General features: G+C 42.9%; 1 long non-coding RNA gene across 1 annotated transcript; it reads left to right on the forward strand.

The window, feature by feature from the left end:
• Window positions 1-15,823: 15,823 nt before the first annotated feature.
• On the forward strand, window positions 15,824-119,845 carry LOC147578918 (uncharacterized). The gene is made up of 4 exons (XR_015253342.1): window positions 15,824-16,149; window positions 114,370-114,461; window positions 118,145-118,202; window positions 119,673-119,845. It is a non-coding gene; the product is annotated as an uncharacterized LOC147578918 (long non-coding RNA).
• The last annotated feature ends 6,583 nt before the right edge of the window (window positions 119,846-126,428 follow it).

Consider the following 126,428-nt stretch of genomic DNA (forward strand, 5'->3'; position numbering starts at 1 on the left):
TATTTATTTATTTATTTATTGTTGACACACAATGTTACATTAGTTTCAGGTGTACCACATAATGATTCAACAAGTTGATATATTAAGCTGTGTTCACCACAAATGTAGCTACTATCTGTCCCAATTACATCATTATTACAATATCATTGATTATATTCCTCATGCTGTGCCTTTTATTGTGACTTACTCATGGAAAACTGTATTGAGGATCCTCAAAAAGTTAAAAGTAGAAATACTATATGATCCAATGATTCCACTATTGGGTATTTACCCCAAGGGAAAATACCACTAATTGAAAAAGATACGTGCACCCTTACATTTACTGTAGCATTATTGATAATAGCTAAGATATGGAAGCAACCTAAGTGTCCACCAATGGACAAATGGATAAGGAAGATGTGGTATGTATATACAATGGAGTAATACACTGCCACAAAAAAGGATGAGATTGTGCCATTTGAGACAACACAGATGGGCATAATGCTAAGTGAAATACATCAGACTGAAAAGACAAATATCATATGATTTCACTCGTAAGTGGAATCTAAACAACAACAACAACAACAACAAATGAATAAACAGACGAAAAGCAGAATCAGGACCATACTGTCTTGATGGTTACAGCTTTGTAATATAGCTTAAAGTCTGGAATTGTGATGCCTCCCACTTTGCTTTTATTTTTTCAACATACTTTGGCTATTTGGGGTCTTTTCTGGTTACATACAAATTTTAGAATTGTTTGTTTTAGCTCTGTGAAGAATGCTGGTGTTACTTTGACAGGGATTGCATTAAATGTGTAGATTGCTTTGGGTAGTATTGACATTTTCATGATATTTGTTCTTCCAAGCTTGAGCATAAAATGTTTCTCCATTTCTTTGTGTCTTTGGTTTCTTTAATAGGTTTTTTAATAGTTGTTAGAGTACAGATATTTACCTCTTTGGTTAGGTTTATTCCTAAGTATCTTATGGTTTTTGGTGCAATTGTAAATGGGATTGATTCCTTGATTTCTCTTTCTGCTGCTTCATTATTGGTGTATAGAGATGCAACAAATTTATTTTTTTAAATGTTTATTTATTTCGAGGTGGGGGAAGGATAGAGAGAGAGGGAGAGAGAGAGAGAGTATCCCAAGCAGGCTCTGTACTGCCAGGACAGAGCCTGAAGGGGGACTCAAGCTCATGAACTGTGAGATCATGACCTGACCAGAAATCAAGAGTTGGACACTTAACTGACTGAGCCACCCAGGTGCCCAGAGAAATGCTACAGGTTTCTGAAATGCTACAGGTTTCTGTCCATTGATTTTATATCCTGTGACTTTGCTGAATTCATGTATCAGTTCTAGAAATTTTTTCAACGTTTTTTTATTTTTTTTTTATTTTTGGGACAGAGAGAGACAGAGCATGAACGGGGGAGGGGCAGAGAGAGAGGGAGACACAGAATCGGAAACAGGCTCCAGGCTCCGAGCCATCAGCCCAGAGCCTGACGCGGGGCTCGAACTCCCGGACTGCGAGATCGTGACCTGGCTGAAGTCGGACGCTTAACCAACTGCGCCACCCAGGCGCCCCTGTTCTAGAAATTTTTTAGTGGAGTCTTTCAGGCTTTCCACATAGAGTAGTCTGCAAAGAGTGAAAGTTTGACTTCCTCCTTGCTGATCTGGATGCCTTTTATTTCTTTTTCTTGTCTGGTTGCTGAGGCTAGGACTTCCAGTACTATTTTGAACAACTGGCACAAAAACAGACACATCAATCAATGGAACATAAGAGAGGACTCAGAAATGGACCCCACAACTATATGGCCAACTCATCTTTGACAAAGCAGGAAAAAATATTCAGTGGGGAAAAGACAGTTTCTTCAACAAATGGTGTTGGTAAAACTGGACAGCGACATGCAGAAGAATGAAACTGGACCACTTTCTCACACCATACACAAAAATCAATTCAAAATGGACAAAAGAATTAATTGTAAGACAGGAAACCATCAAAATCCTACAGGAGAAAGCAGGCAGCATCTTTTTGACCTCAGCCATAGCATCTTCTTACTAGACATGTCTCCAGAGGCAAGGGAAACAAAAGCAAAAATGAACTATTGGGACTTCATCAAGATAAAATACATCTGCACAGTGAAGGAAAACCACAATAAAACTAAAAAAGCAACCTACAGAATGGGAGAAGTTATTTGCAAATGACATATTGGATAAAGGGCTGCTGGTATCCCAAATCTATAAAGAACTTATCAAACTCAGCACCCAAAAAATAAATAATCCAGTTAAGAAATGGGCAGAAGATATGAACAGACATTTCTCCAAAGAAGACATACAAATGGCTAACAGACATGTGAAAAAATGTTCAACATGACTCATCATCAGGGAAATTCAAATCAAACCCACAATTAATATCACCTCACACCAGTCAGAATGGCTAAAATTAACAATTCAGGAAACAGATATTGGCAAGGATGTGGAGAAAGGGGAACCCTCTTACACTATTGGTGGGAATGCAATCTGGTGCAGGCATTCTGGACAACAGTGTGGAGATTCCTCAGAAAGTTAAAAATAGAACTACCCTATGACCCAGCAATTGCACTATTAGGAATTTATCAAAGGATACAAAAATACTGATTCAAAGAAGTACATGCAACCCAATGTTTATAGCAGCGTTATCAGCAATAGCCAAATTATGGAAAGAGCCCAAATGTCCATTGGCTGATGAATGGATAAAGAAGATGTGATTTATATATACAATAGAATTTTACTTGGTGATCAAAAAGAATGAAATCTTGTTATTTGCAACAACATGGGTGGAACTGGAGGGTATTATGCTAGGTGAGATAAGTCAGGGGAAGATAAATACCATATGATTTCACTCATATGTGGAATTTAAGAAATAAAATAGATGAGCATAGAGGAAGGGAAGGAAAAATAAAATAAGATAAAAACACAGAGGGAGGCAAACCATAAGAGACTTTTAAATCCAGAGAACAAACTGAGGATTTCTGGAGGGGAAGTGGGTGAGGGTATTGGCTGAATGACTGATGGGGATTAAGGAGGGCACTTGTTAGGATGAGCACTGGGTGTTATATGTAAGTGATGAATCACTAAATTCTACTCCTGAAACCAATACTACACTATATGTTAACTAATTTAAATTTAAATAAAATCTTAGAAAGAAAAAAGAAGAATAAAAAGCAGAATCAAACCTATAAATACAGTTAACAAAGTTATGATTGCCAGAGGGGAAGGGTGGAGGGATGGGGGAAAAAAGGTAAGTTTTAAAATTTAAATGATTTATTTTATTTTACAGTAGTTTTAAATTTTTTTTTTCAACGTTTATTTATTTTTGGGACAGAGAGAGACAGAGCATGAACGGGGGAGGGGCAGAGAGAGAGGGAGACACAGAATCGGAAACAGGCTCCAGGCTCTGAGCCATCAGCCCAGAGCCTGACGCGGGGCTCGAACTCCCGGACTGCGAGATCGTGACCTGGCTGAAGTCGGACGCTTAACCGACTGCGCCGCCCAGGCGCCCCTACAGTAGTTTTAGATGTACAAAAAAGTTGCAAAGATAGTAGCTCGTTCCCAAATAGCCCTCACCCAAATTCTCCCACTGTTCACATCCACATCACCACTGCACAATTGTCACGATGCAATGACCTTACTGGTGCATATCTATCATCTAAACTCCATATTTTATTTGGACTTGACTAGTTTTTACATAGTGCCTTTTTCTGTTCAGGATCAAATCTTGGATACCACATTACAGTTAATTGTCATATTTCCTTAGGCTTCTCTAGTCTGTGACAGTCTCTCAGATTTTCCTTGTTTTCAATGACCTTGATAATTTTGAGGAGTCCTGGTCAGGTGTTTTAGAATGTCCCTCAATGTGGGGTTGTCTGATGGTTTTCTCATGGTTGGAGTGGGTAGAGTTACATTTTAAGATCTGAAGGGGAGCTATCAGGATGGAATGTGTTGCTTACTTTTAGCTGAGGTAGGAAAGAAGGGAAAAGTTTGTTGAATTTCACCCCCAGTGGTTATCTTGCGCCTCTTCCAGTGACAAAAATGGCCACAGCTACCACACAAACACAGATTTTATATATGTGGTATACATCTGTATCTGTATTGGGTTTCTATCTATACCATTTCTGCCTCTTATCACTGTGTTCATACGCATGCACACATGTATGCATGTGTGTGTATATAATAGATTATAATCTTAAATTTCCACAACAACTCATCCTTGGTAGATTCTATGTTCTCTATTTTAAAGAGAGAAAACAGGGTTCAGAAGTCTAAAGTGACTTCTGGAAGCCACCCCACTAACAGGTGCCAGAGTTGGAATTTAAACCCCTGGCCAATTGGCCCCAGAGCTGAAATTCCTAGCACTGCACTGCCCCCTACTGGCATCATCCTCTGGTCACCTCTGACCAAGGACCATAGTGGTAAGAAGGCCCATACAATGGATTAAAACTTTGCACTTTCCCCACGTTTGTTATTTTTTTTCTTACTCCAATTTCCCCCTTTGGTTGTCAGTGGTAAAATTTCTAAAACAAAAAGGGTTGCTGTGATTTGTTTCAGAGACAGCCTGGAAGAAGAATGTGGGGAGCTTGAGTCCCACTCTGCAACCAGACCTTGGGAGAGCAGCTCCCTTGGGGAAAAGAGTGGGGACAACAGCGTTCAGACTAGAAGGAAAACTCTGGAACCCCCTCGAGACAGCAGGAACCAAGCCTGAGACTGAAAGAGGACCCTGGAGCCTCAGCACTTCTCAGCTGTTTACCAAGATGCCTTTTGGAATACATCTGCTCAGGAGTGTGGGACTGTAAAATAATAGCAATCCTACTAATAATAGCACAGAAAGTAATTTTCAGTGCATCCTTTCTTCTCACATTCCCCCTTCCATTGTTTATCTTCACTGGGCTTGTTCCTCATTCAGACACTTTCTTCACTAACAGTCCCTGCTCATCTCGGGGTGGATGGAGTGCTGTGCGTGACCGAAACATTCACGATTATCCCCTTATTGATTAGTTTCCATAAAATTCACTCCTAGTCTTCTAAAGTTTGCTGCAATCTGATGTCCTGATTATTCCCTTATTAGGTTCTGCTTTGGATGGAATTACTAAGCCAAATTGAAATTCATGGTTGTTATGAACCATTTCCAAAACATCACTCAAAAGCAAGTCAAGAGATGCTTCTTGCCTGCGTCTGCTCGCCAGATTTTGGATCAAGATTCACATCCCATGCCATGCCCATTAATGTGAGGTTGTTGCTTTATTTATGACCTTTATTCGGTATGCCGTAGTCTATTTCTGTTGTCACATTTTCCACCAACTTATATCAAATTCTGAATCTCACCTTGCATGGCTGTGGAGTCTGCATGTCTGTGTTACTTTATTTAGCAGATGCCTGGACCAATTACAATTCCTTTGCCTTTTCCTCCCCCTTGGACAAGGTGGAGGAGAGTGAGTAAAACCAGAACTTCCTCTATGTTTATTTTTAAACAAAGCATCCTTAACACTTGAAAGATATCGTCTCCTTCCTCAGGAAGCTGGCAGCTGTCTGGCCCAGGGACACAATTATAGCTTCATCCTTAAGACCAGAAGTCACAGGTCAGTACCTCCCTGTCCTCCATTCAGTGTATGCTGAGGGGAATTCATTTACTAAATTAGCACAGAGGACAGCATAGTCTCCTAGGAATTCTCAGAAGGGGAATTCGGAAGCGCATATGTATCAGTGGGGAACCACCCTGCATTGGTTTCCCCAGAAGTTCTTGGAGTTTTTTCTTGCTTGTTATCCACCCAGCACCCTGACCTCAAAAGATGCTTAATTGCGTGAGTGTCAGGTGCCCTGGCTCACTTCAGGGCGATGAGGAGGCAGTTTTCTGGAGCAGAACCAATGAAAGGGAGGGAGTCAGACTGTCTTGAGTTCTAGTCTCAGTACCATCACTTACTAGCTGTACCACCTTGGGCAAGTTACATCATGTCCTGAAAACTCCATTTTCTCACCCATAACTAGAAGTCCCAATACTTAATTCCTAGCATTTGGGAGAGGATCCAGGGTGTTACTAGATGAAATGTGCCAAGTATTAATGCTTACAGCATGCCCCATTACTAGTTTAAAATAATTTTCTAGAAAACTGTAAACCTTTGGGATATGCTGCAGCACAGACTCTTGGGAAAAGGGCTTGGGCTTGAGACAGACTTGTGTTCAAAATCTTGTTCTGCTACTTATCAGCTTTTTGACCTTGAATGAATTTCAAAGTTTTGGAGACTTGGAATCCTTACTTGTAAAACAAGAATAGTTATATGGAGTACCTAACAAAAGGCAAAACTGTTAGTGGTTTTTCCTCTTTCTTTGACCTTGGCCTTGATCATTTGTGCCAGTCATTTCAATTAACATGCTGATATTTGGTCATTTTTGAGAGTGGTCATGTGGCTTGGTAGTCTTAAGATGACCCAACACCTGAAGGTATTTTCCCTGATCTAATTTGCCTGTGTGTGTGTGTGTGTGTGTGTGTGTGTGTGTTTATATAGTTACATAATAAATTAATATATACGTATATGTAAATGTATGTGTTTTTCCTTTTTCTTCCCAATCCTATTTAATCCCTTTAATTCTCTCCACCTGTGATCCACCATTGGCTAAGTCACATGTCTTTTACTGACCTTCAGGTCAGCTGTACCATTGTACCTCTGATGCAGAGACAGGGTGGGCTGAGGTTGTGATGTCCTTCTGTCCATTGCCCCTCCAAAGACCCCCTAGCTCTGAGGATTTTGAAATCCCCGCTTCTTGCCTCCTTATAACCACAGGGATGGAAATTTAACCTTTACACCTTGGGTGCAAAGATTCAAGAGAAAAACTCAACTTCCTCTCCTTCCTTGTTCCTTCCACGAACTTATAGTGCTTCTGTCTCCCAGCAGTGATGAACCTGGCTCAGTCTTGTCACCACAATTGGCCTCAATGCCTACATTTGCAACACAGGAATAATATGGCCTCTTCCCCCATAGTTGGGATTGTCAGGGGGTGCTTAAAGAGGGTAAGCACCTCTTTAAGGGTAAGCACCTCTTTACCAAGGGTGCTTGGTAAATGGGGTAAACCCCATTTACCAAGGGTTTACCAAGGGGCTTGCAGAGTCTGTCCCATGTGACACATGGAGATAGTGGTGACTCTTTCCTTATCCTACAATTCCTCCTGGCTTTCCAAGGACCTTCAGAGTTATACCAAAGACAGTCTTCTTGTGTGGCAGCTCTGTATGAAGCACTTTGTCACTGTGGAGTCCTTCATAGCAGCAGTGGGGAGCAGGCATTACTCCCCCAGTGTTGTAGACAAGGAAGCTGAGGCTCAATTGTGCCACTTGCCTGAAATCACCTAGTTACTAAGTTGCAGAGCTAATCTGGGCCTTAGATATTCTGAGTGCAGGACTGGTGTGTACAAGCTTTTTAAGAGCCTCCAAAAATGTTTGAGACCTGGAAAATGATTAGTTCAAATATAGTACAAGAACACTGTACATTCAAAATGAATATGCATTTAGTTACCTTTGGACAGAACATTACAGTAGGTCAGCTTGTCCCTTGCAACTTTACCCTTACATAGTTATGTGTAAATTGCATTAATGTGGAATGTGGGTGCATTTGACTGGTTTGTAAGCTGTGAGATCTGTGAGTAGGGCCTTCAAAAGCAAAGGAGCTGAAATCCTGGGAAGAGATTGAAGCAGCTGGAAGTGGAACTCGTTCAGGGAGTCTGGTTCTTCCAAGTGGTTCCAGCCTCTTCTGGAATTGAGCTAAGTCACTACTCTGGACTTCCTGTGGTCTGTGGGTTGGGTACAGATACTCTAGGACTAATAGGTGAGCCCGCAAGTTTAAAGACTCTCATCCTTCCACAAAGCTGTCTGTGATCCTTTTTCTTCATTCATTTGTGTCACACGCTCAGTCATCAGGACATACGTGATCTTAATTAAATCTCCTCGATGTTTCTGCTGTGCAAGACTGATTGTTAGTGGGACTCGTTGGATATCTGCCTCATACTCACAAGAGGATGGGGTCCTCCCTCCCATTCCCACTCTGGAGAAACGAGGCTGTTGCCTTCATTCCACCTGCCTCTACACTCAAATCAAACCCAAGGACACCAGCCTCATTTGCCCACCACTGACGACCTCTCTGCTTTCCTGGCTAGTTTTAGTGGCAGAAATGTGCAACTTATTCCCAGCCTGGACATTGCCATCTGTCACAGTGTCTTGTACCCCAGCAGGGAGATGAATGACTTGCTGGATCACAACAAAAATTAGGTACATAGAGAGCCCTGAGTGGATGAGGTGGAACATTTCCACACACGCAGAGTGGCACTAGTCATGGGAGCTTTCAAAGCCCATGGATGTGCTGTGGCTACACTGCCTTCCTTTCCTCACTGAGCATGTTCTTCCTCTAGATTGTTCTGAGTCTAGATCCCTTTCCAGAACCTTCCATGACACTATGTTAAAAGGCATCACAGCCTTCCCCCAGCAGAACTTTTCGGATTCCTGGTGTGATATTCAGAGTCTGCCATTGTTTATGTCCAACTTTCTTGTGATGGTTAATTTTATGTCAACTTGACGTGGTCACAGGGTGCCTAGAAATGTGGCAAAACATCATTCTGGGTGTGTCTGTGAGGGTGTTTCTGGATGAGAGTAACTTCTAAATCGGTAGGCCAATTAAAGCAGATTGCTCTCCCTAATGTGTGTGGGCCTCATCTGATCAGTTGAAGGTCTGAATAGTGCAAAAAGGCTATAAGTAAGACATTGGTCTTTTCTGGCCTTTGGACTCAGACTGAAACATTGGCTTTTCCTGGATCTTGGGCCTGTTCATTTTCAGACTGGAGCCTGTACCGTCAACTCTTCTGGTTCTCAGGCCTTTAGACTCTGACTAGAACTACTCATTGGCTCTCCTGGGTCTCCAGCTTATTGACTGCAGGTCTTGAGACTTCTCACCATCCAAAATCATAAGAGCAAATTCCCTATAATAAATATTTCTACATAGAGATTTGTTACATGATATTATTTATTATATATACATGCATACATAAGGAAATTTATTTTATACACATACACACACACATCCTGTTGGCTCTGTTTCTCTGGAGAATTCTGACTAATATAGATTTAATATTATGGACATAATGGATGTGGCCAATATTATATGTTGAACTCTTACCCCCAAGGTGATGTTATTTGGAGTCAGGGCCTTTTGGAGGAATTAGAGGTAAATAAGTGATGAGGGCAGGCTCTGGTCTAATGATATTAGTGCCCTCATAAAAAAACACATGTGAATGGCCCCCCTCCTTTGACCATGTGTGAAGAAGAGGTCATGTAAGCACATGGCAAAATGGCAGCCACCTACAGCCAAGAGAAGAGTCCTCAGGATGAAACTTACCTTCCTGGCACTATTATCTTAGACCTCCAGAACTGTGAGAAATAAGTTTCTGCTGTTTATTTTACTTTATTTAAGTTTATTTAGTTATTTTGAGAGAGGGAGAGAGAGAGAGAGAGAGAGAGAGAGAACATGTGAACCAGTGGGGGAGGGGAGGAGAGAGGAGAGAAAAGGAATCCCAAGCCGGATCTTCACTGTCAGCGTGGAAGCCAACACGGGGCTCAAACTTACGAACCCCAAGATCATGACCTGAGCCAAAGTCAGATGCTTAACCAACTGAGCCACCCAGGTGCCCCTAGTTTCTGTTGTTTAAACCTCCCCAGCATGTGGTATTTTGTTACAGCAGCCCAAACAGACAAACTTTTAAGTTTTCCCAGGAAAAAAACCCCACCCAGAATCACATAGCAGCTATTCCTTGCATTTGTTACAGGAAGCACACACATCTGCATGTGGACTATAATGCATGCTGGGTGTGCTGCCCACATTCTTCCCTGAGACCCAGGCCTTCAATCTTCCAGCTGTTGGGAATGTGGAGAGCTCACAGCTGAATGTCTCTTCAAGCACTGACCTCAGCAGAAATTCACATCCTCACCTAAGCTTTTGTCCTATCTTCAGGGACAGACTACATTCAGTGACAGGTATATATAGAGTTGTAAAAGCCCAATCCCCTTGCCTGAAGGCGGGACAACTCTGAAGGGCCATCCCAGTGGGGTGTGCTGAGGTCTCTGTTGCAACTAGGTCCCAGCTCAGCATCACCCTCTGCCCTATCCTACCGGTTTGGTCTCCCACAGCTGATCCCAGAGGCTCCCTCCAATATGCTTCCCTCATGCAGGTTTCCGTCCCAGTGTCTGTTTCCTAGAAACCTGGCCAGAGACACTTTTATATTACAAATATTTTATTATGCCCTCTCTTTATGAAATTTACAGAAAATACACCTACCTCAGTATGAAATTTTTTTTAACTTATTTTATTTTTTATTTTTTTAAGTTTACATCCAAATTAGTTAGTATATAGTGCAACAATGATTTCAGGAGTAGATTCCTTATTGCCCCTTACCCATTTAGCGCATCCCCCCCTCCCACGACCCCTCCAGTAACCCTCTGTTTGTTCTCCATATTTATGAGTCTCTTCTGTTTTGTCCCGCTCCCTGTTTTTATATTATTTTTGTTTCCCTTCCGTTATGTTCATCTGTTTTGTCTCTTAAAGTCCTCATGAGTGAAGTCATATGATTTTTGTCTTTCTCTGACTAATTTCACTTAGCATAATACCCTCCAGTTCCATCCATGTAGTTGCAAATGGCAAGATTTCATTCTTTTTGATTGCCGGGTAATACTCCATTGTGTGTGTGTGTGTGTGTGTGTGTGTGTGTGTGTGTGTGTATGGTATATATATGTGGTATGTATATGTGAGATACACACACACACACACACACACACACACACACACACACCACATCTTCTTTATCCATTCATCCATCGATGGACATTTGGGCTGCTATAAACATGGGGGTGCATGTGTCCCTTCGAAACAGCATACCTGTATCCCATGGATAAATGCCTAGTAGTGCAATTGCTGGGTCATAGCATAGTTCTATTTTTAGTTTTTTGAGGAACGTCCATACTGTTTTCCAGAGTGGCTGCACCAGCTTGCATTCCCACAAACAGTGCAAAAGAGATCCTCTTTCTCCGCATCCTCGCCAACATCTGTTGTTGCCTGAGTTGCTCATTTTAGCCATTCTGACAGGTGTAATGTGGTATCTCAATGTGGTTTTGATTTGTATTTTCCTGATGATGAGTGATGTGGAGCATTTTTTCATGTGTTGGTTGGCCATCTGGAGGTCTTCTTTGGAGAAGTGTCTATTCACGTCTTTTCATGTCACTGGATTATTTGTTTTTTTGGGTGTTGAGTTTCATAAATTCTTTATAGATTTTGGATATTAACCCTTTATCTGACATGTTGTTTGCAAATATCTTCTCCCATTCTGTCAGTTGCCTTTTAGTTTTGCTGATTGTTTCCTTCGCTATGCAGAAACAAGGTTTTTATTTTGATGAGGTCCCAATAGTTCATTTTTGTTTTCGTTTCCCTTGCCTCTGGAGATGTGTTGAGTAAGAAGTTGCTGCAGGCAAGAACAAAGAGGTTTTTGCCTGCTTTCTCCTTGAGGATTTTGATGGCTTCCTGTCTTACATTGAGTTCTTTCATCCATTTTGAGTTTATTTTTGTGGATGGTGTAAGAAAGTGGTCCAGGTTTATTCTTTTGCATGTCGCTGTCCAGTTTTCCCAGCACCACTTGCTGAAGAGACTGTCTTTATTCCATTGAATATTCTTTCCTGCTTTGTCAAGGATTAGTTGGCCATACGTTTGTGGGTCCATTTCTGGGTTCTCTATTCTGTTCCATTGATCTGAGTGTCTGTTCTTGTGCCAGTACCATACTGTCTTGATGACAGCTTAAAGTCCAGGATTGTGACGCCTCCTGCTTTGGTTTTCTTTTTCAAGATTGCTTCAGCTATTCGGGATCTTTCTGGTTCCATACAAATTTTAAGATTGTTTGTTCTAGCTCTGTGAAGAATGCTGGTGTTATTTTAATAGGGATTGCATTGAATATGTAGATTGCTTTGGGTAGTATTGACATTTTAACAGTATTTGTTCTTCCTATCCAGGAGCATGGAATCTTTTTCCATTTTTTTGTGTCTTCTTCAATTTCTTTCATAAGCTTTCTATAGTTTTCAGTGTATAGATTTTTTACCTCTTTAGTTAGATTTATTCCTAAGTATTTTATGGTTTTTGGTACAATTGTAAATCGGATCAATTCCTTGATTTCTCTTTCTCTTGCTTCATTGTTGGTGTATAGGAATGCAACTGATTTCTGTACATTGATTTTATATCCTGTAACTTTGCCGAATTCATGAATCAGTTCTAGCAGTTTTTTGTTGGAATCTTTTGGGTTTTCCATACAGAGTATCATGTCACCTCTGAAGAGTGAAAGTAGACCTCCTCCTGGCCAATTTGGATGCATTTTATTTCTTTGTGTTGTCTGATTGCAGAGGCTAAGACTTCCAATACTATGTTGAATAACAGTGGTGAGAGTGGACATCCCTGTCTTGTTCCTGACTTTAGGGAGAAAGCTCTCAGTTTTTCCCCATTGAGGATGATATTAGCATTGGGTCGTTCATATATGGCTTTTATGATCTCGAGGTATGCTCCTTCTATCCCTACTTTCTTGAGGGTTTTTATCAAGAAACGATGCTGTATTTTGTCAAGTGCTTTCTCTGCATCTATTGAGAGGATCATATCGTTCTTGTCCTTCCTTTCATTGATGTGATGAATCACGTTACTTGTTTTGCGGATATTGAACCAGCCCTGCATCCCAGGTATAAATCCCACTTGGTCGTGGTGAACAATTTATTTAATGTATTATTGAAGCCGGTTGGCTAATATCTTGTTGAGGATTTTTGCATCCATGTTCATCAGGGAAATTGGTCTATAGTTCTCCTTTTTAGTGGGGTCTCTGTCTGGTTTTGGAATCAAGGTAATGCTGGCTTCATAGAAAGAGTTTGGAAGTTTTCCTTCCATTTTAATTTTTTGGAACACCTTCAAGAGAATAGGTGTTAACTCTTCCTTAAATGTTTGGTAGAATTCCCCTGGAAATCCATCTGGCCCTGGACTCTTGTTTTTCGGCAGGTTTTTGATTACTAATTCTATTTCCTTACTGGTTATGGGTCTATTGAAATTTTCTATTTCTTCTGTTTCAGTTTTGGTAGTGTATATGTTTCTAGGAATTTGTCCATTTCTTCCAGATTGCCCATTTTATTGGCATATAATTGTTCATAATATTCTCTCATTGTTTTTATTTCTGTTGTGTTGGTTGTGATCTCTCCTCTTTCATTCTTGATTTTATTTATTTGGGTCCTTTTCTTTTTCTTTTTGATCAAACTGGCTAGTGGTTTATCAATTTTGTTAATTCTTTCAAAGAACCAGCTTCTGGTTTCATTGATCTGTTCTACTGTTTTTTTTTGTTTGTTTGTTTTTTGTTTTTGTTTTTTTTTTTTTGGTTTCGATAGCATTAATTTCTGCTCTAATCTTTGTTATTTCCTGTCTTCTGTTTTGGGGCTGTATTTGCTGTTCTATTTCCAGCTCCTTAAGGCATAAGGTTAGGTTGTGTATCTGAGACCTTTCTTCCTTCTTTAGGAAGGCCTGGATTACTATATACTTTCCTCTTATGCCCTCCTTTGCTGCATCCCAGAGGTTTATATATAGTATATATATATATATATATACACACACACACACACACATATATATATAGTAGTGTGTGTATGTATGTGTGTGTATGTATATATATGTATATATACGTATATATATGTATATATATACATATATATATATGTATATGTGTGTGTGTGTATATATATATATATGCACATATATATATTAATCTTTTCTCCCCTCAGAGAGTCCCCCTTAAAATTTCTTGCATGGCTGGTTTAGTGGTCACAAACTCCTTTCATTTGTGTTTGTCTGGGAAACTTTTTATCTCTCCTTCTATTTTGAATGACAACATTGCTGGATAAAGAATTCTTGGCTGCATATTTTTCTGATTCAGCACCCTGAATATATCCTGCCACTCCTTTCTGGTCTGTCTTCCCTTGTAGGTTAGGGACTTTTTTTCCCCTTGCTGCTTTCATGATTCTCTCTTTGCCTGAGTATTTTTTGAACTTGACTATGATATGCCTTGTTGATGGTCCGTTTTTGTTGAATCTAATGGGGGTCCTCGGTGCTTCCCAGATTTTGATGTCTGTGTCTTTCCCCAGGTTAGGAAAGTTTTCCACTATGATTTGTTCACATAACCCTTCTACCCCTATTTCTGTCTCTTCCTCTTCTGGGACCCCTATGATTCTGATATTTTTCCTTTTTAATGAGTCACTGACTTCTCTAATTCTTAAGTTGTGCTCTTTTGCCTTAATCTCCCTCTTTTTTTTTCTGCTTCATTATTTTCCATAAGTTTGTCCTCTATATCACTGATTCTCTGTTCCGCCTCATCCATCATTGCCGCCGCCATATCCATCCGTGATTGCAGCTCAGTTATAGCATTTTTAATTTCATTCTTGCTATTTTTTACTTCTTTTATCTCTGCAGAAAGGGATTTTCATCTATTTTTGACTCCAGCTAGTGTTCTTATTATCGTGATTCTAAATTCTGGTTCAGACATCTTGCTTGTATCTGTGTTGTTTAAATCACTGGCTGTCGTTTCTTCATGCTCTTTCTTTTGGGGTGAATTCCTTCATTTTGTCATTTCGAAGGGGGAAAGGAATTAATGAGGTAGAAAAATTAAAATTAAAAAAAATTAAAATTAAAAAAATATTAAAATTAAAAAATTAAACACACACACACACACAAGATCGAATAAATGATGCTAGATTGTAGGTGTGTTTTGGTCTGGGTGTTAAAAGTGGTTTGACAGATGAGAGAAAAAAAGGGGGGGAGGAAATTGTTTGAGAATTTGAAAAAATGAATACACTGAAGTAGAGTAAAATGAGATGATGGGAATAAAATAGAACTTGAAATAATTTACACAAAAGTAAAGAATATAGTTGCAAAAAATTAAATAAAAATATTTTTAGTAAAATTTGAAAATAAAAATGAATTTTTTCTCTTTCTGTATTCAAGGAAAAGAAAAGAAATGAAAAAGAGAAAAAAAGAAAAGGAAAAAAAGAAATCATTTGAAAATTTGAAAAAGTGAATACACTCTAGTAGATTAAAATAAAATGATGGAAGTAAAATAGAATTTGAAAAATTTACATAAAAGCAAAAAATATAGTAAAAAGTTAAAGAGAATATTTTTAATAAAAATTTAAAATAAAAATGAATTTTTTGTCTTTCTGTATTCAGGAAAAAGAAAAGTAGTGCAAAAGAGAAAAAAAGAAAGAAAATTGGTAGATGGACCTGCTAAAAGATTGAAATAGGACTGAAATTACTTCGTTTTTCCCTAGAAGTCAGACAATGTAGTGCTCTATAGTCCATAAACTAAGTAGGCAGTGAGACTTGTGTTCTTGAAGAGCGAGGTTGGCCCAGTTGAGCGGAGCTCAGTGTAACAGCTCCACTCTCCACTAGATGGCGCTTCTAACCTACTGGGGTGGATTGTTGCTGCGCTCATAGGTGCGTATGCGCATGCGCGGGAGCGGTGAAAATGGCATCACCCAGCTACTCAGACTCTAGTATTGGCACTCTGTTCTCCCTGATCAGCAATCACGCACTCGTCCCCTGTCTTCAGCTTTCATCCACTCCCCGCATCTTCACTGTTGGCGACCAAGCCTCAGGAGGTATCTCTCTCCCAAGTTTTGTCTCAGATGCGGCTGTTTTCCCCAGCCCCTTACTTCTGAAGGACTGCGGCTTTGACCTGTTCCACCCCTCTGCAGGAGGGTCTCACCGATCGATGGCTGTACCCAGGAACGCCTACTGGACCGTGCTGCTTCCGGTGCCCTGAGACTACGGCCGGGTGTCAGCCCACCCCAGAAAAAGTTCACAAGATAGTGTAACAGCAGTGTTTCAGGGATTATGGAAAATCACAACACACATCTGGCACCAGGCTTCACCCTTAACGACCCTGTTCCAGCACCAGTGAATGTGGCCATTTTCTGGGGTCCGCTGGGACCAGGTGGCTTCAACAGTCTCTACCAAGTGTCCTTCCAGCAGTGGAACCGCTTTTCCCCCGTGTGGCCTGAGAACCTCCCGGACAAAGATTCGCCCTTCCCACCAGAGCACCGCCAGGTATCGAGCTGTGGAGTTGCAGCCCTTGCGCTCCCTTTGTTTACAGTCTTAATGGAATTTGAACCCTCTCCTTTCTCCTTTCTCCCTTCTCCCTTTTTTAATTTAGTCCCTGAGGCTGTTTCCAATTTTCCACTTTCTCTCCAGCTGCTTTTGGGGAGGGGTGCTTTGCTTTTCCCATATTCTCTCCGCACCCCCTGCCTGCCCCCAGTCTCTGTCCTCTCTCTGCCTGCAAAAGAGGCTCCCTGCCGGCCACCGGCTTCTCTCTCCCCAAGTTCACCTCTCCGTGCCGTGTACCTGCTGAATTCTGTGGTTCAGGTTGTGCAGATTGTTGTGTTAATCCTCCGATCAGTTTTCTAGGTGTGTAGGATGGTTTAGTGTTGGTCTGGCTGTATTTCATGGACGCGAGACACACAAAAAGCTTCCATGCTGTTCTGCCATCTTGGCTCCTCCTCCACCTACCATAATTTCAGTGTGAAATTAAAAAAATATATTTTCTAACCATGGAAAGCAAAGCCATGTTTAATAAATTAATAATGCATTTAATATTTAATAAAGTGGTAATGTATCAGGTGAGACTATATCAGAAGAGAAGTCAGGTGCTTGTGCTATAAAACCACATGAATGGGAAGGCCGCATGATCTGGGGTATTGTTTTGGAGCTTGAATTCTGTCAGACGCCCTGCGTTTGGGAATACTTTGTGAATTGGTCATCAACTCTTGGGAAAATTCCAAACAAAATGAATACAATATTCTCTTGATTTACATGGTAGTCATACTCCTAGATAATTCAGGGTAAAAATAATATAAAATTAGGGAAAGAATTACTTTCCGTTTTTATGTAAAGCAGAGAAAGGTTCTCAGCTCAGATAATTATAAAGTTGTGGGGTTTTTGTTTGTTTGTTTGTTTGTTTCTGTTCTGGGAGGTTGCGAAGGTCGTGGGACAACTGTGGTTATGCGACACTAACGTGACCACTGCTGGATGTGAGCACAGTGGGCCCCCACCTACCAATGCCCCCCATCATTGAGACAACCAGAATTCATTCCCTTATGCCTCCCAGGGAAAACACTGGCTCTGGTGAAAAAGAGGCCAGCAGGGGGGAGGAAAGGAAGTGAATTTCAAGTAGTAGCCCCGGACAGCAGACGTGTGCTGCGGCTTCACACTGGTCTGCTGCAGGCCCCCGGTTTGGACCCAGGCTTGTGTGATCTGTACCAGTCCCTCCCCTCCCAGTCCACTCTCCTGTTCCAGCTTTACTAGGGGACATTAGGGTCGAGGAATGACTTCTGGGGCTCCCACTACCATCCTCTCTTCTCACCCTCACTGATTTGCGGAGTGCAGAAGTGCAGAACCTTTGTAAGCAGCCCCCCACCCCACCTCCCATTAGCCTCAGGGGTCATACCTGTGCCCTTTGAGACGCTGCCATGTGGTCTCCACTAAATTAATAGCTTCTATTTTGAGCACCGTAATTGAGGGGCTGTGGCACTAGCCTTTTATAACTTTTGATTTTTTATGATAGACAGTGGGAAAGTTTAGCTTTTATGGTTTGACAGCCTGATAATTGGTAATTAGTTGGTGAAGGTGCATTTTAACAGTTGCAGAGACCGTTGTGGGGGTGGTGACTCAGCAAGGCACACATGTCCAGTCCCTCTGTTTCCTTTCTTCTTTCCCGTGTCTCTGAGCCTTCTCCCTTCCTCCTGCACCTTTCTTAATTAGACTGCTCTGCTTCTCATCTGAAGATGTAGATCAAAAGGAAAGAGAGAGAGAGGAAGAGAGAGAGAGACTAAGAGACAATATGCTTACTCACAAAAGATGTAATTTCAGTCTGCGCCTCCTTTCCCAGTCCCTACTCCTGGCCACATTGTCTTAGGCTGTTCAGGCTGCTCTAACAAAATGTCATAGACTTACAAACAACAGACATTTATTGCTCATAGTTGTGGAGGCTGGAAGTCCAAGATCATGGTGCCAACAGATTTGGAGTCTGGTGAGAAGGGCCTGCTTCCTGGTTCATAGACAGCTCTCTTTTCACTGAGTCCTCACATGGTGGAAGGGGCTAGGGAGCTCTCTGGGGTCCCTCTTATAAAGGCACTAATCCCATTCATGAAGATTCTGCCCTCACGAACTAGTCGCCTCCCAAAGGCCACACCTCCTAGCACCATCACAAAGAAGATTAGGTTTCGACACACTTTTTTCAAAAAAAATATTTATTTATTTTTGGGAGAGCACAAGCTGGGGAGGGGTAGAGAGAGGGGGACAGAAGATCTGAAGCAGCCCCTGTGCTGACAGGCTGACAACAGTGAGCCCAATGTGGGGCTCGAACTCATGAACCGTGAGACCATGACTCCAGCCAGAGTCGGACGCTCAAGTGACTGAGCCACCCAGGTGCCCGTCAACACATGATTTCTATATAGCATTCAGCCTAGAGCACACATTGACATTATAGTACATGGCTGGGGGATACTGAGGACCCCTTTTTCCTGTGGTATCTCTTTGGTAGAGCATCAAGGAGGCATTATTAAGCTATGGGTTGCATAATTAGTCATAGAACTAATGAACTAATCCTTTCTGCAGGGGTTCTATCTTTGCAAGCAATTAGGGACTGACCCATTAGCTGGCATAGTGAAGGGCACTTACTTGAAGGCTATTGGAACTCCCAGAATGAAGGGGCTTGCTGAACATCCAGCTGGCAGAAAAGCCAGGAACCAGGGCACTCCAGGATGGCTTAGCACTCAAAACAGGGGAACTGGTTTCATGAGTCGCTGCCTTCCAGTGACCAATGGCAAGCACCGTCTGGCTTTCCAAACCTTTTTTGAGATTCAAAGTCTTCCTCAGAAAGAGATGCCAGTTATCTTAGTTAGGTCAAGCCCAGCCCTCCAGTGGTGGGCATAGGGGAGTGGGGTGTGTGACACAGAACAGAGCCCTGAGATTTGCAACCTCACCCATGCCACCAGGAGGGAGGAAGGGAAGTTCCCCTAATGGAGAAATTCTGCCTGAATAAACCCAAAAATACCCACCAGAGAAACATAGAACTGAAGGTTATCTTGTCTACATGTCCTTTTGATACTTGGGAGCCCACCACAAGTGACAGACAGCTCAACAATATTGAGGCCACCCTCAGATGGAGATTTGGGCAACTCTGCCCTAAAACAGACTGAAATCTACCTCCATGTAACCACTCCTGTAGCCCTTAGTGCATTCTCTGGGAGCCCCACAGATCAAGTCAATTATGTCATTCAAGAGATGATCAGTTAATATTTGATGATGAAAATATCATGTTTGTGGGGGCATTTCTTACACAGACTTAAACATTCTTGGTTCCTTTAACCATTCCTCAATCTCTTGGTGGTTTATGACCATTGGATAACTGCATTCATTTCCAGAGTTGCACATCTCTGTATAGTTGCTTAAGGCAGATTCCAAGTTACAGATCATACGTTCATTCAAGAAATACTTATGGAGCTTAGGACCAGGCACAGTCCTGGATTCTGGGGATATCCAGCAAGCAAACAAAGACCTCCCTGCTACCCTATTGTCTGAATATTGGTCCAGGATTGACAACCTTCCTCACATGCCTCTTCCCTTCTGTTGGACAGACTGCGTGGGGAAAAATGAAAGAGGTAACATAATTGTTAATTATATCTACTTCCTCTTCTCTTCAACCCTAGAACACACCTAGGGAAGTTTCCTGACTTTCCAAAAAAATTGAATTCTTTCTTTTCCAAATAAATATGTAATTCACATATGTTGAGTTCTTCTGCCATGTGTCAGATGTTAGAGAATTTCTTGTATTTTATCATTTATCAGAAAACTTTTGGGAGTAAGTATACTGGCCTGCTTTTTTTTTTTTTTGAGAGAGAGAGAGAGAGAGAGAGAGCAAGCAGAGGATGGTCAGAGAGAGAGGGAAAGAGAGAAAAATCCCAGGCAGGCTCCACACTGCTTGAACCCACGAACTGTGAGATCATGATCTGAGCTGAAGTCAGGATTCATACACTTAACTGACTGAGCCACCCAGGTGCCCCTGTACTGGCCCACTTTTTACAGATGAGGTGACTGGGACCCTCCAAGGCTAAGTCAATTGCCCAATGACCAGCTGGTACAGGAGCAAAACGATGTCTCTATAATTTAGCAAAAGAGAAAAAAGTCCCTTGATTTATGCTGCTAGAATACCATCATAGATGACAAGCCCAGGAGTCTCTGCAAGGAAGACACTGAGGTTTGTTCAGCTCTGAACTCCTGGCACCTGGCATATACTAAGGGCTACACACATGCTGGATAATTGGACAGTTGCCAGATTCTCAGGGTGGGAAAAGACATTTGAGGACATGGAGTCTATCCCTTACCGTATATGAATTTCAAAGGGATGACCTCACTACACCCATTCAGAAATATTTGTAGCTCCCTCCATGAGTGAGATTCTGAGTGAGATTCACTCATGCCTTTGTTGTTCCTTCTTGCATAAGCTGTCCCTTCTCCTGGAGGGCCAGTTCCCTGTCCCTATCTCCTTTTTTTCCCATTTATCTCTCAAGCATCACATCTGAAGGTTTCCCTGATTCTCTCATTTGGAGTTCCTCCACTCTTGTTTCCATAGGCTTAGCACAGACCACCAAAGTTCCAGTCACCTTGCTGTGTTAAATAGTCAGTTAGCTTGACTCTCTAGGAGTGTTTTGAGGGCAGAAGCTGTGTTTCTTCTACCTTGAATATTCCACATCCAACATAATGTGTGTCACACAGCAGATGGTCAGTGAATACTTGTGGAATGAATGAATGAGTAAATAAAGGATATATCTTGGAATTAATGCAATATCCAAGAGCAATAATGTCATGACCATAAATGTTATTGAAATCTCCGGTGTCAAAAATAATAATCAATAAAGTGAGAAGTATAGCATTTTATTTAGATTTCAGGAAAACCATCAGAAATCACTTTATTAAATGATTCTGTGCAGCAAGAGTAGGAACCAGGAAAAGCATCACTCTCCACCAGATGAGTGAGCTTTTTATAGCTCCTAAGACAATGTTCCTATAGAAAGAAGCATAGTCAGTACTGCTGATAAGATTTATGAATATGCACACATTTTCACACTGTCATTGTTTTATGACTTAAGTAGCTACCTAAAAATGTTTCAGAAACTTGAAGCTAACTAAGCAAAGTGGTCCTAGTGTGCATTCTTTCTTGGAGAAAAACAAGGTCAAAGCCAAAAAGAACTTTTGTTTGTGTGGTTGTTATTGCTTTCCTCCTTGGGTGTCAAAAAGTTTAGGGAGTTAGAAAGAATCACATGAAGTAGAAATTCAATCTGATTTGGGACTTGTTATTCTTAGCAAAACAATTCCAGATAGCAAAGTATTTTACTGCCTTAAAGCAGACACATTTCTTAAAGGAGAAGCTCACAATATTTTATTTTCCTCAGAAAGATGATCTTGTATGTTTTGTTTTTCTTAATAATATGTGGAGCTATGCAAACAAAACCCCAAATACATATACCCAATTTTCTTTTTAAAAAGTTTTTTTTAAACTTTATTCATTTTTGAGTGACAGAGCGTGGGTGGAGAGGGGCAGAGAGAAAGGGAGACACAGACTCTGAACCAGATTCCAGGCTCTGAGCTGTCAGCACAGAGCCTGACGTGGGGCTTGAACTCATGAACCACGAGATCATGTCCTGAGCCAAAGTCAGACACTTAACTGACTGAGCCACCAAGGTGCCCTGATATACCCAATTTTCTAGAATTTTCAGCCCTTGACATAATAAAGACTACCCACAAAACATCAGAACTGGAATGAGGTACAAATGATCTTCACTTAGAAAGGGATCTGTTTAATAAACTATCATTTATTGGGGCCTACTGCATTCTGGGTGTTTTTCAGACATCACTTGACTTAATTCTCATAGGTCAACCCCTGGGATATTGTCATTTTCCAGCATTGTGTCCTGCCTGGTGGAAGGCAAACCCTGGTCCCTAAAACCATTCACCTCATGACAGTCAAGAAGGGAGTTTTAAAATGGAAGCTTGAAATACAGAGAATGAACTGATGGTTCCCACACAGAAGTGGGTAGTGGGTGAGGGAAATAAATAAAGGATATCAAGAGCACACTTATCGTGATGAGCACTTGTCGCAGATTTTGAGTCTGGAGTTCTTTCTTGTCCAGCAAGAGAGCAGATGCAGGATTGAATATGAGAGAGGCTAATGTCTGGGCAGAGACAAGAGCCCCGAGTAAGGCTCCTTTCTTCATATTTGTTAGGATCAGAAGGCTTACATACATGATGGGTGTGCAGAAAGAGACAATAAAACAGTGTTCATTAAATAATGGGTGTGAGAGAAAGGGTTTCAAAGGTATGTGGTGTCAGGGTTTAGGGTCAAGACAAATCAAAGTCCTAGTGCTGAGCAGATGGCCTATTACTGCAGGGCCCAGGCACCGTGTCTGTTTATCTTAACTTTTCTATGGGCTAAGACAGAGCATGCTACCTCAGGGTTAACAAGGCATTTTTCTTGCTAATTAGCTCTGAGCACTTTAGCCCTGTAGCTGTTTTTCGCTCTATGCTTTGTTTTACTTGATAGATTCTGGGTGCTTTCACCCTGCTGCGGTGCCTTTCCACCTCTACCTGTTCTCAGATGCTTTAGTCCTGTGGAAGCGGCTTTCCGCTCTATGTTTTGTTCTATGCTGGGTGCTTTTACTTTGTGGTGGCTTTCCACCCTAAGCCTTGCTAACCCATTGGTGCTAGCTCAGGGAATTTTTAAACTAACTCCCCACAAGCACTGAGTAATGTATAGAATTGTTGAATTATTATGTTGTACACCTAAAACTAATATAACACCATATGGTGGTTATACTTTAATAAATAATAAATAAGTAAAATGGAAGTCTGGTCACGTGGCTCTTCTACTCAAAACCACCTGTGTGCCAAAGCAATCTTAAAAAATAAAGACAAAAGTGGAGACATCACAATTCCAGACTTCAAGTTATATTACAAAGTGGTAGTAATTAAAACAATATGGCATTGGCATAGACCAATGGAATAGATTAGAAAACCCAGAAATAAACCTGCAATTATATGGTCAATTAATCCCTGACAAAGGAGGAATGAATATACAATGGGAAAAACACAGTTTCTTCAATAAATGGTGTTGGGAAAACTAGACAGCAATATGCAAAAAAATGAAACTGGACCACTTTCTCACACCATACAGAAAAATAATCTCAAAATAGATTAAAGACCTAAATTTAAAATCTTAAAAATCCTTGAATAGATCACATGCAGTAATTTATCTTGACATTGGCCATAGCAACATTTTTTTAAAATATGTCTCTTGAGGCAAGGTAAGCAAAAGCAAAAATAAACTATTGGGACTACATCAAAATAAGAGAGTTCTGCACAGCAAAGGAATCAATCAATAAAGCTAAAAGATAACTTACTGAATGGGAGAAGATATTTGCAAATGATACATCTGGTAAAGGGTTAGTATCCAAAATATATAAAGAACTGATACAATCCAACACCCAAAAAACAAGTAATCCAATTTAAAAATGGGCAGAAGACACGAACAGACATTTCTCCAAAGAAGAAATCCAGATGGCCAATAGATACATGAAAAGATGCTCAACATCATTCATCCTCAGGGAAATCAAATAAAACTACAATGAGATATCACCTCACACCTGTCATAATGGCTAAAATAAAAAACATAAGCAACAACAAGTGTTGTTGGGAATGTGGAGAAAGGGGAACCCTCTTGCCCTGTTGGTGGGAATGTAAACTGGTGCAGCCACTGTGGAAAACAGTATGGAGGTTCCTCAAAAAATTGAAAATAGAACTACCCTATGATCCATCAATTGCACTACTGGGTATTTACCCAAAGAATAAAAAAATACTAATTCAAAGGGATACATTCACCCCAATGTTTATAACAGCATTATTTACAATAACCAAACTATGGAAACAGCCCAAGTGTCCATTGATAGATGAGTGAATAAGGAAGATGTGATATGTATATACAAGGAAGTATTAGCCATAAAAAATGAAATCTTGCCATTTGAAACAACATGGATGGAGCTAGAGAGTATCATGCTAAGTGAAATAAGTCAGTCAGTGGAAGACAAATACCATTTGATCTCACTCATGTAGAATTTAAGAAACAAATGAACAAAGGAAAAAAGAGAAAGACCCCAAGAAAAAGACTCTTAACTATAGAGAACAAACTGATGGTTACTTGAAGGGAAGTGAGTGGGGGAAAAGAGGAAATAGGTGATGGACATTAAAAAGTAATACTTATCATGATGAAAAAAAAAATGAACACTTAAAATAAATGACATGTTTTAAAAAAAGTTTTAAAGGAAAGATACTAGATATGACCAAGAAAAAAATACCACCTGTGGCACCTCATCACAGTGGGATGAGAGACTGAGAATGGCTGGTTTAAGACCCATCCTCTGGACCTTGTCACCTTTCTGGCCTCATTCTCTCCTCCTTCACTCCTTTGCTCCAGTGTTTCTGGCCTCCTTGCTGCTCCTCCAACTTACTAGGTAAATGCTCTTCTCTCTGCCTGTTACCCTCTCAGGGTCTTTGCCCTTAGTCTTCCCTCTGCCTGGAATTTCCCCCCCACCCCCAGATATCTACATGGTTTTCACTCACTTGTCAAGTCTGTATCAAATGTCTCCATCTTAATGAGATCTTCTTTGACTGCCATATTGAAAACTGGATCCCTCCAGTGCATAGCCTCTTTTTTTTCCCCTTACTTTATATCCTCAGCTTTCAATGCCTTCAAATATACTAATATACTGTACAGATTACTTATTTATGTTGTTTATGGCCATCTCACCCCCCACACCTCCACTAGCTCCTCAATAGACCACTAGAATGTAAGCTCCACGAGCACACGCTTGTTTATACCTGATGTCTTAATTTGACAGTTGTTGGGTGCTAAATAAATATTTGTGGAATGATTCTCAGAAATCAGCTTAGAGTGGTTGAATAACTTGGCTGGAGTCACACTGATATTATACAGAGGTGCAAGTATTCTCACCCAGGGTTGTTTCAACTGGAGCCAGTGCTATCCCCATTCTGTGACACTGGGTCTGCATCTTAATGGGTGAAAGGAAAGAATGATTAAAGCATTGTACCTATTTGAACTGCAGGAAAATCTTGTGGGGGTGGTGGTGTCTTTTCATCAGACTGGGTGAGAAAACACATTGGTGATGCCAGACCTGAGTCTGGGTCCCAGTTCTCAATTTTCTAGCTGTGTGACCACAGCTAAGTCACCTAACTTCTCTGAAACTCAGTTGTATTTCTACAAAGTGAGGATGAGGACAGTCATCAGAAGGTTGTCATGAGAATGAAGTTAGGCAGTGCTGGTAAAAGTCAAGGTAAGAGTTCCATAGATACAGGTCATTACTTTGTGAAATGATAAGTTATTAGGGCTTGCATGCTCTCAGGTTTTCTACACCTTTCTTATTGCTTAAATGAATCCTGACTTAGCCCCATTCAGTCTCCCCTGCTCCCCATCCCGCACAGTGGAAGAAACATCCAATGTATGTATTTGCTATATGTACCCTGCACAGGGTTCAAGACACCCAAGCAAGTGCTACTTGGAATTGTTTGTAACCATTTGAATTCTGCTCTTTGGCTGCTACTCTGCTCCAAGGGCTAAGTGTTGCAGGTCTTAGCTCTCTGAAAAGTGTGCTAATATTATTGAATTTGTTTGTGACACCTTCTTCTACAACGGAGCCTGCTCTCATTTATCCCTAACACGTCCCTAATTCTCCATCCAGATTGTGTTAGGTTTCACATTCCACCACTACTCTAAATAATTTACCACTTCCTCTCACAGCTAGCTCACCATCTATCACTGTGAATTATTTACAGAAGAAATTCTGACTTGAGAAACTAAGATAATGGCACAAGTTATTTATGCAAAAGGAATGTGAGCGTTCTCCGGCTTCATTCCTGCCTTCTGACTTCCTTTATTGCAATTCTTAGTACTTGCCTGGCACTTTAGAAGCATTAACCAAGTTGATATTTACAGCCAATCTCCCATAAAAATGGGAGAAGTTACTGTTCCTATTGAACCAATGGATAAAGGCACTAGTTCAGAGACAGAGTCTTGGGAGCATGTCCTTTCAAGATCTGTGGGTAAAGAAAGCCCTGGAGAGTGAGACCCATTTCCCCTATAGCCTATTTAGGGTATAATGTAATTGTGTCTTCTATTTCAACTTAGTTGTCATTCAGGGCAGCAGAAAAGGTATCAGAAATTTTCTGCCAGTCTTCTATGTGTACTTGGGTTGCTGCTCACAATAACAAGAGGAATTTATTCTTCCAGTAACTAGTTCTTGACCCCTTTTACAGTATTAAGAAGACGTGCTGTCCTGAAAATTTCTCTTTGCACAAACACAGGTGAGGAGTTATATAAGGAGCATAAAATGACTTTTGTCATGGCATGTCCATAAGCATTATTGTCTACACTCCATCATGAAAGCCATTCTGTTGCCTCAATTTGAGAAGTGGGAATTAATCACACCATTTCTCTTAACTTTGACTCCAAAACAAATGAGAAATAGATGTCACATAATTGAAAGGCAAAATATCACTTTTATTATGGGTTATAGTAAATTGGGGAGTGTGTCTTAGATCTGCAGTGACAATCAGGCATCCTAGTTTTTACTCCTGAATTGAGACCTCAGGATGATGCATCCAGGGGAAAGCTGGGATCTTTGAAGCTGTCACCCTTACCCAGAATAGATGCATTAATCCTATTGAGGTTGAACAGTGAAGCCAGAGAAGGATAGGCCTCGAGACCTCCATTAGAATGCAAGCATAAGCCCTGACACTGATGAGTGTGCCCCATGGTGGCAGCAGTAGACTATGAAGTATCCAGTTTGCAAGCAGGTTGGTCAGAAAGGGAGGGTCAGATGGGACAGACCTACACATACTTATTTCCATTTCCTGATATCACCTGTCAGATAAGTCATCACTACATCCAGAAAGGAGGTGGAAGAGTTACATACTTATTTCATCAGGGAAGCAGAAGTTTCCTTATGAGAACACAAGGGCTGAGGATAAGGGTGGCCCCCAATGTCTCTCTTGTAGATTTTGGCCCTAGACTGTTATCCTCAGACCCAGTGTGTTGGTCAAGACTCTTGTGGTGGCAATTGATTGAAACCCCAACTCACGCTTGCTTAAGCAAAGGGACTCAAGTAGTCATCAAACTGCAAAATTTGGAGGCTAGCACTCATTTTGCACATGACATGTTGGGAGCTGAAAGGACAATATCAGTACTCTTCTGTCTTTATTCCTGTCTCAACTTTGTTTTAGCCTCTGTCTTGACACTATTTTCAGGCAAGATGTTGCCTTGTGGTAATGGGAGGGCTGCCAGTTTCCTCTCAGTGATCCTGGTAGGGTGGGGGAGAGTATCTCTTCCCTAGTAGTCCAACAAACACTGGAAAGGAGTCTCATGGGCCTGGCTGGGTCACATGCCCATACCTGAACCAGTCACAGTAGCCCTGGTGATGGGAAACTTTGGTTGGCTACACTGGGATCATACTTTTCCCTCCACTGGAATAAGGATGTAGGGAGGTTTTATCCAAACTGTGTGGACTAAGGTTGGGTGGAGAAAGGATTCCCCAAGAAGGTTAAGACGCAAACACACACACACACACACACACACACACACACACACACACACACACACACCACATAACCAATCACAATCTTTTATCTTTTTACTGATCCCTTTGGACTTTTATTTTATTTTTTAAAAATATTTTTTATTGATTTATTTACTTAGAGAAAGAGAGAGAGAGAGAGAGAGAGAATCCCAAATATGCCATACACTGTTATCACAGAGCCTGACATGGGGCTCAAACTCACGAACCATGAGATCATGACCTGAGCTGAAATCAAGAGTAGGATGCTCAACTGACTGAGCCACCCAGGTACCCCAGTCCCTTTGGATTTTTAAAATATAAACTTTAAATTTTAGTAGTTTTAAATTTAAAGAAAAATTGTGAAGATAGTACAGAGAATTCCCATATACCCCACACTCAGTTTGCTCTATTATTATACATTACTGTGATGCATTTTTCACAATAAATAAACCAATATTGATACATTATTGTTTACTGAAGTCTATATTTTATTCATATTTCCTTAATGTCTAGCTAATGGCCCTTTTCTGTTCCAGGATCCAATCCAGGATACCATATAACATTGAGGCATCATGACTCCTTGATTCTTCTTGGCTGTTACAGTTTATCAAAATTTTCCTTGTTTTTGATGAACTTGACAGTTTTGAGGAGTACTGGTCAGGTATTTTATAGAATCTCCCTCAGTTGGGGTTTGTTTGATATTTTTCTCATAATTAGACTGGGGTTATGGGGTTTTTGAAGGAAGACCATACAGGTAAAGAGTATCATTTTTATCTCTTTCCCATCTTATTAGGAGTATGTGCAATCAACACAACTTGTGACTATTGATGTTTATCTTAATCACCTAGCAGGGGCCATTTTTGTCAGGTTTTCCAGCTGTAAAGAATTTATTTTCCTATTTCATCCACACAGTTTTCTTTGGCAAAAAGACACTAGACACCATCTACACAGAAGTAATGAGAATTATTCTCCATCACCTCAAGGGTACAATGCTCACATTCATTATTTGAAATGTTTCTGTACAGAAGATTTGTCTATTCTCATTTATATTTATTCAATCATTTATGTCAGTATGGGCTCCTAGATACTTGTTTAATAATTTGGATTATAATCCAATTCTTATTTATTTATTATTTTTAATGTTTATTTATTTTTGAGAGAAAGAAAGAGAGAGTGTGGGAGGGGCGGGGGGAAGGGCAGAAATAGACAGAGACACAGAATCTGAAGCAGGCTCCAGGCTCTGAGCTATCAGCACAGAGCCCAATGCGATGTGGGGCTCGAACCCACAAGGGGTGTGATCTTGACCTGAGCTGAAGTTGGACGCTTAACCAACTGAGCCACCCAGGTGCCACCCAGTTCTTACTTATTTGGCTCAAATTGTTCTAGCTCTGGCCTGGTGGTGGGGGCATCTTCTTGCAGTTGACTCACATGGCCCTTTGTCTTACTCCGTCATTGTGCGTCTCCCCCCTTCCTCCCACACACTTTCTTGCTTCAGATCACTAGAAGCTGCTCCAGGATCATGTGTGTATGCTTGTATATCACTGCCCCAATGTTAGAATCAGTCATTTCTCCAAGAATCCCTGGTCCATTTTATTGTAGAATATTAGGGACCAAGATCTGGGTGTTAGATGTGCTTGCTGCTTCTGAGGTGTCCATGCTTCCAGGCTTTTTCAGAGACAGAGCAAGGAAATTCATGTGTGAATACTAACAGGTGCATATACACATATCTATAATATTTCTATAAATAAACATCTGAATCTATATTGAGCTAAACATGAGTTCATACTTATGTGTTGAACACTGATCCTTTCTCAATCCCATGGATTATTCCAGCCCCCTCTCCTTGCTTGTCAGAAACTTTGCACATTAACAGTGAGGAACTTGTTTTCCACCATCTGCCATCTATTTACTTGATTGTTCAAGTCCAGTATAAACGGGTAGTGGTGTCAGAATTGCAACCTGCAATCCCTTTGGATTTGCTCTTTACCTTGCCTTTCCACCAGCTATGCTATACAATCCAGTAGCTGTTAACTGTGTGTAGCTATTTAGATATCAATTTAAATTCTTTAAAATTAAAAAAATGAAAAGTCCAGTTCCTTAGTCACAGGAGCCACATTTCAAGTGCTGTATTGCCACCTGTGGCAAATGTGTAGTATTGGCTATAACACACTTTCATCATCACGTAAAGTTCTGTTACATGGTCTAGATCCCATTTTCCCTGAGATCCTCTGCCACAGATCTGCTAGCCACAGGCCAGTTGCCTCTTCCTAGCCTTGGCTCCCCGAGGTAACCTCACTCAAGTCAGATACAACACCTCTTCTTTACCCAAGGAGGGGAGGTGAGGCACCATCTGCTGAGAGCTGGGGGCCAAACAGACTCTGCACTGAAAAGCACTGTCTGTATAATGGAGGAATATGCAAGCTGTCATGGCTGCCAGAGAAATACAAGGCTTGGAGTGGGGGTTGACTACAGAAAGCATTCTAAGAGAGGCAGATGCTGGATCTGGGTCCTGAGGATTGGTGCAGGGATCATGAGCTGGCTAGGGGCAGGCCCAGGGACCAGAATAGCAGGGAAGCATGTGGGGCATGAGAGTACTAGACACATCGTATTCACCAAACAGAGCATTAGAGTGTCAGTGTGTTCTGTGCAGTGAATGAATCTTGGAGCCTGGAGGAAGCAGAGAGCTGGTTGTGTGTCGAGTACATCTCACAAGCGGTTTTGGGCTATATCATTATGGAGATTGTGAGCAGTTAAGAGAGAGTTTTACATTGAAGAATGATGGGATCGGATCCCTATTTGAGAAATACCATCTTAGTGCCTGTTGGCTCTTATGATGGGGAGTGGAACTGGAAATAGAAGGTGAGGGTCAGCAGGAAGAAGACCAGGATTTCTGGTCTCCTTTAGAATTCCAATAATTCTTATAACAGCCACCTGCTACTTCCTGAACCTCTAACCTGCATGGGGTTTCTTGACAAACGCTTTCTCCTGTTTTCACATCTTCCTGTTTTTCTTGAGTGTATTAGTTTTCTCTTGCTGCCATACATGACAAATTACACAAATTTAGTGGCTTGACACAACATAAATTTATCATCTTAAAGTTCTAGAGTTTAGTAGTAAGACACAGGTGTCACTGGGCTAAAATCAAGGGGTTGATATCACTGTGCTCCCTGCTGGAGACTCTGGGGCAAATCTGTTTCCTGGGCTTTTCCAGCTTCTAGAGGCTGACCACATTCCTTGGCATTCCAAGTCTTTATGGTAGTCTTCTGACCTCTCTTCTGCCTTCCTCTTCTACCGTTAAGGACCTTTGTGATTACATTGGTCCACCCAGGTCATCCAAAACAATCTCTCCATCTCACAGTCCTTAATTCAAGCAGCCATTTCTGCAAAGTCCCTTCTTCCATGGGAGGTAAGATATTCACAGGTTCCAGGGATTAGAGTGTGGACATCTATAGAGATTGTACTTTTTAAAAATGGAAATAGATGCAAAGACTTTTGGCAAGGAGTACAGACTGATTGCCCTGAGCTCTCACATTTCATTAGTAGAAGTGGCTGCCTAGAACATAATGATAGCTACCATTTAGTGAGTATTTAGTATGTCCTGTGCACTTGACATACCATCTGTATTTAAGAGATTAGGGAATCGAGGCTTAGATGTAGAAAGGAGAGCCAGGATTTATACGAAGGTCTGCAAGATGCTAAAACCAGGGCTCTTTCAAAAACTTGAGGGAAGTAGTTGGGAAAGGGAGATAAGAGAGCCAGAGATCCACAGAAGACCAAACCCCCGCAGTGGTGAGGTCAGCTTGTGGTGCTGTCCCAGGAATGTTATTCACAGACAAGAGTGTGTTTAGAGAAGGCCAGTGATGATGGTCAAGAGCCTGGGAACCATATATGAGAACTGCTTTACGAGAAGTCTAGTCGGCTGTAGAGAGGACTCCGGAAGCAACTAATTTACTTTTCCAAATACCTGAGGGTTGACACCTGGAAGGACAGCCAAGCAGAAGTCACAGAGAAGTAGATTTCAGTCTTTTAGAAGCAAGTGCTCACTTGCCTTCATGGCTCACTGACCCAGGGTGGGGCGCCTGGTTGCTGTTGTCATCCTGCATGGTGCGTCTGTGCACTGCAATAGTTCCAGCATAGACTGTCTGAACAGGCATCTGTCAGGTGCCATCCAAAGAGGATTCCATCCTGAGGACCAGCTGCATAGGTGTCTCTAAGGTTCCCTCCATTCTAGGATTCTTGCTTTCTCTTTGCCTCTCCATTACCTGCCAACTTCTTAGGGCTCTCTCCAAAACCTTTTTTGCCCCCAGAGAGTCCTCCCATACCATTTATTTCTGAGAGAGAGAGAGAGAGAGAGAGAGAGAGCAGGGGAGGGGGACAAGCAGAGAGAAAGGGGGATAGAGGATCTGAAGCAGGTTCTGTGCTGACAGCAGACAGCCCGACACAGGGCTCAAACTCACGAACCGTGAGACCATGACCTGAACAGAAGTTAAATGCTTAACTGACTGAGCCACCCAGGTGCCCCTCCAGACCATTGAAGTTCACCATAATGTAGCCTCCTTTGAAGATATATCCTTTTTCATATAGGCCAGGAGATGGAAAACTTTTCACAGGGCCAGATAGTAAATATTTGGGTCTTTGTGAACCACATGGTTTATGCCACAGCTGCTTTGCTATCTTGGTAGGAAAGTATCCACAAACAGTACTGAAACAAAAAGGGTGGCTGTATTCTAATAAAATTGTCTTTACAAAATCAGGTGAGGATTGAATTTGGCTCCTGGGCAGTAATTTTCTGTCCCTTGACCTAGACTATTTATTCTGTTAGCAATAATGTCTTGTTTAGAGTTATATTTAGCCATAAACAACATATTATTTTTAACTCTTTAATTATTCTTTAATATTTTCCATGTGGAGTAAGCTCTAGTTCCCCCATTAAATTGGAAAAGCATGTTAGGGTAAAGGATCATCTTCTTCGTTTCTCGGAAATCTAGTGTAATGACGCCAACCCCAACGCAATTTAACTAAGATTTATGGCCTTGAACAAGGAGTCATGGAATCAGTGACATGTGTGTGGGCCAGAGTGTATCACAGAGGTCAAGTGGTTAGAAAAACCCATTCCTCAGATGAAAACGCCAAAGCCTAGGCAGGAGCTATGTCCTTCTTACTATCACACTAGTTAGAACTCAGTCTCCCGATAAGCTGGTAAATAGTCTCATTCTTCACTTTTTAGGGGGCCATGGTTGTGTCCACTGAACCAGCCAGGCACTCGTCCTGAGCCTACTCTTTTCCAGGCAGAGATCTAGGGACTAGAGACCGAGAGGACAGAACTAAGACTTTACCTTCAAGACATTGAGTTGAGTCGGGGGCATCAGATGTGCCATGGGCCCAAGTCTCCCTTACCACCTTCAGGGAATCCTCTGAGGTAGTTAGCTTCAGACAACAGTACCATTTACTAGGCGTTTCCCCCATACCTGGCATCATATGAAGCACTCTGAAGGCATTTAATTCCCTTTCCTCAAGCCCTCCTGCCACAAACATATTAAAATTTTAATTAAGAGAACACACCGTGGCACACACATATCCTCTATTAAGTGTGTTGCTTCATTAAGTATTTCGCTGCTGACAGGCAGTGGGAATTTCTGGGCAACCGCACTCAGCAAAACTCCATTTACCTCAACTACATGGGAAAAGTGCAGCTATTTCAAGAGTCAGGCCTCACGGCTTCTCTGTGTTTTTGCAGCTGAACACTCCCTGCCCAGGTTGCCTCAGGAAATGGACTTCAGGGAGGGCACATTCTTGCTTCTATGCAATCAAGGTCTGGCTCCTCAGCCCTCAGAGCTGTGCATACATGCTAGTTCCCACTATGACCACAACACCATCTTCTGAAGAGATTTCTTGTATTAGTGATGTGATTTTAGTCATTGCTGTTCCAAATTCCCATCATAGCTGGGTAGATAAACAAGAAATTCTTGCCCTATGGAAACTATCAGCTCTGCTTACATGGGCAGGAATGCATGATAGGCACTTAATAGATATTTATTGATCGATCATTTATTTTTTCATAAAAATGTGCTTGCACAGTGTTTGTAACACAATATGCACACCATCAGTTTTCTGTAAAACTACAGAGGCTTGACAGTAGGCTCCCTTCAAAGGCCTCAAGCCTCCTTTGTTTATTTTCTGCCATCAGTATCTGGTGGGGACTGTGCTCACGGGGAATAATGGGGCAGAGGCCTTTCTCTTTTGTCTTCAGCCACCATGCCAATATTAAACCAACCTCTTCCTATGTCCATTTGGATGCCCATAAATCATCACCTGAGCAGACAGGAAAGAGGAAGAAGAATCAGTTTGGTCAACCTACGATTCTGTGCTCCAAAAGCTATGTTTGAAGTTGAATGGAAGTCCACTGCAACACAAGTTCTAAGGAAAAGATGACATTGGCCCGGAATGACAGCATGGTGTATTTTATAAAAGAACAATGGCATTGAACTAGCTGGGGTTGACCTAATCGGACCAAGCAGAAACATGGTGGGGGGGTGGGTAGAGCCCTGGACGTGCATTGATTTCCCCAGGGAGAGCAGTGGAAAAGTACAAGGGAGAGAGCTGGGCTGGGAGGGCCGGATTCTAGGCTCAGCTCTGCTGCTGGGAATAGTGCAACTTGGGGCAAATTATTGTACTTCTCATAGGAAAAATGAACGAGCAGTAGAGAGGGGGCAGTGGTAGCCCCCCACTGCCCCATCACACTCGGACATTTAGGGATTCTCTGGAATCAGGGAACACTGCTTTGGTTCTGAATCAGACCATGAGACAATCCAGGTAGGATTCAATAGGGCCCCTCCACTAGATATGCCCACATTCTAATCCCCAGTACCTGTGAATGTGACTTTATTTGGAAAGAGAGTCTTCTCAGATGTACTTAAGCTAACGATCTTGAGATGAGGAGGTCATCCTGGGTTATCTGGGTCCAATGTCCTGAGGGGGCTGCAAGTCCCAGAACCAAAAGCTAGAAGAGGCAAGGAACAGCATTGCTCCCCAGCCAGCCAGGTGGAGTACAGACCGGGTGCACCTGACCTTCAGGCATTTAGCCTCCAGAACTATGAGAGAATAAAGTCTTGGTTTTTTTTAAGCTCCCCAGCCCCCATTGTGGCCATTTGTTGCAGAAACCACAGGAAGCTAATATACACCCCCCAAAGATGCAGAAAGAGGGACTGTACCAGGAAGCAAGCAAAGACGTGATTTTTCAAATTCCGTTTAATTTTTCTGAATTAAGAGCCCTCAGCTTTTTCTGCCGGAGCTTTCTGCCCAGTGTACTTGAAGCATGAGCACTTAATAACTGAGCTCCTGAAACATTAGAACACTGGTGGCTTTGCTACCTGCCTTCCCTAAAGGATAGAATACCGTTATCCCTTTCCTGCCACATCCCAGAACAGTACGCACCAGTGAAGGTAGCCAGCTGGTCAGCTCTGTGCCCACAGGTGTCCACAGCAGTGCAGTGCTTTCAGAGGAGGTGGTCTTTCACACCCAGATATTTTTAGGGCCATTAAAATCAAGAGTGTGGCCTCCGGAGCCCAGCAGGACTGATCCCTGATCCAGGCAGAAGCTCTGGACAATGATCCTTTCAGACTCTGAAGACAACATGGGAAGGATCAAGTCCCCAAAGTTTGGTGCTGGCAGTGAGGTCTTCCTCCCCATGCTTCTGTCTACCAGAAGTCCTGTCTTTGGTATGTCCTTCCTCTCACAGTGAGGTGAAATGCACAGGAACTTGAGGCTCAGGGGGATTCCAGCTTCTCAGCCAGTGCTGACTCTTTCCAGCTTCATGACCTCAGGCATCATCCTTAATCCTACCAGAGACATTTCATCCTCATCCATGGTGCACAGGTGGGGCTGCTGATGATTAAGTGTCTTCTGATATAATTGCAGCTAATATTTACTGAATGTTTATTCCATGTCAGAGACTATGCTAAGCACATTACAAGTGTTACCTCATTTAGTTCTTGTAAAACTGCTGAGACAGGCTCAGCTGTCATCTCCATGTAATACAAGATGAAACAAAGAGTAAAAAAGGTCAAGTAATTTGCCCCATATTATCTAACCAGTATAGGGGCAAAGCTGGACTCCTACACAAGACTGAGAGTTACATAAAACCTGTGCTCGAACCCTTATGCCATATGGCCAGCTGGTTTGTCAGTACACTTATTCTGGTAGCATTTGGTGCAGTGTTAAGATTACTTCCCCTCCCTCCTGTGTGGGTCCCTGCAGTATCCTTTTTTTGTTTCTTTTTGTATTAGTGTGGGGCAGGGGTGGCCAATTATGTCTCACATGCCAAATTTGGCCCACCTTTTGGTTTTGTAAATAAAGTTTTATTGGAATACTGCCGTGCCCATTTGTTTACATATTGTCTATGGCTCTATGGCTGCTTTTTCACTACAATAGCAGAGTTGAGTAGGTGCAGCAGAGACCATCTGGCCTGCAGAACTGAAAATATTTGCTTTCTGGAACTTTACAGAAAAAGTTTGCCAACCTTGGGGTAGAGGAGAGAGCATGAGCTTTGCAGTCAGGAAGAACTGGGTCTAAGTCCTAACTCTCAAGGGTCTTTGAACCTAGGTGAGCCCTGTGAACTCTCTGGCTCTCACTTTCCTCTGGGAAACAGGAGGACTGACAGGTATCCTGGGGGTTCTTGAGAATACCTAGCAGAGTACCTGAACAGAGAAGAGATAGCTCCCTCCCATATCCTCTCCTCTCCTCCCTCTCTTTTGTGACAAGTCTAACCAGGAGCATTTCCTGGCAGCCTCCTCTGCACCATCTCTACCTTCCTGGAAAGAGCCTGTTTTACAGTATTCTGGTCCTGGGTGGTCTGCAGGCCTCCCCCCTCAAACTCTGCCCTGGCCATGCAGGACTCCTGTTCACACTGAACATGTCTGCCTCTTCTTCTAGGCTTCCAGTCTCTAAGAGACCCAGAACCCTCCTCCGGTGGTGAATGGGACCAGTCCAGCCTGGTCCAGACGTCCCTCCTCCGAGCTGGGCAGAAATCTGGCTTCCCCATAGCAAGCAGCCTTTAGATTCTTTGAAACATACCGCGGCTTGGCCCCCGTTTTCCTTGACTCCCTGCCAAACCTATTACACGTGTCGGAGCAGCAAGGGACTGGAAGAATTACGATTTCCATTTGGCTTCTGTGGCCGCTTAGTCTAATTTGCACTGGCTTGAAATATAGCAATTGCTGTTTTCGTTGTTTGGATTTGGAGGCTGTTTCAAGTTCTGTCTCTTTTCTCCTCTTCTCTCTTAGCTCTTTCTCTTTCTGGGATGGAGGTGGGGGGAGAAGGAATCACAAGTGGGAAAAAGTCAAGTTCAGTGCCACCATTAGAGCCCCCCTCTCCTATGTGCACTTATTTGCCCCAGCACCACATTTCATTAACTGAAAGGCTACATTGCAAGGCAAAGCATGGTAATGAGGTAGTAGCTAATCAGAACATATGGAATGTTTCTACTCTTAGCTCCAATTCCTGACTTGGGAGGGGGTGCGCTGAAGGTGCAGTTTAAGCGGGCTACCATTCCCCACATGGGGATGTGTGAATGCTCCTTGGGTCCCTTCTCTCCAGCACTGCCTCCCTCTCCTATCTGCATCCTCCACCCTGTAGCCCCTGCCAGTGCTCCCATGTGGAGGTCATGGCCACAGGAATGAATGACAGCTCATGGAATCAAGGAGTTTCCTGTCATCTCCTTGTTGACATATCCAGTAAGAACTCTTTCACCCTTCTCTGTTTGACCTCTTGGCACATGTGACACTGCTGACCATACCCGTTGACCTCAAATGGGTTCTGAGACAGTGGTTTCCCTTGCTTGATCTCCTCTTTCTCTGGAGGCTTCTTCTTCATCTGTCCATTTTTGCAGGTTCATTTGTACATCTTTAGAAGTATCCTTGATACTATCTAAAGTTAGGAAATTTGGAGGATCAAAGGCATTAAAATGAAATAACTATGGTATTTCCTCAATGCTTACCCAACTGACCTGTTCCCTCTTCTTTCTCTACCTCCCTTTTCCTTCTTTCTCTTTCTTTGTATGGACTTTAAATGCCAGTTGCTGGCTTGGTACTGGAGATGCAAAGATGAGGGGCTATAGCCACTAGCCTGGAGAACATCACAGTCTGTGGCCCATGGCCATCATTTTACTTCTCTCTCCATACTCCGTTCTTGAATTTTCCACCAAGCACACACTTCTGGGGTTCAAGGTGGCAGAGACTAAAATGTTTTCAGGTTGTAATGTCCAGCAAACTCTATAGGAGTTAGGATCCATGTCAGAAACATGGATTAAAGTCCCCACTCACCTCAGGGGAAGCCCATGACCAATGGCTGTTGTATGGCACCAAGTCTCCAGCTCTCTTGCATTTGGGAAGGACAACTTCTATGCAGCAATTTCTTCCCTTGATTCCTAGAGGAATCAGGCCGAGTGTAGGCTTTGAGTGAAGCCATGTGTGGTCTAGTTTCTTCCCTCCCTCTCTCCTCTTCATGTTTCTCCCCTATCTCAAGCCTAGCCTCTAGGAAACTTGCCACATGACAAGTGCCACCACCTCATCGGCTTCAGTAGGCCTCAGTTTCCCCATCTCTTAAATGGAGTTGTCTGCCTACAACATGGCTGTTGAGATGGCCCAGGCAAAAATCATACTATAACTGCCCTCTGCATGATCTCAGAAGTCCACACCAAGAGGTCGCCATCATCCCTGTTCTCTGTCCTACTCAGAGTGCACTGTAGGCTCTTGAAATATGTAAGATGAAGAGGTGGGGGGAAGCATTTCTCTGGGAGAGTGATGAGGATGTCTTGACTGAATAGACGTGGTTATTAAAAAACTGGATGCCAGCACAAGAGCATGAAGCACTGTCTCTTTTCTGCCAAGTGTTACACTGCACGGACACAGCAGTTTAATTTCCTCCCGGCAGATATGGTTTCGATGGCACGACACAGGTTAAGTTGCCTTCATCTGAGAATCACTCAGAATTAGATGACAAGAAGGGCCTACATTTAAGAAGAGGAAAAACAGTCTGGATTGGATTCAAGCATTTTTCTTTTTGGTGCTTTTCAATTCACACCCATCTGAGAACTTAGGGATGCTCACTGCTGGTACATTCCATCTAGAAGTCAGCTCAAAGAAACACATAAATTGAGAACTCCTTTACGTGCAAGGGGCTGGCCTGAGGGGGTGTGTGTGAACACACAGTTTGATGGGAAAGGTTTGTAACTGGGAGGATCTTGTATTTCTCTAGCATATGACCCTTGAGATACTCCATCTCCACTGCCAAGTCCATAGTCCAAGCTCCATCCTTTCTTTCCTGGACCAGAGCAATTACTTCCTCATTGGTATCTGCACATCCAGTCTTTCCTCCTTTCCATCTAGTCCCAGCACACCAAGTTGCAATGAGCTTTTAACAAGGTAAATCATTCAATGGCACACTTTTGTGTTAAGAATTTTATTGACTTCCTATTGCTTGGACGGACCCCCCCCCCCCCCCCGCCCCGGCCCCTTCCCTGCATTGTGTATATGGGATATTAGCTTCCTTCACTCTTGACCTTGCTCCTTGGCTCCAGCTACTTTGGCTTTTGCAGCCATTCCTTCTTGGCCCCAGGCCCCTTTCATATGCTCTTCCTCCTACCCAGAACTCTTACCCAACCTTTGGCTCTCAACTAGAGCACACCTCCCCAGGGAAACATTCCCTATGCTTTTGGAAGACATCTGTCTCCCTTCTGTAAGCCTTCACGTTCCCCAAATTCTGCCTTTGTGACATATGTGAAGATTATTTATTGCCTGAGGAATGTGCAATTGGTGGCTTCACTGCTTTATTCACTAGATCCTATTAGGGTGCCATGTACATTATAGGCCTTTGATATGTCAAAATTTTTTTTTCAGTTTATTTGTTATTTATTTTTGAGAGAATGAGAGCAAGCACAAGTGAGGGAGGGGGCAGAGACAGAGGGAGAGAGAAAATCCTAAGCAGGCTCCGTGTTGCCAGTGCAGAGCCTGATGCAGAGCTCAGTTCAAGAACCGTGAGATCATGACCTGAACTGAAATCAAGAGTCAGACACTTAACTGACTGAGCCACCCAGGCACCCCAGCCTTTGATGTATTTTAATTGATTATATGAATGAACATAGAAGTTAAATCATATACGGGTGCCTGGATGGCTCAGTCAGTTAAGCATCGAACTTTGGCTCAGGTCATAATCTCACGGTTCATGAGTTTGAGCCCCATGTCGGGTTCTGCACTGACAGTTCAGAGCCTGGAGCCTGCTTCCGATTCTGTGTCTCCCTCTCTCTCTCTCTGCCCCTCCCCTGCTTGCACTCTGTCTCTCTCTCTCAAAAATAAATAAACATTAAAAAAATTTTTTTAATTAAATCTGATAAACTGATCATATTGGACCCACGTTTTGATCTCTATAACTCTCTCTCTCTTTTCCCTTCCCAAATCCTTTGGCTGGTCTAGAATAGCCTGAAAATAACAATGAGAGGGACCACAAATAGCACTTACATTTCATAAAATACCGTCACATGTATTCCCTAACTTGGACCTTACCACAAGCCTATGAGGTAGGTCACACTATTCCCACTTTACAGATGGAAAAACTGACACCCAGGGGGATGTGGGTATTTGGCAGATGCTGGTACCAGCTCTGCTGCTTACTAGCTGTGTGAGTGTGGACAAATCAGGAAAATTCTCTGAGTCTCAGCTTCTTAAGAGAGAGTCAAGCTCTTCATGAGTGTCCCCACAGCATCTCTGACCACCCCCATTGTGGTGTTTTTCATACCAATTTTCATTAAGAATTTTTTTCTCTTCCCTGCACCAGATCTGAAGCACATTGAGGGTAAGGTTTGTGTTTTATTCACAAACATGGTGCTCGACATAGAGTAGGCCCTTGTTTTAGTCCATTCTAGGCTGCTATAACAGCATACCATAAAACTGTGTGGCTTATAAACAACAGACATTTAATTTTTATACTTCTGGAGGCTGGAAATGCAAGATCAAACTGCTGGCAGGTTTGTTCTCTGGTGAGTTCTGCTTCCTAGTTCATAGATGGCTATCTTTTCACCGTGTGCTCACCTAGTGGAAGGGAAGGCAGATCTCTCTGGGGTCTTCTTTATAAGGGCACTAATCCCATTCATGCAGTCTCCACCATCATGACTACTCAATACCAAAGACCTCCACTTTCTATCTAATAGTATCGTGTTGGGGGGTGGGATTTTAACATAGGAATTTTGCAGGGACACAAACATTCAGTCCCATAGCAGCCCTCAAAATGTTTGCTGAGTGAAAATCTAATGAGACAGTGCTTAGAGAAATTTCCCAAACCATGATACTAACATGGTAACTAACTGTATCATCACACAAGGCAGGAAAAGACCAGGACTTTGGAGTTAGGCTGACCTGAGATCAGGACCTGCCACCACGCTGGGGTGTAGCCAGGATTGCTCCCAGAGTTAATCCTCATTACTAACCACATGGGAGGGACTTGTGGCGCAGACATATGACCTAAAATTCCTGCTTGAATTCATCTTGCAAGGTCCAGAGGCATAGTATGTATCTCCATAATTTGTATGGAAACTTCCAGGCCCCTAAATCATTAAGAACCACTCCAAATGGAGTGGGGCTGAGGCTGCTTTTTAAGCCCGTGATTGCGAAGTTGAGTCACTACATCATGCCCCCGATTGGGCTTTCTCTTGATTTTGGTTGTGTGTGTTTATTAATCTTCACTTCCCACTGAGTTACCTGATGAAAGCTGCGTGTTTCCTCACCTATGATGACGGCAGTGATAGGAGAAGCCGGCGGCACGCCCCTTTTTCCGTGACCCTACTTTTTATTTTTCTCCTGTACCTCCCAGGAAATACATCTTAAGAGTTGCTTACGGAAAAATGTTAATTTTTTCCCAGCAATTATTTATTTGCCAACATCTGTCTTCATTCTCTTGTACTTGGTTAGAATGGTCCTATAAGGCCGTATTCTTCTCAGGCAACCACAATGTGTGGGTGTGTGTGTACGTGTGTGCATTTGCGTGCACATGTGTGTGTGCATGCAGGTTGGGGGGGGGTCAAGGTCATGACCTTGGTGCATGATATGCGCAGGAATCAAGTAACTGCACCAGGTTATTAGTATTTTTTTAAGTCTAATTTGGGCTGGTTTCTGTGCCCGGGTGACTCTGGTTATTTATGGCACGTGGTGAAACTGAACTACGAAATGAATTTACAGCCTGGAAGGGGCCAAATAAATCTTAATAACAGCATCTCCCCTAAGAGCCCCATTAAGGGCCCTCACATCTGTGGCTTTGCTGCCCGTGTGCTCAAAATGGGTTCCCAGGCTTCAAAAAGCCCACGCTTCAAGGGACGTTTCCATCTCACACGAGCACTCCCTCCATGGACCCACCTCCCAGGCCACCCTCAGAGCGCAGCATTTAGAACTCCTAAATCACACAGAGGAAAGGTAGGAAGAGATTTCCTCATGTGGGAGGAAATACAGATAGGAATTAAATATATGGGAAAATATTCAACCTCCGTTATCAGGAGAAAATACACAGGTTCCATTTTATCTCTATTATGTAATAAAAAATAGCAGTCTTCCACACAACCCACGCAGGCTGGACAGCTCTATTAATGCTGTACTTACAGACTGTGTGTGGTGGTGCAAATGAGTACAGCGTTTTTGCAGGGCAATTTGGCAGGACATTTCCAGAACTATAAGATGCTTCATACCTGTTGGCCCAGCATTTTCCCTCATCTGTATGGAAAATGAGGAAACAACCCAAATGAAAGAGGGAAAATGCCTGACAAGCCTGAAATTCTCATAGGCAGTTATCAATATTACTTAAAATTAGAAATACCATGCAACAGTGTAAGAATAATTGCTTACATAATCATTGCATAGTTGCTCATGGAAATAGTTATTAAGAAGTGATTCTAAAGAACAGAGAAACAGTAAAAATATGTACAACATTGTGCTAAGAGGGAAAAGGGCATAAAAATCTAATCTAATCTGTAATTACAAAGTAAACACATACTTATAAATGCTTATGACAAAACAAAAGGAGAGAACTCAGAAAGGAATCTTCGCAAAAAGATTGTTGTATATACATACGTGTTTTCTGTGCGCATGTATATGTGTGTTTATGAGATAACGTTTCCTTTTTTAAAAATCTTGATATTAAAAACCCCGTGGAGGTCAGGGAAAGGCAGTATTGCATAACTGTTATGTTCATAGGTTTTTGTAATTAAACGTGATGAAATATGAACCACTTACTTGTGTAATCTGGAGCAAATCACTTAACTTCTCTGAATCTCTGTTTCTGCATCAGTAAAATGGGAATAAAAAAAATACAACCTGTGTTTTGGGACTATGGTGGGGATTAAATGAAACGATATATGTAAAGAATTTACTGTAATATTGACACACCTAACTTTCAATGATTGCCTATTATTATTGTGTCTATCTGCTTATCTATCATCTATCTATCTATATATCATCTATTTATCCATCCATCACCTAATCTTGTCTATTATAGTTTTAAATGACACAGTAATTGACTCTCCAACATCCATCATTAGTCAAAGTCATGCATCATTAGTCAAAGCCAGTCACTGTCATCCCATCCTCTTGCCAGTGATTGATCCAGGCCTTGGCATATGAGCTAATCCCAACTAATGAGACTTGAGAGAAGAAACACACACACAAAACTGGTATGTTTTCTTTCTCTGGGCATTGTCAAGTTTAGAGGTAACCCTGGGACCTGTGGAGGCCTTCATCCTCTGAGGATAGACATAATACTAGGAATGGCCAAGCACAGGGATAGAAATGTTGACATTATTGAGTCTTTGGATGAGCAGTACACATGCCCACCCTACCTTACTTCTTCCAAATACACGAAAGAGTAACTTTCTCATTATTTTTTTCAGTTTGAATTAAGGCATTCAGTTACTTGCAAATAAAAACATCTCAATATAATCAGAATATAGCAGCTATCTTTGGGATATTTATCTTGGGATACCTGAACTTTATTGGTCCAAAAATGGCTTATATGGCACCTTGCTGCTCTGATGCCTTCCTTTCCTTGCTATTCTCATTGAGCTCCAGACCTTCCTACATACTATTGACTTGACAGTTACTCTTGGTCTTGGTATGAAAAGATGTAGCCTGAACTTAACATTTCAGAACTGGACTTGTGGTTTCTGCACGTGCCAACACACACACACACACACACACACATTTGTGCTCTTACATACCTTCCATCATTCCTTGTCTCAAGGAACAGAACCACTGCCTATTCAGCTGTATAAGTTGGACCTCACCCTTGATACCTCCCTCTCTTCTCTTCCCCATATTCGATCTATAACCAAATCCTATTGATTTCACTTTTTAAATATCTTTGACCTTATTTACTTCTCTTTATTTCCCCCACCACTACCCTGTCCAGGCTATGATTCATCTCTCACTTGACCCATGACAATAGCTTCATAGTGGGATTCTCCATACTGAATGTTGCCCCCCTCTATGTATGTATGTATGTATGTATGTATGTATGTATGTATGTATCTCTCTCTCTCTCTCTCTATCTCTCTTTCTCTCTATCTCTCTATCATCTATCATCCATCATCTATCTTCCTAACCTCTATCATCTACTTATCTATCTAATGCAAACACATCATATCACCTTTTTGTTTAAAACCCTTCAGTGTCTTTCTTCCATTTGCTGTTGGAAAAAAGGCAAAAATAGTTTAACATAGGCTAAGGGACCCTACATGATTTGACTTCTTCGGCTCTAAATGTCCACCCACCATTGTTTTCCAGTGCTGGAGTTTTCTCATTTCTTTCCTATATGTCATGTTTCTGCCATCAGAGGGTTTTAGCATATTCTTTCTACAGGGAAAAATCTTCTGTTTTATGCCAAGCTAATTGCATTAATTTTTTTAGACCTTGGCTCAACTGTCATTTCCTTGGGGAAAAGTTCCAAGACCAAGTCAAATCTTTCTGTTAAACACACTCATGTATCTTCCAAATGGGCACCTAAGGCCACTACAATTTTGAATTTATTTGCATGACTGTTTGATCAAGATATATTCTCCAGTAGACTGTAAGTTTTTATTGTCCACCATTCTGTCCCCAGAGGAGAGACTCAACAAACAATTGTTGTGTGGCTGATGAATGAATGGATGTGGTCCTCACACTACGTGCACTATAATAATAGCCCCATAAATGGTTTTGTCTCTCCAGTTGTGCATACGGCTGCTAGAGTCAACTCTGAATCGTAAATCTGATTGTTGTTCTTTCTTTGCAGAAACTATCTGATGGTTCTCCATTGCATCAAGCATAAAGCATGTTTATTCTTAGCCTAATTTTTCAATTTTGTCTCCTAATTTCACTCTTTCCACTGCCCTCTGCACTTGTTATTCAACGTATATTCATACCCAATACTTGCTGTTCCCTGACACTTTTGCTCTTCCTTGCCTCATTCATGCTCTTCCCTTCAACTAGACCCCCCTCATTCAACCGTGACCTCCCATCAAAATTTAATCCATCCTTCTAAATTCAGAGCAAATGCATTCTGCTTAAAGTTTTCTGTAATTTCTCTGATTAATATTAATTTCCCTTCTCTCAATGTTCCCATAGTCTATAAGTTATTGGGCACAAAATAATTCAGAACTATAATATGCTTTAATTAATACACCTGCAGGTATCTTGCATGGTGTTAGAAGGGAAGAGGCACATGATCCATGTTTCTGTACAATAAAGAATCTATTTTTAACTTCACTCCTGTGGTTGCCTGTCCTGGTGATCACAAGTATTTCTACTCTCCCTGGGAGCCTGAGTCAGTGTACAGCCCCAGAGTTTGGGGTGATACTGGGGAGAGAAAGGAGAGAAGGCACTTAGGAGAAGGGATGCAAACACTTGTACGTATATGTGTATTTCACATGGGGGAAATAGGCTTCTATCGTCCAGCTCTTGGGATTATGACCTAGGCAATCTCTCTTTGAGGCAGGTGGGACTGGGGACAGTTAGTTATGCATGGCAGCAAGGAGCCATTGACACCCAAATACTCCTTTGCCAGCTGCATTCCCTAACTGCATTTCCCCGGCACCCACCTTACCACGGTGCTCTCTGGGTCCCTCCCCAAGTACATTTCTGTAAATCCTTTCTAGGTATGAAAGAAGGAGTTCTTGCCCTTGACTCAGAGTTTCCTTTTAAAACACATTTACCCAAGTAAAATTACATGCATCAATGTAAAGAAAAAGTGACAAGTAAATGGTTGGTCATATGGTAGTAAACAGATGACTGAGGTCTGGGAAATAGGGCCATGTACTGGACAGCTGCCTGCAGATAATCTGAATGTCAGTCCATAAGCTGGCCTCCTCCAGGCTGCCTGGCCAGGAGGCCTTTGAAAGAAAATTAAAGCAGCTACCTGCCATTTTGTTGTTCACTCCTTTTTAATAGTTCTTGAGTTGTTGACTTTTCTTCCTTAAAAATAAGTGGAAAACGTCCTGAACTGACAGATAAGACTTGATTTCCTCCTGGGAGTTTACTATACAAACAGGCACTGGTTGGAGTCTTCAAAAGATAGAACAAAGCAACGTTTGAAAACAGGGAGGTGGAAATACTGCTGACAAGGAAATTGGAAAAAAGCTAGCCAACAAAACATGTCCGCAGGTCCCCAGGCCGCTCCCAGACTGGGGAAACTTGTAGCAAATCATGACACTGTCTTTTTAAATTAGACTTTTAGATCTTTGTTAGGAAAAAAGGAATTCTGCAGCTCTCCACTGCAGAATGTAATGTGTTGGACAAACTGTTCAGCTTTGAGCAGAGAGAGGACTACCCTTACTCATCTCTAGGGGGCTGTTGGCAGAGGCGGTGCTGGCTGGTGGGGGCGGGGGGTGTGTGGGGAGGCTACGAGGGCTACAATGTGTGGACAGTCCTGTAGACACCTGGATGTCTGGTTAGTAAGCACTGTGCCAGGGTCTTTAATTGCTGTCTGGACCTGAAACAAAAGCCTCTACCATCTATCTGGCAATTACCCCACCGCCTCATGGTGCTAACCCTTCAATTACCCTGTCTCCACATGCTACCCGCCAGATCATTAACTCCCGTGCCATGCCACTCTGCATCACAGGTAAATTCCCTGTGACCCAATTCCGGTGTTTCTCAGGTGAAACTAGAGCACCACTCGCATGTGGGGAGGGATGTGTCCATTTTATATTGGAGATGATTATGAGGCCTGCCGGTTTCCATCCCGGCTCTGCCACCGTGTGTCCCAGGCTTTCAATGTGCAGCGTAAGTGTCTATAATTGACGGGTTTAAATCCCAGTCTGTCGGTCCACAGGACATAACGAGGTGCTGTGGAGAGCTATTGAACATTTAAAAGATGTGTACCAGTGCTAGGTTGAAATCCTGTTGAGAGATCTGAAGTCTCTGGTGTCTTTCTCCTCTCCCTGTACAAGAAGAGCTGGCATGGATGAGACAGGCTCAAGGTCAAATTTGTGGGAAGAAGTACAGAAGGAAGGTCATGTGATAAACAAAGTGATTAAAACTTTGATCTCAACATGGGGATGTTCTCTCCCTCTCTGTCTCTTTCAATTCTCTTTTTCTCACAAAACAAGTGCAGCGTAATGGACCAGAGATTGCTCCTTTGAACACATCTTCACCATGAGAAGCCAGGGATGGGCAGGACAACTGCATTAGACATCCAGCCAAGCTGGTGTTGTCTGGTGAATGTTTAACCACAGATCTCTGGGAAACAAAACAAACCAAACATTCTGGCTTGTATGTTTGCCAATTTCTGTGGTGTAAATACTCCCTCTGTGGCTGGTTTCAAGCTACCAATGTGAAGTCACTGAACGTGATGTTGGGAAGAGATACACACACTGTGGCTCTCCTGAGACCATAGGAGCCAGCTCCAGCACACCACTGAGGCCACCCCCTTTGCCCTTTCTTTCCCTGGAATGCTTTTCCTTAGGCTTATCTTTCCTGTCCACTGGAGAGCAAAGACAATGCAGAAATATATGGTGCATCCATAGGGAAAGGGAAAAAGAGACAGCTCGATCTACTCTGGTCCTGGCCTTGGGCATGTAGCCTTGGGGCTCTCTAGTCACTAGGACTGGGCTTCCACATAAGGTTTTGGGTTCAAAGTCACAGGGGCCACTTGCTTGGCCTTGTCCACAGTGCAGATGGGTGATTGAGGAAGGACAGGGTTTCAGCTCAGGATTTAGGGTCCCATCCCTACAAGGCCACTCACGTAGGTGGGTTATTAATAGGTACAGCAATGGACTTCGATCACCAGGGCAAACACTGCCTACAAGTTTGTATTCTTCTGTTCATTCACTTTACTTAGAATCTGAACCTTGCCTGCCCAATACTGCATGCAAAAGGATATTAGACTATCCTGGACAAGAGCACAGGGTGGCCCTTGGGCTGGTACAATTCCTGCTTGGATAGAAGTAACATGGTGACCTGTACATATGGATTAGGGTCTTCTCCAAAGTGCAGTGACTCAGGAGCAGCTTTTCCTCTCATGCCTGGGGGCTCCTGTGTAAGGCACTAAGCCAGTCTCTTCATTCAGGCACCCATGCTCAATTTACAGTCCCTTTGGGAAATGTCTGAGTCCACTCTCCCCTATGGGTGTGTTGCTGCTTCTCCTGTGATGTGAAGACCCTAGGAATCTGGGACCTCAGGTAGGTATCCCTAGACTAAGGGTCATATGAGAATAAATACATATTCTCATATATATAAGGATCTATATATAAGTATACATACACACATGCACATGCATACACATATCCCTGGATTCAGAATCATACTAGAAATAATGCACATTATCATGTATATAAAGATACATATAAGATACACATATATGTATATATGCATACATGCATATACATATACCTACCCCTAGATTAAGAATCATGCAGGGGTGCCTGGGTGGCTCAATTGGTTGAGCAGCTGACTTCAGCTCAGGTCATACTCTCACAGTTTGTGAGTTCAAGCCCTGTGTCAGTCTCTGTGCTGACAGCTTGGAGCCTGGGAGCCTGCTTTGGATTCTGTCTCCCTCTTTCTCTGCCCCTCCCTTGCTCATGCTCTGTCTCTCAGGAATAAATAAATGTTAAAATAAATAAGTAAAAAAAAAAAGAATCATGCATTTTGGGGTGCCTGGGTGGCTCAGTTGATTAAGCGTCTGACTTCAGCTCAGGTCATAATCTCACGGTCCATGAGTTTGAGGTCCACGTCAGGCTCTGTGCTGACAGCTCAGAGCCTGGAGCCTGCTTCAGATTCTGTGTCTCCCTCTCTCTTCCCCTCCTCTGCTTGCACTGTGTCTCTCAAAATAAAATGAAAAATAAAAAAATTTAAAAAAATAATCATAAAAGAATCATGCATTGAGTATATGTGTGTGTATATATATATATATGTATATGTATGTATATATATATATAATATTTGTAACATGATTAATCTGGAATATTCTTAATCTTCTGTACCTAAATGAGTATTTATATTTGGTAAGAAGCAAGTCAGTTTCTATTTTGGCCCCTGGCTCAATTTTCCTCTAAGCTCCATGACCAGATTTTTATCCCAGTAACTTCAGTCTCCACCTCCCCTACCTCACCATCCTTGATCTATTCAGGGTCTATGCCAATGACCCTGACCCTCACAAATCTTTAACCACCTACTCTTATGGCCACATTCTGGCTTTTTTTTCACTTTTTTTTTTTTTGAGGTGTGATTTACATTCACAGAATTTACCTTTTCTGGAGTACAGTTCTACACATTTTGCCAAAAATTGTTGGTACCACTACATCCAAGATACAGGACAATTTAATTTCCTCAAAATATTTCCCTGGGCCTCTTTGTAGTCAACATTTCCCCCTCGCCAGTTCCTGGCAGCCATGGCTGCTTTCTGCCCCTATGATCTTGCCTTTCTGAGGATGTCATATAGATGGAATCATATAGTGTGTGGAGAAGATTCACCCATGTTGTTGCATCGATTTCATTGCTGAGTGGCACCCACTGTATTAATGTACTGATTTTGTTTATGCACTTACCAGTTGAAAGATATTTGCATTATTTCCAGTTTTGAGAAATTATGAAAAAAGAACTATATATTGTATTAACTTAAGTTTTCATTTCTTTTGACATATGCTGGATCTTTAAAATTATTATTGTGGGGGTGCCTTCCTGACTCTTGATTTCTGGCTCAGGTCATGATCTTACTGTTCATGGGATGGAACCCCAGGTCAGGCTCTGTGCTGACAGCATGGGGCCTGCTTTGGATTTTCGTCCTCCTTCTCTCTCTGCCCCTTCCCCACGTCTCAAAATAAATAAATAAAACCTAAAAAAAATAAATAAATAAGAAAACTTAACATGAGATCCACCCTCCTAACAAACGTTTAAGAGCAAAATGTAGTATTGTTAACTACAGGTGCAATGTTGTACAGAAAATCTCTAGAACTTACTCATCCTGTGTAACCGAAGCTTTAAACCTGTTTAACAGCAACCCTCCGCACCCCCCACCCTTGGCTCCTGGAAACCACCATTCCACTGTCTGTGACTCTGAGGTTGACTATTTCAGATATGGCATGTAAGCAGAATCATGCAGTATTTGTCCTTCTATGTTGGGCTTTTTTCACTTAGCATAATGTCCTCCTGGTTCATCCGTGTTGTCACATATGGCAGGATTTTCTTCTTTTTTAAGGCTGAATAACATACCACATTTTCTTTATCCACTCATCTGTTGATGGACACTTAGGTTGTTTCCATATCTTAGCTTTTGTGAATAATCCATACTGATGACTCACTAATCTCTGCACTTTTCACACAGAACTCTCTTGAGCTTCAGACCTATAAAATCAACTCCTCATTAATACCCACCAGCCTGTGAATTTTATGGGCATCTAAAATACAACATGTCAAAAATTAACTCATGTCTTTCTCTCCAAACTGTTTTCTGATGTTCCTCCTTTCAGTGATAACACCCATTTAACTGTCAACCAAGCACAAAGCACAGCCATCATTCTTAACCTCATCTTCTTCTTTTGTCTCCACATGCAATTAGTCACCATGTCCTGTGAATTCTCCCTCTGGATTGTCTCTAAATTCTCTCCTCTCCATCTCTACCTAGTTAAGGCTCTTACTATCCTTTGCTGGATTACTACAATAATCTCTAACCAATTTCCCTCCACATAATAGCCAAAGGGATGTTCCTTAAATGCAAATAAGCAATTCCTTATGTAAAAAGTATTTAGTGGGTCCCCTTTTGCCCTAAATGTTAAGCATGACCAACAAACAATGCCATTCCCTGGCACCTCCTGCCTGTCCAGCTGCATCTCTTTCCAATCATTCTCCAGACCTACACTTTAGTCACAATGAGCCATCTGAGGTGCCTCTGACATGTCATCTCTACAAGGGTCAGGTCTCCTTTATTGGAGCTTTTCCACATGCTGCATCCTGAAGCTGGCATGCTCCCCTGACACGATCTTTAAATTTTTTTTCATTTAAGTTTTACTTGCCATGCTCTATTTTGGTGGAAGATTATATTTATTTGTATTAATGTGTTTCTGTTAATAGTAGACTTGGAAATTAATATTTTTGCAGTTTTATTGACAAATAATTGACAAAATTATGATATATTTCACGTGTACATGATAGCTTGATATATGTATGCATTGGGAAATGATTATCATAATTAACACATTCATCACCTCACATAGCTTTTCTCTCTCCCTCTCTTTCTTTCTTTCCTTCCTTCTTTCCTTCCTTCCTTCCCTCCTTCCTTCCTTCCTTTCCTCCCTCCCTCCCTCCCTCCATTCTTTCTTTCTTTCTTGTATGGTGAGAATGCTAAGGATCTACTCTATAAGTAAATTCAAGTATACAATACAATATTATTATGTTTCCCATACTGTACATTAGATCCTGAGAATTTATCATCCTGTAATTGAAAGTTTGTACTCTTTGACCAATACATCTCATTTCCACCACCCACAGCCCCTGGCAACCATCAATCTGCTACCTATTTCTATGAGTTGAAGTTTGTTGCTGTTGTTGTTGCTTTAAGATTCCATTTGCAAGTGATCCCATACAGTGTTTGTCTTTGTCTGGCTTATTTCACTGAGCATAATGCCCTCTAGGTTCACCCATGTTGTTGCAAATGGTAAGATTTCCTTCTTTTTTAAGGCCAAATGATTTTGCACTATATAGCATATGTTTATCACATTTTCTTTATTCATTCATCTATAAAAGGACTCTTAGGTTGTTTCTATTTCTTGGCTATTGTGAACATGGAAGTGCAGTTATTTCTTTGAGTTCATGATTTCATTTCTTTGGGCATATACCCAGATGGAATTGCTGGATGATACAGTAGTTCTAGTTTAGTTTTTTGAAGAAACTCCATATTGTTTTCCTTAACAGCTGTATCAATTTACAGTCTCATCAACAGTGCCCAAGGGCTCCACTTTCTCCATATCATCACCAACATTTGTTATCTCTTGTCTTTTTTGATAGTAGACATCCCAAAAGATACGGGGTGATATCTCATTATGGTTTTGATTTGCATTTCTTTGATGACTGATCATGGTGAGCAACTTTTCCTGTATCTGTTGGCCATATGTACATCTTTTTGAAAAAAAAAACGCCTATTCAGGTCATTTACATATTTTTAAGTCAGGTTATTTGGAAGTTTTTTTTTTCTTTTTGCTATTAAGAGTTCCTTATATATTTTGGATATTAATCCATTATTGGGTATATGGTTTGCAAATATTTTCTCCCACTCTGCAGGCTGTCTTTTCATTTTGTTGATTACTTCTTCCTGTGCAGAAAAATTTTAATATGACATAGGCCTACTTGTTTATTTATGTTTTTGTTCCTTTGCTTTTGGTGTAAAATTCAACAAGTCATTTTTTTTTTAATTTTGTTTTGTTTTTTAGATTTTTTTTTCTTGAGAGAGAGAGTTGGGAGAAGGGGCAGAGGGAGAGGGAGGAAGAGAATCCCAAGCAGGCTCCATGCCCACCATGGACCCTGAGGCAGGGCTTTGTACCAAGACCATGAGATCATGACTTGAGGTGAAATCAAGAGTTGGACACTCAACTGACTGAGCCACTCAGGCAGCCCCAAAAAGTCACTGTTAAGACCAATGTTAAGGAATGAGGTACTTGGAACAGAGAGGATTTTTTTTAATGGAAAGTTTAGTCTTAGGGAGAAGAGGAATATTTTTTCTACTGTTAAAAAAAATTAAATGAGGGGCGCCTGGGTGGCTCAGTTGGTTAAGTGGCCGACTTCGGCTCAGGTCATGATCTTATGGTCCGTGAGTTCGAGCCCTGGGTGGGGCTCTGTGCTGACAGCTCAAAGCCTGGAGCCTGCTTCTGTTTCTGTGTCTCCCTCTCTCTCTGCCCCTCCCCCATTCACGCTCTTCCTCTCTCTGCCTTTCAAAAATGAATAAATGTTAAAAAAAATTGAATGAATTTCAGATGGCATTAGATAAAAATAAGGTCATAATTAGAGCAGGAGATTTGGATGGCACTTCTACTCCTTGGCTATATTTCTTATGTGAAGTAAGAAGTGAACTAGGAAGGAGATCATATACTGGAGTGGGGTCCGGGAGGAACGTGGTGGCTCAGGTTGGGAGATAGAGTTTATGAGATCCTGTACCTCTCATCCTCAATGAAATTATTATGTTCTTATGTCCTGTAGCACCAGATTCCCTTGGTGGATTAATTAAGAGATAGGATCTTGTCAGGCAGGGATTAGAGGTCAAAAGGCAGAAGTGAGATTGAGGGTAATGTCACAAGAATAACCAAATCATTGATTCTGGGGCACGTAGGGAAAGTAGTGAAAACAGAAAACTCCTCTAATAGATTGGGGGCAAAATCAGGTGTTCAAGGAAGTAAAGACCTCAATGAGGGAGTGAGATCTAGAAGGACAAGAGATTGGGATTATAGGTAGAGCAGATTTTTGGTAGTATCAAAATCCAGGGTAGGTATGATGTAGTCCTACTTATCCATTTTTACTTCTGTGGCTTGTGCATTTGGGGTCATATCCAAGAAATTATTGCCTAGATCAATGTAATGAAGCTTTCCCTGTATGTTTTTTTCCAGGAGGTTTAAAGTTTCACATCTTATATTTAAATGTTTAATCCATTTTGAGTTGATTTTTGCGTATGGTATAAGATAAGGACCCAATTTCATTCTTTCACATGTAGATCTCCAGATTTCCCAACACTATTTGTTGAAGACCCTATCCTTTCCTGTTGTGTATATATTCTTGGCACCTCAATTGAAGGCCCATTGACTGTATATATGTGAGTTTATTTCTGGGCTCCCTATTCTATTCCATTGCTCTATATGTCTGTTTTTATGACAAAATCATATTGTTTTAATTACTAAAGCTTTGTAGTATATTTTGAAATCAGGAAATGTGATGGCTCCAGATTCTGTTTCTTTCTTGGGATTGTTTTTGCTACTGGGGTTCTTTTGTGGTTCCATATAAATTTTAGGATTGCTTTTTCCATCTCTGTAAAGAATGCCATTGAAATTTTTATAGGGATTGCAATTGAATCTGGAGATTGCTTTGGGTAATATGGACACTTTGAAAATACTAAATGTTGCAGTTAACAAAGATGGGATATCTTCTCATATATTTATGTCTTTATTTTTTTCGTCAATATTATGTAGTTTCCAGTGTACAAGTATTTTCCCTTCCTTGGTTAACTTTATTCCTGAGTATTTTATTCTTTTTTAATCTATTGTAAATAAGATTGGTTTCTTCGTTTCCTTTTCAGATAGTTTGTTGTCAGTGTATAGAATACAACTGATTTTTGTATGTGGACTTAGTTTATGGGCTCCTCCTATGGCTCCCACAACATTTCATACTTTCATCTAATATACCACTGATCATATCATATTATAGTAGTTGTGTTACATGACAGACACCCTCTACAGAGAGGAAGTCTTTAACAATTTTTTTTAATGTTTGTTTCTGAGACGGAGAGAGACACAGCATGAGTGGGGGAGGGGCAGAGAGAGAGGGAGACACAGAATCAGAAGCAGGCTCCAGGCTCTGAGCTGTCAGCACAGAGCCCGACACGGGGCTCGAACTCACAAACTGTGAGATCATGACCTGAGCCAAAGTCGGTCCCTCAACTGACTGAGCCACCAGGCACCCCAGAGAGAGGAAGTCTTTAAAACCAGAAATTCCTTATGTTTTTCAGGAATGATTACTGCTAGACAGTCAATATAATATCGTGAAGAGAGCACAAACCTTGAAATTAAAAAGACCTGAATTCAAATCTTGACTTCCATTTATGAGGTGTGATGACGAGAATCAAATGAGAGAGCAATTGCAAAGTGCCTCATAGAGTGTCTTGCACTTAGCAAGCATTAGGTAAATGGTCATTATTATCATTGTTGCTGCCTGCAATCCTTGGAAAATTACTTAACTTCTTTATTGAAGTTTTGTTTTCTTCTTTTGTCAAACGGGGGATAAAAAATGTATTTAATCAAGCAGACACATTTCTATTCTAGAATGCCTGTGTGTGTGTGCGCACGCGCGTGCATGTGTATGTCTGTGTGTGCGCGTGTGCTTGCTCAAACATTTCTTCTCCATTAATATTGCTTCCCCTTGCCTTATGAGAAATCCTAGCTCCAATCTGATAATGTGATGGAGTGAGAGTCCTTTAATACACTCCACCTATTTAGATTTCAGAAATTTCTCAGCAAGTCTAGCTCATACTCCTTCATGTCTTTTGTTGTGTGTTTACTGACTGGGGGCTTAGTTTCTTAATGCATGGTGGTTGTTATGGGGTCAGTGACTCTCCCAACAAAGGCTATCTTTACTGATTGAAAAATTCAATATGGTATACAACAGATTTTATATAACTAATTTTTGTGATTCTGTGTTATTATGATAGCTGACAGCAGAGGATGCTTTAGTCAAATTAATCTCAAAATTTTAACTATGAAATATTCAGTTATACAAGAGTGTAGATTAGGGTTGTCCAATGGAATTTTCTATGATGATGGAAATGTTCTATAATCTGCTCTCTTGCATATGGCAGTCACTAGTCTTCCAGTATGGCAGCCACTAGCCACATATGGCATTAAGCACATGAAATGTGGTTAGTGTACTAAGAAACTGAATTTTAAATTTCATCAAATTTTAATTAACTTAAATCTAAAATGAATTAGCCACATGTGGCTAGTGACTACTGTATTGGAAGGGATAATATTGAAAAGCCCCTTGTCTCTACTACCCAGATTTATCAAAGATTTTTCATGTGTGTTTCAGACTTTAAAAAGGAACGAAACATTATAGATGCAGTTAAATTTCCCTATAAACACGATCTGCATTCCCCGCCCCATCTCACTTATATCCCTTCCTCACCAGTTATAATCACTCTTTTGAGCATAGTTTAACATTTCCACGCACATTTTTATACTTGAACAAAATATCTATCCATAAGCAAGATGTTGATGTGTTTTGCACATTTTAAACTTGGCTTATATCATACTTTTCATATCTTTCTACAACTTGTTTTCCCATATGCCCTTGGGACTCATCCATTTTGATATAGATACTGCTAGCTCATTTTTTTTGCCTCCCGTATTCTACTCCAATAAATGAAAATAGCAGGAGCTGTTTACCTGTTCTCCTGTAAATGGAAATTTGGGCTGATGAATCTCTCACATTTACAAATCATGTTGCAGCTAACAATCTTGTACATGTCCCCAAGTGTGTGAGAGATCCTCTACAGCTAGGACTTTGGTCATAGAGTATGTGCATCTTCAACTTTGCAAGATGCTGCCAAATTGCTCTCCAAAGGCTTGTCCCAGTGTACACTCCCACCAGTGGTACATGACCATGACTCTCACTCCACATCTGGGAGTGTCCAGGAAATCTGTCTCAGGGTATGCACAGGTGTTCTGTGCATACTATCCTGGCCACAAATTTTGTATGAGGAACTGAAAGTAAACTATTGACCTTCCCCAGGGTTTTTATTCTTTTGCTATATTAAGAAATGCTCTTCCAGGGGCGCCTGGGTGGCTCAGTCGGTTAAGTGGCCGACTTTGGCTCAGGTCATGATCTCGCGGTCCGTGAGTTCGAGCCCCGCGTCCGGCTCTGTGCTGACAGCTTAGAGCCTGGAGCCTGTTTCAGATTCTGTGTCTCCCTCTCTCTGACCCTCCCCTGTTCATGCTCTGTCTCTCCCTGTCTCAAAAATAAATAAAACGTTAAAAAAAAAACTTAAAAAAAAAAAGAAATGCTCTTACATTCATTGCTCAGACCCCTCCTTTCCTCCTTCCCCCCTTTCCTCACTCCCTGACTCTCTCTTCCTTCCTGTTCACTAGGGCAGCAAATAGTTACAGAGGCATTTAAAATGTAGATGGACATCAAGATGAAAGGCACAGCTGTTTTCTTAAGGAGCTCCCAGCTGAGTGCACACACAGGGCTAAACCCCTGTGCACACACAGGCTGCGGAGGATGAAAGATGGAAACATAGAATCTCTGGCAGTCCGAGCATCAGGAAGGGCTGTCTGTTAAAAGATCACATCAAAGCAGAATAAAACACGGTTTGGGCAAAGAAACAGTCAGGGGGCATTTCCAGTAGAGGTTCAGAGGTGAAAAAGAAAGCAGGGCATCCTCCAAGAACTGCGGGTTGTTGGGCATCACCAGAGCACAGCTAGAGTCCTAAGAGATGAGTCAGGGGAGGCTAACAGGGCCATATGGTAAAGGCCCTTGTATGTCACGCTAACAGGCCTGTATTTCATCTTGGGGGCAGTGATGTGCCATTAGTAGTTGCTGTCTGTTGTTTCTGTCTGCCACACGTTCGTTTCCTTCCTTTTGTGATATGGCCTTCCCCTGCCCATCTTTTGGCAGAACTGACTTCCTCAGGTCTGCATGGTTCTGAGGAGCTAGCCAATCACAGCCTTCTTCCAGCTGCATGATCCAGGCCTGACAAATCACAGTTCTCCAAGCCCTTGTCTCAAGTTCTGGGTATGTGATCTAAATGGACCAATCAAGGTCCTTCTCAGGAGCTATAAATAAAGACGTGGAGAAGGAATGTTTCCTTCGATATAAAGGAGATAAAGATTTTACTTTTAGATTCATCATATAATATTCAGGAGGAGATGTTGAATGAATGGAGAAATGTTCTGTCCTGGAGATATGGATTTGGGGGTCTTTACTTGATTCTCACTTTCTGTCATCTCTTCCACTCCAGAGTTAAGTCCTTCAAGCTCTGCCTCGAAACTCACCCAGAATCCACCCATATTTCTCCATTTCCACTGCTGGGGCTCTAGTGTAAGCAACTGTCTTCTGTGCCATTGCACTAACCACCCATCGTCTACAGTGTCATCTTTTTCCTCCATACGATATGCTCTCCACACAGCAGAGTGATCTTTTCAAAAATACAAATATGACAAAGTGGCCCCCTTTTTTACTTCCCCAAAAGTTTCCCATCAAATGTGGAGCAGTTTAACTTCCTAGTGTGGTTTACAAGGCTCCATGTGTTCTGGCCTCTGCCTCCTCTAACTTCACCTTACAGCACATTTGGTATCCATTCACTCATTCATTCATTCATTCATTCATTCATTCAACAAATATTTATGTAGTACCTACCACTTTTCAGGCAATGGGGATGCAATGATAAACCAGGTAGACTAGATCCCTGTGATGATAGAGTTTACATTTTAGGGGGTAAGGAGGGAAAATCAGTAACATATAAACAAGATGCTTTCAGACGGTGATCAGCATTTATGAAGACAACACAAGTAGAATGATAACAAAACAGTGATCGGTATTGAATTAAATGGGTGACACTTAGATTAGATAATTTTCTTTTTTCTTTTTTGTTTCTTCATGCCAAAAGGCCAGGATGTTAGGAAAAATAAGTAAAACGATCTGATTTACATTTTAAAGTATTTTTTTCTAGCTATTGTGTTAAAATACAGTGTAGAAATCAAGGACAGAAGCGGGAAGAACCAGTTTGGAGGTTCTTGCAAAAATCAAGGTCAGAAAGACTCTTTTTATTTTAAGTTTATTTATTTATTTTGAGAGAGAGAGTGTGTGTGTGCACACAAGTGGGGAAGGTGCAGAGAGAGAGGGAGAGAATCCCAAGCAGGATCCACAATACCAGGGCAGAGCCCAATGCAGGGCTCGAACTCACAAACTGTGAGACCATGACCTGAGCTGAGGTTGGATGGTTAACCAACTGAGCCACCCAGGCACCCCTCCCTTTCTCTTTTTTAATGTGAGTTGTGTTTCTATCTCAGGACCTTTGCTTGGAGCCCTTTGCTCTTGTGTCTTCCCCTGGCTGCCTTATTCTTGCCGTTCATGACTCAGTCCAAATGCCATCTTCTGTGTGAGGCTTCTCTGACCATGCCACCTAATGTAGCTATAACTGTAGTTTCCCTTTGTTTCATGAGTTGCCCAAAGGGGGACCTGGCCATCCGTGAACTAGGACAGGGTATGTATCCTCAGAAAGGGGAGGAGTGCTAAAGGAACATCCACTTCTCAACCCTTATTCCAAACTCCTACTCATTTTGGACTGTGAGGGGCTGTCTCCACAGCGGTGCCCTAGAATGCTTGTATTTCATATAAAGTAACAAAACATGAAATACTAATAATATAGGTTAAAATAAAATCTGGAAATTGAGAGGTAACCAGAGATGTAGGCAATTTCTTCAATCAAGCTGAAAGCCACAAAAAGATTCTCCCTTTCTCTCTCTTCCTCCCTCTCCCTCTCTCCCTTGTTTTCTCCCCTTCACAGGATCTCAGCTTTTTCATATGTAAAGTGAGACCATTAAGACTAGGAGGTCTTGGGAGATCTTCCATTTTTCTGAGTTCTGCCCACCTCCCTCCTAGTGTTTGCAGCACTGAGCTGCTCCATATGGTTCTGGAGTGCTTGGTGCTGGCACAGGCAGAGAAGAGAGACTCCTGTTTGCTAGAAAAGTCCGTGTTCACATTCAGTGACCCTGGGGGCTTCACCAGAGATTCAGCAACAAGCCTGGAGGAGAACAGGAAGGCCAAGGGAGCTAATTAAAAGCTCTCTGATTGATCACTGGAGGAAGGATGAGTTACAGGGATGGGCCCAGGAGTTGTTATGCATTTGCAGCTACAAATTGCTTTTCGGACTCAGAATTGGCTGTAAGGAGGGACCTATTGCATATGAAGTGCTTGCTCCCCACCACCATCTCCCAGATTGTCATGTAAGCCTCTCCAAGGAACTCACAGAGAAGGCAGCCAAGGCACTGTGTGCACAAGAGGCTTGCCCAAGAGCAGGAAGTTAGCATCATCTGTACTATTTTGTATATCCAAGGCTGCCGTGTAGCCTCTGTGTATCTAATGAGGCCAGAAACCAATGCACCTTCAGTCTGTCTGTTGGAGGGTCCTCCCAGAACCTGATTCCATCTGGAGGAACTGTTGTTTCTGCCCCATAGGAGCTACATCTCTGGGACTGCATGTATGGGGAGGGTGAGCCTGGGCATCTGTGTGGGCATTGAGCCATTCAGCCCAGATTCGTGGACAAGCTTCCTACTTCAGTCTCCTCTTGAACACATCACTTCTCAGCTGTAGTTGAAGCTCTGTCTTGACCCTCAGCCTCCTGACTCTTTTACCCATCTCTACCTCTTAGCTGTCCTCTGGGGGTCCTGGCCCTGTTGCTGGAGGGCCTTCTGATGACTTCTGATGACTCACATGCAGATCACAGATGTGACCTGACACCTGACTCTGAGCATCACTATTGTCAATCAGACAGCCAGACCTGTCCGACTAGGTTGCTGAGCCCCTGCAGATATGATGGACTGGGCCACGGGGTGCCGTGATGGCTGACTCCATACCCTATTGCTCCTAGACCCATCTTCCCACCCACACACCTTGTAGCTGAGTCCTCCCAGTCTGTGACTTGACTCTATGTGAGCCATTCTGTTTGGGAGCTAGGCCACAATGGGGAAAGAACAAGGTCCTCAATCCCAGTGGGTCTCGAGGAGGATGTTCACATTGATCAGAGCATACCTTGGAACAGATCAGGGGAGGTAGAAACGGATGTTCTGGGGATTAATTACGTGGAGAAGGTGGGAAGCAGAGAGTGGTCAGTTTAAGTCAGAGAAGCAAGGCCTCTGCTCCTTCTCAGCCATCGACCACCATCTTCCCCTCACCTGGTGCCAGGTGTCCTGCCTTTTTGCTGTTTCCTGACTGTGTCTGGCAGGGTCTGCTTCTTCTGGGTCTGCATGGGTCTTTCTTTCATTTCATCCAGGCCTCCACTCCACTGTCATCCCTCTCCTGAGAGAGCCTCCCCTTCCCACCCTTCCCTCTGTGTCACCCCATCACCATATACTGCTTCTTCTTCCTTAGAGCACTAGTCACCATTTGCCATGGTGCGAGTGTTTATTTGTGCATTTGCTTATTTTCTGTCTCCTCCGACTAGAAGCTAAGTCCCCTCAGGGCAGGGAATTACTATTTGTGCTGCTGAGTCCCCAGTACCTCAAAGATTGCCAGGCACATAGTACCTGCTGAATTGATGCTTCTTAAATGAATGAATAAATAAATAATACAAAGGGTGGCCAGCAGATGGTAGATCTTGGGTTGGCCTTGAAGGACAGATGGGGCTGAATTGGGTCGGCATTCCAGGAGGAAGCATTAGTGGGGGCAAAAGAATGGAGGCAAAGAAGTGCAGGAGAAATTCAGCAGGTGGGGGACTGGGATAATGGAAAGAGGAAGGCATGAGTGTTGGTAGCCAAAATGGGACAGGTGCATGTCAGAATAGATAAGGAAATTCACATCAGCCTGTGATTGTGTTGGATCCCCACCCATCCACCTCTGGGCTTCTTTCTCCATCCAGATACTACACATCCCTCAAGCCTCGGCATCCCACCTGTCTAACAAACTGGGCTTTGGAATCTCGTAAATTTTGGTTAGTTTTGTCCTTGGCACTTACTTGCTGTGTGACCTTGCAAGAATCCTGTCTCAGAGCCCCTGTGTCATCCCCTGCACCACACATTGGAAACGTGCTGCTCAGAGTGGTCTCTCAGTGTTTCAGGTGATATTCTTCATCCATTGTCACGAGCTTCTCTAGCACATGACTCTGATTGTTCATCAGTATTATGAAAAAGTGACCCTCAGGATAGGGAGAAAAGCAGAGATGAATCTGATTCCTGGTTCTACCCCCCTTACAAGTTGTGTGACTAGTAGCTGGACCTCAGTGTCCTTATCCATAAAATAGGAGTGAAAACACTTCCCTCATGGTTTTGTTGTGAAGATAAGTGCAATTCCATTTACAGGTGCTAAGCACAGAGAGGTGCTCAAAACAACATATCTTGCCTCCCTCACTACCAGTCCCCCACCCCCACCAAAAGGGCCACAGCTTTTTGCTAGAACTTTCTTACCAGGCCAAGTCCCCAGCTCCTGGTGGGCCTGGACCACCTCAGGCAGCCAAGGCTCTTGCTAATTAATGGGTTGAATTCTCAAGCAACCTTAGCCTCTTAGAGGGGATCATCAGCCCCATTAATCAGAGGAGGCCTTCCCAGTTCTCCTGTAAGGCAGCCTCGGGCATCGTGCAAAATTCATCATAAAAGCCCAAATGAAATGGCAAAAGTATGTTTCCATTTGAAAACTCTGATTACCAGTTTGCTAATGCAAGCTTGCTCTGAGACATGGGTGACATTTTTATTTATTTATTTGTGGGTTGGTGTTTGTTCTTGTGATGATGTTTTTACCCTTCTTCTGAAGACTGATTGGACCTCCTACAGCCAGTGGGGTATGTTTATTTGCTTAGAATCTAATTACATTATAGAATGGTCAGGCGTGGCACCTTGCCGTTTTTCTAGCCTGCTTTCCCTTTCCAGAGCATGTGGGAAGGTGGACAGCAAAGAAACGTTATAAAGCAATCATTCCTCTTGGATTTGGTAAATAAGTGGGGACCAGAGGATGTACGTGGATCCATTTCTGAAGGTGAAAAGGCCAAACCATCCCTTTCAGTTCCATGCCATGAAAACACTTCCCATTCTGCTCATGTAGGTCAGTGGAAACTCTGTCCAGAGCATACCCTGAAAAACGTACTTTTTCCTTCCCATATTTACACAGCAGTAAGTACTAATTGGTACTTATATTAGTACTAATATTAGTAATAAGTACTAATACTTACTGAGCTTTTACTAGGTGCCAGGCACTGTCCTAAAGACTTTAGTTGCATTGTTTCATTTAACCCTCACAAAAACCTTATTTATTAGCTGTATTATTCCTATGTAACAGATCAAGAAATTGAAGCATACAGAGGTTCATTTGCCCACCCACCATCAGCTCTTAAATGGTTGAGCTAGGTGTTGATACCAGGCATATTTGATCCAAAGCTGTGTTTTTAACTGTATTAATATATTAATATTAATGTTAACATATTAATTTGTATTGATGTTATTATTCATATTAGCATATTGTTAATAAACAAATTAGTTGACAGAAAATGACAAATAATTAAATTGATAGGATTATGACTGTGGCAGCTTCTTCTGTTTATTTCCCAAGCAGTTTTCCTTTGGGATTCTTGGTTGCTCAGCTCAGGCTATACTTAACATCCCTGGCTGTGAGGTGGAGTCATGTGACCAGGCACACCAAAGGAATGGAAGTGCAAGAAATGTGTGCAATTTCTGTATCCCTTGGATCATAAGAAGCCTCAGTCCTGGGCTTTGTTTCCTCCCCACTGATGGGATATGGTGATGACTGGGAGCCTCATGTTGAAGGCAAAGCCACACTCCAATCCTGCCCCAGCCCAGTTCCTTTGATGATTTTATGGAGCAGAGGGTGGCAATCTGCCCTACACTGTTATGCACAAGAATCATAAATTTCTTTGCTCTTTAAATGACTGAAATTTGAGTCTCTTTGTTATGGCAGCCTAGCTCTTACTCCAACTAATATAGTGATTTCTCCTCCTTTCATAGAATCAAAGGTAATCTAGGCTAACTTTTGAATCTATCACCTGATAGAACATCTCTTGAAGACATTTAGTTGTAGATGGTTTACTTCCTATTGAGTCAGCCCTAAAGCTCTACCATTAGAAAGCTGTATCATTAGAAAATTGTTAAAATTTAAATTCTAAGGTAAAATTTGTCTCAGTAATTCACATTCAGGGTCCCATTGTCCTTAAGGCCATAGAAAGCAATTGTGATTCTCTTTCCAACATTGAAAGCATTTTTTTTCCCCAGAAAGAGAGTGTGAGCAGGGGAAAGGGACAAAGAGAAAGAGAGAGACAGAGAGAGAGACAGAGAGAGGATCTTAAGCAGGCTCCATGCTTAGCTCAGAGCCCAACACAGGGTTCGATCCTATCACTCTGGGATCTTGACTTGAGCCGAAATCAAGAGCCAGATGGCTCCACAGACTGAGCTACCCAGACACTCCAAAGAATCTTCCATTTTCTGAAGACAACAATCATGCCCCATGAGTGGTCTTGTGCACCAAATGTTCTCCATTCTTTCCATTTTCTTCTTACAACATTGATTTGAGATCCAGGCACCAACTCCCCAGCTATATTCCAGGGTGTCTATAGTTCTCAAAGCGTGGTGACTCAAGACAAATCTCAACCTCACATGTGTTTTGTCCAGTTGGAGAACAACAGCATAGTTATTCCTATTTTCATTTCTGTGCTTGTATGCACTCATCTTAATATTAAATTCAACAAACATTTATCCATCTTTCTGCATTCAAGGATGCTCAGAGCTTGTAGGTGTGGCTTCTGTGTATGCTTAGCATGGCTGATTTTCTCTGAGCCTCCTGCGGGCTGCTGTCATATTGTCCTCACTGTCCTGTGAAGACAGGGCAGCTGGTGTCAGAGAGCAAGAATACCTATCCCCTTCAAAGTCTCTCTAGCTGGACTAAGAACCAAATTGACATGAGACAGATTAGCAAGAGAAAATCAAATTTAATGACATTCAAACAGGGAATCCACACAGACAAGGAAATACCAAAGACAGACCAAATGAGGTATATATGTCATTCTGGAGTAAGGAGAAGGGGCTAGGGAGCTGGACCTACAAAGGGAAGGAATGCAATTTACAGGAAGATGAAAAACAGTACATGTTATAGTAACTAAATGTTTGCTGAGCTGCTCAGAAACAATGGGACATGAAGGACTTTGATCAAACAGGTCTTGCTAGGTTCCTCTGTGTCCATCATACCTAGCTTATAGTATAATGTAGTTCTCTGTGGTGACAGCTCTCTTCCTGGAGCAAGTCCTCTATCCAAATTCTTTTTAGGCAGTTGAGGGGGAGGTAAAGAGCTTTTCCTTGATCTGCTGAGTTTTGATTGCTTTTTAGCTCAAAATAATCTTCATGCCGAAGTAGCCCATCTTGGGGCAGCCTACGCTGGTTTCTTTAGACACAAGTGCAGAATTCCATATAATGACAGTTAGTTCCTCATATTGTCCAATCAAAATTGTCCTCTCCTGATTCTGTCATTTATGTTTCCTCCCAGGAAGGTGATGGAAAAATAGAGATAGTTTTGACAGAGAGCCTCTAAAGAGTAATAAGCTTTAGTCCATCACCCACACACCACATAATTTATCCTCAATCTAATATTTAGTTTATGTGCATGAAAGATGTCATTTTTAATACTGGAGAGGATGATTTACTTGACCTTGAGAACTATGTTACTCAGATTATTATTGTATGGAGTGGTTGCTTTAAAAAGCCTGTGTCATATTCAGTATAAAGCCTTTAGGTATTTAACTCAGGTTTGAGTTATTTTCTGGTATTTGGTAAAACAAACAGTTCCTTTAATCAAAATTAAAGACATGTTAGAGAGCCTTGGTGGAATGAATGGACATGGCATCTGAGGTATTTGAAATGTCTGCAGAAGAAAGAATTCTTGGAGGTTTCTCCAGGGAACATTGCTTCCTTCCTATACTCTCTCTTCAAGTTCACCCCTATGACCATGTGCATTAGCCCATCCCCCCTCTCTGTCATGTCTCAGTCTCTGTCTCTGTTTCTCTTTCTCTCTTACACACAGGCACACACACACTCACACACATATACACAGAGCCAGGAAGGTCTGTTTTCCATGACCGTGCCTTCCACAGCTTTTCAGCTCTGCTTCTGGCTGTCTTTGTTCTCTCTGGCTAGGTATCCCTGGTGACCACTGTGAGTACCGCTGTCCAGATCCACTGCAGGGACCCTCATCCTGGTCAGGACCCTCCCTGGCTTCTCAGCAGGGGGTGATTTCTGCATTTCTGATGTCCTCAGACAACTTACAGACTGGTCACCTTCCCAAGGATGGCTTGGGACTAGGAAATTCAGTGGCCCAGGGACCAAGAATGACACAATTAAAGGAGACACAAGAGACAGAGAAGACCTAGTCATTCTGTCATTTCTGGGACACCTGAGAAGCTTGGTGGGGGAATCAGGTGAGACAGGTGTTTTGGTCAAGGCTGCCAGACATATATGTCTCATGAGGGCAAATGTCTCAGTCTTCTCAGGCTGCCATAACAAAATACGATGGGCTGCATGACTTATTTACTTCTTACAGTCCTAGAGGCTGGAAATCCAAGATCAGGGTACTGGGTGATTTGTCTCCTGATGAGAACCCTCTTACTGGCTTGCAAACAGGCGTCTCTTGCTGTGTCCTCTCATGTGGTAGAGAGTGAACAAGCTCTGGTTTCTCTCTTCCTCTTTATAAGGGCACTAATCCCATCATGGGGGCCCCAGCCTCATGACCTCAGCTAAACTGAATTTCTTCCCACAAGCTCCAGATCCTAACACCATCACACTGGGGTTAGGCCCTCAACATATGAATTTTGGGGGACAAACCTATTTAGTCCTCAGCATCAAGGAAAATAAGCCAGCTCTTTTCATACCCAAACTTAGAATCCCAGCTCTGCCATTTACTAGCAGGAAACATAAATTCTCCAACCTCAGTTTCCCCTCTATGCAGTGGGGGCATGAGCATTCATGTTGATGCCCTTAGTGATATCCTCATGATCTTATCTCTTTCCCTTGGAAGCCTGGTCATACTTCTTTCCAGCATTTGCCTTTGGTTATCAGTAGAGGTGGGGTTAAGCTGCAATGGATTGGAGGCCAAATGTGTGGATAAAAAAATATCAGACCGTCATCCAGTACAGCTAACTTGAGAAGAAGGCAGAGGCCCACCCTCATGCACACATTCAGTCTCAGTATCCACTCCCTAGCCTCCCAAGGGTCATGGTTATTTCACAAGTGCAAGGAAGCAGTGGCAGGATGGTTAAGTACCAATCTCCCTCTACTCCCCCAAAGTTGAATGTGAACCAAAACTGGGCCCTTTGAATGCCCAAAACATACTGTGATGGCCGTGTGGGGTTCTTAATAAAGAGCTGTTCATCTAACACATATTTACCTGGAATTTCCATGTGGTGGGTTTTCATACTGGAGGCTGGGGAATCACAATTATAATGGTGAGTAACAGGTGTCACCACAGCTTTGCTTATGCTGTTCCCTCTGTCTCAAACACCCTTCCTCCTAACCCCCTTGTTTGCCTGGAAAACTGATACTTCACACATCATATCGTTTCATGCCTTCCCTGATCCTTCTAAATATCATTACTCTCTCCTCTGTGTTCTTATGGTACCTGTTCATACTCTTATTTTAACGAACCACTTTAAGTTATAGTGCTTTATTACAGAGAAGTAAGCTCCTCCAAGGCAAGGACAATACCTTAATATTTGTCTCTTGGAGATCTTGTAGGGATCTCAATAAATGGAGGTACTCAATAAATGAATGAATAAAACGATTCTTAAAAAGTTCTCTGTCCTGAAGAACTCAGGGTCTAAGAGTGAAAGAGCATTTATTTCCTCTACATCCCAACAAAAATAACAAACGGTAGGTTTTATTATGTGCATTTTATGGATGAGGAAACTGAGTCTCACAGAGGTGATACCACTTGCTCAAGGTCACATGGTGAGTGATTAGCAGACTGGAGATTCCAGTCTGAAGCCAGAGTTTTTCCCACTGCTTCAAGTTCACAATTAGCTGTGATATGGTGGGCTGAAGATGACTGTAGCCCCAGATGGAATCCATACTCTTCAGGCTTGAAAGTGTCATAAGAAGATTTGTTGGTTCTTCCAGGTCCGGAAGCGATGGAGAAGGCTCAGAATAGATATTAGGGAGGCAATGGCTTCTCACTGATCAGATATTAAAACAAGACTCTGATGGGGCTTGGGATTACCTGGCTGAAGTAAGACCATCAGCCTCCAGATGGCAACTCTGCAAATTTCCCTTCCTTGACTCCACCCTGAGCCTCCTGAGAAGCCGGGGAGGAAATGTGAGACCATATCCAATCCAGAATATCCATTTGGTAGAGTGGAAATGCCCTGATGTTTGATCTCATTTACTTGAGTAAGACTTTATATCCAGGCATCTCAGGTTCTAAATTACATGTCGTAGGCAATTTTTCTCTTTGGACATGACACGAGGGGCTGTCCTTTCAGGGAAGCCAATATGAGCTCAGTGTTGGGCATCTCTCTGTCTCAAAGAAGGGGAGGTTCCTTGGTTTCATACATTCAGCATATCTATGCTGAGCATCTCTGCAGTGCCAGGCCCCATAGTAAGTGTTGGAGATACAAGCAGGAGTGAGACATGACTCCTTGTTTTAAGACGCACAAAACACGGTAACACTAATAGCTACGATTAGTCTATTCATTTCTTCCACAGATACATGTGGTGTACCTACTCTGTTCAGGCCCTTGGAATCTATCAGCTGGAGTTTATATTCTAGCAGGGGAGAGAAGTAGTAAGTAACACAATAAATGAGTAAATTATGTAATATGTTGGAATGTGATACATGCTCAATAGAAGGTAAGGACAGGGTTAAAGAGCTGGAGAGTGCTGGTAAAAGGGAGGTTTGTCACTGCAAAAGGTGGTCATGTGGATATCGTTCAGGAAGCATCCTGTGATGGAAAACATGAAGGAGAGAATGAGTACATAGATTATATTAGGAATGCACTTTGAAGCAAGGGCATAGCTTGTGCAAAGGCCCTGAGGTGGAGTGTGCCTCATGTGTTTTGAGGCACAGTGCAGGCATTCCTGTGGCTTCAGAGGAGAGAGCAAGAGAGAATAGGAGTTGAAGTCAAAAAGGAAAAGGGGAAGCACAGTAGGCAGGGCCGTGTAGACCATTGCCAGGACTTTGGCTTTGATTCTGAGTGAAATGGGAAGCTGCTGGAGGGTTTTGAGCAGAGGGGGGATGTGATCTTACTTCGCAAACTCCACCAAGGGTGGAAGAAGCAGGGAGACAAATGGGGAAGCTATTGCCTAATCCAGGTGAGAGATGGTGGTGACTGGGTCAGCTGGGGCCATGGAGGTGGTGAGAGATGGTCAGGTCCTGGGTATGCTCTGAATGTAAAACCAGTGAGATGTCCTGATGGATTAGGTGTGGGATGTACTAGAAAAGGGGGATCATGATGTTAGCCTGAGCCCTGGAAGGTTGGTGTAACCATCCACTGAGGTTAAGGAAGCTGTGTAGGGAATAGGTTTTGGCGGGAAAACGCTATTCCCTTTGAACAATTTACATCAGAAATGCCCATTAGGCAGCAAAGCAGAGAAGCTGAGTTTTTCATGCAAGCCCAGAATCTGATGTTGTGGGAACAGATTTGAGGGGAGGCTTGGACTGGAGACACGAATTAACAGAGCACTTACTAATTGCCAGCCCTGTAGTAAGCAGTTTATATGCTTCATCTCACTGAATTCTTAACACTGTCCTGGGGGGTAATATGTCCTCATTTACTGTCGAGGAAACAGAGGCTTACCCAGTTTCAGGTAACTAGCCCAAGGTCATGCAAGGAAGCAGCTGTACAGCCAGATCTCAAACTCAGTGTCACTGTGGGATGAGCAGTGGGCACTAGGGAGATTGGTCCACCCAGCCTGGGTTATGCTGTGCCAACTGCTACACAGCACTGGGACAGAGCTTGGGGACAAGTCAGGTTTGTGGTGGTGGTGGTGGTGGTGCAGGGCCACTTCAAGTCTGGAGTATCGAAGAAATACAACAAGTTGGTGTGGGTGGGACCAGTTAGGTAGCCAATCCAAAGGAATCCCAGGCTGCTAAGCCAGAGTCTGGAAGGGTTGGAATTAGAACCAGAGAATGAAAGAGGGGAGAAAAGGAAACAGGTTGTGGGGATCCCCTGGATATCCTAACCTCTGGTGGCCCAGCCTCGGACTCCCTCTGCTCCTCATGAGTCTTCCAGAGCCACACTGGTGAGTCTGATGCACAAAGTCAGACATTTCACATACAAATTATTCTCTGTATGACACAGTTGTGACATCAGAACCTTTTGGCAGATCTGAGGGTGACTCCCAGAAGGAAGGGTGTCTGCCAGCCCCCATTGTAGATAATGGACAGTTAAAAGGATCCAGGTGAGACTGCTGACCCTGAGACTCCTCGGCATCCCCTAGCTGGGAGAATGTAGACAATGAAAGATGAAATAAACGTCCTGACCAGATTTCCATGCCTTTCTTGCTTTGGATACTTGTTTTTATCCAGGAGAGCTCCTCTTCTTGATCTTACTTGAGAGCACTAGAGATTGACCTAGTCTAGAATGGAATAGCCAAGCGAGCCTTCTCGGCCAGTCCTACTCACAGGATGTCAGAGGTAAAAGGACATTAAATTATAATTCTATAATTATAATTCTGTATATATTTTCCATATATTTCTAATCTCTTCTTGGATGCCCTCAGTATGAGAGAATTTCTTAGACTATTGATGGAGAGAAGACAGGTTATGGCTAAAAGTGAAGGAACAGCCTTTGGAATTAGATGGCTATCGGAATAGGCTCCTCTACTGATCCATCCATTACGCAAGCCCCTTCATTTTCTAGCAAGTTCCTACATTCTTGCCTTCTGATGACTCATTGCTAGAATGAAGATGCTGTCCTCTTCTTAGCTGGTTGTTGTAAGGATCTACTGAGGCAGGATAGTTCTATGGTCAAGAGCATGGGCTGTGGAGTTAGACTGCATTCAAATCTCCACTCTGCTCAAAACCTGTATATTCTTGGGCAACTTACCTAAATTCCCTTAGGCCTCATTTTGTTTAGCTCCAAAATGAGAGCCAGAATAATGCCAACCTCCTAAGCAGGCAGGGTTACTGCCAGTTCATGCATCACCTGGACATGAATTAGAGAAAGGTTCTCTTTTCTCCAAGCCAGCATAGCCCAACACCTGGGCTCAGGACTTGGCAGACAGCATGGCCTCTCAGCAGCCAGGCAGGCCTCTTTCTGCAGAACACGTGTGCATGATGGGTCACGGCTGTCTGTTCGTGGAGCTCTTGCCACAATTCACTCCTGTGAGCCACCCGGAACGTTGTCTGATACACATAAATAGGTACTTCATTCACATCAGTAATTATTATTATGTAAAAATATGGATTCTTAAGGCAGCCTGTTTTACTGTGGGACAGTTTGGACTATTTCCTCTTGCATATTCTGAGATGAAATCTGCCTTCTAACAATAGCTCTTCACCCTGATCCCTGTGGCTTCACGATCTCTCCTCTGCAACACTGTTGGGCGGGCTACCCTTTTGGAAAAGCGATTGTTGGAATGCCCCCAGTTCCCCACCTCTCTTGGTATCTGTGCCCTTTGCCATTGGACTTCTCCTGTCAAGACTCAGAACCTATGTTTCCCATCCCAAGAATCTGGGCCTTGAGACTCAATCTTTTGTGCTTCCATTCTTTCTTGGAACTTGGCTGCCACCATAGGAGCAAGCCCAGGCTAGCCTGTGGGAAGATGGCAGACACCTGGGGCAGTTCAGTCTGACCCCAGCATAATGCACCTTGGCACTGCATATTTTAAGCTGAGGGAGTTTGAGAAAATGGCAGAAGCAGGAAGGCCACTCCGACTTGTTTCTGCCCTTCTCCCCTGCAGCAGGTCAGGCAATCCTCAGGTGAGAGGTCCTCTCCCTGCACCCACAGGAAAGAAGCATCGCCCGTCTGAACACAAAGGGACACTGAGAAGAATTCAAACAATCAGGGCTTGCTAAGTTTCCCTCACTTTCCTACACTGACCTCCTAATCTTTGCTCTATCATATTTCTCTATGCCTGGCCACTCTTCATCAAACCCAGCACACAGACACTCAGCTTTAATGGCTTCTCTGGGTCTCCATTTCCTTATGATGTCTCCTCTGTCATGTAAATCATATTAAATACATTTATATGCTTTTCTCCTGTTAATCTTTGCCAGTTTAATTTTCAGACCCAGACAGAGGGTCAAGGAAAGCTTTTTTTCTCCTCACACCCTCATTGCTTCAGCTGATAGCCAGTCAACTGCCAGACTTGTGAAAGAAAATGTTCTAGATCAGCCATGCCCCAGTGGACCCACCCACCAACCACAGACACACCAGGAAGACCAGCTGAAATGAGCTCAGCCTGACTCACAGACTTGGGGGAGAAAAATCGGTGCTCACTGTTGCATGTGTCTGAGGTTTGGAGACCGTTTATTATGCTGCATTATTGTGACAGTAGATAACTGATTCAGGTCCGGACTTATTGGTGGCTATATCCAGATTGCGTCCCTGTTGCAGGCAGAATCCAATCTGGCCCATATCATTAACAGCCTCCTTCCCCCTTGTCCTGCCCCCCACCAGGCTCTGAATTTATAAACCTCCCCCACATCTGTCTTGAGCCCTGCCCCTAAAGCCAAAGGGATTTTCTGCTCCCCCCAGTTCTTTGCCACATCCTAGATGAGGCTATGGGGACCAGACTTGGTCTGAAGGAACACAGCACGAGCCCTGAGGCTTTCTCTCTGCTGGTCTGGATTTCAAAGGACATTTGATTCTGGCCCCGCCGCACACAGTTCCGGGCTTAATGACATCTCAGTGCTCCCACTAGAAAAGCCCTGGTTTTTCCAAGGGTATATAACTTAGCTATTATGACTCACTCTAGGGTAAAACTGGGCACACAAGTCCTACCGCCCGAAGGCGATTTGGATTTTTAAATTATGAAATAAATCATCTTGAACTTTTATGTTTTCTTGGGGTTTGTTTTTGTTTTTCTCTTTTGCTCCAAAACTTCCACAGTAGCTTTCTGGTTTGGGATTATTTATCACTTGGCTCTCTTCTTGCCCAAACCATATTTGTTTTGTAAAATGACAAATCACCCCATACACTCCAGGCCAGAACCTGGTGCTGAGCAGAGCGTGCGGGCGTGGAAGGGGTCAGAAGTGGAACAACAGAGGTTAGCTTCACTTCTGCTAAGAGGCTAAGGTTCTGGAGGTAGAAAGGGGCGGGGGAAGGAAGAATTCCCAAGCTATGCTGGTTATGAGGACAGGTTTGGATACACGTTAAGTCTCTGCTTTGGCACATCTGCTTATTATGTTTGCGTGTTTGTTTTCCTTATTGAAAAAGTCTCGGGGCGCCTGGGTGGCGCAGTCGGTTAAGCGTCCGACTTCAGCCAGGTCACGATCTCGCGGTCCGTGGGTTCGAGCCCCGCGTCAGGCTCTGGGCTGATGGCTCGGAGCCTGGAGCTTGTTTCCGATTCTGTGTCTCCCTCTCTCTCTGCCCCTCCCCCGTTCATGCTCTGTCTCTCTCTGTCCCAAAAATAAATAAAAAACGTGGAAAAAAAATTAAAAAAAAATAATAAATAAATAAAAAAAAGAAAAAGTCTCCACAGATTTGTTGTGAACCCCAAATGTTTCAAACCAGGAATCAGACCCTCCCAGAAGTTATGGGGCCATTGTTTAGGGTCCTCAAATCTATGAATGTTCCAGAATTGTCCATAGAGGAGATAGATATGATGTCTCATAAATTCACATGTTCATCTTCTAACAAAATGGATAGTCATCACTGCACAGGCAAAATTCTATTTGGATTAATAAGGCAGCATTTTTTTAAAAAGCATCTCCAAATTCATCACAGATTTTAGCCTTTATCCACCTTCTCAGTTAATGAGTGTTAAATGTATGACTTCCACCGCTGGGGAGGAGGTGGGCTACATTTTATTATTATTATTTTTTTTAATTATAAAAGAGGTTTTGCACTTGAAATCTTTGGGAAGGAGTTTCTTTTTTTTATATAAATTTTTTTAACGTTTTTTAATTTATTTTTGAGACAGAGAGAGACAGAGCATGAACGGGGGAGGGCCAGAGAGAGAGGAAGACACAGAATCTGAAACAGGCTCCAGGCTCTGAGCTGTCAGCGCAGAGCCCAACACGGGGCTCAAACTCATGGACCGCGAGATCACGACCTGAGCCTAAGTCGGACACTTTACCGACTGAGCCACCCAGGCGCCCCTAGAAGCAGTTTCAAATATGGAGGGAGTAAGGGCGCCTGAGCATTTGGGCATGGGGAATGTCAGGAGGACTAAGTATTTTCCTGCTGGGGGTTGTTGGCCAGATTTATGGATATAAATTAAGATTGCTGCAGAGGTTGCAAGTCTGGGAAAGCAATGACAAAACAGTCAATGGCAGGTTCCTGGCTGGCTCAGAGCCACGACCCCCAGCTATGTGTAGTTGCACTGAGGAGAATGACTCATGGTGGAGACATGGGTGGGAAGGGGAAAATGGGAGAAGGTGACCACATGGCTACTCAGGGGCCATGCAGACTTCCTGTCCCAGGAGGAGACACATTTTTACTGCTTAGGTCACTGTTATGTGGGTATTCTGTTACTTGCCGTTAAGAGCATTCCTGATACCGCAGATACACATGAGTGCTTGCTGGATATGAGCCTACACTGCACTGCACATCTTGAGGGTAGAATTCAATATTTTTAACATCTCGGCTCCCCACGGCCTTTAGCGTAGTGCCTGTTTCATGCTTGGGCTTAAAACACATGGCGTTGAGTTACATTCCCTCTGTTCCCTGCCAAGTAGGAAACCCGAGTAAACCTAACTAATCTAGCTGCTGCTAGTCCCTGCTCCAATGTGTCCTTTGCACAGACACCAGACTAATGACAAAATTTCTCTTTCCTAAAACCTTCCATGGCTCCCACCGGCTTCCATAATAAAGTCAAAAATTCATTTATAAGGCAATCAAGTTTCTCAGCAACTTGACTCCAGCTTGTTTCCAATCTCATTCCCCTCTGCATCCCAACCAATCTTCCTGCACACGCCAGTTTCTTCATTGTCCTCACCCCAGGCCAGGCGTATTCCCACGTGATTCTCCCAGCCTGCATCACCTGTCTGCCTCCCCTCCATGCATCCAAACTCTCTCCTTTTTAGGTAGAACCCAAGCTCCAACTGCCATGTGTGTTCATCCTAATGAGGGGGAGCAAAGCCTTGCTTGGAAAGGACAAGACCGATAGAAGAGACTTAAAAAGAGAAAATCAAAAAAGAAAAACCAAAAAAGAAAACCAAAAAAGATAAATAAATAAATAAATAAATAAATAAATAAGAGGGGAAAGCTAATGACTGACAATTGAACCAAAAGGACAATTCAGCCTAATCAGATAGAAACTGGCCTGTGAATAAATCCATACACTTGCAAGAATTTTTAAAAGATTACCACTGAGTCTGGTATTCCACTCAAGTGGAATCAATCACGCTGTGGACTTCGATACTGTAAAGCCATAAGATCAGAAGCTTGTTCAGGGAAACACATTTCGAACTGCTAAGCCGTAACTCTTGTGCTGGGTTTCCCACCTGGCCTGAGCCCCTCCTCCCACAGGGCTCCAGAAAAACATGATGAAGAACAGTATTATCCCTAATTGAAAAATTATTCTTGCACCTGCGAGTTGTAAACGCTCCATTCAGATGGGGGCCACATGCCCATTTATGCAAAGGCTGCTTGAAATTCATAGCCACACAGGGGCTGATGCCTGGCTCCTGCAGCCTGTGGTTGTTTACTGCTATTGCTCAGAGTGGCAGTCAGTGAACATATGCACATTTTGTCTCTTTTGTGGGGGGGGGGGGGGGGAGTGGGGGGGGAAGCAAGTGAAGGCACCTGAGTGCATAAAACCCCAGTCCAAGTTCACATACTCAGGGAAAGTCCACTGAAAACAATCCCTGTGTTGTTCACTCAGAAATTCATTTGGAAGGGAACATTTCAGGTAAAGCTGGATGCCAAGCAATTTCTTTTCCAGCCAGCAATGTGTGGACATGGCATTAGGTGTGTTAGCAACGAGAAAAGGAGAGAATCGGTACTTACTGCACTATTGTGTGCAAGGTGCTTTACGTGCCTTCTCAATTATTCTTTCTAATAAAGAGGGAGGAAGATATTGCACTTCCCATTTCACAGATACAAAAAGGGAGGTGCTGGGGGCTCCTGGGTGGCTCAGTCAGTTAAGCGTCCCACTTCAGCTCAGGTCATGATCTCACAATCCGTGAGTTGGAGCCTTGCATCGGGCTCTCTGCTGACAGCTCAGAGCCTGGAGCCTGCTTCAGATTCTGTGTCTCCTTCTCTCTCTGCCCCTCCCCTGCTCATGCTTTGTCTCTCTCTGTCTCAAAAATAAATAAAAACATTTTTTAAAAAGTTAAAAAGAAGGGGGGGGGAGGTGCTGGGAGCCAACCTGAGTAACCAGACACAAGTGTGTAGAAAATGGTGGCGCTGGTGTTCACATCCATGCTTGGCTAATGTCCCTGAGTCCCATTTATTCATTTAATTAGGATCCCTGAGAGCCTACTGTGTGCAAAGCACCAGTCTACAGCTTTATGGGAGACACCAGATTGCAGCATGTGCAACCTTTGGAGATGAAAAATGAGCTGGAAAGTCTTGGTCACTGACTGTGCAAGACCGGGGTCTGGAGGGCTTTATTATCTTTCCCCAGGTCACAGGGCTAGCACGCAGTGGTGCTGGAACTAGAACTCAGTTTATTCTGGCTTCAAAGCCCATGCTCCCTTTACTGTTTGCCACTTCAGCTGGGCTGGGCTTGTGTCTAATTTCTGTGCCCATGACCATCCCTGGAGGAGCCCTCTCAAGGCTCAACTGCATTTTCCTGCATTGTGACCATTCACTGCCTACTGGGTGGATTTATTAGCCAATCCAATAAATTAGTTGTGCCACAGTTTTAATGGGCACCTTAATGTTTTGTGGAGCCCAGAGAGCATATTTGCATTTTAACAGCAGCTCTTAATTCAGCCCCATGCACCCCGACTTAATTCAACAAATACGATGAGGCTCAAGGTTTGCTACATATGAGGCACTTTGCTATGTGATGTGGGGGGACAGAAGGTGAAAATGACCCAGAATCTCTTCAAAGGACTCTCCAGTTCTTGAGCAGTGGTGGGAGAATGTACACAACAACCTAAATACACAGAAAAATGATCCCAAGCAAAAAATGTAAAAGTTCATTTTAGAGGCACAAAGAAGAATCATTTTGCCTTAACCCAAATGAGTGACTAAGGTTTAAGAAAAAGGTAATGAGGGCCCTTGTCTCTCAACCCCTGAATAAGGAAACTGAAATCCAAGTTCAAAAGCCAGAAACGGAGGTAATCTAACTTCACCAAACATGTGTTTAAAGAATTTAGGGGCCAGAGGTTCCAAATGAACCAGCCACCATCTGGAACACTGCAACAGCTTACTGACTGATTTTCTGCCTTTGGTTTTGATTCTTCCAATCCATTCTCTTTTCTGAAGAGCTGGAGTGATCTTACAGAAACTCAATTCTGTTCATTATTCTCCTGCTTAAAATCCTGCAGTTATCCTCCATTGCCTTTAGGATAACATTTGAACCTCTGAACATTTGTGAAGTGACTGCAGAAATAAATAACTAAAATGTTGGGTAGGACTTCTCCCACTCAATCATGCCCCTGCTACACAACATCTCGAATATTGTGTCCAATCATAGGGTCTGTACTGTAGAGGGATAGAGACAAATTTGCACCCATGCAGAGGATATTATGAGGACATTAACTGGACATAAACTCATGTCATAGGAGGAAGGGATAAAGGGACAGGATATGTTTAAATGAGAAGACCAGATGATAGGACAGTGACGGGAAGTAAAGGCTGAGGCTTAAACCCAGTCCTCAAGTCTCTTTAAGACTTCCATGTGTAAGAAGGTGGGATCTTGTCCTTTTAGTTTATAGAAAGTGGAACCAAGTTTAAGTAATGGAGGTCAGAGGGAGTAAGACTATAGCTTAACCAAAGAATGTCCCAAAGACTAGAGCAGCTCAAAGATACAGACAGGGTAGTATTTTGAGATATCAGTTGAGAGTTATTTACTGTGATATCCTCTACTCGCCTTGAACTGCCTCAGACTCATTCCCCAGCCTTATCACAGTCATGGCCTGATGCCAAGGACATAGCTGATGTTCTGAATGGATCTGAACTAGAAGAGACAGCAATCTTGAAAGACAAAGCTTTTGTCATTGTCATTGCTATTCTGAGACAGTGAGTGCATTTTTGTTTTTGCTTTTGTTTTGATTCTGAATGCTAGATGTTGAATATCAAGAAGAAAAGTTCTCATGGAATTTAAACTAGAATCAATAGTTTGAGAGGAATGCATGATGATAAAGAGCTGATTTTTACCACCATTTATTTGTTTATTCAACATTTATGAACACTTATTATTATTATTTATTAAGCACTTCTATTGGGGAATAGAAGCAAGCAAAAACGAGAACTTACATGTAGTGGGGTGGACAGCTGACCAGTGTCAGCCTGACCAATAAACCAATGTTGTACATGTTAGAAGGTGAGGAGGACCCTCTTGCACTGTTGGTGGGAATGCAAATTGGTGCAGCCGCTCTGGAAAGCAGTGTGGAGGTTCCTCAGAAAATTAAAAATAGACCTTCCCTATGACCCAGCAATAGCACTGCTAGGAATTTATCCAAGGGACACAGGAGTACTGATGCATAGGGGCACTTGTACCCCAATGTTCATAGCAGCACTCTCAACAATAGCCAAATTATGGAAAGAGCCTAAATGTCCATCAACTGATGAATGGATAAAGAAATTGTGGTTTATATACACTATGGAATACTACGTGGCAATGAGAAAAAATGAAATATGGCCTTTTGTAGCAACGTGGATGGAACTGGAGAGTGTGATGCTAAGTGAAATAAGCCATACAGAGAAAGACAGATACCATATGGTTTCACTCTTATGTGGATCCTGAGAAACTTAACAGGAACCCATGGGGGAGGGGAAGGAAAAAAAAAGAGGTTAGAGTGGGAGAGAGCCAAAGCATAAGAGACTGTTGAGAACTGAGAGCAAACTGAGGGTTGAGGGGGGTGGGAGGGAGGAGAGGGTGGGTGATGGGTATTGAGGAGGGCACCTTTTGGGATGAGCACTGGGTGTTGTATGGAAACCAATTTGACAATAAATTTCATATATAAATAAAAAAAAAAAGAAAAGAAAAAAAAAAAGAAGGTGAGGAGGACTATACATAAATGAGAAACGGGCTCAGGGGTGCTGGCTGAAAGGGAATTGCTATTTAAAAATGGTGGTCAGGGTAGACCTTAGTGAGGAGTTGCAGTCTAAGCCCAAACTTGAAGATGTGGAAGTTAGCCATTTGGATAATTGGGAGAATGGCACTGTAGGCTGAAGGAACAGCTAACATCGAGGCTGAAATTTGAGATTGTTCCTGGCAGGTTGTGTTAAGGAAGAGTAAGGGGACCACTGAGGCTGGAAGAGGTGAGTAAAGGGGAGGAGACAGGAGACAGAGAGTGGAACCTAGGAGAGGAGTCTGGAGGGTGCTTGTAGGTTGCTATCAGGACTTTGGCTTTTTCTCTGAGCAAAACAGGGAGCTGTTGGAGGGGTTGGAGCAGAAGAGGGATGTGATACAACTTAATTTATAATGGGATCACTCTACCATGGTTGAGTATGAGCTGCAGAAGAGCAGGAATGATAGTGGGAAACCAGGTAGGTGCAACTACAATAAAACAGGCATGAGAGAAAATGGGGTGGAGAATGCCACATGATCAGATTCTGGATGTATCTTGATGGTACAGCCACCAGGATTTCCTGAAGAACTGGATACCAGTGAAAAGAAAGGAGGAGTCAAGAATGAGTTGAAGGTTGGGGGGAAGTAACTTGAAGTCCCTACACATGGTGATGGATAAGACTGAGTGGAGCAGGTATTAAATTGGGGGAGAGACCTGCAGTCCAGTGTCAGACAATTTCAGTTTGTTCTGCTTGTTAGACCTCTAAGGGAAGATGTTGAGCATGCAGGTGACAGACAAGATAGGATTCCAGGGGAGAAGTCTGGAATGGAAATACAAATATGGGAGTGGTCTTTATGGAAAAATCTTCACTCACCTTACTTTATAGTTTCATTCCTGGAGAACTCAATGTATATTAAATTCAATGTATATAAAATGCAAGGTATATTAAAGTAATGCAAAAATATTTTGTGTTGATTCTGACTCAGGTTATGATCTTTACAGTGCTGGGATTGAACCCCATGTTGGGCTCCATGCTGGCGTGGAGCCTGCTTAGGATTCTCTCTCTCCCTCTTCCTAAGCCCCTTCCCTGCATGCTCACACTCTCTCTAAAAAAAAAATCTAAAAAAATGCTTTGTGTTTATTTGTAATGAGAGTCTAAGCACAGATCATTATAAGCAGCAAGAGAGTCATGCAAGATGAAAGATTCTTTGTGTAGGAGTGTCTCCAACATTGTAGGACATCTAGAATGTCTGGGTCCCACCCAGTAAAAGGCAGTTAGTGTCCCCAATCACAGTGACAGTTTAAAAATTCCTGCATACACTTCCAAAATGTCCCCTGAAGGGGATTGGGACACTTCCCTTGTTAAAAATCCCTGCTCTGCACCCTCTACTCCAGGTTTTAAGGACCACGTGTGCACTAGTGACAATTCTGTATTGCCAGGTGGAACTTTCTTGCATTTGAGACCCACTGGCTGCTAGACACCTCTGTATGAGTGTCTTGCTGGCAGCTAAAACCCAACATGTCCAAAGGTGAATTTATCTTATCATTCTGCCGAACTGGATTCTTACCTATCATTCCCACAAGCAGCACATGCAGCTACCTTGTTGCACAAACCAGAAATTAAGCTTTATCCTTCTATTCCTTCTCCCCCAGCCAACCCCCTAATTTAACATGTCATCCCCATCTATTCATTTATACCCTCTGTATCTCACAAAAGCTTCCACTTTCTTCCAACCCTGCTGCCATTATCAAGTCTGGGCCACCACTCGAGACATTGCAACATCCTTCTCTGGCTTCTTGCCTTGTCTTGATTCCTTCAATGCATCTTCTCCTCTGGAGAGCTGGAGTGATCTTTGAGAACCTCAAATCAGATTATTGTTATCCTGACTAAAACCCTGCAGTGACTCTCCATTGCTTTCAGAATAAAGCTCAAACCTCTAGACAGTTGTATATTCTTTCATCTGATCTTCCCCCTGCAATATATTGGGGGTAAGTTACTTATCCTTTATTCTCAACTATACATATTTTTCTTCAGAAAGCATTCCTTACCCTCTGCCCCCAAATCCGGGCCAAATTCTCCCCCTACATGCTCTCAAAGTGTGCTGTTTTCTTTCTCTTGCACATTTATCCCGTTGCCTTGTAACTGCTGTTTGTCACTCTCTTCACTGAACTGTAGATGACACGAAGGCAAGAATCTTGTCTTGTCTTCTGCTGTCTTCTTAAAGCCTCAAACATTTCCTGGAACATGGAAGTTCCTTTGAAAATGACTCAGTGGGGTGCCAAGGTGGTTCAGTCCATTAAGCATCTGACTTTGGCGCAGGTCATGATCTTGCAGTTTGTGAGATTGAGCCCTGCATTAGGCTCTGCACTGACAGTACAGAGTCTGCTTGGGATTCTCTAAACAAACAAACAAACAAACTTAAAAAAAAAAAGGAAAGTAACTCAGTGGCAGTGGATGGATAGTTAGATAGAAGGATGCATAGACAGATAGATAAATGACAAATGCAGGATTAATATTTGATTCAGCCCATTGACTATATCCTGCCACTCCTTTCTGGCCTGCCAAGTTTCTGTGGATAGGTCTGCTGCAAACCTGATCTGTCTTCCCTTGTAAGTTAAGGACTTTTTTTCCCTTGCTGCTTTCATGATTCTCTCCTTGCCTGAGTATTTTGTGAATTTGACTATGATATGCCTTATTGATGGTCAGTTTTTGTTGAGTCTAATGGGGGTCCCCTGTGCTTCCTGGATTTTGATGTCTGTGTCTTTCATCAGGGTAGGAAATTTTTCTGCTATGATTTGCTCACATAACCCTTCCACCTCTATTTCTCTCTCTTCCTCTTCTGGGACCCCTATGATTCTGATGTTGTTCCTTTTTAATGAGTCACTGATTTCTCAAATTCTTAAATCATGCTCTTTTGCCTTAATCTCTCTCTTTTTTTCTGTTTCATTATTCTCCATAAGTTTGTCCTCTATATCGCTGATTCTCTGTTCTGCCTCATCCCTCCTTGCTGCCGCAGCATCCATTCAAGATTGCAGCTCAGTTATAGCATTTTTTATTTCATCCTGATTAGCTTTTACTTCTTTTATCTCCACAGAAAGGGATTCGAATCTATTTTTGACTCCAGCTAGTATTCTTATTATCGTGATTCTAAATTCTGGTTCAGACATCTTACTTATATCTGTGTTGGTTAAGTCCCTGGCTGTCGTTTCTTCCTGCTCTTTCTTTTGGGGTGAATTCCTTCATTGCATCATTTTGAAGGGAGAAAAGGAATTAATGAGTTAGAAAAAATTAAAATTAAAAAAATAAAACTAAAAATATTAAAATTAAAAAATTAAACTCATACACAATCGAATAAATGATGCTAGAATCTAGGTGTGTTTTGGTCTGGGTCTTGAAAGTGGCTTGATAAATTAGAGAAAGAAGGGGGAAAAAGAAAATAAAAAAGAAATTGTTTGAAAATTTGAAAAAATGAATACACTAAAGTAGACTAAAATGAAAGGATGGAAGTAAAATAGAATTTGAAAAAAATTACACAAAAGTAAAAAATATAGTAGAAAAAAATTAAAGAAAAATATTTTTAATAAAAATTGAAAATAAAAATAAATTTTTTCTCTTTCTGTATTCAAGAAAAAGAAAAGAAAGGAAAAAGAGGGGAAAAAAAGAAAAAGAAAGAAAATTGAACAGTTGGACCGGCTAACAGGCTGAAATATGACTGAAATTACTTTGTTTTCCCCTAGAAGTCAAACTATGAAGTGCCTTATGGTCTATAAAGTAAGCAGGTGGAGAGACCTGTGTTCCTGAAAAGCGAGGTTGGCCCATTGGGCGGGGCTTAGTATAATGGCTCCATTCTCCACTAGATGGTGCTGCTAGCCTACTGGGGTGGATTGTTGTGGCGCCTGTAGGTGTGTATGCACATGCACGGGAGCGGTGAAAATGGCGTCACCCAGCTACCCAGTCTCTGGTATCGGAACTCTGTTCTCCCTGATCAGCAATCATGGACCTGTCCTTCGTCTTCAGCTTCTGTCCACTCCCGATTTTACAAAGTCTGTGACCAAGCCCCAGGCAGCACCTCCCTCCTGAGTTTTGTCTCAGATGAGGCTGCCTTCCCTGGCCCCCACTTTGAGGGACTGCAGCTTTGACCTGCTCTGCCCCTCTGCAGAGGGTCTCACGGAGCAATGGCTGGGTGCCAGCCACACCTAGGAATGTTCGCAGGATAGTGCTACTGCTGATGCCTAGAGACTGTGGCTGGGTGCCAGCCTGCCCCAGAAAAAGTTCGTGAGACAGTGTAGCAGCAGCACCTCAGGGATTATGGAAAATCACAACAGACATCTGGCACCAGGTTTCACCCTTAATGACCTTGTTCCAGCACCAGCGAATGTAGCCATTCTCTGGGGTCTGCTGGGCCCAGGTGGCCTCACAGCCTCTGCCAAATGTCCTTCCAGCAGTGGAACTGCTTCCCCATGTGGCTGGAGAACTCCCGGACCCCACTCTGCTCCTGGGGATTCACCCTTTCCACCAGAGCACCGCCAGTATCAAGCTGCGGAGTTGCAGACTCTGCACTCCCCCTGTTTACAGTCTTAATGGAATTTAAACCTCTCCTTTCTCCTTTCTCCCTTTTTAGTTCAGTCCTTGTGGCTGTTTCCAATTTTCCACTTTCTCTCCAGATGCTTTTGGGGAGGGGTGTTTTTCCCGTATTCTCCCCCACATCTCTGTCTTCTCTCTGCATGCAAAAGCAGCTCCCTGTCCTCTGCAGCTTCACCTCTCCATGCCGCGTACTTGCTGAGTTCTGTGGCTCAGGTTGTGCAGATTGTTGTGTTAATTATCATATCAGTTTTCTAGGTGTGCAAGACAGTTTAGTGTTGGTCTGGCTGTATCTCATGGATGCGAAGCACACAAAAAACCTCCATGCTGTTCTGCCATCTTGGCTCCTCCCCCTGCAAGACTAATATTTGAAATAAACCTGTGAGATGCGGGCTTCTACCAATCAGAGTAGAGTCTGACCATAAAAAATACCACCTAAATCATATGCACTTACTGAATATCAGCCCTGGATGGATGGATAGATGGATGGATGGATGGATGGATGGAGCACAGCCCTGAAAAATACAGAAAAGTAAAAATATTTGAGAAATGAGATCAGAGAGATGGATGCTCACTGGGGTCCTTCAGAGAAGATTTGGAAAAGACACCTTCATGTGGACATTTTGGCCATGATTTCAGAGTAATAATCCTTATCATGGGGTCTATGGATACTGTTCAGGATGTCCACAAGCCATGGCAGTCACTGACAACTTTTCCATTAAACTTGTTGATTATTTTTTTGGCACGTGACTCCATAGCTTTTTATTAGGTTTCCAGAAGGGTCTATGACCTAGAAAAAGGTTAAGACCACTGCTTTAAAGGCACCAGACCATCAAAAGCTAACACTGCCCTGTCTTTGAAGCTTTGCCCACCACGGTGGCTTTGAAGCTGAAAAGGCCATTCTCAAGGTTTTTTATGTTCAAGCAGGGGACTGATATTTTTCTGATGAGAAGCTATTTTTGACTTCTCTGAAGCCTCCTGAGAATGGGGCTCTCAGGTGGAGAGGTGAGGGGGGCTGGCTCTAAAGTGTAAGTAGGTGAGGGCGGTGTGGGCAGGTGCTGTGGTCTGGTCCCTAATGGGGATCCCAGTGAGCTCCAGAGAAGGGAAGCTATGTGATAGCAGCATCCAGCTGGGCAGTCAAATATTTTGCATTCATTTGGAGATTTTACAGACAGCTTTAGAAAAGATCATTCCTGCTACTGACACTGTGGATTGAAAACTCTGCATAATATCTATCCCTGGGCTTCTTCCAGAGGGTGTAACATATATATATGATTTGATATTTGATTTGATATATATATAATACATATGCATACAGAAATATATATTTTTCTTTATATATACATGTATACATTTCTTTTCCAAAGAATTGCAGAACTAATTATTTTATAAATATGCTCATTTATAGACAATTTTTTTAATGTTTATTTTATTTTTTAGAGAGAGAGAGAGACAGAGACAGAGTGTGAGCAGCGAAGGGGCAGAGAGAGAGACACACGCACAGAATCTGAAGCGGGCTCCAGGCTCTGAGCTGTCAGCACAGAGCCCAAAACCAGGCTTGAACCACAAACCATGAGATCGTGAACTGAGCCAAAGTCAGATGCTCAACCGACTGAGCCATCCATGCACCCCTAGAGAGAATTTTAAATGAAATCAGATTTGTACCGTTCAACCATGGCCTCAGGAGCCTTGAAATACCCAATCTGAAGAGGCCAATGAGCCCCAAGCAAAAATAAGGTGCACATTTCTTGACCCCCAGGCTTGACCTTCTCCAGACATTGTTCCATGCCATTCACATGCTTCCCTTGTCTAATTCATTCTATCGTTTACACACATGCTAACACACACACAAGGAACTTGTCCCCTGTTAATTCTCCTTTGGGACAGTGAATCTTTGCCTCATGAGGACCCAAGATGGATGTACCCAAGCAAATGAAGCTTTGTTCTTTTACATGACAATATAATGTACATTATATGGTTGGAGAGAAGGGAGGGTGCGGGTTGGGCTACCATGTCTTGTCTGCAACTGTAACCTATGGTGTCCAGATTCCTTTCTGAAAGCATGAGGCCACAGACTTTAATTAACTTCCTGCACTGAGCCCGGCTGTGGCTAATGAAGCAACTAATTCCCTGGCAAAGCAGCTTCTCACAGTGTGTTCAGGAGCCCCAGAACCCTGCAGTGCTCAGACTCTCAGCCCCTGCCTGTCACCCCTCACATTTCTGCACATTTCTGCCCTCTGTAGGGTGGTTTTGGCTGGACTGGTTTCTTTGGCATTAAAAGCTTGATTTTTCTTGAATGTAGTCCTGATGGGGATCTCACACCCCTGGCCGGGCAAACCCCAGAGGCCCTCCTGTGTGTGTTTGTTGTGTGTGTATTGGGAAACATGGGCTTCTTCCCATTTTATAGTTGTTCTGTGACTGTCACTCCGGAGTCCACAGCATATAAAGAGTGAGTGGGATATAAGATGACATACCTACTCTTTTTTTTGAGGGACAATGAAAGGTGCTCTTAGCCCCTAACCACACTCTAAATACTTGTACAAATTCTTAAGGTGCCCTGAGGGGTCAGGTTCCCTCATTCCACAAGGAAGCCTAAGGGTAAAAGAGAAAATGTCCCACAGAGAGAAGACCCTTTGACCTGAGTTTATTTATGAAAGAAGCATTTATCTGGACAAGACAAGCTGCAGTGATTGTCTGGCACCTACTGAAACAGCTGTCAGGAGGCAGGAGGGGCACCTTGGTCTGGGAAGCCCCCAGAGCTGAGTTGTGTGAAGCAGAGTTGGTGTAGAAAGGTAATTCCCCAAGGTGGGAACAACATAAAAGACAAGAGGAAAGTGAGACATTCTCCAGGTGAAGCAAGGGACCAGCTGCTGGTGCGTTTGGGATCGCCCCTCTGCTCCAGATGGACATTTCAAAACCATAATCTCTACAAGCCTCATCTCGTTTAAGATTTGACAAGAATCACTGATGTCTCCATGAGAGTTGTGGACTTAGCAAGGGTGAGGGAGAAGAATGGGAGAGTCTGAAGGATCTGAAATGAAACTGGTGTACCAGCAGGGCAAAAGAGTATAGGAGAGGATTTTGGGCCCTGGACCTGAGCTTGGCCTGTGTCTGAAGAGGTAAAAGTGTGCCCTCTGCAGATTGAGTGGCTGGGCATTAGATCTCAAATTCCCCTTTTGCAATGTGTTGCTGACTGCGAGTATCAAGGTTTAATCAGGAAAGTTAGGAGAGCATTCCCAAGAACTACAGCATGGGTAAATTTTATTTACAAGCAAGCATCAGTGTTAGCAAACCTATAATCTAGCAGTCAAAACTCCGCACTTACATTTCCCAACAGCGATGCCAGGTATTATGATTCTGTCTTTTAGATAGAAGCCATTTCCCACCCCCACCCTCCAAAATGCTTGCATTTCCTGACAGGCCAACACTAACACACACAAGAATGGCTCACAGAATACGGACACTTCTCTACCACTCAGGCGACTTGGAAATGTCATTCAACATCTCCTAGCCTGCTACCTTATCTCTAGCCTACAAATGACATGTATGGGTGGTTACAAGTATCAGAGGTTCAGAGTGTGGGGTTGACTATTTTACAGTGATCTCTCCTCTCTTCTGGGAAGGAATGTGCACACAGGGAGCCAGAACCAGATAAGAACCACTGGCATAGGCCCGGAGACCCAGCAAGACATCCTAATTCATGCCCCTAATGGGAGTTTTAGAGGCAGTAGGAACAGAGGGGATCTGTGTCCACTTGTCCAGTAAGTCACGTGATGAGGAATAATGTAGTTGTGAGTACTTAGCCTTACAGGGCCCAGGGTAAGATAAGAAGCTCAATTTACAGTAGCTATTAACTATTATGAGTGATAATTTGATCTAGGATCATACTCTCCTAGAAAAGATAAGTACATTCCTACATCTTTTATATTGAGAACCTCCTCCTTATTGCCAAATAAATTTAAATTTCAAAAAACATGCTTAAGAAAGGCAGAGGTGCCTGTGGTCTAAGTATAGCCATTAGATGAGGTTAAGAGGACTCAGGTACTTAATTTATTTGGGTGACACACGCTGAAGAACAATAAGACACAGGTAGATTTCCAATACAGTCAACCTTCGTCTGTGCTGGTGTACCTTTAGCAGAGGCATCCCTGACCACCTGCCGTGCCTGTAGGATGGCGTGTTGTCCTCATCAACTGTGACATCATAGTCACTCTCCATGCCTCAGTTAACACGTCTGTGAAAAGACTATAATAATGCCAGCTTCACCACATTGCAGCCGGGTCACATAGACCTTCTCTCTGATGTTTGGCACATCAGAAATAGGATACTCGATAGAGTTACTTGTGGTCTCACTAAAAAAAAAATCACTGACTTAGAAGTCTCGTTGTCAACCTCTGCTTCCCTCACTTAGAAACGAGGAACTTAGCCAGCTTGGGTCTTTTCATTTCAGTCCTTCTGCGTTTCCATGTTATGATCGTGACTAAGAGGTGCAGGTGGAAATGTTATATAGCCAATGCTAAAAGAGAGTTCATAATAAGAGAACATGGATCAGACGGTAGGATCACAAACAACTGAGCCACATTTAAAGAGAGAGCTAGAAGTCATATTCAAGAGATCCAAAAGTGAGAGTTTTTCTGACCCAGGACACCAATTCTGAATACTCAGCTCTGGGACTTCTCACATCTGTCCCCAAAGACACAAGTGAAAGGGTATTCGTGGGAGTGTTGTTTTCAGCGTCTGGGAGACAGAAGCCACCTAAGATCCAACACTGGAGGGAATGGCTAAGAGAAAAGAATGGATGCTAGCTAAAGAACATTAGTTAGCTGTAGTTAGAAACAGCCAACTAGTATGTACACAGCAATAGGTAGATCTGGTAAATATAGCTGAGTAAGAAAAGGAACAGAATGAACCCTATTCTTGCAATGCCATTCTTGTAAGTTAGACACCAATGCTCATATGACAAAATTACAGATTTACAAAGCTCTACATAAATTCAAGAATTGCTAACAAACACATTGGAAGGGCTGTTCAGGAGATTAAGCAAAGTGAGTTCGGAATGGAAATTTTTTAAAAAGGACACATGCCTCGAGAAAAGGAGGAAAATATGAAAAGGAAAACAAAGTAAGAGTCTTAACATCAACCATCAGCGACCCACACTGGAGGATGTTATGTGCATTCTGGGAGATTGAGAACATATGAAAAGAACAGGAAGCAGGGCCTCAGTCAAAGTGAAGTGATGGCCAGGTTTTGTGTGGAGAACATATGGTCTGGAGCTGGGTCATGGTTCCGGAAATGTTCTGTGTGCCTCTCCAGATCTGCTCCCCACCTTTCTCCACTTGCTCTGCATCCAGGAAGCAGGTTTCAATCAACAACATCTGCCTGGATCCCTTGCCCTGGGTATCTTGATGGTTTGGGCCAATGGGAGAGGCTGGCAGGAGATGAGTGGGCAGGAAGAGGGAGAGGTTGGGGTGTTCATTTCGGGGGGTTCCTCCCCACCAGGCCTTTGTTTAGCAATGTTGTGCTCCTATCCTGAAAGTTCCAGCTCTAGCTGGCCAAGACTCTCCTAGGCTTCAATTTTTGCTAGTTCTGGTAAACATTCCCATCCCTTGTCCCTTCTAGACCTAGGAATGGTTACAGCTTCCTGCTGTGGATGACCTTGGCTGCTTTACCCTCTCTTGCTGCTGCTCCTTACCTCTGCTCATGCATTCATAAATAGTTCCTTCCTTAAACTCTTAGTCAGGACCCTGGTTTATACAGTGACTTCACCAGAACTAGTCAAACAGGATTCAGGGTTTGGCTCACTCACATATCTGATGAGTGCTCTGACAGCCTCCTTGCTGTGGGGAATGAGACACTGGTAATTCGTGGCACGTGTTGGCGTCAATTACTTAAACTATTGCTGGTGGCAGCATGGGAGAGAGTGCTGGTGGAGACCAAGAGTTTGGGAGATGGAAGGACTGAGATACTTAGTCACTATGGCAACAATAGAGATCTCAGAGATGTCATGTGGGCAGGTTGCATCTGGTGTCACTAGAGAGAAAATACAGAGAAAAGGACAAATTGCAAGACTTAAATATCCTTGAATGAGCATGGGGGTAAAATCAGAAAGCCCTTATGGTCATTGTGAATGGATCTCTTACTTCCATGAATAGCTGCTTGGCAGTAAAACTCAGGGCCTGATTGTTAGGGCTAAGGAGTTGCAGAGCCAACAGCTGCTGGGTCTCTTATGCTTAAAGCAAGGGACTGGAGGAGAGAGTGAGGCCCTAAGACATGGGATAGGGATTTGGGACAGATGTAGCTGCAACTGAGAGCTGTGCCCTCAGGGTAGTGGCACAGAGAGAGAGAGAGAGAGAGAGAGAGAGAGAAAATTTCAAGCAGGCTCCATGCTGTCAGCACAGAGTCCAATGTGGGACTTGAACTCATGAACCATGAGATCATGACCTGAGCCAAAATCCAGAGTCAGACACTTATCTTACTGATCCACCCAGGTGCCCCTAGGGTGGATTATTACTTAGCAAACTAAAACAAATAGCAAAGCATTTGCAGCCATCTTTACCAGATTTACATGTGCTGATAAATTTGCAGTGTCTTGCTGACTTTTTTCAACAAAAATCTGGAGATTATGAGAGTTGATTCTAAGAGTGACAGATCAAGGGGATTACAATATAAGATTAAATCAGAAGAAATTTGTCAATAAGGGACGTTCATTTAAGATATGGGAGTGATATATTGATGTAAATGGCAGGGAATGGCAGTAACTATTTACTGGACTGGGTAATTGAACATGGATTCAATAGCACTCTCTAGTACCTTTTCCATCAATTACAAAGAACCAAATTCTGCCAACAATCTGAATGTTCTTATAAATGGCTTCTTCTCCAGTACTTGTATGTAAGTGCCCAGTCCAGGCAACACCTTGACTTTGAACTTGTAGGACCCCACGTGGAGAGCCTTTACCTTCCTCTCAGGTGGGCTTATTTGGTTACTACCACTTCTGAGTGCCCAATTCACCAGCAGAAGAGGCCATTGCTGAATTTCTGATTTGGCACTTTTCTTTGGGGGATGTCATCTTCCTTAATTAGGTAGATTCAATTAGATTTCTTTCCTTGTGGAAGAAGTAGGAGTTTATCTTCAAGGGAGTGTGTGTGTGTGTGTGTGTGTGTGTGTGTGTGTGTGTATAGATAGATGATAGATAGATAGATAGATAGATAGATAGATAGATAATACATAGACAGATGATAGATAGATATACAGATAGATAGATATTCTAAATATAAGCTAACCTTCTTGTTGGCACTGCTTCTGCCAGCACCACCAGTCAGGGACTTATAAATGTTTTATCTATTGCCATGGCATCCCACAGTTTATGTCTCTTCCTCTGACAAAGAAACTTATTTTATGACCAAAGAAATACACCACTAGACTTACATCCATTAATTTCCATCATTGAAGAGAAGCTGGTTTGATAAACTGATGGAATGCCTGTTGAAGCACTTCTGGTGCCAGCTGGAAGACAATACTCTATGAGGTGAGAACTTGTAGGGTGCAGTGTATACTGTAAATCAGTGGCCCATGTATGGTGCTGTCTGCTTCCTCTAAAGGGATAGAAGTGAAAGTGTACTTAAGGAATTTTCACTTCCTTTCCCAAGAACCTTACCCTTAATGTGTTTGGAGGCTCTTGTGCCCAAGGGAGGAATGCTACTGTCAGGAAAGACAGACGTGGTTCTGTTAAATTTGAAGTGAGAATTCTCCTATTTTGGGTTCCTCATGCTGCTGACCCAACAGGCAAAAAAGGTGGTCACCGTAAAGGATGGATCCTGATCACCAATGAGAATGTTATGTGTTGTCATAGCCATCACTGTGGTAGCCCACAATATGCCATCTATAGTATTATTGATCTATTACTGTGTAGAAAATCATCCTGAACCTTGGTGACTAAAAACAATAGGCACTTATTAGCTGAATCTTAGGCTTCAGGGTATCTCACAGGGCTGCAATCAAGGTGTCTGTCAGGGTTACATCTCATCTGAAAGCTCAACTGGGGAAGGATCCACTTTGAAGTTTACTCACATGGTCATCAGCAGAATTCAGCTCTGCAATAGCTATTGGACTGGGGGCTTCCATTCCTCAGTTCCTCGCCTGTTGACCAGAGTCTACCCTGAGTTCCTCTCTATAGGGTTCCTCATAGCACGTCAGTATGCCTCATCAGAACAAGTACACCTGAAGAGCAAGATACAGGGAGGGAGGGGAGGGAGGGAGGGAGACAGGGAGAGAGATCAAAATCCTTAATGATCTAATATCAGCATGCCATTTGTGCTGCATTCCATACATTAGAATCAACTCACCAAGTCTATCCCCCTACACTTAGGAGGAGGAGTTTACACAAGGGTGTGAATAACAGGAGGTAGAGATCATTGGGGGCCATTTTAGAAAGCTGCATGCCTCAAGGTAATTCATTTTATGATAAAAGAATTGAAGAAGTAGTCTTATATCCATTGTGTTCTATCACCTAGAAGGATTAAACTGAAGACAAATCCAGGAGCCAAGGAAATTCTCTTGGTCCTTCTTAGTACTTCCTTGACCAATTGTCCTGATCAGTGGAAAACTGTTACCTTTCAATAAAGAAAGGTGATCAATGACTAAGAGTCTAAAAAAGTGAGGGTTTTGTTACCCCACCAGGTAAAAGATTAGGAGATGTTCTGTAGATAGTAATTGTAACATGGTAGAAGGAAGCTATGGTTATCAATCCATGCCTTGTGATTGTTACAGAAGTGTGAACTGTAGCAGCTAAATATTAGGTGAATTAATTATTCCCTTGCCTTCTTCCCCCACTGGCTTTATATTAAGAGCCCTCTTGGTGTTAATATTTTAGGTTTAAGGTGGGAATGACTGAGTTGGCATTATCAGGTGATGATATCATAGCTGAGAAAATTTTGGGTGTTCCATCTGTTAAGGACAGGAATTTTCCATCCAAAGGATAAAAGTAAATGAAAATGGACAAAGGAAGGTGGATTATGTTGGATGCTCTTCGTTTGTTCTCCCAGCTGCACTCCCTACTCTTTTCCATGGCTCTTCTGTGCCCCAAGGGACCAACTTCTAAGGGCTGTTGGGTTCCTGTGGAATTCAGCCAATGACAGTCATTGGCAGAAGTTTATAGGGGGAAGGGGGAAAGACTTGAGTATTTACTTCCTTGTGTCCCTTCTGGGTCACAGTTTGAAAATGGGGGCTTTCTTCTAATGAAAACCACAGTTCCAACTGGGAGGCCATGACCTATAAAAATCATAGCTCTCTTCAATTCTGATAGCAGCCTCTTCCCTTGTCCCTTTTGTGTAGGGAAGGTAAAAGTTTTCACTCTTTCTGGCCCCAGGGTACATCACTGTCCCTTGTGGGTTTCTCTTTCTTCCCAGGCTTTTATAAATAGTCTCTTCTTCAATCTCCATCCTTTTGTGCAAACCATCTGTTTCACGTTGGGGCCATGATTTTCATGAGCAACTTTGCTTTTCTCTTCTATTCAGAAAATATACACAATTTAAGTTTATGCTCATGAATTATTTAGTATAGTTTATTATAAAACTTGTTTTGTGTTTCACAAAGGATGTTCAGCAAACACTTATTGAATGGAATGTGTGAGTTGTGACCTGAAATCTAACAGGAGCACCCTTTTTATAGAGACAGAAGCTAAGGAATCTTCAAACATAACAAGTCACTGCCACAGTCCAGAAGGTCTTATTTGACAGGCCAGAGTTCATTGAATGAGTTAGAGAGCTCAAGTCATAGGACGTGCAGTCCTGAATTTCCTCAAAAGGGGAGCTGGACAAAGTCTGCCCTCTACAGAGATAGGAGAGAAGGAGGGAGAAAGCATAGTGGATGATGACCTTCTCTGGTGAAAAGACTGGGAATGTTATATACAACTTTCTGCAAGTGATACCTGCCCAAGGCTGTTCCTGAAATTCCACTCTGGTCTCCCTGAGAGCCATCAAACCTGGCCCTCCTTCATGTCTGCCAAATGAAGGCTGATGCTATTCAGTGTCCATCAGAATATCTCAGAGGCAACTAGTTAGGCTTACAAAATGCTTCTGACTATTTTTAAGACTTGACTTTCAGTTGACTTTAAAGCAACATATTTGGCTAAAATGCTATCCTTGGCGTTAAGAAGCTGGCTTGAGTCAGCTCCGCTAGGCACTGTTTGATCTTTTCCTCCAGTGGAGAGAGCCCTGGACACGGTGAGCACCAGATTTCTTAAGCCTTGTTCTGAAGTTCCTTCAAGGCTGGCACCCTGGCCCCTGGAAAGTACCTGCCAAAATTTGGATCTCAAAGTTTCCATCTGTCTACATGTTTCTCTTTTAATCTTTCTATAAAGATAGTCCCTGGAGCTCTTTGTTTATTTTCAGCTATCTTTGGCCATTCTCTGAGTTCCCTAAGATTTGATGATGTCTTTCTGATTGACACCTATGGATGAACCATTTAAAGTGACACTGATAGAGATTTGTAGAACATGAAAGAGACTATATTATAATGTTATATTAGGAAAGAACTGTACAAAGCCATATATACATATATATATATATATATATATATATATATATACACAGTATGATCAGAACTCCTTGAAATATACTCAGGAAATACAGCAGCATACAGGGCTTTGGGATGTGGGAAATTGAGTTAATTTGTATACATATTAGAAATATTTTTTATAAATAGTATGTATTACTTGTATAGTGTAAATATTAACTTTATTTAAAATAGAGTTAAGATCACCATTTGCAATTGCTGAGTTTGTACACTGCCCCAGGCACCTGGCCAGAGGGGTCAGCTGGGGCTGAAATTTAGACCATGCTTGGCTGTGGCATGGCTTGGCATGGGCGCATTCCCAGGGTACCAGTTCTCTCACATTTATCTGTTCAGAGGAGGCAGCTTTTCCAATCTCTATGGGGGCTTTAGAAAGAACAATGGCATTTCAGAATATGTAGCTGGTGAGTAAACTGGTTAGCCTCATAATGGTGAGGCTAGGGTCCTAAGTAATTCTTCTAAATGTGACAATCGTGCTTTACATGTTCCCCATCCTCTGACATCATTTAGAAGCCCAGAACAACTGTTGTGTAATTGTGCTTTGTTGGTTCCAAATAGAGCTGAACGACTTAAGTCCAATCCCCTGTGCTAGGAAGACACGCCAAACTCAGTGGCAACTTCTCAGCCTAAAGTTTGATTTTGGCAAAACGTGGTAAGTGTTTTGGATTATTCAGCGTTAAGACTCTCTGAGTAAGTGTTGTTCTCAGAGGGAAGTTGGGCTGATTCTATCTGGTGCAAGTTAATCAGAAATTTCTTAGCCCAGGTTTTGCAAATTGAGCTCTGCAAGATGTTAACATGGTTTATGTCCACGCATCCACACATGGATGATAGAACAATGATTTGTTCTAAAGTTCACATAAAAGAATATTAAATGAGGTGATTCCTATTTTCTCAGGGGCCTCAAAGGTCAAGAACAGCACAGTAGTCTGTGGTGTTCCCTCAGGCTAAAGAGATGTGTTTCTTTCTTTTTTCTTAATGTTTATTTATTTTTGAGAGACAGAGAGAGACAGAACACAAGCAGGGGAGGGGCAAATAGAGAGGGAGACACAGAATCCAAAGCAGGCTCCAGGCTCTGAGCTGTCAACACAGAGCCTGACACGGGCTTGAACTCATGAACCATGAGATCATGACCTGAGCCGAAGTCAGATGCTTAGCCAACTGAGCCACCCAGGAGCCCCTAAAGAGAAGTGCTTCTAAGGATGTGAACACATCACAGCTTACACTGGCCCCAACCCCCTTCTAGCCTCGGTATTAGGAGAGGTGGGGTGGATAGAGGACTTCGGAGAGATTAAAAAGTGAACACTTGTCAGAGAAAGAGCTGCCAGGGAGCTGTGAGTCTCCACTCCCCTCTTCACCATAGAGCAAGGGATGCTTCCCCCACAACTCCAGCCAAGCAAAGAAAGCTTCAAGAAGACATTTCAAGAACTTGATATGTGTTCCCTGGGGTTGAGGATTGCAGGGCCTGGTATCTGACTCACATTCGAAAATTCTGGAAAGGAGAGCTGGTGCAGATGTTCCTCCAGTTGGCATGAGAGCAAGGAACAGCTGATTTGGGAAGGATCTGACTTCTAGCGTTTTGTGGTACAAGAATACATGCCTATTTCCAGAGGATCAAACGTGGACCCCTAGGAAAGGCACATGGAATGGCAGTCATGAGAGGGACTCTCCTCAAAAAAGGCCATCTGCAGGGGTAGAGAAGGAACAAGAATAGGAGAGTGGGCCAGGAGAAACCAGGGAGCCAAGGAGAAAGTCATCAAGGGGACAACAGTGACTGAGAAAGTTCAATGGTCCAGGGAGTTTATGAAGAACTGACAAAGACGCTGGAGGAAAGGAAGGGTCGCTTCTGGACATTGAACTTACCTGTAAGATTCCAACATGAAACACAAACAGTACTTGTCATAACTTCTCACAATGGCAGGCGTCTCAGGTAGCAGCTGGTGAATGGAGAAGTTTAGCATAAAGAGGGAAAAGAGACAGAAAGGAGCTATAATTCTCCTTTTGTATCTCAGCTTCTCAGCCTAAGGTTCACCTGAACGGGAGGCAGAGAAAGGTTTTAAATTGCCTGAAGTTTGGAGTTTTGATATTTCACTGGACTATATACATATGTATATATATGTATATATATATACATATATATACATATATATGTATATATATATACACATATATATACATATATATGTATATATATATATACATATATATGTATATATATATTAATATCAGGGCAAAGTCTACTTGTTTAATAACATAGTTATAAAATGATGATATCTTCCCGAGATTTCATCACAGACAAGGAGGAATAAGTCAAGAGAGGGTCTCAAAGAGAAAGTGGTGTGAAAGAACAGAGTGAGTCTCTGCTCATGTCTTACCAAGGTTAGCTCATTTGAGTAGCTGGTTATGGATGTCTAAGTATAACACCTTGGGTATTGATCTTACCTGGAGTTAATAGCCACCTGGACTCCTGCTTCCTTTACAGCAAAATATTATAGAAGGAGCACCCACCCTTCTACTTGCTAGAAACGATTTCACATTTAAGTATTCCCCCCTTCTGTCATTTCTTTTTTTTCCCCCTGTGGAATCACAATCCTTACACAGAAGGGCACATTTTTCTGATCCCCCCGCATGTCAATTTTCTTGTTGCAAACTGTGGCCTCTCTTGTTGGTGATTCTTATGACAAATTGCTAGTTTCCATTGGTTCCACGGGACAGGTGACTCTTCCCTGGCCCCAGTGACAAGGCACTGCCTTCCTCGTGTGCACAGTATCAACCTTGGCTCCTCAGATGGCTACTCTGGAGCAGGAAATCCAATCTTCCCCTTGAAACAGGAGGTTTTATAACTGCTATTTCAGAAACTAGCCATTTCTCTGTGCTCCTGGTGCTGATGCTGCCACCAGTTGAGAACTCCTGCAAAATCAAAATGCTCAGTGGTGCCACTTACGCTTCCCTGTCTCCATATATCCCAGGATCTCCCACCTCAATTACCATCCCAGCTGTCTCTACATGTTGCCATTGCTCCCAGCCCCAGAGAGAAGAGTCTCTTTCTTCTCTATTCCAAATCCACTCCATTTCCTGGCTCCAGATTAACTACTTCTCCAGGATGCCTAGAGGGCAATTGTTAATTTCCTTTAGGAAAGTGCCTTACCACCAACCACTTGTGTGTCACTTTGGCCCCAGCAACCTGCAAGACAATAACAAAATTGACTTTTTCTAGGGTTCAGATTATCTATGACTAACTTTTCACTTAGGAAACTGAATGTATTTGTATAATTGCCTTAATCATTATACGATAAACTATCTTTACAATGTATCCTACCATACCATTGACACCACATTAGCATTGCCTTTATTATGGACAGTGTCCTATAATTTCAACACACTTTTGTGATGACATTCAAATTGTATTGCATAATAAATATTTGCATGATTCCAACTTATTCCCTGGGGATCTATGGCAAAAAGAAGGAAACTTTGAACCTATCGTGGAGTTTCAATTCCCTCAAACTGTCTGAATCAAACAAAAACTCAGAACACAATCCCCAGTGAGGACAAATGATTGCACTTTATAATGCATGAGCTACTGTTGGCATTCCATCAATGCATAAAAGCTATCACAGCGTGCCAAGTGTCAAATAGTTTAAGAAATGCTGTATTATCAGATGAGTGGGGGCTGGTAAGTAGAAGGTAGGTGGGTGCTGGTCAGGTTGTTTCAGAATCATGTGTCTGTGTGTCCATTGTGCTAAGGTGTCAGTGGCAGAGGATGAATAATCAGACTTTGCTTAGCAGTTAAGGGTGTGGGAGTTTTAGAAGGTGCCACAAAAGATCGTCATTTATCTTGCTGCCCAGGAGGTGTGGACAGAGCTCCAGTGACCTGCAGGGAATGAGTAATGTTTGTCTTTCTGCCTGGAGGCTCTCGTCAATTATGGGTTCTATAAAAGTACACTGGGTGCCCTGCTGGGGAGAAGGTGAAAAGGCCTTAGGGATTTCTCTCTGCTCTTCTTCTTATTAGTGAGGATGAAGCAGTCCCTGAGTGGGTGGGAGACATAATCCCACAAAGCAGTCAAAACAAAACAAAACAAAACAAAACAAAACAAAACAAAACAAAACAAAATAAAAGGATGCAGGGAGGCAGAGGAAGGATTAAAACCATTGACGTGAGGCTGGTCACAGAAAGAACGCAGCTCACAGCTCAGAAGAGCAAGGGACGGGAAAGGCTTTGAAGCGGGAAGACTGGCAGGTCTGGGGCTCTGCCTGCCACAGGGAAAGCTGTGCCTTCTAACAAAGCTGCTGCAGCTCATGCTTGGAAAGCAGGTTCAAGGAGGCTTGTGCCTCCAGGGGTGGCCTGGAAGTCTGCTGAGCTGCATGGGGTGTCTGCACGCAGATCCCATCCACCTGATCTGGCAGGAAGCTGGCTTCCTGAGCTGACTGCACATCTGCCCAGGTGTATCAGACCCAGCAATCACTACCCACTTCCTTCAGGCTGTGTGGGTGAAATTGATCCAGCCCTAAGCAGCTTGAAACTTGCCTCAGTCTTAATAGTTTGATGTCTGGGGAAGAAGACTGAAGGCCCTCAAGACGCTGATATTGACATTTCTTCTTTCCCCCATGAAAGGATGATCATTTAGAGGAGAAAGGAAGGCGTGTGGAGTGAACCTGGTAGAAGATTTCAAAGAAATGGGTCACGGCCTTCTAGACTGTATGTTGAGATACCAGAATAATGAGCTTGCTACTGCTAGAGGCTACTGGGAAGAAAGGGTCTTGTTAAAAGTGAACTTCTCCCCTGATCAAGGGGGCTTTCAACTGAAATTTGAGAGGAGTGTTGGAAGGACCCAGATAAAAAGGTGTGCCAGGAGATTGTGGAGGATGAAGGGCATGATCTAGAACAGCTATTCGCAAATGGGGGAGCTTCAGTTCTGCATGAGGTTAATTGTTGTTCAGCTAAAAAGGGTTCTGTGATGAAGGAAGAGTGAGAATCCCCAGGTTACACCTCAATCAAGTTTCTCTAGGGAATGGTGGCTCACACCACATGCATGGTGACTTTCAGAGGGGGCTAGAGACAAAAGTGTTCCATAACTTATTGGACCACAGAATGTGTTTTTTTTCCTCATTGACATGTTTTAATGTTTCATAAAAATGCCAGTGACCCATGGCACCCCATTTTGGAAACCATGATCTGGAGGCATATAGCAGTTCTATAGAACCCCTTCCATCTTTTTCCACAATTTTACAAATCTCTGGGTAGGTCAGTGGGCATTTAAGACAGCTCAGTAAATAAAGTCCTATTCCCTGCCAGAGTTAGGAACTGAAATAAAGCAAACAGCTGAACCAGAAGGAAGAGCATCCAGGAGTCCCTTTGTTACTAATCAGAGTTGGGCAGAGAATGAGGTGTGAGGTCTTTTAGTCATGTGGTGCTATGGACTGAAGTTTGTCCCCCCAAATTCATATGTGGAAGCCCCACCCCCCAGTGTGGTAGTATTTGGAAATTATACCCTTGGGAGGTAACTAGGTAACCTCATGATGAGATTAGTGCCCTTGTGAGGAGAACCCTGCCCCCTGCCACCTGAGGGCACAGAGAAGGTGGCCATCCACTGAGCCAGGAAAAAAGCTCTCACCAGAACTCAGCCATGCTGGTACCCTGATCTCAGACTTGCTGCCTCCAAGGTTGTCCAGACTGTTGTATCTTGTTGGGGTGGTCTGAGCTAACTGAAACATGTGGCCTCCCAAAGTGAACTCCACCCACCCAGTCATAAAGAACACTGGAAAAATGCAGCCTTCCACAATGGAGAAGTTTACCTTTGGCTAAGAACTGACCAGAATCCATGCAAGTGAGCAGATCTGCCATGCAGGCTAAGTGTGTTCTCCCAAACTCATTGATTACATATGTCATGGACCCTACTTTAGGATGGTTGAGAATGTGCTCTTTCCTCACAAGTTTTCCATTAACCTAAAAGGGAAGTTAAACTGGTGAGTAAGCATTTGGAACACTACTGATGTCCTGTATGACCATGAAATGAAATCAAACAAAGAGAAGCAAGAGGGCCTGGTATATTGCATGTGCTCAGTAAATATCTGCCAAATGGGTAAATCTGTGAGATGCATCTGTGTCTCCCTGTCTGCTCACAGAAACGCCAATGAGCTCATTAAGATGAGTAAACACTTCAGTACACACTAGTTCATACCTATGGACCCACCTTGATGGCATATCCAGGACCACATGCAGAGAAGAGAAAAGACCGTGAGCTAATTATGTCCTTAGACACTACCAAGAGATCAGAGATCTGACCAAGAGATCAGAAGTTCAGTGTGGATTCTAAATATTCTTGGCAGAGAGGTTGGGAACTGGGTACCATGGTTCTGAGACCTGGTCAATTCTGACCCTTGTAATATTCTTCCATAAGGGATTCTTCTGTGAGCTTCTCCCTCCATTTCTGTTGGTTTCCATAATGATTTATAGTTATAAAAAGTTATAAAAGGAAAATTCCAGAAGAAGAGAAACAAGAGAGTCAACTGGGAGAGGGAAGCCCAGGGACAGAGGAGCTGTGAATCCATGGCAAGGAAGAGAGGGGTGTCCAAGCTGGTCTGGGCCAGAGTGGGGCCTTGGTCTTCAGCAGTTATGGGACTCTGGGTGGTACTTATGCCCAAATATGAGATAGAAAGATGCAACTTGTTTTTAAAAAATTCTAAGAAGGTGGGCTTGTTCCATCCAGAGAATGAACAGTGGAGTGGAGAAGTTCAAACATGCAAACTGAAGAAAGGGTTCTGTCATCCTGAACTCACCCCATAGGCATCTGCAAGGTGCACACTGGCTCTTAAAACCATGAATTCATTCATTAATTAAATACACAGCTTGCCTTATGTAGATCTCTACTGGTTATCACACAACTGAGAATTAGAAATGCACAGTAAAAAATAATAATTGCTGAACTTCCCTTGTGTGTGTGTGTGTGTGTGTGTGTGTGTGTGTGGTTTTTGTTTTGTTTAAACTCTTATGATCTTTGGCCTCTTAGTTTACTTAGGTATATGCTACATGTAAAACTGTTCATATAATGGTCAATGGTGGTAAGTAAGACTACCTGTGACTTGAAGGGCAGACAAAACTGCATTGGGGTTTGGTTTTGAACCATTTTTAAATGAGTTTATTATTTTTAGCTTGCAATAACAAGACCAACATTGAGCTATTAAAAACACCTTTAGCTCTGGATTTTTGGAAGAAAAACAGCTTTGTTATTTTGACTCTGAAATTCTCTACTCTGAATTCTTTCTTTCCTAAAAGAAACAATTGTTATTGTAACATGATTTCCCAACCAAAGTTGTGTTTTCTCAAGAACACAACTTCCATGTTTTATAAGAGAACAAAGAGTGCTTGCAGGATCTGTGATGTCACAGGTTCTTCTTTTCTGTTCAGTGTCTTACCTTGGGTGTCACTTTTCTGGGCAATATCCCTTCCCCCATCTCCATTCCAAAGTTGGACCATATCACCATGGGCTATTCCTGTGTATTTACAAGTTGGTCACCCCTTCTGGACTAGTATTCACCTTCCTAAATGGTGGGAACTGTGTCTCATTCACTGTTTTTATTACACTAAGCACAATATAGACCTTCAATAAATAGTGGTTGAATACATGAATTGACAAAAGGCAGATTTTCAGTGAGGTTAAAAGGGAGAAGGAACAGATGAGGTCTTGTGGGATTCTGGAAGAGCTCATTTGACCAAGCCAAGACACAAGTAATGAACAGGAGAAAGTGAGTTGAAAAGGTGCTGAGGTGGGGAGGAGGGAAAGAGTTGGGCAAGAAGAGCTGCATGAGGTGGGAAAGATATTTAGAACCCAAAGAAAGCAAGGACGTACTGTGCCTGTTCTGCTAGAACAAGAATGTAATGTTCTTGAAAAACTTCATATGATAAAAATTCAAGTTATTAAAGTATCATTTCAATGGGAAAAGAGGGTTAAGGGGTTAGAGATTTTCAGGCTCAAAATAACAGATGATGCTTTTTCTATATAGATCTCAAAATCTGCAAAGAATTAAGATCTTTTACCAGTGGGAATTTCAATGAAACAGACATCTGCTGGAGGTCTAACTCTGTGAAAACACACCAACTGATAAATTGTTATAAAAATCTAATAATCATTTCATTTTTCAGAAGCTGGAATAAGCAATAAAGGGAATAGAACTTAATAGCGATGGGCACAAGACAAGGCAGAGATAAGGAAGTGGAGGACCTTTATTCAAGCCCTCCTCTCTTCTTCCTTCCTATTCTCCTATTTTTCTTCAACATTTACTGTGTGCTCAGTGCCAGAGACAGAAGATGATGATTAATAATGTTCCATTCTTTTCTGTCTTCAAGGAGCTCACAGGCCAGGAAGAAAACAGCAGAACACAACTAAAAAGTAATGTAAGAAGTCGCATTGAACCCAGAAGTCTGGGTTCAAATTGTGCAGCTATCTGCAAAGAGTTATTTGCAACTGCTGGCATTGGCTAGGAGGCTGGTCCCACTTTGTACAGGAGTTTCTTCTTTAATCAAGTGGGATAGGCAAAGGGATTTTACAGAATTCCCAGTGCAGGAGACAGCTTGGGTAGAGGCATGAGGGACACAAAAGGGTGTCATGTGTATGTAGGGGAATCATGACTGTAAGGTATAGCTGGAATTAAGAGGATTAAAGAAAAAAATAAGTTAAGGCTGGAAACGTGAGCCTGTAAACAGTGTCTGCCTTCACACATGTTATGTGTCAGATAAATGTGAGTTATAAAGACAAAGAAATAGACAGAAGGGATTTAAATTGATGAGTTAAATTAGTAGGTTTGCATTTTAGCTGATAGAATCTACCGAGTGGTTAATGGCATGAAAGGGAGAGCTGAACATAATACAATACAATCTACCGTACTTAGCTTTAAGACGGTAGACTTTAGCAGGATCAGAACAAAGAGGGGGAGTCTTACAGGTTCGGATGTGAAAAGAGAGAACTCATCAGGATATTTCACAAAATGTAACTCTTGATACATTTATTTATTCACTATTCAACCAAGTTTCACCAAGTAAAAGTGTCAGGGATTGTGGCAGGTTTCAGAGATATGGCTGTGAACAAGAGCTGTGATCCCTGTCCTGGTGGTGCTTTACAGTACTGGCACAGCCCATTAGTTGGCTGTGAAGTGAATGTAATGGGTTCTGTCCAGTGGCAGAGGAAGAAAAAGGAGGGTGGGGGAGGAGGAGAGGGAGAGGGAGGGAGAGGGAAGGAGAAGGAGGGGGAGGGGAGGGGAAGGAGAACAAAGAGGAGGAGGAGGAGAAGGAGGGGGAGGGGGAGGAAGAGAAGGAAGAGGAGGAAGAGGAGGAGGAGGAAAAGGAGAAGAAGGAGGAGGAGGAGGAGGAGGAGGAGAAGAAGAAGAAGAAGAGGAAGAAGAAGAAGAAGGAGGAGGAGGAGGAGGAGGAGGAGAAGAAGAAGAAGGAGGAGAAGAAGAAGAAGAAGAAGAAGAAGAAGAAGAAGAAGAAGAAGAAGAAGGCAGGGGAGGAGGAGGAGAAGGAGGAGAAAAAGAAGAAGAGGAAGAGGAATAGGAAGAAGAAGAAGGAGAAGGAGGAGGAGAAAAAGAAGAAGGAGGAGGAGGAGAAGGGCAACGAGAAGAAAAAGAGTAGGGGGAGGAGGGAAGAGGGGAACAAGGAAGACAAATAGCATGGCATAGAATTAAGGAGAATAAGAAATATTGGGCACATCTCACAAAGTGGGAGTAAAACTGTCTCATTTCCTCCTATGGCATCCATATATGAGTACATGTACTGAGTCATGATATAAGATGTATGCCTGACTGTGGGTCACAGTCAAGAGAGTTTGAGAAGCTGCTGGTTTTGGACATAGCACTTTGACGGCTTCCTCGTTGGTATCCGTTGTAGAAATAACCCAAATGCCAACATCCCCGAGACTTTCCTACTGATTCCACACCATTTGCTTTCTCTCTCTTCTGCTCCTGATACTTCTTTTCTCTTCCATCCTTTTGGTCCTTTAAAAATTAATCTTACAGTTACTTACCTTTGTGTGGAATTGGCCGGTAATTATTTAGTTAATATAACATTCATGGAGGTTCCCCATCATGCTAAACACTGACGATTGAAAAGTGACTTCAGTAAGCCTCCCTGGCATAATAGGGTTTATAATATAGTGGGGAAGGTGAATGTCAATAAAAAGATCACACGAATAAATAAAGAACTACAAACTGATGAGTGATCCCAAAGAGAAGCTCAGATTTCCAGCACAGTATATGAGTAGGGTGTGTGCATGGGAGGCGGTGGGGTGTTTCTGATGAAGCTGGAGGGGAGAATGTGTGTGAGGGAAGGTGTACTCATTTCCTGTGGCTGCTCTAACAAATTGTGAAAAAGTAGATGCTTAAAACAACAGAGATTTAAACTCTTAGGATTCTGGCAGCTAGAAGTCCAAAATTAAGGCATTAGCAGAGCCTGCTGCCTCTGAAGGTTCTAGGGAAAGGGCTTCTTCCTGGCTTCTGGTGGTTTCCAGCAATCTCTGCTGCTCTTTGATTCATAGGCTCATTACTCAGATGCCTGCCTCTGTTGTCACATGGCCCTTGTCCCTGTGTGTACTTCTTGTGTCCTGTCCTCTTTCAAAAACAAAACAAAACAAAACAAAACAAAACAAAACACCAGTCACTGGATTTAGGGCCACCCTAATTCAGTATGATCTCATCTTAAGGAATTACAGCTGCACAACGACTTCCAAATAAGGTTCCATTCTAATGTTCTGGATGGATGTCAGTTTGGGGGAGTACTATTCAATCCCCCCCACCAGCCAGCTTCTCTGAGCTAAGAGCTAAGGGAGGAAGCATGAAAAGGGTGCATTAGGCAAAGAGGTTTGGGGGACAGAGTGATCCAGAGAGAGGAAAGGTGTGAGCTGGAAGAAGTGTGGGAGAAGTTAGAGCCTCAGAGGAACTAGCAGGATATAAAGTACATTATGGTTCCCCTCATGGGGGCCAGATCATGAGGCCTGACCTACCATGTAAGGGACTGGGTCTTCTAGGATAAGGAGCAACAGAAGCCCCTGATAGCTTTAACCTGGGCCAGATTCACATTTTACCTGTCCAGCTGGCCTTGTCCATGAGAATGCTCTGTCTCAGGGGTGCCGAGGATAATTTCTGTCCTCTTGTCAAACATCTGCTTTTCATCAAGTCCTGGCTGAATAGACCTCCTTAGCCAAACCCTTCCTGACACTCTATCTTTCCCAAAACAGGATTGGGCCACTCATCACAGGACTCCCATTGAACCTGGTGTTTCCTCCTTCCCAGTTGGACTGGAACTGACTATGGACTTGGCTCTTTCTCTCCATGAAAGTGTGAGCTTCCTGAGGACACCTAAGCCCTGATGCTTAGCATAGATTTAGCAGGAAGTACTTAGGGAAGGAAGGAAGGAAGGAAGGAAGGAAGGAAGGAAGGAAGGAAGAAAGGGACTGAATAGGCCAAGATCCTCTCCAACAGGGAGACAAAGATCTTTCTCCCCAAAGCAGAGGATGGCCAAAGAAACCATGCACTTCTTTCAATATGTATCTCTGTAGGGCATTTTCTCCTGTCTTCCCCAAACCCTGTGGTCAAATCAACCCCTTGTTTCCATCCCACAGGCTCCATTAAATATGCTCCATGTGTGTAGCCTGGGAGCTGAGAGAAGAAGGATATTTCTGATGGAGTCACTTATTCCACTTTGTAGTCTACTGAATGCCTAATGCAGCTTGGGAGGTGGAGACAAGTTCATTACTTCCCAAATTAGGAGTTGAAAGTGAATTATAGTATCACTGACTGGCTCTCGTTTTAGCCATAGTTCTGCTTAAGAAGTTTTTATATTTTATTTTTTCTAGGTCCATACATAAGATATGTGAGCTGGACTCACTCTGCTATTTAGGCTTTATTGATGGGCAAGACTACTGCATCTTCTTCCAGATCATTCCTCTGATCAGTACCTGCCTTCCGTATGTGCTTTCCCTCCAGGCTAGATGAAAATGGTGCTTCTTTTCATCTGTGTCTGTAAGGCAGAGGCAAGGAAATCAATTGGCTGCCAATGTCAGTGTGATTCAGTGGTCACTGGGCAGAGTCTGGGGGTCATTTCTGATTCCATGGGTAGGTAGGGAGGCAAAAGACCACGAAATAAGAATTACCAGGCACGGAAGCTGTGAAAGCATTTTTTAAGATGAAGACACATAGCACCCCGGGGCTACTGGAAGAAGGGGACTCTGGCATCTTGTAAGCACGGAAAGAATAAGAAGAAAATACGTTAAAAGTATCCTTCTGGAATCTAGGAATCTCAAAGATCTGATTCTACCCTAGTGATTCCAGCTCAGCTCTCAGGTCCCTCAGATGGTCTTAGCAAGGAATCCGTGCAGGGAGGTGACCAAAGCTCTGAGAGTCAATTCCCTGCCAGGTGCTGTGCAGGGTACTCTTCATCTCCAGGCTCGGCCAACCTCCTGACTGTTCTATGAGAAAGACCTCATCATGCTGTGGACAGCTCACAGTACTGAAGCTTCCAGAGGAAAGTAGCTTGGACAAGGTCAATCATTCATTCTACAACAGCAATCTCTGTGTTCAGCTCTGCAATGGGCAAGGGGATACTGTGGTTAACAAAATAGGCAAGATCTCTACCCTCCAAAAGCTTCAAAAGGATAGACAGCTGGTATGTAAACAAATAAAAATAAAATTTTAGAGTGATGAGTGCCATGGAAACAATAATGGTATAGTGTGATTAAGAATGACTGGGGTTTATTTTAGAGGCTCTGGCCAGGGAAAACATCATAACAGCGGTGACATTTGAGCTGAGAATACTTGACAAGAAGGAGCCAGGCATGGAGATATATGGGAGAGAATGTTTTAGGGGGGAGACAGAAAATGTAAAATGTTCTCAGTGGGGAATAAGCTTGTTATGCTCAAGGAGCAGGAAGAAGGCCAGTGTGGCTGGAGCATCATGAGAAAAGGATCATTGAGGCCCCTCAGGTCAGGTTAGATCAAAAAAGCAGGAACACTACAAATTATATGGATAAGCTATTTGTTATGGGGTTTGACCTTGTGCAATTGTAGGAACTAGTTAAAGAGTTTATGGAAAACATTGTTTTGTCCCCAGAGGCAGCATTACATGAGGGGTACCTAAGACCTTTAGACCAGCAGAGTCTGAAGATGCAAGAATAAGAAGCAAAAATTTCACTTGTAGATCATTAAAGGAGCCGCTCCTACTTTTATCCATTGATTCTTCACCTGTGAAACCTGGATGTGGGGAAACACACCATGCATTGGTTGCTGATCAAGAGTATGTACTACAACATCCAGGAGGACATTGCCCTGATTCTGTAAGATGTGACCCTGCTGGTGCCATAGCTGAGACTTCATACAATTTGTTCCAACTGTCTGCTGTTGGGTAATGGATCATCCCAAAACATGGTGGCTTAAGCAATAACAATCATTTTATTCTTAATCTCTCCCAGTTGTAGAGTTGACTTGGCTTAGGTAAGGGTTTCTAGCATAGGGTTTTTCATGTGGTTCAAGCCAGCACAGGGGATGGAGTCACCTCAAAGGACTCCTCACTCACATGTCTGGTATTGTTCTGGCTGTTGTCTGGAACTTCATCTGAGACTGTCAGTTAGAACACGTACTTGTGGCCTCCTCACGTGGCTTGGGTTTCCTCTTAACATGGTGACTGCATCCAAGAGTGAGTGTCCCAAGATACAGGAAGTAGAAACTGCCACTTTTAAGGTATGGACCTGGAAAATGGCTGAGCATCAGTTCCACCATATCCATTGGTCAAAGAAGTTATAGAACACCTGGACCCACCTCTTACTAAGAGAAGCAGATAGTCATTGACAGAGTGAGTTTTTAAATGCAGATCTAGTTGAAAGCTTATGAATTCTCTATTTATCTGTGCTGTTTTTGACTAAGAACCCTGGGTTTAGGTCTGGATAAGGGACTGGTTAATTCTGTGATACTTAAGAGAGTTTTGTTTTCCTCCTCAGTTATAAGTGAAAATGAGGGCATGGATGAGGTCCCTTCAAACTGTAAGGCATTAGGCCTTCTCAGGATCCTCGGGACAGTCTTAGTCATGACTGATTTTGCACACGCTGAGGCCTTGTTGGAAGCCTTCCCAAAGCTTTCCACAAATGGAACACCCTAGATGTTCATGTCCGTAAGTGAGACGCCCCAGGTGAAGTCCTACCTCCTCTTTGACCACAGGCTGTACTAGTACTTCCCAGTGCAGTTTAGCATCTCGGCCCATAATTCTGTGTTTTAACTATTCGTTAATTAATTTGATAGATTTGATAGTTCACCCTCCCACAAAGAACATTTGGGATATGTTCTCTGAATTTCTGGATTGTTTTGGAAGGGTGCAGGGAGCAGAAGGAAGAGTATTGCATCTGGGCCGCCACTCCGCCTCTGCCTTAACTGCGTTCTCTAGACTAGGCAAGCCACACCTCCTTTCTAGACTTCAGTTTCGTCCTCTGTAAAATGAGATGGGGGACAGGCTTGGGTAGGATGATATTTAAGGCTGCTTCCCCCCTCCATTTTTTAATTTAAATTTTAGTTAGTTAACATACCACAATATTAGTTTCAGGAGTAGAATTTGGTGATTCATTACTTACATAACAACACCCGGTGCTCATCACAACAGGTACACTCCTTAGTACCCATCCCCCATCTAGCCCATCCCCCATCCATCTCCCTCTGTCAACCCATAGAAAGGCTGCTTTTGACTCGTCTCGGCATCATGATTGATGCTTTTATATTTTATTTAAAAAAACTTAAGAGCTTTGTATATAGTAGTTGCTTAATGTATTTATGCTCCCAACATGATGACTTCTTTTGTTTTATAGATATTTCTCATTTTTCTTTCTTATCCCCAGTGAGATTATTGGTTCCTTATGGAGAGGGGCACAAAGAATTGGTACGTGCCAAATATTTGTTGAATTGATGCTGAAGAGTTAGGACTAACAGAATACCACTTCAGGCTGGAATAAGGAATCAAAGAAATATAATCAACAGGGGCACCTGGGTGACTCAGTCAGCTGAGCGTCCGACTGCAGCTCAGGTCATGCTCTCGCAGTTCGCAGTTCGCAGTTCGTGAGTTTGAGCCCCGCGTTGGGCTCTGTGCTGACAGCTCAGAGCCTGGAGTCTGCTTCAGATTCTGTGTCTCCCCTTCTCCCTGTCCCTCCCCTGCTTGCACTGTCTCTCTCTGTCTCCCAAAATTAACTAAATGTTAAAAAAATGAATTCTAGGCTCTATGGTTAAAGTCTGGACAGAGTCTTATGGGAGATCACAGGGAGGGACAGTGAATTATAACTGGGAGCAGGGAGGGGTCCATTCAAGAACAGAATACAGGAATAAAATCTTGGTGGCAGAAGGGACACTAAGAAGGCTATTCAATCATTTATTTGACAAACTTCTATTGAACACAAACAATATGCTAGGTGGTTTTGTGGACATGGGAGATATAGGTGCACGGAAATTACTTTAAAGTGGAAAGGGTCAAACTACAACATAAAATCCAAATAATAGCAATAATATCTGACATTTATTGTATTCTTAGCAATGTGCCAGGTACTATACTAAGTGCCTTTGTGATTAACTTAATCTTCACAACAACCTTGTGAGGTATATGTGGCTATTCCTCCCCTTTTATAGATGGGAAACTGAGGCATAGAGATGAAATATAGGTAAGTTTCCTGAGGTTTTATCATCAGTAAATGGTATGGCCAAGATTTGAACCTAGACAGCCTTAGCAGGAAAAGAGGAAAGTCTTAGCAACAGGGTCACATTACCTCTTCACTAATGGATAAAGAGATTTTGGAGAACGAGAAGTGCCATAAAGAAACCAAAACAGGGCAGAGGGTAAATGAGATGGGGTCGGGGCAGGGCGGGGGGTGGGGGGGGGAGGGATGCCACTATAACGGGATGCTTGTGAAAGACCTCACATGGGAGGTGATATGTGAATGGTATCTGAATGATGGGGAGACTATGGTCATGAAATGATCCCAGAAGGAGAGTCCAGCAGACTCCACTGGACGATTGAGAATAAAGGAGAGAAAAGCAACAAACATGCACATTGCCTTCTGGCTGGATGTACGGGTCAAGAGACGGCTGAGCTGGAGATGCTCTCAAAGGAGACATCAGAAGGGATGCCAGCAATGACCAGCTTTGCAAGGCCCAGAAGTTTCCCCCGCACTGCCTAACTGCCCTGGACACTAGCTTGCCACGAGTCTCCCCAGGTCTCAGCTATTTCTGGCTAATGTTCATTGGCCTGATGCTCTGGTTGAGAATTTAATGATACACATAGGCAATCTGGGCTTTGAGCAGGTGAACATGTATTTCCTAATTCTGCCAGAGCTGAAAGCCAAGTCTTGGGGAGCAAATATGTAACCAGATGTCTTTGAAGTGGGTGAGGTGGTTAAGCTTGCAGCAGAAGGTGGAGGGGCTCTCTGCTGGTCAGAAGACCAGAAGCCTCATCCAGAAGGTTGTGTGGGAGGCTGGGTCTTTGGAAGGAACTCTGGCTAAGTTTCTGGGAAAGCAGATGGGGGGTAAAATGCTGTTCAAGTCCTGGATCAAGAATTTGAAGATCTGGGTATTTACACTACTTTTGCTGCCAGCTTACTGTGTGATCTTGGCCAAGTCATTTTTTTTTTCTTTCTCTGGGCCCTATTCTCCATGTAAAAACAGGGCATTGGATTGAGTGAACTCTATCCTGATAGGTGCCTTCATCTTAGGGTTCAAGCACTTAATACATAAGGCAATTGTAAAGTAAGGATGGAAATTAAAAAATTTTTTCAAATAACTTAGTATTTCAATATTTCAACAAATATACCTAAGTCTCTATCATGGGAGAGGTAACAGAAGTTTGTGGGACTCTATTTTTGTTGAGGTTTAATATGATTTCTTGAAAATGAGAAATACACATAGGTTGCTCAGGAAGCACTGTCAACTGATTACTGAGTATCCCTGAAGGTCTAACCCAGACTTGCTCAGTCCTGCTCTTGCCTTCATTCATGTCTGGAGAGGACAGGCATTTGGGAGGGAACAGGGGAGTCTTACCTGCTTTCCCAGATTCTTGTTCTCGTAGAAAACTTAGGTTTTTGCCAAAAGTTTTGAAAACATGGTGTTTAGGGATGGTACTGGGTGGTGCCTTTGGGCTAAAGGAATCTCCATCAAATTTTTGCTTCTATTTCCCCCTGAGCTCTGGATCAGTACTCAAGACCCAGAACCAAGCTTGAAGAATGGAATTGTGAAGGGCAAACACTCTGATTCCCAAAGGATGTGACAGCAGATGTTTCTACAGGTCTTTCAAAGCTTGGTGCATTTGTTCTTCCAACTTAGAGGCCTCTCCACCATCCCTATTGAAACGAGTGTGATGCTTTAATTCAGAGCTGATGGCTAATTGGGCACTTGGCTAATCAACTTCACAGTTAGCAGGTGGGAGTAGGTGGGAAGTGTCCTTGGTCAGAGCCAGAAGGCCCATTGCAAGTGCATCATTTCTCAGAGAAATCTGAAATGGCTATTTCTCTTACCCCTCTTACTCTTTTCCTTGTCTTTCTTTCAGGGAGCTTGAAGCTTCCCTGCTTCTCCCAGAGAGATGGGGACAGATTAGCACAAGTAGGGACAGAGCAGACAAAAGGCAGAGACTATCCCAAGCAGCCCTCTCTTCCCCAGGGTTCATCACCAGAGGTGGGTTTATCTTAAAGGCAATAAAGGAAGCTGAAGATTCAGGACCCCCAACTGCCCAAGACCCTTTGGAGGCTCTGGAGGAAGTCCTATCAGTGTGTTCACATGAGCAAGTCTGTCTTAATCCATTTGGGCTGCCATAACAAATATCATAGAGCAAGTGGCTTAAGAACAACAGAAATTTATGTCTCAGAATTCTGGAGCGGGAAGTCCAAGAACAGGATGGTGGTATGGTTGGGTTCTGGTGAGGGTCTCTTCCATAGTGCAGATTGTTGACTTCTTATTGTATCTTCTTCACATGGTAGAATGAGAGCTAACTAGCTTTCTGCCCTCTTCTTAGAAGGAAACTAATCCTATTCACAGAGGCCCCACCCTTATGACCTAATTACCTCTCAAAGTCCCCACCTTCAAATGCCATCACACTGAGGATTAGATTTCAAAATTTGGAATGTTTGGAACTTAAATATCCAGCCCCAAACAATGTGCTATTATAAAATTTGCCAGAATAGCAAGTATTGATCACAATTATCCCCCTAGTGCTGGGTGGTTGTTGGTTTGAAGTGGCTCTGGACCTCTTTGGCACTGGCGAAAGGAACATTGAGATGGGGACACATTTGATTTGGGGTTAGTGACCTATATTTATGTAGTTGAGGCCATTTCTATTTATAATTACGATATTCCTGGCCATCCTGGTTAGGAATTGCTTCCTGTTATGGCAACTCACTTTTCAGTGGGACCCACAGATAGAGCCTAGGGCCTATTGTGGTATGAGTATGTACTATACCATCTCGTGCTGGAGGTACATGGGTGGTGGGAGAAAGCAAGGTTTGAAATGCACTGAGCCAGAAATTAGTACATGGCCCCTTGTTCCCCTCATGAGAAATTCAGATTTGTAAATGGAGGATTGATTCATCTCTTACCAATACCTGGTCCCTAGGGAATTTTCCCTTGTCAAAAATATACTTGATAATGCAACACAAACAATTATGGACTGTTTGGGGGTTGGGGGTTTGAAGGGAATTGTGGCAAATACTGTTTATCAAAATTCCCATATTTTTAGGGAGAAAATTTATAGCTGTAGCACAAACATAAGTACACCCATAGCAGCTCGTATATAAAGCATGTGTGATAGAAGATTTGCCATATTTTGACTATAATCATAAACATTTACATGAAATTACAATATGAAGTTGTGAAGCTACAAGAGCGTTTTCATAAGCTATTAATAAATTGTTTTGATCTAGAGCGAAGCTTAATTATCTCTGTGTTTTCCATAGAATAATACAATTGTTATCACATGGAGAGCTTATAGAAGAGTATATAGCCACAGGGAGCATTATAGAAATGGTCACTTGATAATAATATTTATTTCTCTAATGTTGTGATTTTTGTATGTGTCATCTTTTAAAAAATATTTAAAATTCTTTTTTAAACCTAGTTTTGCATCCCTTTCCTTAAGAGGGTCCCCAGGGATGCTTGGGTAGCTCAGTCGGTTGAACATCTGACTCTTGATTTCAGCTCAGGTCATGATTCCAGAGTCGTGGGATTGAGCCCCATATCAGGCTCTGTGATGAGCATGGAGCCTATTTAAAATTTTTTCTCTCTCTCTCTTCCCCTGCCCCTCTGCCTTGCTTATGCTCTCTCTCTCTCACTCTCTCTCTCAAATTTAAAAAAAAATTAAGAAGGCCCCAAACACACAGGCATCAGACCCCATAAAGCATGGATCCATATTGCACCTCAGCTGTGGCTTCCGATGCCCCCACAGTGGCCTGCAGCCCACACCTCCTCCTGTACCAAGACAGGAGCTTCCTTTCCTCATGTCTGTAGAAGGGGGGGTGCTGGCCCATTCTCAGGTCTGGGCTGGGGCTCAGCATTCTTCTGGGGTCTTCTTCTACCCCTGGAGCCCCCATGCATCCCACTCAGGTCTGCATCCGGCAGTGCAGAGGTGAACCCCAGATTTGGGGGGCAGTAGCCCCTCTCCCAGCCACACATGCAGTCCTTATTCTCCTCCTCAACCTCCCACCAGAATGACTGAGGCCAAGAATCCAGGCCCCTGTCCAGGCCTGATCCTATTCAGGCCAAACATGCACACCTGGGGCTTGCTCTGGGTCAGGATCCAGGGTGCAGGACTAAGCAAGAAGCAGCACTAGGACTATCGGAACGAGTGGCAATGAATAAGAATGACAAACCTTTCCTGACATCAGGTAAGGATGGTGACATGCAGTGTGATGTGGGCACTCCTGGAGGTTGCATGGAGGGGACAGGGGGATGGGGAAGAAAGCAAACTCTCCTTAGTTACTCATAATAAAGATGACAGTAACACTGCACCTTCAGCTGACAATAATCCTCAGCAAGAAGAGCAGTGCATGGTGAGCTGTATAAGGGCAGAAGCCACACAGGTTTGGAAACTTGCTTATCTGTAGCATCTGGACCAGAACGTGGTGCATAGTAGGTTCTCAATGGATGGTGTTTGTGAGTGAAATGATAAGAATTTTGGGTGCTTACTTTGTGTCAGGCACCGTGAAACGTGCTCCACTTCATTCAGACCTTGCAACCACCCTATGGAAGGTGATGTCAGTATCCTGTTTCACAGATGAGAAAACTGAGGTGGGTGTAGGTTACATGGCCAAGGTCCCACAGCTGCAGGGGTGGGTCCTGTCTGGTACTCAGCTTTCTTGCCTCATTCTAAGCCTGGAAAATTGCTTTTCCTTACTCAGTCCCCATCTGCAGCCAAATCCCAGACTGTGTGGTTGGGAACCAGATATCCCAACTGCCAGCCTTTGGTCTGGTCCTAGAATCCTGCTGCCTGCAGAGACAGGTGTTCTGGCATGATGACAGAATGGCCGGATCCCAGGTGTTAGGCCATTGGTTGGTCTCGCTACCTGGACTGCTCCACCAGTTGGCTGGATGTGATCTGCTTCTGAAATTAGGGCTCATCTGGCTGCCCAGACTAAACCCACAGAGTACGGCCAGGCTGTCCTACGTGATAGATCTAAACTCACACCTCCCTGCCACCTGCCTGGGGGGCTTCTATTTGCATCCACCTCTCCCCCTAGTCTACCCATCTTTAGAAATTGCTAATAGCTTGTACCCCTGTAAGTATCATCAGTGTTTATGTGCCTGCCTCCTCCAATGAGCCACGCATCCCCAGAGGTAGGGGCTGTGTGATATATGTAACTTCATGCCCTGTGCCCTTCATGGAGTCCTATATGTCCAGGTAGTGGCAATTTCGTACCTCATAGGGTTGTGTGAGGATTAATTTAGTCAGTAAACATGAGGGAAAAAAGTGGCACCCGACACAGAGAAGCTCTCTATCAGCGTTAGTCATTATTATTCTTAGTGACCATGGAGCACCTTATTTTCTTTCTTTTTAGCTTGTTAATAGTGCATGCAACACATTTTAACACCAAACCATTGGCTGTCTGGTGTTTTTCTCTGATTGTTTCTTATGGACACATTTTGTTGTCTTGATTACATTTTATAAACTCTCTAACGTTAAGGACCATTTGTTCGGAAGCTGCTGAGTTTTCACCTGGTGTGGGGTATAGACCTCTTCAGGAATCTGAGGAAAATCATGACTGCTTCTGCTCAGGGACTCATAGATGCAGAGTATCACCTCCCTTGTCTTCCCACTGCCAGCAAGGGCTCTCTAGTCAAGAATGTCCAGCCTGACTCTAGATCTGAACTGTCCCTCTTTGGGCTTCTGCACAATAAGGGAGACCATAGGGGCTTGATGGGTCCTTCTAGTAGGGACATTCCACACTTTTCATCTTTTGCTTTACCAAGCAATAACTTCCTTCTAAATTCTATTAGATCCGATAGAGGGGTAAAAAAAAAAAAAAAAAAAAAAAAGTCTCATTCCATTACAGCTCAAAGCTTTCTCTTCTCTTCATAGTGCCTTTTAAATGGGATAGACAGAGAGAAAGCTTCATAAATCTCCAATAAGCCAGGAGCTTGACTAAAGTAATTGCAATGTGGGGCAGACAGGGCAGTGTGGGTCTCCACTTGCCGTGGCTGGACTCAGCTTCCCTTAATCTTTATATATCAAAAGCCAAAAAGCAGGGCACCGTTGTATATCACCTCAACCCCAAATGGAGGTGGGGTCAAGGACTGCTTCTGATAGGACAATTGGACCCTGGGGACCTGCTCTCCCCATCTCCAGTCTCAGGGGTCCATTACTCTGTCTCCATTTCCTAAACTGGTCCTTCCTCCACACTTCAGATGCACTCCTCCACTGCCCAGATGTTGGTACTGGGCAGAAAGTACACAAAATATGTCATCTTTTGTAAGCTCTTGGCCCTTTTTTTTTTTTAATTGTTTTTATTTTATTTTGAGAGATAGTAAGCAAGCGGGGGAGGGGCATAGAGAGAGGGAGACAGAATCCCAAGCAGGCTGTGCACTGTGTGCAGACACAGGGCTCGAACTCACAAGTGGTGAAATCATGACCTAAGCCGAAATCAAGAGTTGGATGTTTAAACAACTGAGCCACCAAGGCGCCCCTTGCCTTACTTTCTTAGACTTTAAAACACCTTCCCTCCCCACTGGGTTGGCATTTCCAAGGTAAGGCTCCATCAGAGGGATAATGACACGGAAAAACCCCGTGGTGGGCAAGCTCTATAGGAACTAAAAGAAGGTCAGAGCAGCTGGACACTGAAGGGTGTGGTATGAGATGTGGTGGTGAGCAGAGGCCAGTTCTTGCAGGACCTTGAATTTCCTACATAGTATTTTAGTGTCCAAGAGAAGTAGAAAGCCTACTGACAGGTTTCCAGCAAGGGTAGGGACGGGGATAGTGTTTTAAGTTCAGTAGCAGCTTACAAAGCAGGATGTCTTAGGAGAGAACATGGTGTTCACCCAGACAAGGCTCAGGCCACAGGGAACAAGCACCATATGGGGCCTGGGACACAGGAAGCAAGCAGAGGCTTGGCTTCCAGAACTGGGATGCAGGTTAGCAAGAAAAGCAGCAAAGCATCCTTAAGTTGTGTTTAAACTGGAGATTCTTGAAACCACACCTCTCCTCCTTCCTAGGGAGTGGGTCAGTGATGGCCCATGCTGGGGAAAGGACAACTCAGTCTGCAGGTGAGGGTCAAGTGATACCAGCTGGGGCCTGGAGGGCTGCAGGATGGGCCAGGGAGAGTTTAGGGCCTAAAATCAGAACCTGCACTCGGTCCTGTCTTTGAGGAGCTGTGGAGGGGACTCCTGAGGAGGAGGAAGAGTGCAGAAGACGGAGGGCTGGTGCACAGGTAGAGTGGCTTTCGGAAGATGATGTAAAAGCACAAAAGAGGAAGCCCATTTCCTTATTTTTAGTGCATTTGCATTCAGGATCTCCCTAGCTGAGAGCTGGCCAAGTTCATTGCGATAGGCATTTTCTCTTGCAGGGACCTGTTAATGTGTCCCATTGTAGCCACGCCTCTCCTTTCTGTAAAGGTACTTAACATACATCTAAATTCTTCCTCTTTTATTTTTTTTTTATTTTTTTTAAAAAAAAATTTTTTTTCAACGTTTATTTATTTTTGGGACAGAGAGAGACAGAGCATGAACGGGGGAGGGGCATAGAGAGAGGGAGACACAGAATCGGAAACAGGCTCCAGGCTCTGAGCCATCAGCCCAGAGCCTGACGCGGGGCTCGAACTCACGGACCGCGAGATCGTGACCTGGCTGAAGTCGGACGCCGAACCGACTGCGCCACCCAGGCGCCCCTAAATTCTTCCTCTTTTAAAGCTGAGCCATGGAAAAGGCCCACTGAATTATGGGGTTGGGACCCTTCTTCCCACTCCCTCCCCCCAAATTCCTCTAACCTTACTTGTCACAGAATCATTATCACCTGTCTGCAGTAGCCCATTAACTAAAGAGCATATTAGCATAGATGGCTTTCTCAGATGTACATCTTCAGGGTGCAATTCCACACAACCCTGGGCCTTAAGGGGGTGATCACGAAGGTTCATTTTTGTGGAAGGCAGTGTGGTCTCCTAGAAAGGAACAGGACCCCAGGTTCTGGTTCTCATTATGCCATTTCTCATCTATTCATTCATGTAAAAGGTTTGCCCTCATATTTCCTAAAGGCAGGAATCTACCCTGCCCTTAAGGATTCTTAATATTCTGCAGGAATGACATGATAGTCATACAGAGACTTATTTTAGCGTATCCATGTATTCAATTAAATGAATTTGTATTTCAGTTTAGGGTAAATTAAGAAGTCTTCATGGAAAAGTTAGCATTTGGAGAATGAAAAGGGACTGAACAACTCTTGGGGCATCGTCTGTAACATGTAACTTATTCTTTCTGTGTCACAGCTTCTGACCAGATCTGCAGATGGAGAAGCTCGCTTCTAGGCATGCGAATTGACTTTTAGTAAGTAACTTTCATGAGGCAGGGGCTGAGTTGCACACTAGGGTGTAACGATGCAGTGACTGGGACCTCTTGGTAAACAACCCCCAAGGCCATCACAACACAGAGCCATCTGCTTCAACCCCTGACTTACCCACACAGGCCCACATCTCTATTTCAGACCAAAATCAGCACTTCTGTTGCCTCCTTCCCAGGGGAATCACTGTTGGTCAGATTCTACCGCTGACTTGTTTCTATCTTTGACATGTGTGCAGTGCTCATGCACAGTCTCGAGGTGTTGCACAAACGTGATTAACACCATCATGTCTGGTAAGATAAAAAGCAGAGTATGGAACTTTCTAGCACAAAAAGTGCTGGGATGATGGAAAGAATCAAAGTAAGAATCTTGAAAATAAATTGTAGTGAAGAAATTACAGATGTTGTGGTCTGCGTGGGATGATTTGACTGTAGAGGTACCTCCAAAGGGCAAAACGCACACCATGAAGTATATGCAAAAAAAAAAAAAAAAAAAAGGCTGAATGTGTGCAATTGTCAATCTCCAGAAAAAGCAATCATAGTGACAATGGCAGAGCACCTACAACTTGCCAGGCAATTTCTAAGTGCTCTGTATACACATTAACATGCCTGTTTCTCACAAAAATCCTCGGGAGGTAGGGATCACTATTAGCATTAGCTCCATTTTACAGATGGGGAAACTGCACCTCAGAGTTGTTATACAACTTACCCAAGGTTAGGGAAAAGCATCCCCTAGCAACCAATAAATAGGCACAATTAAACGTGTGTTGAGTATGTATTATGTGCCAGTGGCTGTTCTAAGGGCCATCGATCCACCTATTTCCATATAAGTTCATTTCATACTTACCGTGGCCCCATGAGGTAGGCTCTAATTGTGCCCTTGTCCTGACGTGGAGAGAGGTGAAGTGACATGGTCAAGGAGGCAAAGCTGAGAAGTGAATCCAGCCTTCCCAATTCCAAAGCCTTCCCTTGCACAGGAGAACATTAAGGCAGTGCAGTGTTTATGGAGAGAAGGGGACCAAGCTGAGAAATGCTTGAGGCAAAACCCAAATGGCTTTGTGGCTGAGGGTGCAAAACAGGGAGAAGCTGAGATTTCTCTAGGATTTCTTCCAGCTTCCCCTCTATGATTCAAAGGAGGATAGCAGATGTGGGGGCCTTGGTGAGCTGTCTGAGCATTTGAAGCAAAAATTGAACTGGCATGGCGATGTGAATGCTGGCTCTGGTGTGCAACCAACTTCTGACTTCAGGCAAATTATTTTTACCTCAATAAGTCTGTTTCATCATCTGGAAAATGGAGGAAATAAGATCTGCTCTCCACTTACTTCACTTCAGTGTTTTTCAGATAAAAGACTGAATTATGCAGAACAGCATGTCTCAGCCACTGGGGTCGGGGAGTGGGGAGAGCACAGGTGTGAATGACTGACATCTGCAAATTCATTTATTCCCTCACTCATTCAGGTATGGGATCATAGACTCTTACAGCTGGAAGCCTTAGAAGCTCACTCCATCACCTCCCCAATGCAGGAATCCCACCCAAAATCTCCCTTAGTGTTCTGTTGCACAAACACCTCCAATGATGGCTACATACTGACTTCTCAAGGAATGTTCTTTCCACTGTTAAAAAAGAAAAAAAAAAACTGTCAATGGAGGAAGTTATCCTTCCATTGAACTGAAGGTCATCTCTTAGTAGCTTCCTCCTATTGTTTTTATTTTATTCATTAAAAAAAAGTTCATTTTGGGGCGCCTGGGTGGCGCAGTCGGTTAAGTGTCCGACTTCAGCCAGGTCACGATCTCGCGATCCGTGAGTTCGAGCCCCGCGTCAGGCTTTGCGCTGATGGCTCAGAGCCTGGAGCCTGTTTCCGATTCTGTGTCTCCCTCTCTCTCTGCCCCTCCCCCGTTCATGCTCTGTCTCTCTCTGTCCCAAAAAATAAAATAAACATTGAAAAAAAAATTAAAAAAAAAAAAGTTCATTTCAACATGCAACATTTGGCGATCCACTGGCCATGTAGTAGACACTGTGGAGGACCCAAGGGAAACAGCCATTGCCATTGCCATTGAAGAGCTTCTAATGTGGCTAAAGATATAACATGAAAGCTCCTAAAGACCTGCACAGCAAACGAAAAAAAGTAAGAGCTATCAGAAAACTGAACCCTGTAGGCGCTGCACAGGAGGTACAAAAGTAAGTGCCAGAGGGACTCAACAGAGGAAGAGAATCCAGTGTGGACTGAGTGGTCAGGAAGACCTGCCATAGGGGAACTTTCGGGGGATCCTTAACAGAAGAGTACCATTTGACCAGGTAGGGGAAATGAGATGGTCCAGGCCTGGGGAAACAGTAGGAACAACGTTCAGCGACAAGACAGCACAGAGGCAGTACAGAATTTCAGTACTTCAGTACGGTACTTCAGAATTACTGTGTGAGGCAAACGATCGGACGCAAATTTCTCTCCGGCTTTATGTACGAGAGCAAGTTAACATCCCAGTTGTGAGGAGCCTGAAATGGCAGCTCCGAGGACTTTAGGACTGAGTGAAATGTGATGTGCCCAGTGGTTACAGTCTGGAAACTGAGAGTCATACTGACTTCCATGAATCTCTGTCTTCACCTCTTAGAGCCGGTGGCCCATGCAACTTCTCTAACATCTGCAAGCCTTAGTTTTTCATCCGTAAAATGGAGTCAATAGTGACTTCTTACTCATAGGAATGTAGTGAGGATAAGGTGAGATAATGGGGGTCAGGTGAGATGCTGAGCAGGTGAATGTGAGCTGCTATTGTTCTTGTTGATGCTTTGGTGGTTTTACCTAAACTCTCAGAAATGTGGAACCACTAATCCTCTATAAGCCTCAGGTTAGCATAGTTTTCTTCCTGGGAAAAGCCATTTATCTTACTAAGACCCAAACTGGCAGACAGACTGTTCTCTTTTGATTGTTCGGATCATTTTCTGGCAGAAGACAGCAGTGACCCCAAAAATGGCCCAGAGGCCTCTTTGCTAAAGGAAAGAGAGGGAAACCAGCAGACCAGAGGGAAAAATGTCGGTGTTAATCTCAGCTCTGTCACTGACCTTGGGTGAGCCCCCCTACCCTTTCTTGCCCCGTTTTCCTTACCTGTCACGTGAGGGGCTCTGTCCTGGCAATCACTGACATCTGTTTCCTTTTCACTCTGGGGCTGGGATACGCAGTCTATGAATAATTGTGGCTTGCCTCTATATGAAGTGTAATCATTATTCAAATTAACTTTTGTATTTGTCTAGCACTTTTTACACTTCATGGAGCTTCCACATCCATCATCTCACCTGTGGCTTGTCACAGCCCTCTGACAAAACCAGGGAAACTGCTTTTGTATCTCCTGACACATAGGGAAACTGAGGTCTAAAGCAGAGAAGTGTCTGGCCAACCAACCCAGAGCCTCCAAGTCTCTGGATTTGTGCTTCTCATCTCTGGGCTGATTTCATCCCAGGGAAATCTTTAAACAATAAATAAATAAAACCACCCCCAAACATCTTATGTTTTAAGTTGAATGTTGTTTTTCTATTTCCAAATGAAACAGTCTATTTAATTTCTCCTCCAACTGCAATCTTGGTCCCTAATTTCTCTAAACCTTTTCTTTTTTTAGTTGAAGCTGCCAAAATTTCAGGTTGCTTGCAGATATTAATTTGACTAATGAGACTTGGAAACTATGTGATCCCATTTTCCAGTTCGTACCACACTATAGAAATTAAAGAAACATGCAGAGATTGGAGTGACAAAGAAGTATCAGATATTTCTCCCTGAGGAAAATGTTGATAAAGGCTGAGGTCTCTGGGTGGGTGAGAAGTTTGGACAGGTATATGTACCCACCGAAGCTGGTTGAGTTAAACTTGAAAACATACTTGAATATTCAAAATATCAACACTTGAGGGACATCCGCGTGACTCAAATGGTTAGGTGGCCAACTCTTGATTCTGGCTCAGGTCATAATCTCGAGGTTTGCGAGATCGAGCCCTGCATCAGGCTCTGGACTGACAGTGCGGAGCCTGATTGGGATTTTCTCTCTCTGTCTCTTTCTCTCTCTGCCCCTCTCCCCACTCACACTGTCTCATTCTCTCTCAAAATAAATAAATAAACTTAAAAAATATCAACACTTAAAACATGGGGTTTTCAAGTACGAAGAAAAAGTGCATGGACTAGGTTTTGAGTTGTGTCTTTGTCACTTACTAGGTGTGTGATATGGGAAATGTCATTTAAACTTTCGGAGCCTTAGTTTTTTGTTTTTGTTTTGTTTGTGGGTTTGTTTGTTTTTCTTTGGAGCCTGAGGGGTTTTTTTTTTTTTTTAATCTTTTAAGTGGCAATACTAATAGCATCTAACTCATAGGATTGGATTGAAGTTTGAATAAGGCAATCAGTATAGACTATCCTTTGTAATGTTTGGTGCATACTAAGAGCTCAGAAAGGTTAGTTGCCATTAATATGAGCTTAGGACCTAGAAGCCCATGTTTCCAAGATGTGCTTATATGTTGAAGTCCTCAGGCCCTTTACATCTCAGCCCAGCTCCTCAGCAGAACTTCTGACCTACCTATCTCCCATTCAACATCCTTTTCGGAAAGTGTTACAAGCACATTGGTCTCAACAGATCCCAAAGGGCTCTAATGATCTTCCTCCCAAACCAGCTTCTCCCCCAGTCTCCCCTGTCTCAATCAACAGCATACATACCATCCAACTATTTAGCCAAAAAAGCTGGAAACATTCCCAGGTCTTCCCTCTCTCTCCTGCCCTACAATCCCATTAATTCCACCTCCTCAGCATGTCTCAACTCTGTCCATTTCCTCCTAACATCCATTGCCATCACACTAGCTTGAGAATCACCATGTCTCCCTTGAAACACCCCCACCATATCTCCCCATCATTTCTGGCTTGTCTCTAATCCACTTTTCACAATCAGTCACATGGACTTTTGAAGTCAGTCCCGGGCTGCTTATTGGGATCTGTGCAGTTCCCCTACACACTGATACATTTCTGACCACGGTCCTGTGCATCTCCACATGATCCGCAATCTGTTCTGGCCTCCCCACTGTACTTGCAGCTCAGGGCTCTGGATGGTTTTCATTTTTATCAATATGCTTTATTTTTTATTTTGTAGGAAAATTGAATATATGGTACAGGGAGATCCCATACATACCCTCTCCCCACATCTTCCTCTATCAGTAGTGGGGTAAATTTGTTAAAATTAATGAACTAATATTGATACATTATTATTAACTAAAGTCCAAAACACAAAGTTAACTTTCCATTGAACGACTCCATGGGTTTGACAAAGATGGAGTGCCATGTAACCACTGTCACAGTCTCCTGCAGAATAGTTTTGCTGTCCCCAAACATCCCTGTGCTCCACTTACTCATGTCGCCTCTCCTCCTCTAAATCTTTTTCCTGTTGCTATAGTCTTTCTTTTTCCAGAATGCCACACATTCTGAAAGCCATACAAGTGGAATAATATAGTACATAGCTGTTTTAGATTGACTTCTTTCACTTAGCAGTGTGCATTTAAGGCTTCTTCCTGTAGTTTTGTTACTTGATAGCTCATTTTTTTTTATTGCTGAATAATATTACATTATATGGCTGAGTAATATTACATTATATGGCTATAACTTGATTTGTGTAGCCATTCACCTGCTAAAGGACATCTTAGTTGCTTCAGTTGCTTAGTTGATGATTATGAATAAAGCTGGTATAAACATTTGTGTGCAGGTTTCTATGTGGACGTAAGTTTTCAATTCTTTTCGGGAAATCCTTAGGAATGCAATTGCTGGAGTGTCTATGGTTAACTTTGTAAGAAATCACCACACTGTCTTCCAAAGTGGCTGTTCTATTTTGCATTGTCATCAGCAGTGAATGAGCATTCCTGCTGCTCCCCATCCTTGTGAGCGTTTGGTGTTGTCGATGTTCTGAATTTTAGCCATTTTAATAGATATGCCAGAGGTATCTCATTGTTGCTTTAATTTGTAATTCCCTAATGACTTATGATGTTGAGCATCTTTTCATACACTCAGTTGTCATTTATATATCTCTTTGATGGGGTATCTGTTCAGTTGAAAAGACTATCCTTTCCACATTGTACTGTCTTTGCTCCTTTGTCAAAAATCAGTTGACTCTAATTGTATGGGTCCATTTTTGGGCTCTTTATTCTGTTCCATTGGTCTGTCTATTCTTTCCCCAATACCACACTGTCTTGATTACTGTAGTTCTACAGTAGGTCTTGAAGTTGGATAATGTCTGTCTTTTGTTATCCTTTGTTCTGTGGTTTTGACAGCCCTAGGGTATACCTGTCAGCCTCCAAGGTTGATTCCTAAAGGATTCTTGATAAGCCTCACAAATGTAAGAGGGGTGGGGTCATAAGCAAACATGCTCATCCAAGTCCCTTTCTCCAAACCCCCAAGTTTCTTACCATAACTTATTCAGACTCTACAAGTCAGGCCCTGGCTTCCTCCCTGAACTCATCATTCTCCTCTTTCCCTCTAGCACATTCTGTCCTAGCTACACTTGCTCCACACTGTGGGTCATACGTGCCATGCTCTAGCTGGCTTCTGGTCTGTGCTTCAGTGTCCCCTCTATCAGGGGCACCCTTCTTTCAGACTATGATATGGCTCAGTCACTTCATGTAGGCTCCTGTTCCAATGGGACTTCTGCAGATGTCTCCCCTGACACCTGTAGCCAACTCCCTTGCTCTCTGTTCTCTCATCCTACACTTACCATTATCTGTGTATTGTCTACCGCAGGGCCCTTGAATATAAGCTCTGTAAGGGTGGTTGGATGTCTTGTTCACCTCTGCATCTTCAGTGCCCAGACCAGTGCCTGGCACATCACAGGTGCTCAGAAAATATTTGTTAAAAGATTCAATGCACTAATAACCCTGGCAGTGCTGATTACATGCTTGATATGGACCACGTCTCTTGGAATCATTTCTACATTTTATTTCTAGCATTTCCCAAATAATTTTGATTCTAGGATAGAAATAATTACCATGAGGTTGTTAGAGGACCTAGCACAGACCTGGGCACACACTGAGGACACAATGACATTTGTGGATGGATGGAGCTCTGCTGGACCTTTGCTTTTAGGTTGTGCCTTGAGCTGAATACAGTATATGCAATATCTGCCCAGAGCCTATACGAGTAGGAGTTCCAGCAGCATTTGATAGGATATTTGATAGTGTACTAATTTTTCTCTGCTGCTTTTAATTTTAATTCATTCTAACCTTTTCTTCTCGTTCACAGTCCCACTGTGGTGCCTGTGAGCTGATGTCTTCATCAAAGCAGACATCGCTGGTGAACGTTCTGGGATGGCCCTAACTCTCCCTCAGGAGCCTGCTACTAATTCCACCCATTACAACATGCATGGAGAGTTACCATTTTCCTTCCAACACACTCTACCAAGCACTTTTTTGTGTCTTATTTTGTTGTCTGCTGTATTGAGTAATTACCCAACTAAAAAAAGTTCCTAAAGGTCCTCACATTCTTCCTTTTCCCCAAATCCTCTTGATCTAACTAGAAAACTTTTAGTTTCACATAAGTCTGAATTTTAGGAACATAAGATAACTTAGACAGACTCTTTTGATCTACTTCACTCTTGCATGTAGGAGGGACGGATTGCAGTGGCTCAAGGGGTTAGAAATGGTGCTATTTCCACAGGGCAGAAATTTCTAACTGACTCAGCCAAGGGTTTTGAGAACCTGAGAGTCATATGAAATCAGCCTTTCTGGGGCATCATAAATTCAAACATCAGACACACCAAGTTAAAGCCCCAAGTCCAGGGTACCAGAATCAGAGACGAGGATAGTGTCTCAAAGCCAAGAGCTGACAGCTCAGCTTTGATGGGAAGAAATTCAGAGGAGGTTGGATGGGATTTGGAATGTTCTCAGTGGCTGAAGCCTCATGAGGAGAGACAGGTAGGCCAAGAGCAGGGAGAATAATCTCTTCTTTGGGAGGACTTTTGATATTTCTGTGTGACCACAACTGTCACATGGGCATTCAGATCTTGATATAGAGTTTATGAAGGATTTTAACATGTGCTATTGTGTGTGACCAGTTCTGCTAGTTAGAAATGATTATATTTTCTCATTATTATTGCTTAGAAAACTAAAGGATAGAGAAGTTATATGACTCGCCCAAAGTTACAAGCTAGGAAATAGTTGAGACAGGATTCAAGCAGAGTTGTATCTAATTTAGAAGTTCTTTTTATTTACTCTAT

This window comes from Puma concolor, chromosome B4, assembly GCF_028749965.1.
Source record: "Puma concolor isolate L17-30 chromosome B4, mPumCon1.1.hap2, whole genome shotgun sequence".
Lineage (NCBI taxonomy): Eukaryota > Metazoa > Chordata > Mammalia > Carnivora > Felidae > Puma > Puma concolor.